General features: G+C 34.3%; 4 protein-coding genes and 1 long non-coding RNA gene across 13 annotated transcripts; 1 reads left to right on the forward strand and 4 right to left on the reverse strand.

The window, feature by feature from the left end:
• Positions 1 to 1,898: 1,898 nt before the first annotated feature.
• On the reverse strand, positions 1,899 to 8,382 carry LOC128229910 (uncharacterized). The gene is made up of 4 exons (XM_052941814.1): positions 8,343 to 8,382; positions 7,918 to 8,172; positions 6,389 to 7,312; positions 1,899 to 5,963 (listed from the first exon to the last, which is right to left on the reverse strand). The coding sequence occupies exons 3-4, from the start codon at positions 7,302 to 7,304 to the stop codon at positions 5,125 to 5,127; spliced, it is 1,755 nt and encodes a 584-aa protein (XP_052797774.1). The 5' UTR covers positions 7,305 to 7,312; positions 7,918 to 8,172; positions 8,343 to 8,382; the 3' UTR covers positions 1,899 to 5,124.
• A 1,582-nt stretch (positions 8,383 to 9,964) lies between these two features.
• Positions 9,965 to 30,791, forward strand: LOC128231687 (GTPase HRas). Of its 2 annotated transcripts, none has more exons than XM_052944762.1 (8): positions 9,965 to 10,124; positions 12,292 to 12,340; positions 14,118 to 14,146; positions 20,653 to 20,737; positions 22,266 to 22,368; positions 24,643 to 24,682; positions 26,100 to 26,260; positions 27,165 to 30,791. In XM_052944762.1, the coding sequence occupies exons 1-8, from the start codon at positions 10,094 to 10,096 to the stop codon at positions 27,219 to 27,221; spliced, it is 555 nt and encodes a 184-aa protein (XP_052800722.1). In that variant the 5' UTR covers positions 9,965 to 10,093; the 3' UTR covers positions 27,222 to 30,791. The 2 variants fall into 2 exon arrangements, with proteins under 2 accessions (XP_052800722.1, XP_052800723.1); XM_052944763.1 differs by lacking the exon at positions 12,292 to 12,340 and adding an exon at positions 12,389 to 12,437.
• Positions 30,792 to 33,973: 3,182 nt separating this feature from the next.
• On the reverse strand, positions 33,974 to 68,056 carry LOC128230286 (uncharacterized). 7 transcript variants are annotated; one of them, XM_052942428.1, is made up of 15 exons: positions 67,908 to 68,056; positions 67,182 to 67,203; positions 54,125 to 54,196; positions 53,704 to 53,834; positions 52,463 to 52,565; positions 51,816 to 51,931; positions 50,923 to 50,995; positions 45,835 to 45,999; positions 44,823 to 44,867; positions 42,357 to 42,594; positions 41,386 to 41,531; positions 39,605 to 39,695; positions 38,708 to 38,840; positions 37,640 to 37,666; positions 33,974 to 35,714 (listed from the first exon to the last, which is right to left on the reverse strand). In XM_052942428.1, exons 1-15 carry the CDS (start codon positions 67,961 to 67,963, stop codon positions 34,304 to 34,306), a joined length of 2,829 nt encoding a protein of 942 aa, XP_052798388.1. In that variant the 5' UTR covers positions 67,964 to 68,056; the 3' UTR covers positions 33,974 to 34,303. The 7 variants fall into 7 exon arrangements, with proteins under 7 accessions (XP_052798388.1, XP_052798387.1, XP_052798392.1 ...); XM_052942427.1 differs by having other exon boundaries at positions 41,386 to 41,552; XM_052942432.1 differs by lacking the exon at positions 67,908 to 68,056 and adding an exon at positions 67,786 to 67,848 and having other exon boundaries at positions 41,386 to 41,552.
• Positions 68,057 to 70,255: 2,199 nt separating this feature from the next.
• LOC128232838 (sialate O-acetylesterase-like) lies at positions 70,256 to 87,839 on the reverse strand. 2 transcript variants are annotated; one of them, XM_052946605.1, is made up of 12 exons: positions 87,573 to 87,839; positions 86,781 to 87,017; positions 86,207 to 86,340; positions 85,632 to 85,779; positions 83,587 to 83,676; positions 80,793 to 80,901; positions 77,764 to 77,885; positions 76,516 to 76,649; positions 75,855 to 76,012; positions 74,975 to 75,173; positions 74,335 to 74,422; positions 70,256 to 73,202 (listed from the first exon to the last, which is right to left on the reverse strand). In XM_052946605.1, exons 1-12 carry the CDS (start codon positions 87,721 to 87,723, stop codon positions 72,994 to 72,996), a joined length of 1,779 nt encoding a protein of 592 aa, XP_052802565.1. In that variant the 5' UTR covers positions 87,724 to 87,839; the 3' UTR covers positions 70,256 to 72,993. The 2 variants fall into 2 exon arrangements, with proteins under 2 accessions (XP_052802565.1, XP_052802563.1); XM_052946603.1 differs by having other exon boundaries at positions 85,560 to 85,779.
• Positions 87,840 to 93,886: 6,047 nt separating this feature from the next.
• On the reverse strand, positions 93,887 to 103,113 carry LOC128232531 (uncharacterized). The gene is made up of 3 exons (XR_008260544.1): positions 102,503 to 103,113; positions 99,363 to 99,532; positions 93,887 to 97,697 (listed from the first exon to the last, which is right to left on the reverse strand). It is a non-coding gene; the product is annotated as an uncharacterized LOC128232531 (long non-coding RNA).
• Positions 103,114 to 104,362: the final 1,249 nt, after the last annotated feature.

Consider the following 104,362-nt stretch of genomic DNA (forward strand, 5'->3'; position numbering starts at 1 on the left):
AAACATTCCATTTACAAGTGGTTGCAATGTCACATTCAGAGTGCGTGTTTTGAATTAATAATCAGTAATTACTTTATGGAAAAGAGTAATACATGTATTTAAACTTCCGTGTTTGTATTCAACTAGTTTTTATAATTATGTTTGACCTGCAAACTTGTCCTTTATAGGTCTATGTTCTTCACTCTGAATGTATACAGACATAACTATTAGGTCATATTTTTTCTATACACTCATATGTTAAAAATCTAGCTTTTGTGCCCGCCTTCTTCAACAAGAAATACTATTAAATTTTAATACAACTAAAAATTGGAATGCAAAAAAACACTATATAAGTTAATGTCACTGAATAAAAGTTAAAATATGTTGTGGGACTAATGTAAGATAGCGTGCTTTACGAGAGAGTAAACATATATTAAAACATCATACTGAGTTTTAGACTGAATTTGTATTATTTATTTGTTATTTATGTAATTTATACACTACTATACATTTCTAATCTATAACTGCTTATATAAATACTTAATGATGTCCTTAATGGAAGGAACAGTAAGTATGTGGGATAAATGTTAATATCTTTAAAAAATCATGGATAAATCCTGGACTTTGCGTTACAGGTAGTGCGACACATTCCCACATTAGACCCCAGACACCGTAAAGCAGTGTTTCATTATGCCCACAAAATATCAATTGGTCTTACCTTTTTATGTTTAGGTAATTTTTCTTGTGATTTTCATGTGGTGAACTTTTTTCAATATGTGTGTTGTTAGTTGTTGAAAAACAACAACAGGAGACGAGCGTTTGCGTGCAATTTTTATGGGTTTTTTGTTTATAGACATTTTGGTGACTTTCAGGTCAGGTTTTTGCGATAGTTATGTGTAAAAATCGGATAATGTTGATTTCTAGGTCAAGGCCAATCATTGATGTGAACAGAGTGAAAAGTTCTCGTCAATATTTATGCAAAAAGCTAAGAGGCCGATAACTTTTGATATATTGCTGGTACGTTATTACGAATAACTACCCTTTGGTATGAGAACTGTGATAAATAAGGGCATGTTTCGTGTCATGATATCTTCTTTGTCGTTGACCATTTTATTGTAATATGATATGAATAAACAAAAACACAAAACATCTGTTGAATAAATTGTTAAATCTTTCATTTCTGTTTTCTTTTCTTTCTAACTCCGTAGTAAAGATATCAATAAAGGTATATCGAAGTAAAGGTATGTAGTTTGTTATAATTTTATGTGAGCAGCTGTAGCCTTTTAGTACATATAACACTCAAATCCATTTCCCGATTTGAAACCTGTTCCTGCAAGGATACGAGAAGGGCTTCTAAAATATCCTTACTGGAAACATTTGGGTAAGACCAGTCAAGAGTTACCAGACCAAAAAAAATTCTTCTTTGCATTTTTATGTTCTTTGTCAATTGAAAAGTTGACCAATCGCATTTTAATTTTACCAGACCGGCCTGGTGGACCAGAGCTTTGGGATTTTTGGTACTAGTTTGACTAAGAATGTGTCCATGAATAGTCTGTATTAATATTATAGACTGATTGAATGCCCATCAAGGTAGAGAAAAGTGAGGGTATACATATATAGTAATTGACGCCTGATCCCTTCAAGTCACCGGTATTAGCACAGTAACAATGTTAACAAGTTCAATGTTGGTGAATTTCTTCATCTAAACACATTGATTGAATTTTACAACATATACACCTTTTTTCTTTTTGCGATTTTCGGAACTAAATATAAATTTCCACATGCCTTATTACATAACTTCTCGATGTTATCTAGAGCTATCACCGGATGTGTTTAATATCCCCACTACACAACCTCCTTGTAATAAGAAGTATCACATGGAATGACGTTTGTTCATAAAACATACAATTTACAAGATATACGATATAAGAATCTTTATTTAAAGTCGAGTATATGTTACACCTTTAACTGCTTACTAAATATTACATTTATGAAAAAAAAAATTAATTACTGATAACAAGATAACGTGAATTTAATAGCTGAAAAGGCAAAATATTAAATGATTGGTGAATGCTAAGAGATTTAATTTGATCTACTATCGTCTCATAAGGTAGAAATACTGTGTTTTCTGCACCTTTCTTTCAAATTAAACACAGTATCCTTCATAAGAACCATTTTTTTTAAACATTTATTAATCCTTTTTGGTAAATTAAAACAATTGTATTAAATATGGTAAATCTTATTTGGGAGTAATAGTGCATCTTTAAGTATATTGAATTGTATTATTTCTTTAACAGACTTTGAGCCAACTGAAATAACTTGAAATATGTTTTGATTTGTTTGGAAAGAAACCAATTTACCAAAATGTTTCTTTCGTCTTCAAGAATGCCCTATGAAGATAATGGCTACTAGAATAAGAAACTACTAACATCTGTGGAATAATGCATGAATCTTCCTTTTTTGCTTTTCACAGCATAGCACAGTTTTTAACCGAGTTGACTGTTATAATAAAACAAATTGCACAGTACTCCTCCTGAACATAATCAATATGTGTACGAAGTTAAAAGTCAATACCGAGAATGTTATGAAGTTATGGAGTGAAGAAAAATAAACGTGCAAAAAATACCATACATGAAATAATGTTTCTTATGCACAGCACTTCAGCTTAACACGGTTAATATGTGTACAAAGTTTTTATAAATATGTATGCGAAAAACTACAGAAACAAGCTCAGTAGCAAAAAGTTTAAACATAAACATAAACGCCAAAGACATAAAACATAAAAACAAAAAAATACAAGCAAGAAACATGAAAAAATAGCCAATACCTAAAAAACATATTTAGTTTTAATATGGAGAAAAGTAGACTTGTCCCGATGTCCCAGGACGGACAGAAAGAAGGACCGACGGACGTACGGGACAAGGTGATTCGTATATAGCCCCAAATGGTAAGGGCATAATAATGACATGTTAATGACTAAAAAACTGATTAAAATGTTTAATTCAAATCTAAGATGTTCATGTCATACAATAACTTAAAACGGAGTATCAACAAAGTATATATAGTATACATTGTTTAGGATTTACTTTAGTATAGAATAAAAATACATACAGAAGAACAAGCTATAAATGTTTACACAATCACAATGAATTATGAAAAACAAATTTTAAAGCGTCTGTTTTTTAGGTCAAGCGATTGTCTATGGACTGGCAGAAGGGTCCGAATTCCAGACGTGTATTGCTTATGTTAAGTTTGTTGTCGAACATTTGCCAATTAATTACCATAAGCAAACGCAACACCGGACATATTAATATTAACATTTTCAACACCACCACCAGAAACATTAATCCGCACTACAATACCACCACCAGAAATATTAATCAGCATTATCAATACCACCATCAGAAATATTATTCCGCCTTATCAACACCACCACCAGAAACATTTATCCGCACTATCAATACCACCACCAGAAATATTAATCAGCATTATCAACACCACAACCAGATATATAACTACTATTAGCAACACCACCACCAAAAAAATGAATAACTATTATCGACACCACGACCAGAGATATAAATTAGCATTATCAACACCACCACAAGAACTATAGATAACTATTAGCAGCACCAACCCCAGAAATATTAATCAGCATTATCAACCTCACCATGCAGGTTCGACATATCAATGAACATTATCAATAGCACAACCCGAAATATTAATCAGCATTATCAATCTCACCATGCAGGTTCGACATATCAATGAACATTATCAACAGCACAACCCGAAATATTAATCAGCAATATCAACACAACATCCATAACGTATCACATGTCTACTTTTAAATGTTAATAATTACCTGTACATGTGAGAAAATAAACTGACTAATGGTTATTGATAAATTCATACAGACATACTTAATACATTCCAAATTAAAGTCTTGGATGGTATTCAAAATTGGTCTCAACTGGATCTAAAAACGATATACTAGCTAATTGGATTGTGTCATGTAAATAACGGACCTAAACAGTGACTGAAACTAATGATGTATGACCATAATGTCATAAGTAGCATATTGAATAGCATCCCTTTTGTGCACATTTTATACAAAACACAACAACAAATCTTCAACAAGGTATGGTGTGATGATTTCCATTTATCTAGAAAAAAAGTAACGACATTGTTTCACACAAAAGTGGAGACCATTTTGTAAAGTGTATCACAAAAACGAACATTGTTATTTTGCTTTTTATTTTCGTAACAACTCGACCATTTCCGACAAACTTCGAGATAGACCTCCTAAATACAATGGTAACAACTCGGCCATCTCCGACAAACTTCGAGATAGACCTCGTATATACAATGCTAACAACTCGACCATCTCCGACAAACTTCGAGATAGACCTCGTAAATACAATGGTAACAACTCGGCCGCCCATCTCCGAGGTGTTTCGATTCATTTTTTGTGTAAGGAACTAATATAAAATAACATTATCTGGTAATATTTCTTGATTTTATGATAGTTTATTGAAGCAATATTATGCTTTAACCCGGAATTCCGGTCGGAATAACTACCCACTTTTGGTACAAAACAAATTGTACGTGAAGGATTTGCCATATCAAAAATAGTAAAAAATCCGTCAACCTTCAATTATTTTGACTATGTTGTCATCGTGCTAACAATGCAACACTCTGTGAAGTGTCGTCTCTGGGAAAAGCTACATAGCTTTGAATGTTAATGTCTTAATATGATCATGCCCATTGCCTCCAACGAACAAGTTCTGCTGACTCCGGGAGAAGCAAACACTAAATGGGTTATCCAATCTACTGGTTTGTGCAATCCAACCTTTGAATCCAGCAGTGTTAGTTAACTCACATACACACACGCACGCACGCACGCACGCACGACCCACACACAGCTAGTTGGCTGTTCCCTAACACATCCTGTTTGGCCATGCGGAAACATCACAATAGGGTCTTGATGTTTAGCCCGAAAATTTAATACACGAGAGGAAGTAATCTCTGTTCTGGCTAGTTAATTTGTTTATAACTTTATATGGACCATAAAATATATGAATATCAGTTGAATTCTTTCTGCTGATATATTCTCTTTACCCTACTGACGAAGCTTTCCTCTAAAGCCTATTCAATTATTCGTTCGAATGTAAATATCTTGACATAGTTACCCTTCTTGCTTCCAACGAACATTTTCTGCTGACTACGTAAGAAACACACGCTGATCGGTTTTTCTAATCCATCATTTGCACCAAGCAGTGTTTTCATCGTACCTGCTGCAGTGTCGATGAGAACAATATTGTTGGTATCTCTCCCGCAAACAGCAATGTCACCATTCCCTATCAAGTCTAGACCATGTGGACATTTCAAAATGGGGTCTTGATATTTAGCCAGAACACCCAACGCAAGACTAAGCTTAATTACTGTGTGGCTTTCTCTGTCAACAACAAAGACACATGGTGACTTCTCTTTCACGATTCTTACATTCAATGGACCCATAAATAACTCGTTTCCAACTGATTTGTTGTCAATTTTATGGATCATGCTTCCTACGAGGCTCATGGCTTCGATTTTCTTAGCATTTTTGAAGCAAACATAAAGCTTCTTATCGTGATAATCCACGCCTCTGCAATCTCCATCTAGCTTGATTTCTCCCTGGATGGCAAGTGCATCGCCATTGATTTCTACAAATTGAATTGTTGCTTTTCTAGGCAATGTGACTGCTGCTTTAGTTGGGGTCACAAGGCATAACTGCCATGGATAGGAATCCATTTGCAATTGAGAAACAGTTCTATTTCTCTTCGTGTCCAATATTTTTACAGAACAACTCCCGAACCCATAATCAGCGATAAGTATATTGTCTTCTGACAGAATCTTCAGTCCACTCACCCAGCAGGGGTAGAATGCGCTATCTTGGGAGGACCATGCAACGATTTCAGCTGATGAGGCCTTTCTGAATGGGAAACCTGTGGAATACAGTAACATACAATTGCGTATCGCACATTAAAATTTACTTGAAATGATGGGTAACAAGAGCGTTCTTATACAGAGAATCTGTTCCGTTCTCGACTAATATTTACGTGCATGTTTTATTCTTATATTTATGCTTAGCAATGGCTTTTGAGGTACTAGTAATTGACTTACACAATTATACGAAGCATTGAATTAAGATGTCACAACTGAAGATATAATGTACTTGTAAAATACTAGTATAATATTAGAAACTATTGTGATGCATCATTTCAAATGCGTATACCTACAAAAAATAAGCTTATTAGGTTCTTTACCTTAATATAATGAACAAAATAACAAACTATTTCAAAGTATAATTTGATCAAATATCCTTGTAAACTTCAGTAAAACATGCTTTTATGGCAATTAACATACAAACCTTTCATTGTTTGCTTTTGTAGTGGCATTCTCTTGGTTTCCTTAATAGTCCCTAAGGCTGTTAGGGACTTCATCAGATCAGTTGTTGCATAGTCCCCAACGAAATTGGAAGTCAGCATTGACATATTTGAGTTTATGTCATCCAAGGTTGTTTCGATTTTCTCCAGCTGACGTTTGGACTGTTTAGCCACAATAAATAACTGATTAATGTTATTTTCATGTGATTCTAGACTGGATTTGATTGCGTTCATTTTATCTTTTGCAACCTGGCATTTCTTTTTAAAAGATCGAATATTTTCATCATTGCTTTTCTTGATATCATTCACCTTGGCTAGCAGCTCTTTTTCTCTCATGTCGAGGAATGCAACCAATTCCTCTCTGAGCGCTCTTATTTGGTCGAGTTCTTCGGTTACCTCTTCATCTACAGTTTTCAGACATGTTTCAATCAGTTTACCACATTTTTTTAAGTCGCGGTCCACTTTTGCAATGTTGGTATGTAGCCTTTCAAAGCCCTTGCCCTGCACAAAGTCTTTAGCGATGTTTGGTATGTAGTCAGTTTTGCATGAGTTATGGTCATCAGCAATACAATATCTGCAACTAAGGGAATCGTGTTTGGAGCAGAAAAATTTGATAACTTCATTAGAATGATTCGGACAGTGTTCGGTTAATCCAGTTAATCTTTTCTTACCATCTGTCCTGATAGAAGAATAAAAAGAGGGCATGCCATTATCACTGACTACAACATGGTCTTGTTGATGGACTTTGAGACAGCTTAAGCAGAGGTGTTCTTTACAGTTGTTACAGAAGCCATTCGCGGGAACGCTACCACCCCCTTTTTCACAGGGACTACAGTAGATGGTGGCATCAGCCGACGAATTCTCAACATTATATGTATGGTCAATACCCTGGAGTGCCATAATTAAAGCTGAAATCAAGCATATTAATTCAAATAACGTTATCACTTGAAATGAGAACATGAAAAGTTTGGCCAAAATATGATAAAATATTAAAAGTAAGTCATGCAATGTAATGCTTAGAGGTCTTAAAAAGGTCTAAATACATACATGTACAATAATTGAATGATAAAAAGGTATAAAAAATAGCAATTTAATAGACTTTGTAGGTTGTTTATGCCATAAAAAGCATATGTCTCCTCCTCTGCCAACGGTTCAGGCGATTTGGTGCAAAATATTGTCATATTAAAGTCATATAACCTTTGACCTCTGAGTATGACCTAAAATCATTCAAACGGCTTACGAGATATGGAGCGGACTCCAATTGTAGGCATATGACCTTTGACCACTTATTGTGACCTTGAACTGAGTTGGTTGTAACATGCGCTCTGTACTTCATCTCAATATGGTGAACATTATTTCATAACCCTTCAAGCGGTTTAAAAGAAATGGAGCGAATAAGATTTGTGATGGATGGACGGACAGACAGACAACTCGAGCAGTAACAATATATCGCCTCATCTATGGGGGAGGCATACATATCATACAAGTATGGAAAAAATCAAATTGCACTTACCTATTTCAAATGATATGTTTTCGCTGTGCGCATTGTTATATGAAGATAACCTTGAGAGTGCGGTGTTTTGAATCCTTGATTTGTAATAACATCACTTTTAAACTTCCTTGTTTGTTCTTTCAGTATTCAACCAATATATACAATTATGTCCGTGTATTCAAGTGGATGTCTAGAAGATTTTTTTCTTTACACCCGAAAGCTTAAACATCTAACTTTTGTCAACCAAGCACAATAGGTGCTGCTGGCCGTCTGTTTCTGCAATAAAATAATATAAATTCTATTCACAGCATTAACACAATGCGAAAAAAACAATTTTGTTTATTACAGTTATACAAATTTAATGTAATACATTATTTCATATATTCAGTAATCAAATGCCTCATTTGCCATCATCAAGCAAGTAATTATTAGATCAATGCAACAACTTTGTCCTTGATCCATAAAAATGTAATTAACAAATTAAACAACACATGTCGACTATGCAGGCGTAACAAGTTGTGAAACTGACCTTGCGTTGTTCAAAAACCGTAGCAAGGTTGTACAAAAATCGTAGCAGCGCTCGCTAGACTAACTTTTATAATAATTAAGGTAGCACACCCCTTATGGGCAACATTTCGAACTGTGATCAGCTTGATAATTTCTTAATGTATATCATTTCCTGGATTCAAAAACAAAATTTAAACAAAAATTACCGTCAAGTAACAATTTTAATTAAATTTGAATTACCCTACCTCCATTTCAGAATTGTCGATAAAAACGACATCACCTGAGAGACAAGAACAATCCTTTATTTTATTTATTTTTCAACATTTTGGTAATAAGTTGGTAGCAGAGTAACAAGAAATATATTATTATTGATCACATCACCAACAAATATAATCATTTTATACTGAAATAGACATATGGTATTTCAATTTAAACATACTGTTTTGACCGCGTAAAATTGGAACATCGATGTTTAAAAGCAAAAATAACAAGTTCTAGAAATACTCATTACCTGTTCTTTATTAATAATTATCTTTAATCTTTTAGGAACATTATGCCAAATAATCAAAATGTTTTTAATTTAAGATCTCTAATAAAGGGTTTGAAATGTATTCAATGTGGCAATTAAAATATCTGAAGTATCATCACCAGGGGGTGAAAAGACTGAGGGATTGAAAGTCTTCATTTTGATAAGGGGTTGAAAAATTGTGGGGATCGACGAAAGTCCGACAGCCAGCATTGCGATAAGGGGGGTCGATAAGGTCAATTTTTCGAAATTTCTTAAGTATTTTATTCCATTTAGCAGTATTACTTACATAAATATGATTGTATGAAACAACAATTAAGTAGTTTAACTAGTTTATCTGAAATAGTTTTCCTTTAAACAAACTCAAAACTCCTTAAAAAGAGAATATTACACAATTAGTACCAAACCAAAATAGTGTACTGAGCTTGATCCTGTTACAAGGGATTTAAGATGTTTCGAGAAATATGTTTCTATACATGTCAATGGCTTGATAAAAAGGCCAAGGTTTCATAAAAATAATCCTCTTGACTGTCAAAAATTGCTGTGGGTTATTTCTTTAGTATTATACTAAGGGTTGAAATATTTTTAAGATGAAAACGAAAAGAAGAAAAGTCTGACAGCCAGCATTGCAATATGGGAGGTTGATAGAACCATGTCTACGGCTCGATATACATGATATATATAGACATGGTTTCATCATCCTCTCACATAAATATGATTATCTACCGTCAATGGCCGTTTGAATCCGATTAAGCAAACGCCGTGTTGACTAAATTGGGTATTCCGGAGTCGATGCTATTTATAGTTTTGAGATAAAAATAGAACAAAACAGGTAAGGGTACTCGGAAATGAGTTGCATTCTGTCGCACGTGAAAAACAAAACATAAATAAAAACAAAGTACTGAAAATAAAGTGATTTGTGGTGTTTTAGGTCGTTTAGTATCAAAATTTACGACCAATAGAGACAGAAATGTGAATTTTTAAATTCGTTTTTAAAGGAGACTCCCCTATATTCTAAATTTATCAACATACAAAACACGAATCGGGTGTGAACGACAGCAGAACGAGGTCAGCTGGTTTGGAATGATTAACTCAGCCAAGAAATTTTGTTTGTTTTATTTACCTTGAATTTTCTAGACTTGCTTGACATTACCGGAAGCACGAATGACGGAATACAAACTTGTAGTCGTTGGAGGTAATTAATTGATTATGCTTTAGTACCTTGCATTAGTTATAAGTTTTGACAGACAGTTGTTAATTGGTTACCCCACCCACCAATTTGACATTATAAATTACAGTATTTTTCACATTTAGCTCGTTTGTTTTTCTTAGGACACATTTCTGGAACAGAGTAGGTACACTTACTTCAATTAATGTCAAATCTGTTTTGTATTTCTTGCAAAATCTATTGTGATTGGTTGATAGCGGTTTGACAATTCCAAAAATTCTGCTGATCAAATGACAAACTTCATAATAATGGCTTGTGAAATTTTTACTTAATGAAGAAAATATTTATTATGAATAATAATTTCTATTTGCATTTGCAACGGTCTTAACAATGCATCTTTCTAGTTAACTATAATTCAACAGTAATTCTTTCGCATTACGGAGGTTTGGTCGACTCTCCAGTTCGTCACACTTGTTCTATATAATAAATTGCCAAGATGTTTCGTCACACCTATACGCAGTTTCGTCAACTTAATTGTTTAGAACTAGTTCACACATTTATGCTAAACCAATTAGCTTAAACATTTGAAGACCTAATTGACCGCACATGTCCGCGATGTGTCTGAACGTTGGCAACATCGTAAATGCAATTCAGGTGTATCTGCTCAGCAGTACCAACAGATGGTAAAAAATGAGCTAAATCTGGCATGCAGATGTGATGAATGCTAAATGGATGTCGACGATCAGTTCATTCTACGGCATCGATAGATATAACTAAACCGGCTATGAACATCAGTGCATCGCTGATACGCCTGATGTCTACAACATTTGTCATCAGAGCAGCCAACGAAGTAGCAGACGACGACGCTGATCACGAAGTAGCCGAAGAAGGAGCAGACGACAAAGCCAACGCAGTAGCCGCCGACGAAGTAGCAGACGATGCCATCAGCACCAACGCCGCTGATGGTATCCTGGAAGACCGGTTTGACATCTCGAACAGGACCTTCGATCGACCCCATCATCCACTGGATGAGTCGCTACCCGACAGACCCCTAGAGGTTCCTGCTGATGTACCGGTGCAAGCGAGGTGGCCAGAAGCTCGTCAGTAGTGCCAGATACACATACACAGCTCGCCGTAACAAGGGTGGTCGGACTTACTGGACGTGCAGTATAAGAAGCAAGAAGATGACTTGCCACGCAAGCGTCAAGCAATTAGGTGATATGTTCACTCCAAGCATCGTCGGCCATGTCCAACTGGCCGATCCTGGTGCATCATTTATTAACAATGCTATTTTAGCCACAGTCATGTATCACATAGATAAATAAAACATGTGCAAAAACACTGTTTTGAGTAATAAACGATTCCACACACTCCGCTTGTCAACATACACATCAAAAGGTAAAATATTCAATAAAATGGTCTACTGAAATATTCCTTTCTTCCTAAATTGGTGTTTGCTCACACCTAATAAATTGGACATAATAGTTGCATTAATTACCAATTATAATAAGGTTGACGAACTGTAAAAATATGTTGATGAAACAACTACCCATTTTGTATTATAAAATAAGGTAAACGAACTGGTAAGGTGACAAAACATCTGGTACCCATTCTTTTCTATCAGGTTGTTTGATCGAAAATTATTTAAGACAAAGATGGCCTATCAAAGAAAGTTATATTATATACTGGATTGCAAAAAGCAACAAATCGCAAGTTTTTGCGCACCAACATAAGTTGATAGACCTTTTATGATAACCTTCGTAAGATTGTTTGCCTAAATGTCAGACCATTACTGTCTCATTTCACTTTTTTCATTACCGCTATCCTCTCAAGTTTTTGTCAAAATTAGGACTCCCTTTGATGTAAATGATATACATGTGAATATTTGATTATCGATCGTTGATAAGTTTAATTCATCTGATAAACAGTAGTATAATGGTCTGATTTTCAATACTATAATTATGTTTAACATATTCTTCTACTATCACTATCTATCTATTTCTTATAGGTTTTGTCAATTTTGGGAGAAAAAGATTGTCAGATACTGATCAAAGCAAATTTCCTTAAGGTGAACCTTGACCACAGTCTTAACCTGGTTAAAAAATCTCAGAGTTGTTATGATGCCTTTAAATTTAATTGATGTATGACTGTAAGAATGTTGTTAACTCTTCAGTGTTTGTCTTTATTTTTACAGCGGGTGGTGTTGGCAAAAGTGCACTGACCATACAGCTTATACAAAACCAGTAAGTTATTCAAAGCACAACCTTAAGTGTTTGTCTTATTTATTACAGCGGGTGGCGTTGGCAAAAGTGCACTGACCATACAGCTGATTCAAAACCAGTAAGTCATTCAAAGCACGGCCTTTAGTGTTTGTCTTATTTATTACAGCGGGTGGCGTTGGCAAAAGTGCTCTGACCATACAGCTTATACAGAACCTGTAAGTCCTGCAGTGCTCAGCCTTAACATGCTCCGGCAGCATCTATATACATTTAATATTACAACTGACTCCATTATGGAGTTGCTGTCCTCTGGGAAAAAACTGATGATCGAGTATTGTTAAAAATTGATAGTTTAAAATTGAGTTCAGAAATAATCGTTTGCATAATCTTGGAATCTAGTATTGCAGTGTCTGTGTGCTGTTGTAATTTCTCTGAAAAAATATGGTATAACACCATGACTTATTCGTTGTTCGTTTAAAAAAGCTCAAGCTGTCCAAATAACAAAAATATAGCTTATTAATAAGTTCATTTAAATATAACAGTGTTATTGTTGTTTTAAACCACTTAAGTGAAAGAAATGACTTGACCATTATTTTTTGATGATAGATTTAAAAGTGGCCGTCAAAACATTACACCTCCCCAAAATAATTTCAGCACTTCAGCTGCACGGTGGGGTTTCTTTTTGGGTATTTTGACCGATTCTGGTACTTAAAAAATGTTTGACCAAAAACTTTTAAAAATGAAGCTTAGTCCTCTGTTAACATTGTAACACATTGCCACTGTCAGGGTTAGGGAAAAGTCAGGGAATTTTTAAATTAGTCAGTGAAATTTTGGAATAGGAAAAATTCAAGGAAATTTGAAACCTAAGATCGATGGCCGTGGAAACAATTTGTAAATAGCAGTAAGAAGAAAATAAGGCAAAGGCAGTTTCTTACTTCCTTGCTGAAAAAAGCTAGTACACTCCATAAGAAGAAGAGGTATTAAGGGTTGGCTGATGGGGAGGATGGAAGCCAACATTATTAATTATGCTCATAGATGACCTATTAAGCTCGCATGATCAAACACCGATAGTTTGGCCAGGGAAAAGTAAGATTTGGTCAGGGAAAAGGCTCGGATTTTATTTATTTATGATTTGCGGGAACTCTGTGTAATGACAAACAAATTGTTTCCTGTTGACGTCTTGTGTATAATCCACAGTAGTAAGTCTTGGACACCACTTTATTGTATTATTACTGTGTTTTTTCCCCCTTCTTAGGGAATGGTGATGGGGTTCATCAATAGTTAGAAAATAGTTTCATTATGGCATAAAGGGGAAAACTACTAACATGATTCATCTAATATTCAACTTTTGTTCAAACCTTTTGTTTAAAAGGGAATAATACTAACACGATTCATCTAATGTTCATCTTTTTTTCAAACCTTTGTTTAACAAACATATGGTAATATTCATGAATGGCACTATATTGCTGCTATTGCTCAATGTTGACAGGTCAATGCTCTTCAAAAAAAGAGTATACTTTTTCAGGAGAGAAATTGGGCCCTAAAAAGGATTGAAAAATAACACTGTTTTATAAACAACTATATTTTGGTTTATAATTAGTGTGCATGGGTTTAAAGTTTAACACACACACCTTTGCATCAGTCTGTTTATTTGATAACTGAAGTTACTGAGTACATGTATATTAAGATATTAAATCAAAGTTGTTGGTTTTTAAAAGCAGATAACAAAAAATTAGTAAACATACATATAAAGCATTTAAATTGTGCTACTGCAAATAAAGGTATAATTTTCTCTTTTCAGCTTCGTGGAAGAATATGACCCTACAATAGGTATGTTAACTATTAAAGTGCGTTAAAATATGATAGATTTGAAAATGGTTTGTAATATTGTAAGGCCAAAAAAATTGGTTTGGTTACGTTTACCATACATCTTTTCCACAAAGGGTAGGTAGGCTTTTTATTTATTTTTGGTAGGCTTTATGTAAGGACGTTATTGTCAGCGTTGGGGTATGGCGTTAAAGTAATATTTTGTTTAAAACTTCAGAGGTTTTTAAACAAAATAGTAAAAGACAAAATAAAAAGATTTTTTTGATATTTTTTTTCCAACAGACTTTAAAAATGGTAGGGTTGGCACCTATTTCGTAGGGTAGGGTCGGGTAACCGGAATCAAAGTTGTTGGTTTTTAGGCCTTATGATACACAATATGATTTAATGAAAAGTAAAATCAAAGCAACCTGTATGTGAATACATACATATTATTGATATTCACAGCACTGCAGTTTTTATGAATGGTATAACGGCATTGTATGTGGAACAAGTCGAATAACTGATTGAAATAGTTTTCATTGAGTAAAGCCTATTGATTCAATAAGAAAACAGATGAGCATTGGCACCTTTCTCTCCAGTTTATGGTTGAAAGACACCCAGACTTAAAACTTGTCTGGTTAAAATCAGAAATTGTCTGAGGGCGTCGTTGTGCAAAAATGTTTGCTTCAACTCTCTCAGTATTCAAGATATTAAACTGAAACTTGGTACACATGAAGTCCCAGAACACTGGCTTTATTATTGTTGAGTTATGCCCCTTGGTTAAATGGTGGTCGTTTTGTTATCATTGAACCAACTCATTACCAGGAACAGTTCTTTTAGGGAATAGATTAGTTTCAAAGGCTGAACAATTTCTTAAGTGACTTATTCCAACTTCAGACATAGGGGTAAAATAACCCTCAAGGGTGTTTTTGTTTTATATGGGCATTAGGCCGATTATTGAGCCATATATTGTGTGCCTCTGTGGGCATATTTACCCATTGGGTAATTCTCGTCATATTAAAGCTGCACTCTCACAGATATACCATTTTTACAACTTTTATATTTTTTCTCCTGGAAAGAGCAAATTTTTGAGTAAATATCTGTCAACCAATGATATAATGTTTCTGACAAAAAATCAGATCGTAATTTTTCATATATCCATTCGAATTAAATGTTTTATGGCTATTAAGGTTTAAGAAAAATGCATTAAACATCAATTTTTGAACTTAAATATAAAAAAAAAATTGTTAGCAGTCTTATATAACTGGTTGCCATGGATTTTTGCAAAAGACGGCTCGTTCCAAGACAAAAAATTAAAAAGTTGTCAAAACGTTCAATCTGTGAGAGTGCAGCTTTAACATGTAAGCATGAATATTTAACTACAGTGAAGTCCACATGAATAGGAAATTTTGTCTCTCTCTATATATATTTATACATTAGTTTGGCAATATACCTTTCAGTAATAATCTAGACGAGTTTGTTTTGGCACAGGTAACTGCATTGTTTGATGGTCGAAGTAGGTTGACAGCTGCCTTATCTCACCTGTTTCAAGTTTGTTCATAGAAACTTGATAATGTTTCCCAAGACAAATGAGTTTCTCTCACTCTGATTAAAATCATATCCTGAATACTCTTTGCATGAGGAAGACTGAATACTTTTAATAGTCGGATTGGAGCAGCACTTTCTTTCACCACTTTAAACTGTGTCTTTATATCAATTTGTTGGAGAATAGTATTTTTTTTGTTTCATCATCTTTGAACAAATTACTGGGTGGTTACAATCTTCAAATAGCAGTATGGTTTAAATTAAATTTCATGCACTGATGGATAAATGTTTCATCTTTAAAAAAAAAGAAAAACACTATTAGTTCAAAGCAACTTGTCTTCCATAGTATTCTAACTGTCAGGTAATAAAGCAATTACAAAGTAATTTTTCTTCAATTACCAGCTGTATATAGGTATATTTAAAACCATTGATTTTTTTGCAAAACAATGTTAAGTCTGGAATATGGCATGTTTTTGTGGGAAAATCTCAGTCAAGGACGCTATGATCAATAGGTTTCCAGGCCCTGCTGTTCGAACAGATACAGGACATTCCCCAGTCATGATTCACATATAACACACATGCATTCAACAGGCGGCAGGTTTATTTCGGTTGATGTACTTAAAATGTAGGAAATTAAGTCAAGATATATAACAATAACAGCTTGACAAAAATAACAAAGAGCATGTTACTGTTAATACTTAGTTTGCAAGTTTTTTATTGCTATAACACTCAAGATCTGAGTGTGGTAAAGCGAAACAATTGATTTTTCGTGATATGATGTAAAAATTACCCTGGCAAGTCCTAGAAACCTTTTGAAATCTCTTGCCATGAATGGCTTTCTGTTTAAGTAAGAGTCTAATTCCCACCGTTGTAGAATTGTACTGCCTCAGGTCAGCTGAGAGGTTAGAGTTTGATATAAAAAATATAATATTTGCATAAAGAAAAATTAAATACACACAGCCTTGGCATTGAAGTTAGGCTTATAAAAACTCTTATGGTTTGGGTTACCCAACCCTTTCAACACAATAGGCACCGACGCTACTTTTTTATAGTCTGTTAGTTAGTGGTTATTTTTGGTTAGTGCATATTTAATATGTAGTTATGCCCCCACAAAGTGGCGGCATATAGGGTTGCCCTTGTCCGTACGTACGTCTGTCTGTCTGTACGTACGTACGTCCCGAAGATTGTTTCCGATCTAATTCTTGAAAACCGTTTGTCCAATCCTCACCAAACTTTAAACACATGTTTGTGACCATAATATCTTGATCATGTTCGATAGTCATGGAAATCGCTTTAGTCATTTAGGAGTTACGGCCCTTTTTTGCCAAAAATACTTCAAAAATATATGTTTCCAATCTAATTCTTGAAAAGTATGTGTCCAATCCTCACCAAACTTTACATACATGATTGTGACCATAATATCTTGATCAAGTTCGATAGCCATGGAAATCGCTTTTGTCATTTAGGAGTTACGGCCCTTTATTTGCAAAAAAAGACTTGAAAAATACGTCCCGAAGATTTTTTCCGATCTAATTCTTGAAAACTGTTTGTCCAATCCTCACCAAACTTTTAACACATGTTTGTGACCATAATACCTTGATCAAGTTCGATAGCCATGGAAATCGCTTTAATCATTTAGGAGTTAGGGCCCTTTATTTCCCAACAATACTTAGAAAATATCTTATCCGATCTAATTTTTGAAAAGGATTTGCCCTTGTGCAGATTATCCTGAATAATCATTATGGCTTATTTTCTGTGACAAAAAATCGAAGTGGGGGCATCCGTGTCCTATGGACACATTTCTAGTTTAAAAAAAGGTTTATAATGAAGATTACTTTATCGCAATTCCCCAATGATGACAATTATATTCTTCATAAAGCTTAATAAAAAATAAAATAATAAAAGCCCACCCACCCTACCTTTTTTTGGACAAGATGTACCCCTAACCACACAATTATTTTGTTTGGCCATAGAAGAAATAAAAAGAGTTTTGCTGGTTGTTTATATCGAGGAGTAAAAAGTGAAGGACTCTATCTGCCTCATTATTTTATGTCAGTTAGAACTTTTCTGCTAGCTCCCCTTGCTACATAATATGTTAATGAAATCTGAAACCAATCTGTAATACAATAACCCTTAATGGTTGTAAAATAGTTTACATCAATGCTTGAAGAATATTGATGTTGAACTAAAGTTACATCTAGTAATGCGAATACAATAACTAGCAAATGACATGCAAAGTGAATGAAGAAATTGACGATTTAATACTTGCGAGCGTCTTTATGGTATCCGTAAAGGCGATATATAAGTCACGCTGGAAACTATAGTAGGGGCTAGCTTTCCATACAGATTAAAATTGGATATGGGAGTTACAGAAAGTGATGAAAAGAGGCTGAAACCTTCAATAACCTGTTTCAATAAGATATTTTAACCGTAAACATTACTCTGCCTAAGAGTGCTCAGGTACACCTGTAGAGTTATGGGAAGAATCTTGGCAATAAATTTCCTTAAAGATATTTTTTATTGAAACGCAGTTTATGCCCAAAACCAGGTTACGCCTAGAAATGAAAAACAATCTTGGGCCTTATGATCTTTTATTAACTGGGGGCTTGGTGCTTTTCTTTACACTGGACTAGAGAGGGTGGAAGCAACAGACAGAAACTAAAATTTCTCTAAAGGTATATAAATTGAAAAAATATATGCAGGATTCATGCTAATTTTTTTTTATTTGTATCACACTGGGGATCCTTCTGGGTTTGAAAAGATGTCGCCATTTTTTCAAGGAGGTTGAGGTGGCTCCAGGCAGCACCCTTGTGAGGGATCAGAGGAGGCAAAGCTTGTATATTCATGTTTATATGAGACAATTTGGAACTATATCTGACTAAAAATAGGAATATCATTAACACTTTATTGTATGAATAGCACATTTTATTCACCTATTGTCATGCAATTGCATTTTTTTTTTTAATAAATGGCATATTTTATTAGCATATTGTGATTTAATTTCATATCCATTTCTATATTGACATAATATATGGGTAGATATAGACAATTAATTCAGAATTTCTAGGACCTGCTTCAGAAAGTACACTTATCGTGACCACACTTACTTTCTGTCACTTTCTCGATTGTCTGTATGTAACACTTTTGCTACTAAGTTTACAAGCATTAAAGGATGTCATTGTTAAACAAAATCCATAAAATTACAAGGAAATCAACCAAGTCGTGACTGCACGCCCCGAATTATCGGATATGTCGCAACAGTGGCTCGATTTATTTTCTGCAGAGACTGAATCGATTATCATTTAATAATGAATTATGAAAAATCATTGTCACCAAATTTGAAAAATTGCCGACATTTTGTTGCAAAATGGCGACAATGGCACTCGCCCTCATGAACCCTGCTTGGTCAGATACAACCTCGAAAATAAAGTTAGTTTGTGTTACAGGTACTTTTTTTTGACACTTTTAATTTACAACTTCTGTGCTACAATATGTGGCTTAATCCAAGTTGTTTTAGTAGACTCTGTTACACCCCCATCCCCATCCCCCCTTATGGTTTTGCCATATGTTGCTTTAAGCTTACAAGAGGTCATGCCCACCTGAGACCACCAAGCTTACACCGCTGGGGCCCGTTTAAATAAAGATCATAAGGCTTAATATCGTAAATTTCCAGTCGTAACTTCGTTTTGGGCGTTAACTTTTTTTTCAAAATATATATCGTAAGGACATTTATCGCAAAGATGTCCGTAACTTTAAGGGTGAACATGTACTTTTAAGCAGAGTAAGGTTCCCTACTAAAATATCTTTCTGCGAAGGGTGCCCTGGGGCCCATTTCATTAAAGATTTTAAGTTGTTAAGTGAAATTTTAGTGTCATGTTTTTGTTATTTTGCTACATATTGCAATGTGTAAGTCAGTCTACAAGTTGAAAACATTCTTGCGGAAGATATTTTTTTTTTATTTATTGCCATTTGTGATGATCTTATAGATTTAAGATTTGTGTACAGTAGAAACTCACTAAACAGAACAAGGTACGGACTGGGCAAAATTTCCGGTTTAGTGAGGATTCCGGTTTAGTGAGGATTTGATGTACGGAGTAAGAATTTTGTCCTCTAGGGACAGTTCAATATTCTTTGACGTTTAGACGGAAGTTGAGACATGATAAAAGCACATGCAAAAGTGATAAACATAATTAAACATTTCTGCTTTTTTTTTATCATCTTTTTTCCAAGTCTTAAAATAAAAAAACTCGCGGAAATGACCACTTCATCACCAATCAAAGTCCTTGATTTGAGTAACAAACAAACAAATTATCCGATTATCTGTAATTTAATGCTTGTAAAGTATGTTTGATAGTTTAATTAACGCACAGCTCTAATTTGATTCAATCATAGAAGTCTTTAGATAAAACAACCCTCCAAAATGATCACTTAATAACCGTTTCTAGTTCTTTATTTTCGCAATCATCATTATCAATTATCGTTAACACAACATCACAGGTGCAATATTTAAAGGCGAACCGGCTGTCAAAACAAAGTGACAAGCAATTCGCGAATTCCTCATACACAAAATCATTTTGACATGTTGGAACAAATATATGTCCGGTTTTGTGAGGTAAAATTACGTTGACTACTAACAAATTTTCTCGAATTTTTTTGTTTGGTATCCGGAATTCCGGGGTTCCGGTTTTGTAGGGATTTTTTTACATTGAAAATAGAAGGGGAAAACTGGGACTCTGAAAAAAGTCCAGTATACCGAGGATTCCGGTTTTGTGGAGTTCCAGTTTAGTGAGTTTTTACTGTAGTTACAACCTAGATTATTAAATGAAATGTGCCCTATATATTCATTATGAACATCATCACGGGTACAAGTTTTTACCTCCCCTGGTTGGAAACCGACACAAAAGTGAAGATGTAATGCTACTGAATTCCATTATGAGTTGTAACAGGAGGGTTGATTGAAGCTAATGTGTATGTTGTCATTACAGAGGACTCGTACAGAAAGCAGGTTGTGATAGATGGGGAGACATGTCTACTGGACATCCTTGATACGGCCGGGCAGGAAGAATATAGGTTAGTAGTCATTGACCACTTACTGGGTATACAAATACCAGTCCTAAGGAACAAGTTGAAATAATCCTTGTCATATGACTTTAAAGCACAGCTTAAACAATGAAACATTGAAGGGCAATGTAGTTTTTTACCATACATTACTTCATGACTAGAAAGTTTGGGCCTTTGTGATTTCAAGCTGACTGCAATAATAATATGAGACGATTTATTAATTATGTTCATTAATGCTCTGGTCTTTGTAGAATATCAATTTCAGACAATTTTTTGTTCTTATTTACTGATTAATAAAGTTGACCATACTTTAAGAGTGCTTCAAACTTAAGAAGAGCCCTCAAATGAGCTTTTAAAATTCCCCTTGCGGCGGAATACTTGACCCTTTTTGACCCTCTACCCCCTTTGACACCTATTGGGGGCCTAAAGAGTGCCACCCAAACCCATCACCAAAATGGTTTTATCCCTTCAGCTGATTGATCATATCCCTGTTAGTGCCAAGGGTTGTACACACAGTGCTATAACAGTGTCATAGTCAATCTTAAGAGAAAGAGAATTGTCAAAGCCTGGGTGTCACTGTGCAAAGTCTTATTATTTGGCCATAACTCTTAAAATTATTCATAGTATTCAAATAAAACTTAGTACACATGTTGCCAGAGACAATACACACATGTTTATCAATGCTTAACTCTGGCATTACTAATTGTCAAGTTGTTCCCCTTGTTTGATCGAGAAACAACATATGATAAGAGCATTGGTGTTCGTTCCACTGTGCTTTTTGTTTAGTTATCTATTTGCACTTTATATAAGCAATCTACTGGTATAAGGAAAATATATTTATCGTATTACCACTCCATAGGTAAGAAACTGCTGTGATAATAAGCATACCAGTGAATTGTGAAATATCAGGGTTCAAATTGCCAAGCCACAATACCAATTCTTTCACGGTTGCTGGAAACAAATTGCCATATAAATGATTCGCTATTGATTTTCACAATGTTTTTTCGCAGTCTGACCAATGCCATTTATATAAGTCATTGTTATTTAGGATTGATGCTGTATGTGTGTCTGTGAATCCATCATATCGACCACTTGAACATACTTGTATATTATTTTATATGTTATTATTGATAAATTATTTTGTTAAAATGTTGCAGTTTACCATATTTTGGTATAAACAATGATTTAAATTATAGGTTCAATGCTAAACAAATACTACCAGAATGTGAAACTGTTCTTGTGCGAACTATTTTTTTAATTCATAAACTGATACACCTAACCAAATGCCGGAACGCCTTAGGATGAATTTTCATTATGTTCATTTCAAGCAATGTCAGCTGATTTATGTGTACCATATAAGTCTGAGACATAACTGCTTGTATTAAACTTTCAAAAGATTTATTGTTCGTATATGTTTGACAGATCGTTTGACATGATCATACCACATATGTTGTAAGATTAACTGCTTCTTCAATAGTGACTGTATCATTCACAAAACCAAAGCGTACCTGTCATTTCAACATTGAATCTCTTTCAGTGCAATGCGAGATCAGTACATGCGGACGGGAGAGGGGTTTCTCTGCGTGTTCGCTGTAAACAACGCCAAATCATTCGAGGACATAAACCAGTACAGGGAGCAGGTACTGTTCCAGTTATCATCTTTGGTATCAACAAGCCCAAAATTCAAACATTACTACCTGACTTGAAAAAACTTTGCGTTCAAGGCCCCCATCTTCAGTAGTAACATCTTAGATCTGTAGTCAGTGGCGGATCCAAGATAACTGGGGGGGGGGGGGGGGGGCAAAACCGTCAAACCAACTAAAAAATGATTCACTGAGGTATTGAAATGACAAATTTAAAATCGTTGATGCATTTCAACACTTCATTTAAGAAAACTTTTAAACATGTTATATTGTGGACATGATACTGTAATAAAAATAAATGTTATGTATAAATATCAGCATTTTAATAGTATCAATTTAAGGTTAAAATTAGGTGTTTTTAGGGTTCATATGCTGGCAAACTGGGGGGCTAGTTCCATTAATTGTAGAGTTTGAGCTGTAGAGTAATAGGATAGGGCTGCACGCTGCCCTTTTTTTTGGTAGCACCTTTCTGCTCTCTGTGTGACCAGCATGTGCACCCTCAGGGTTCCCGCTGGCGATCGCCATTGTCGCCATTTGCGACAAAATCGCAAAAGTGGCGACAACTTTTCAAATTTGGCGAATTTATGGCGACAACGATTTTTTTCTAAAATATTTTCTTAAAATGACGTAAGTGGTGACCATGCGGCCTGCATGATAATCGATTCTGTCACTGTCATAAATCAAGCGCATCTGCTGGTGCGACAACAAAAATTAATCCGGTAATTAGGGCAAGCAGTCACGGCCCAGTCAACACCTCGCTAATTATTGCAGAATTTTATTGCTTTCACGGATAAACAATGACATCCTTTAACTGTTATGTCTCTTATTAGCAAACAATTTTAATATTTAGCTCAACAGCCTTGTTGTTGCGTAATTATCGTGTTAGTTTTAAATATGCAAATCGTAGAATTTTATGTTGTCGGAAAGTCACGTGATATGCAAATTTCGTAATGACGTTTACGCGCTAAAAATAGACTTGCTTTCGGTTTTGTCGCAATTTGTAATTGCTATAAATGCAGCATTTTAAGAATTCAAAAAGTGTCAAAAAGATTAACAGAAATCAAATAAATAGGATTAAACCCCATTTGATAAGGCTTCTAATATGTTGGCTGGAGTAAAGAGTAGGTAGACAAATTTCTATTAGGAAAGTTATGGCCCTAGTTTGACAATGTATATTTCTTTGAGTTTCCGTTTATTTTAAATTTATCTCATAATTTCACAAATGTATTCTTTTATTGTATGCAGGCATTAGACTGAAATCAACATATTGATGTTTATGTCACATTTTTTTGCAATATTTTTTTATTTATATCCTAGTCCATATACAATGAATTTTGTCAACAGAATAACAATTTGCTATTAATATCTTGTGCTTCATGTACAACAAAATGTTATGATTTGCACGACAATGTGCTAATTAAAGGCAATTTAAGGCTCTTAAAATGCTTAAACCCCATGAGCTTCAGAGGGCTTCGCCCCCACAAGGGCGCTGCCCTGGACCCGTAAGGGGGCCTATCGCGGCCCCCTTAACCCCCGCGAAAAAGTGGCGACAACTTTTAAGAACCCAGGGGGAACCCTGACCCTTTTGCCATCACAGAATTTAAGGCTCTATTATCATGAAATAGTTCCTATGTTTGCTGGATCATATTAATATTATTATTTTTGAAACTGATATTTATTTTTGTAAAACAAAAAGATGATTTTGTAATTTGATTAAAGTGCCTTTCTAAGTCTGAACACGAACTTGAGACTGTTCATAAACATGGCCTTTGGTGACCCAATATCATTTTAACAATCCAGGGATGTGATTTCGCGGAATTCCGCAGATCTAATGGCCCCAGGGACCCACCCCCCCACCCCCCCCCCCAAAAAAAAATAAAAAAAAAATAAATAAATAAAAAAAAATACATATATATATATATATATATATATATTTTTAGCTGATTTAAAAAGTTTATAGAGTGCTTTTGGTTGTAAGTGTTGATGTTCCAGTTTGTTCCAAATTTGAAATCAGAAGAACCCTCAAAAGAGCTTCTAAAAAGCCAGTTTTTCTTATATGGCAGTGTGCTTTTGACCCCAAAAGTACCCCCAAGAACCCATGGCCGAAATGGTTTCAGCCCTCCAGTTGCCAGGTCAATCACGTCCCTGCAATCACAATTTTATATTTAAGTTACTGGAGCTATTAGAGAATAAGCTTATTTGTGGTTAAGTTCTGATAAATCCACTCCCTATACAAGTAATTGTTACCATTTAACTTGTTCTTCTCCGCAGATCAAGCGAGTAAAAGATGCAGATGAAGTACCCATGGTCTGTAAGTAAAACATTCTTGTCTTAGTTTTCAACTTGTTTACAATCATTTGATCTGTAACCAAAATTCACATGTATGTAAAAAACGTCTTTGAAAGAGATCCAACTCTTAACTTTTTACAAATTAATATATGTGCATTTGAATTGGATACGTAACATTTTTGTACATACAATAGATTTATATTTTATAATAGAAACGAAAAGGTCCCATAAGATGTTATCTCATTAAAATTAAAGTTTTAGGGATTGTGGGCCATCTTATCTACCAAAGTATTGTAGTATGATTGCTTCTCAAAATCAATATTTCTGAATTGTTAAAAAATCAATGTCTTTACTAAGAGCTTTATCGGTCAGATTAGACTTAATGTAAATCTGTAAATGAATCTGAATTTGTGACACTTTCTTAATATTCAATAGAACTTTGTCATCTTAACGATATTTTATTGATCGCTTATTAATGAGATGGCCCTATTTTTTATAAAAATATACAGTTGAACACTGTTAATCCAAAATGGTAGGGACCCAAAAAAGTATTTCGGAATAGCGATAATTCGGATTAACAATTTTTAGAAAATGACAGAGATTGCGAACTTTAGTCATAAAGATGACGTGAAATACTAAGTCGTGAAGATTGCAATGTCGGTTACACGCTACCATAAGATACATTTGGTTTGAGTGATATTTCGTATACAAAAATACAATTTATTTAATAAATGACAAATAATTCGTTATTAAACTTCTTTATTAAAACAACATAAAACATTTAAAACAAAATGACAGCACATGTTTGCATTCGGAACATAGCACGGATTTTCAGTAGCGGGTCGAGTGAACAATGTAGCAATGGAATCTGATGAGACTTTTTTGTATGATATTCAGGTGTTAACCAGCAATTATATACACACTACATCACCCAAATGAATCGCTCATTTTCTGACATTGATGTTTGTAACATACACATGCTCAACGTCATTTTTTAACAAGCACTAACTGTGCTCCATTGTCACCTCAAGCCGTTTGCCAAGTGCATTAAAATATGCATTCACAGTATGGTGTGAATAACCATGACATGATCAACTTCAAAATAAGAATTGATAAAAAGGTGTTAAATAACAAATCGGGACCTTAGTTTTTACTTCGAAATAGGGATTATTTCGTTAAACAAAGAGGGAGTAAAATCGGAACCAAAAATAATTTCGAAATGGCGATAAATTCGGATAAATAGTGTTCGTAATAGCGGTGTTCAACTGTATATGACGTTAAACAAAGAGGGAGTAAAATCGGGACCAAAAATAATTTCGAAATGGCGATAAATTCGGATAAAAAGTGTTCGTAATAGCGGTGTTCAACTGTATATGACAATTGTGAACATATATATGATACTGCCAGGATTTTAAGTAACCCCATATGTGCACTTGCAGTGGTAGGAAACAAAGTGGACCTGCAATCACGATCTGTGGACACACGGCAAGCGAAGCAGGTTGCGGACAGCTATAACATCCCTTACGTTGAGACCTCGGCAAAGACGAGGCAGGGTGTGGATGATGCCTTCTACACCCTTGTTAGGGAAATCAGGAAATTTGTAAGTCTTGTTTGTGTATTTTATATTTTTCAATAGACAAAAATGGGGATGTGATGTGCTTGTGGCTTTCCGTGGATCTAAAAAATAAATAAAGTTAACTGGATGCTTTTGATTGTTTCGTTTTATTTGTTGTAATTATTGACACTCCAGTTTGCTAGTAAAGCCCTTAAAAAGCTTCTAGAAAGCCAGTTTTGATTTTGCGGCAGGGTTTTTCAAATCCTATTTTGGGCCTAAAGAGTCCCCCAAACCCATCGTTAAAAATGGTGTCAGCCCATCAGCTGCCAGGTTTATCACATCTCTGATTTTATATGTAACATTTCACAAGACAAACCTAAATGGATTTACAAGACAACAAGCTTATTGGTTGAAAAATAACAGATTTCTTTTGTATACCTGTGTTTTAAAAGCAATGTTACATATTCAGTTTAGAAGAGTTAAATTGTTTTTGTTTGTGATAATTGAACGCAACCAAATATGTGTAAAAGCTACATGTACAATTGTTTTTTGGTCTAGATTAAAAATGTTTTAGTCATTTTGATTACAATACATGATTTGAAATGATTCATAAACTTGAAATATTCAAATGACTATTACCTAAAACTGGAACCTTGCTCAGCTAATAAGTCATAATAAGCTGAGTCATGATGTGTTTGTAGCTTGTCTATTTCTCGAAGTAGAAAAAATCAAGGTATTATCATAGCCTTGCCGTCATTAGCAGCATCAGAATGCAAAACCTTTAACTTTGGCCATTATTATAAACCCTATGAGCAGCACTCTTGTTTAATGTTGTATGCTGATTCTATTGAAGTACACTATGCACTATTTCAAATTTACATGATCTCTTTCATGTTTACAGAGAGACAAAAAGGGCAAGTATTTACATGATCTCTTTCATTGTTTACAGAAAGACAAGAAGGGCAAGTCTAAGAAGAAGCCGAAGCGAGCATGCGCCATGTTGTAACACTTGTATTCTGCTCTCGTCAATCTCTCCCCATTTTTTTTATGCCTTCCTCGTACATTCTCTCTCTATTTTGGACGTTTAGCTCCTCGTGTGAATGTGTAAAGACACCTTGTGACCTGACCTAGCACTTTGTGTACATTTTATACATGTTAAAGGGCTTAGTGTTGTTTTCAGATCTTTGTTAAAGGTAACAACGTTGTTAACGTCATCGTTGTTAACTTCCAAATCTTTATTGCCCTAGAGCCTTTATTTGCACTTTTGTGATCTACAGTAGTTCTAAAAAGTTTTGACAACTGTTTTCACTGTACATGTTTTATTTTAAATGTGTGAGCATATGATAAAATGGTTCATCTCTACAAGTTAACAATGAAGCTGTTAAGTACGTTGTTAAATTTAAAAACATTCTGGACACTCCGCCCAATATGTAATTTCCAATTTCTTAGAGAAAATTTTATCAATGTGAAAACAATATTAAAATCAAAAAAAAAAATCACAATATAAGGTGTTTTAATTTATCATAAGATATATCGGAGAGTGAACCAATACTGCCGAAACATCAATACAACATCAATACAGGATTTATATCAGAGAGATTGGTGGTTTTGATATATGTCTTTCATATACTGTAGTCATGTTATCAATTGTATATGCTTATATTTTATTTCATGCAATCTGTACTTTTAATAAATAGTATATTGTATTCTATTTGTAGTTAACTATGTAAATTATTCTTATTACGGCTCAACGGTGTTTTAGGATTTATTTGTGTTTTCGGTCGAGTAATGAAATAATTTTGTTAGATATATTTCTTTTTTAGAAAAATTATATTTTGTGCTGATTACATTAAATTTTTATTATATTTAGTGCTGAATGAATTGTTTTGCTTTGCAATTAGATTATACTTATTTCGTAATCCGCATCAATATGAACAGGGTGAAAGTGGTCTAGTGGTATGGGTGTCCGCTTTCTCGCCTAAGAGGTTGTGGGTATGAGCCCCAACAGCGGTACTTTATCGTGGCCTCTCAAGAGGGACACAGTACTGGTTTCTGCCCAGGAAACAAACTCGAGAGTGATTTTATATCAGGGTTCAGCTGCCTACATGATCAAGCAAAAAATAAATTAGTACAAATCAATATAAATTTTCTATATTTATGATTTTTACCCAGTGATTAGTGAAGATATAAATTGTATTTTCATTGCATTTAGGCTAAACATATAGAAATGTTTGTTTCCGATTCCAGACCAACCCTAAATTTTTACGCCTGATCTTACTGTTTTTTACTTGCTACAGAACATTTTTATCGACCAGCAGCAGCCAATCATATTTAAGTTTGATAAGTTCTCCATTCTTGCATTAGAAAGATGAGAAAAGTAGTGTCCTTTTTTATAAAGTGAAATCGGAAGCAAACAATTCTTTTTTTGGGCCTAATGGATAATTTGTATCCATTAGGTAACATCTGTCTCTTTCTTTACATGAAAATTTCTAACATAGGCCAAACACACCTTTTATATTTGTGATAAAAACTTCTGTATGTTAGTTTTTAAAATCTTTTTTTTTTCTAACTGAGAACTAGGAGTTGTTAAATACACATTAAATCTTTGCTTAAATTCCAGTTTTGAATACGCTATTAACTGTAATGTTATACATGAATAAATACAAAACAATGGCATTCCAAGGTTTATCTCACATTTTGCTGCATGAAGATGTCATCGCAAAACATGACCTTGTAACATCGAATATGTTCAGTTAAATAGGGCTTTTCTAACAAACTGTGTCGCACATTCATCATAGTATGGAGATTTTGGTTATTTGTGACTTTTTTTAACAACCCTGTCCAAGTCTTGCTTTGCCCTTTTGAGGGATGGCCAGTGGTATTTGCTCACTCATGGCTGCGTAATTCCATACACATGTATTATAAGCTCGCCTGTTATTTCGAAGAAAAAAAGTCGAGGTATTGTCATAGCCTTGGTGTTGTTGTCGCCAATGTTGTTATTGAAACACTTCAACCATTGCCATAACTTGAACCGTTTGAAATATTTCCATAAAATTTGGTACACATGTTGCTGCAGTCAAAAGAAACATGGACAGCAAGGCCCATTACTCTGGCTTAAATGAGAGTGGAGTTATGCTCCTTTTTAGACTGTAAAATAAGCAGACGGGCGCTGGCTTTTGCTTTGCCTCTCTTTTTGTTTGTATATTTGTAGGCATATGGTTATTGTTCATTATCGTAATTGTGTTTTATCTATCACCTACATGTGTTTGTACGTTTTCTTATGAAAATTATAAGAATTTTATACATGTATTTTATATTAAAAAATCTTTTCATTAACAGTATACCGTACAATAAAAAATATATTTCATGCTTGGTGGCTTGTTGAAAAAAAAGTGGTGTATTATATCTGATAAACATGCCGTTTGGATTTGTGGGTTTATCAAAATATAACTTATACTTAAAAAAAAACAAATGTTTACGCATACGTTGCTGTGAAGAAAAATTAGTGACATCAGGTATGAGGTCAAAATTTGTTGGGATTTTCCAATTAAATATTAGTTATTATTTTTGTTGAATGATAAGCATGAAATATAAAGAAACATTGATTGTTTTAAAGATTGCAATATATTTCGTGCAGCATTTAAACATTTTTCCTCTGTGTAGTAAATTATTGTTCGAAATGAAAATGTAATTTGAAATATATATGTATTTCCAGTAAACAAATATTACAAAGTTTGGTTAGAATATTCCAGTTCTGCCTTCGGCTTTTCAATCCAGTACCATTCTGCAAATGCAGTGATCTCCCTTGAATCTGCAGTATTTGTATAATCAAATGGATTACTTTGACCATACCTCATACAAACAGCCTCCGGCACACGACCGAACAGAGCAAGGCTTCCATTTGACTACATATTTTAAGTAATTATCTTTTCTATTTAAATGAACATTCACATTTTTGCTTCATTAGACCTACCACCGTACTTGAATAAACTAGTTCCAGTTAAAACGTTGCATAATTTATTATAATCTATGTTTAATCTGGAATCATAGTTGAACAAGCTTTATACATGAAAACATATGATGTATGTTCCAACTCGTACATGCAGCCAAATGTTTATGCTGTTTCCACTCTTTGTTTCTCAATTGTAGACGTTACATATGTTGTACATGTTTAGTTGGTCTCGAAAAAAGTATTTGTACTAAATGTGGTTCTGGGCCAGTCTTTATCAAACTTTTTAAGTCATTTCCTTACTTAAAGTCAACTTTTTTTTCTTTTTTTTTATTATCAAATTTAAAGAAATTTTGTTACATTCTTTTAACATAAATGTGTTGATTTTGAATGAAGTCTTATTGAAATAAAGTATTTCAGAAACTTTAAAGTCATGATTTCATATAAGTGAGATACTTAAATAAGGGAAATTATTTTAGTTTGGCAATGATTGAGATGCTTAATGAATATCGGCCCTGACTTATCATTACAAATATGGGGAATACATAGTAACATCCCTTTTATATTTCATGCAAATTTCTTCATTTTCATTCTTTGACAATTTGGATTAATAAAACATTAAATAATTACGTGTGTTATGTTTTCATATTGAAGCTTTGAAAATAATTCTTTTACCTATGTACATCGATGTGAAATTTTAATTTCTGGAGACCCCATATTATTCTGGTATCATTTGAAAGGTTTCAATGTGTAGAGACAAGTTATGTAAAAAATATGCTGGAAGCAATATTTTACAAACAAGCTTTTTTGGCCTCGAACACCTGCAAAATAGGTCATTTCAAGTTCAATTTCTATTCTAAACTTCTATTTTTACTCGCATAAAAATGTTGAACTGAGGTCTGTATTTGTGCATCGGTCCGGTACTGTCGGGGAACAGCATTAATTCCTACCAGCCGGTGTTGATGTTAACATTCTCATGTAAAAAGGAGGAATTGTTCCGATGGTGTTCATGGTATGCCAGAAACACATTTTTATGGTCCATTAAGCAATAAGGAAGAGCGTGAACACCATTCAATGTTGATACAGACATCTAAGGGAAAAAAAGGCGGGAATTCGAACCTGGGTAGCCTTGGTGAGATGTGAGTGGGCTAACCAGACAACCATAAATATTATGCCCATTGCCATCGTTACACACTTTCTCAAGACAAATTTTGCCAATAATGATAGAGTATTTTCCCCCACATTATAACATGCCTCAAAAAGACTTACCAGGCCTCTTATAAGCCCATGCACATTTGAACGTGGTATACATCTGGGGCTGTAGTCAATGTCATTCTTACCCTTGTCCTAAGACCAGGGATGATAAAATTCCGGATTAATCCGGAATTCCGGAATTAAGGCTCACGGATCGATTTTGAAATTAATGTAAATCCGTTGAGTTTTTTTCTAGGGGGGAGGGGTACAGGGAGCGAATCGAGCTCAGTTCGAACAATATGGGTACGAAAGGTGAGTTTGAACATTTGCAAGCATGATAATCGATATGTTGTTCATTATTATAAATCAAACATCCCACAGTGTAGACTGTTCATACACAGGCATTTGATCATAGCCAGTTGAGTTTTATGGGAAGTGGACAACTGAACCAAAATGTCAGGTACATGTCTAATGCCTGTGACTTAAGGTAAAAAAAGTAAATTTAACTTTGTTTAAAGACAAAGGTGTTAAACTTCACTGCTAAGATTCCTGATGATTGTTCTGATTGTGGATGTCTCGTGTTGAACATAATTATATCTACCAAACCGAAAGGTGTACTCCATGAACACTATTCTAAGGCAAAAAAGGGTATTAGAATCCCTGAAATACGGAAAGCTTCGGGGGGCTTCGCCCCCCTTGTCCCCTCACCAGGGCTTTGCCCTGGACCCATCGGGGGCCTTGGGCAGCCCCCTGAACCCCACACAGACATTTTCAGGATTGGCAACTTGGCTCTGTTATCATCCCTGTAAGACACACCTCAGTGTTCCATTCTGTCCATTGGTCAGTTATTTTTACAGTCCAAACAAAACATATGGAATCTAATTTTGAAATTAAGTAAAATCTAAGGTGGTTGATCATTGAATACAGACCCAGACATCATTTTTATGACATCAACAGTGTATTAACTTTTACAAGAAGTGGCTGCCGCAATGCAACAATGTTTCCACAAATATTGACAATTTTATTATTGAATAATCTGCTGAAAAGTATAGACATACTACAGAGTCAGTCAATTTTCAAATACTTGTAAAAATATTTAAAAAAAGTGGGTGGAGCATGGGAGACTGTTTACTCTGCTTTAAAATAATATAACTGCCTTGAAGCAAGCCTAAACAGCTTGACAAATGGATTTATATCATTATTAAGGTATAGTATCATTTTATTTTTACATCAGTCAATTTTTGTCATGGACAATACTGGATTTGGGTTTTTCCTTGATTTTGTAACAACAGAAACTGAACATATGAAACTTTGAAATCTGAACATCTTTAAATCTTTGTGTTTTAATACTGCCGAAAATCATGACACAATAGCTATTGCAAAATCTCACATTTTCACCCAAAAAAGAGGATATTATAGTCATCACTACTTCATGTGTGAATGTGTATGTTTGACGGGGAATGATAGGGAATATATATTCAATTCAACCATAAAACCTATCGCATTTTATCTGTTATAGGGGCTAGACACCAGATGGTCAAAAAATTGGCAAATGCAGTACTCCATCATAACAACCTTAAAATTGTTGATGCAAGCTACTAGGCTAATGAAACATCACTTTACATGCTTAAAATAATAATATTTACACCTCAACTTCCATTCCTTAAATGAACGTCATTTCGGCAATTGCGTTCATCAATCGATGAACGCAACATCTTCGGATATGTTCGGAACGCAATTCATTGCATAACAATATACATGAAAAATATTTATCTTGTTATTGTTTGTATTGCGCAGAAGGTCCCGTAAAATATAAATCAACATTTTAGAAAGTGTTAGTTTTTTTAATTTTAAATGTGTAGTTGCCATAACTGTTTGAATTTTACGTTTAAAAGTGATTTCAAGTGGTTGATCTTTTCCCGCGATATTGTGACGTCATTTGAAAAAAATGCTTCCGGTTAGAGTCGGGTCGTTCTATTTACAGAATGGGTAGGAATGGGTTACTGAAAAGATTTTTTTTTAAATGAAATTAAGTTTTTTTAACAATTCTTGAATGAAATAATGAACTATTGGTGTAAATATAAGTAATGAATTGCGGGCTTGATGTCATTATCGGGGATATGAACACAATTGGGCTGGTCAAAGTACTTGTGGAGTCCTTCGGACTCCACACACTTTGACCAGCCCAATTGCGTTCATACCCCGATAATGACATCAAGCCCGCAATTCATTCCTTAAAATGCAACACTCACGTTGCTGTCTCATCTGCGTTTACCTGTTAAAAATAGCGCTATATGGTTTTCCAGTTTAAATTATATCTGTTTATAAGTACAGATAAATATGCAGACAGTATTTTTAAACTTATGGGATTTAGGTGGTAGACAACCATGGTAAATTTAGAATTGGAAAAATGCTCAAAATATGTTGAAGATGCATGTTTCGTAAGCGATGTGATACATCAGTAAGATTCAATGCATTGTACACAACGATGTCAATTTTATGTAAGTTTTTGACAATTTTCTTTAATACATGCAATTGTATCATCTTGTTTCTAGTCCCTTTCACACTGCTTGTGCACCACAAACAGATAATGTTAAACAATATGTACACATAAATGATTTTTACCAATTTATTGGCGTTCATTCTCAAACAACATAATACATATAACTGAATGTGTAACAATATCAATTGAGGGGCATTTGCCTCTTTCTGTGACAAAAATACTAAATATTGTAGTAATTGGATGAGTGTAAATAAATTACAGAAGTGAGTTAAATATATGCTTGTCTTTAAAGACTCCTAAAGAAGTAAAATTTAACATGAATACAAAACAAACTGGTCAGTTAAGTATTTTTCCACGGTAACTGCTTAACATTTCTCTCACAGCAAACATTGTGAATATTACATTAAAATCAAAATTTGATATAGGACTAAAAAGTGAATAGTTAAGACTCTAACATTAAAGTTTTCATATATGGAGTCATATTGTCGCCCAATCTTTTAACAAGTCCATCATACTTATTCAAAGATTGAGACTGCTTTTGTTTCTTTAAATGCAATTGTTTAGATTTAGAAATATTTACTAAAGAGATAGATGTCTGTTCACACTGACTGGTAGTGTTTTGTTCTGTACTGGGGCCAGTGTTCGTCATTGCCTTTGAGGTAATGTTGGTATATGCCATGCTGGGCCTGGGTCGGTTGCCGGGCAGACTGGGCTTCTGTTGCCATGGTTTTACTGCAGAGACAAAAACGCTCGGCCGCTTTGGCATCCTCTTCCTTCTCCTTCGTTTCTCCTCCTCGAGCAGCATAGAAATAAACTCTGCATCTACATTACCTAAAGTTTCTTTTCTCTTTGGATTTTTCTGTGTATTTGGACTAGAATTATCTCTATTCTCCCATTCAACTGCATGAATAACATCAGTGTCAGGGATTTGTTCAACCGCTACATGTGTCTCCGCCTCAACTTCATCTATAGCACTCTCAGTTCCACTATCTTTAACACTGTCCTGCTCTTCCTTAACATTCGGCACCTTTGGTTTGTTCCCATGAATGTGGTTCTCCCAGAACTTGGCCTCTGAGATACTCTCCAACAGTGTGATCTTGCCCATGCTTCCCACATGCACAGTGCGTGGCTTGCTGTGCTCCATATACGGTGTTGGCGCTATGTCTTCCACTTCCTCTATTTGGCCTCTATCACCCGGAGCTGACTTGGACCTTGGATGCTCTTCTCCACCATTTTCAGCAATGTTTTCATTCTTTAGAGTTTCTTCTTGTCTGTCGTCATGTGCTGAATATGGTCTAGGTTTATTCACACTTGTTACAACTTTGTTTCGTTGATCCAGAGACAGGTTTTTAATCTTATCACTGATTGAGGTATTAGATGTATCATAGGAGTAATTCATGTTTTCGACACCTGAATCCGGACTTCTAGAATATTTACTGCTACTCCTACTTCTTCCAGCACTTCCAGTACTCCCACTGATCCTACTCATGTCTCCTCTATCATTGTCCATATATTCTTGATCACCTTCCTCCACCTCCTCCTCATCCTCTTCAGTTGGCACAAGTATTTCAGTGACCTCCCCTATTGTAACATGATCAGAGTGGTCTCCCTTCCTCATTATAGACTGGTTTTCCTGTATGGACATAACTGCTGGAGCGGTGACTGGTCGCTTGTCAGTCTCACCTGCCTTTGTCTGTCTGTAGAGGAAGTGACTGTGCAGTTTCTTGATTTGAGCATCAGACAAGTTCATCATTTTCCTGAATAGCTCGCCCTTGGGTGTGTTGGCTAGAAACTGGGAAATGAGGATGTAGTGGGACCCTCGCTTTGAGCGGACATCATACCAGCCTCTGAATCTGGGAAAGACATATGAATTATTATAAATTAATTTTATATAAAGTAATAAATACATATAAATATTTAAACAAATACAAGTAACTTTGAAGACCATTCTTTTTGACTGACTTACTTTCTGTAATGGAATAACTGTTAGATTATATAGAGACTGTTTTAAAGGGACACACTCACAGATTTGATGTTGGCAATGATTTTTTTAAACTTTGTTAAAAATTAGTTAATTTACCAACTTTTATGAACAAACACTAAACAGGAACTGGCAGATATGTATATGAAAAGAATAGTGTAAATCCCAGGTTTTATTTAATCTTTAATACTACATTACTAAAATTTCTGTCATATTTTATATAAAAATTATCAAAAAATGAGTTCTTATTTTACACATAAACATTTTTATGTCTAATCCTTTAAACATGAATGAGTCCCTTGAGAAAGTCTATAGAGAGTATAGTTATTGTTTCATCTCAAGATTTGTATACATTTAAGGTCAAATAATCGTATTATTACGACTTAGTCTATATCTCGCTAACTTTTTTTTAAGTTCTAACTTAAACAACAGAAAGAGCAAAACATTACAACAATTGCGGCAAAGACAACTTGACGACATAATTGCAAAATGGTTATGTATGCAAAGCTTGTGAAACATATAAGGAAACACTTTGAAATTACAAGAAAATGATGATCAATAATTACATTAAGAACCCACTTTCCATCTCATTTCTGTGGAGACATTTTAATAAAGGTGGGAAAAGATAGCAATACGATCTCTGAACTACGGTAATAGAATTTGTTTAAGAAAGAGGCTGAGATGAAAACTATAAAGACATCGAGATTGGGAATTCTAATAAGAAAGCAATGTAAAAACTGATTTAACATCTAATAAAAGTATGAAGATAAGGGATAATATAAAAAAACACAAAATATCTCTTTGGTATAAATAGTTTAGATCACTTGACAGTTGTGTCTGCACTTAATTCTATTTGGAGCACTTTGATGGCTGATTTCTGCCATTTTGTGTTTTTGTAAAAGAGAAACAATTACTCATTTTTAGCCTTCCATGTGGCAGATTTACCACACAAAAAGGCAGAAATTGGCCACCAAAATGAAACCCCTCAATAGATGTCTTTGACAAAGAAGCCACAATATAAAACTGGCGGGTTTAACTGGGATAAAGAAAACTTTTGCAAAGATTTAGTACTAAATCCTTCCCTCATTTTAGTTTTCACCATCATCTAATTTACATGGACTGTTAGAAATAATCTGACAAAGACATGAACTCTGGGTAAATAAAATCAAAAAGCTAAATTAGATGTTAAAACTACAATAACTTATAAAACACCTTATTGCGTGGCCTATGCTTATTTAGTCTGGTGTTGTCATCATTGTCAGCATGGTCATCTACATCATTGTCACCTTATTGTTTTGTTTTAGATGATCCCTATTAATTTTGAGGTCAATAGGTCATGATTGCCTTTACTAGAAACACTTGAGCACTTTTGTCACAGACCAATACTTTTGAATGATTTGGTTTAGAACCAACAAACTTGACATGCGCTTGGTCATGGTCAGAAGATGACTCCTACTGAGTTTGTGGTCAATAGGTCAGAGGTCAAATCATTAATTTTGAACAACTTGGTATGGAGTCTTCAAACTTGGTATGCACATTGGTCATGGTCTGTATATGACCCCTATTTATTTTGAGATCAGTATAACAAAGTCAAGGTCATGGTGACCTTTACTAGACAAATTATTTATGTTTCTCACAAGCAACACATTTGGAAATGATTTTGGGGCATTAACTATCAGTTATTTCCTACACTACATATGCATATTTGTATTGTCTTTTAAGGAGATGATTTTGTTTATGAAAGACTGCTCAAAGAAGTTTTCAAACTAGACTGTGCCCACTTCACCTGCTACTTACATATTTTGAAGACGCCGCTGACTTTCTCTAAAGTATTTTTAATTTATATTTCCAATTAATTTTAACAGAAATGCTAACAACATAACTTCCAATATAGTATTTGTGCATGTAGTTGTTTAAGATAAAGGAGATACAACTAAAATAATACAACAATTCACTAAGAAAATAAAGCATGAAATTGATCACAAATACACTTGATGTTTCTGGTCAAAGTTAAGAACAATAGGGAGATCTTATCAACGAGCATAATTATCGTACAAGCAATTTTCAAACCATTTATTTTTGGTGGTAATGATAAATAAAAATGGAAAAAAACTGTTAAGCTGGAAATGTTGCAGTAGGTTTATTCAAGAATTGTTCACAATTTTTCTTGTGTATATGCTGTATGAATGCAGGAAGGCAAGCGAGCAAACTCCATTGATTGTGTCATTACGCCTTGCGTGTTAAACAATATAAAAGTCAATCTAGACAAAGGACAAGGCGAATGTAAACATTTGAATTTGCAAGTTAAAACTTATATTTATTTCTGACTTTAGCTTAAGCATTCAACAGAATTTTAAGATCTTAGATATTTTGTTGCCCGTTGGTAAGATGACCCTGAAGTCAGTTTTGTGAATAAAGACAGATTAAATTTTAATAGTAGGCATCAGAATTTTGCATGCAATTATATCAATATTAATGGCTGTTTTTTTGCTATATGGATGAGGAAATCCCTTAACGATTCCTTATTGAATACAAGAGTCATTTGTGATGGAGTGAATGCCAGTGCCAGTTGTCGATTTGTCAATAAAAATGGAGCCTCACTCAACAACAATTCAAGCCCGAGTTATAGGTATTGCTATGCATGTGTGGATTGTCACTGGTAACATAGGTGCCAAGTTTCATATGAATATCTTGAACAGTTTTTTAGTTTCTGCATGCCGAAGCAGCCGATGCATAGAATGACAACAAGGCTGTGAAAATAATATGACTATATATTTTTGAAAATAATACAAGCTCATAAGAACCAATTGAGTAGCCAGCCATAAAACATATTTGAAACGGTCTTTTGTGTGAGAATTCTCATACCTGGCATCACATTTCCTAGCATGGCTTGGGGGCAAGCGAGGGACGGGGTATGCAAGACTATCAACAGCGAAGTTTGGGTCTCGGTACTTTTTGTGTGGTCGGCTGGGTGGTGGGTTTTCCCGCCAGGCAGAGGCTGAAAAAGAAATTTTAATACTTGTAAATGATTGTACTTGTTTATATGTGAAATTGGGCCAATTGTCCAGAACTTGGTAAAAGTTAATAAGTGATTAACAAAATCGTTGTTAACATTTCAACTTGAAATATTTTACGATGTGCTCATATATTTGAATAAAACAAGTACAGCTGCAACAGTTGTCTGAAATCTTGTAAGAAATACTGCAGATCACAAGTGTATCCATTAAATTTCATGAGCAGTAAAGATTTGAAAGGTTTGAATTTAAATGGTGACGTTATCAACGGTGATAATTATGGTTGTGAAAAATCGGCCAAATGTTGTTTTTTTGTACTATATATTGTTTTTTGTTTGTTTTAAGAGAGTGCTTCTTCGTAAAAGTTTATTTAATGTCACTTTTCACATTCACCCCTCGATACATAACTCAACTATGTATTATGAATTTTATTTAACATTTGAACTGTCAAGGTTTATAATAACAATGTTAACATCATCGTAACGGTTGTTAACTTTCAAAGTAAATGCCAACTGTTTCATCTTTGCTTGTTTATATTTAACTATATGATCAGATCATCAAATACAGTAAATAACATTGTTAACTTTAACAAAGTTCTGAACTATATGCCAATTGTTGACTGCTGCTCAGTTATTAATTCTCACAAAATTTTCACAATTCAATTTCTAATACAATTTTTAACATCTAATGGAAACCAAATCACCGCAATTTTGTTTACCAACAATGCAAATTATACCACTTGACGTACCTTTCCGTATATTCTCCAGGTCCTTCTTGACCTTGTATTTGGGAATGTAGCCCTCCATCTCCGTGTCACGATTTATCTCATGTCTTCCAGCCTAAATGCAATATTAGTAACTGTCAGTTATTCCACTTAATTGACAGATTTTACACAAAAACTCTTGAGTAAGCAATAAGGAAATTTTCATATTAATGTTTTTTGTTGATTCTCCAATTAATTCAAGTTTCTTTATCCACTTAAAAATATCATTGAAATTTTTTCAAACAAAATCTAATCTCATGTATCAATAGTTCATAGTTTCTAAAACAATATTTATTTCACTTATTTTCAAACAAGTTCTTTGTTAATCGCCAGAAGTCTGCTGTACACAACAGTCCTTGACTAAGTCACCTTCAAAACTGAAGGCAGAGAAGTTTTTATAGGAGGCCTTCTAGTATAGGCCATGCAAATTGATTCTATGCTTAGTGTATTTTAACAGGTAGGATTTGGCCTTTTGAAAAATAAAATAAAAAATAATCAAAAATTGAGCCCAAATGACCATATTTAGGAGCTAGTAATAAAAAAGATGTCAAAAATTATAGAACTTACTATAAGAAGTTAACTATCTTGTCAGACATGGCTTTCAAATGTATATGACTTTATCATTTAGTTTAAATGCAGGCTGACTTCAGAAATGTTGCATAGAAAGTAGGAATAAAATAAAAATAAAAAAACTTTTATGGCAAAATAATAGGCGATGTTGTTTTTTCAAGACCCTATGTTTTATTCTAATAGGTAGGAAGGTTTTTAAATAACAACCTGAAACCAAACAAATAATAAATTTGGTACGGCCTTATACATCAATATTTATGAATTGGTATCATATAACCTCATTAAGATCGTATCAAAGGCTTTCATAATATAACAGCGGGAGAAACCTTTCCTAATTGTTGTTAATAAATAAGTCTTTGACATGAAACAAGATATAAATCAATACAAAAAAGTCAATAAAAGACAAATCACTAATAAATGCTATTTATCAATACACAAATCATGAAGCAGTTTTTCAAAAGGGAAAAAAAGAAAACATTTTAATGAATTCGGTCACGTTTCTCTTTGAAAGTATAAAACATTAAATTAACTGAATTCATGAAATTGGTCAATAATGAAACTTGAAAACTGTGTCAATGTCGAATTGCAACCTTCAATTTTGTAATTTATCAATAACATGAACATGGCATTCATGGAAATTTGTGTTATAAAGAAAGAAATTATAGAAGAAGGGATCTCTTGAACTCTTGTGTATTCATCTTAATAAATTATTTTTCGATCCTTATCTGCATTTTTGTTGACAAATAAACATGAGCACCTTGGCATCAACATCAACAATTATTAAAATGAGAGTAAAGAGCCTGTGTGTTAAGTTTGTTCATGTGTGTTTATTGTCCCATGCAACATGTGTACTAAGTTTCATTTCAATATCTTTATAGATACAGTTGAAACACATTGGCTTGATAACCAAGGGACTGATCAAAATACTTCAAACCTAACAAATATCAAGCCAAACGGGAATGCTTACAAAGAGCAAAACAAAATTGATCCTTTATATCCTGTTCAAGCCAACAAGAAAATCAAGCCAAGCAATATCGAGCCAACGGGTTTTGACTGAACTATTTTTTTAGTAATGGCCAAGGTTAATATATTTGAATGTCAACAACGACGCAAAGGCTATGACAATACCTAAAATAGGTCATTTGCAATGTCTTAAGTAATCTCCCTACTGCTATTCCACCAACCTCCCCACTCACCTCAGTTTCAATGTCAAAGAGCAGTCTCTCGAGATATCTCTGAGTTTCGTCCAGTTCCGTTTCTGTGACAACCTGGGGTGTCTCCGTCCTCTGGATCCCAGTTATCTGTGGACGGTCTGTCAGGTCCACTGGCTTGATGTCCCCATCTGGTACCATGAAACAGTGTTCTTTGTTTAATGGAGAAAGTCATAATAACTAACATGTAAATGTTTCCATTATCCTGACCTTTTTTTTTCCAACCTTTTATTTCATTATTGCCATTTAGACAATTTTTTCTGACTAAAATATTTTCTCCTTTGGATATTGGAACCAACTTTTCCGATAGTTTCTTGCTTTGAAAAGGCGCATCAAAGCATTATTTTTATAGATTTCTCTAGTTAATGTTAATCCAGACCAAAAGTTTTGAAGTGTCAATGATATTCAGACACACTTAACCTAAAAATGTATTCCAGCTAATCAGAGAATAAGTATGCCACTGAAATGAATTAAAGTGTAAAATTAATTTATTCCTTATGTGTAAAAACAACATCATACATGGCAGTACAGCAAATCCTAAACATAACATTTATAATGTCAACATGCTTATGTTTTGTGGTTTTAGACCAATGGTCTTACCCAGATAATGTAAGATCAAGAAGATTAGTTAAATATTGTTGAATTGAAAGTTTTATTTGAAAATTCAAACTACTTTCATCTTATGTAATAAATAAAAAAAATATTACTTTTTAAATTTTTCAAACTAGCTGCGTCTTATGTAACCAATAAAAACATTTGTTTCAAAATAAAAAAATAAAAATTACCTCTTAAATTTTTCAAACTATCTGCGATATATTAACAGTAGAACTTTTGTTCAAAAAAAATAAATACTATAAGGGTCTCAAAGCCTAACATTGATTCCGGAGATGTCATGTCTTAAGTTCCTACACAGAAGTTTTCTAAAGTATGTATACAACCCAATAGTGCGACCTCACCCTTGTCTTTGGTGTAGACCCTCTGTAGAAGACTGTCAAGCCTCATAGAGAGGGCAGTTTGGGCTCGCGCCGACTCCCGTCTCTTCATCTCCTCAAGAGTCCGGGTGTTGTAGCGTCCAAGGTTTGGGGCCGTCACAGGCCGCTCCCGCACATACCCACCCTTCACACAGTGGACCGTCTTCTCAGAGCGGACAACTTCCGAACGCAGGTCTCGGTAACTCTTCTTTTGGTAACACGCCTGGAGAGGAAAATATAAGAAAGTGTAAAGCAAAGACTTATGACAGACATTATATTGTAAAAAGAAATCTTAATCCTAAGAAATAAAAACCAAATAAAAAAGTTCAAATAATATTTCCAATAGGAGCAGTTAGATATACAAAAGTGCCGCGGAGTATGTCTGTTGTTTTTTCAGTTCAAAAAGGGGAATAACTGAACAATTACTCAGAGTTATGGGCCTTGTATGATTGCGTATTGTGTCTGGCAACATTTTAATATTTTGTATGTTTTCTTGTGTTATGGCCATGTTTAAAGTGGACACTGCTTGCGACAATGTCACTAAGGCTATGACCGTAACTTGACCTTGACAAGCTTACAAGTAGACAAAGTTATCAAATCAAAATTATCATCAGCGTTTGGAACAAAGTGATAAATAAAACACAAAGAATTGTCAATTAGCATTCTGCTGCAACAGAATATTGATCAATAAATGATCTATTTTCAAACAGAAACACATTAATATAAATCAAGCAATCAAAAAAGCATCACAGTTTTACTAGCCACAAATACTTGTAAAATATTCATTATTTCAAACAGAATCAACATTATATATGAGCCACGACCCATGATTTTTGGTCTTTCGACAAAATTTTCTTAAACCAATTTTAATAAATATTTATGTTTATTTATATTTCAGGAAATATATGACAAAATGAACATGATAGGCTGTTGTTAAACAGAAGACATGATTTGGCGCCTCCAGTATGATGCTGTAGCTGAATGGAATTTCTATTTGCAATCTTGTAATTGAATAATATTTCTCTTGAACTAGTTTTAGCTGAATCAGATTCTTTTTTTAAATATCATAAAAGACGTGACCATGATGCAATAATGTCATTATATTTTATTAGTGTAATTATTATCCAAAAGTGTGATGCTATTTCATTAATACATGTAGATAGCACTGAAAATGGCCGCTCTTTATAGCAACATTATGTATTTAGCGCTATAAATAGAATAGCGCACAGAAGTATTTATTATATTAATAGAATCTCTTATTTATGGTCATTCAATACGAAACTTATTATACTCATTTTAAAACTTAAATTTAAGAAAAGCTCGCCATGGCTATTTTGTTTATCTATTTTACAAAACTTGTTAAATAAATTATGTATGAAATGACCACACTTTAATCTATCATCTATATGCAATGTCAAATAAGACATTGTCAATATGCTTCTTTTTATTATAAAGATCAAACTGCTTTTATATGCTAAGTTGGAAATTTAAGCAAAATAGTGTCATTTAATTATTCATTGCTATGAAAACAAATTTAATGACTAGCAATTAATTTATGCCAAAAGACTGTACTATATTTACTAAACAAATGGTTGAGCATAAAATTGAATGAATACAAAACCATCATATTTCAACATTTTTTCAATTGAACTTAATTTAAAACGTTAACAATTTTGTCTGAAGACAAAAACATGTGTCGTGGCCCATATAATGCCATTCATTCAAAGTTCAAACTATTAAATATTTCTACAGGAAATGTTTACTGTTAGAGTAAAGGCAATAACACTTTTAGCAAAATGCATGATCAAAATACAAGATACAAGAATCTTTATTCAAAGTTGGTTGTATGGTACTGGTAACAAAAGGACTTTCATCTGTTCTTAGTACATTGGATGCTCAAAGGTTTTTGGTCGAAATCCTACCCTTCTAATGGGACAAGATATTGATAGGTAAATTAGTCTATGTCACATAAATTTTTAGCAGTCATAATAATGCTTGACCAATTGGTTTGGAGAAAAGTCAACTCAAATAGGACTATTGAAGAAGTGATGAACACTCCAATAACATGACTGTACACTGGAATGGTATTTTTCAAACCATCTTTAATAAGTCAAGGGCCATAACTCTTGTAAGAATAAGTAAAATGTCACACAAATTGCAGGTTCTCAGTTTCCCATGCTGACCACCTTTCCTGTGAAGTTTCATGAATAATTTTAAAAGAACACATGGGTTTTTGGGGGTGGGACGGGATGTGACAGAATCAACTAATGAATAGCCCTCAGTTACTTTCTTAGGGTATAATGAATTTGATTTCCTCTCTTTAAATTTCCAAGTCATAACTTTTGTTGTATTAAGGTACCAAATAACAGAATACAATAAAGTTACCAGAGATAATCATTGTATTTTTAGTTATATTTTATCTAGCAATATGTGACACACAAGCAGCCATACCACAGAATTCTTCCGATGCAAATAATAATCTGACAAGCATGTATCCTGTGAACAAAGCATTTCATATTGAGGCAATGTTATTAAAGGGACTGGACACCAGATGGTCCCAAAATCGGCAAAGACAGCATTTCCTAAAAACAGCCTAGAATTGCCAATACAAGCTAGTATGAGGTCGATCATACATCACTTTACATGATTAAACGTGATTTTGTTGCTGTCTCAGCTGAGTTTACCCATTTAAAAATAGCGCAAATAACAAATTCCCAGTTTATAGTGTATATAATTATTCAGCATGTGAAAGTTACTTGATAAGTACAGATACATATACTGATGCTATTTTTAAATTTACTGTTATTTACATGGAAGACACCCAATGTATATTTCAAATTGGAAAAATACGCAAAAACTGCGAAAGATGCATGAGACGTTATACGTTATATGTAGATGTAATACATCAGTAAGAAAGATTCAATGGGGTCATCACAATGATATCAATTTTATGTAAGTTTTTGACAATTTTCTTTTTTTCCGTGCAATTCCATCCTCTGGTGTCTAGTCCCTTTAAAGATGGTATGAACAAGATGGAGTTTCTGATAATAACTGGGGATGAAGGTTTACATTAAAAGCAGAATGGTATTTACAGGAACCAATGTTGAAAACATGCTTATGTATATTCAGTAGTAGAATTCAACAGATTTTAAAGCTTTAAATAAATAAGCGCGCTGCGGAGTGAACGCCAACACTCGTCTGTGTTGTTTTTCATTCGAACGATAGGGAATTACTCGACAATAATTAAAACTTGATGAGCTTTGCTGTACAGATGCTTATTGTCTCTGGCAACATTTGTACCAAGTTCCATTCAAATATCTTGAACAGTTGCCAAAGTTAAAGATTTTGCAGTACGACACCAAGGCTATCACAAAACACACACTGTTTTCTTCAAAAAACCCAGACAAGCTTATACTTTTTGCAAGCTCATCCGGCACTCAAAACATTAAAACAACAAACATACCGTCTCCACCCTGGAGTCCCCACAGACAACTGTGGTGTCATTGAACTTTCTGTTCCGGCTGACCTTCGTCTCAGGAAATTCCCATTCTTCATGCAAGTACTGGGCATCCAGGCGCTTGGCCATGCGCTCATCATGGTGCGACAGGAGCTTGTCAAAGTCTGTTAGCTGGTGGATAGAAAATGAACAAATATTTAAATTAGACACTCTAATGTCCTTATATCCTCGAAAACTGTCAAAATCGACTATTAGTGCATACTTGAAATGACAAAATTTTATAATTTTTATATTCCTAATGAATAAATGTCAACATTGAAATAATTGGTACAAATGATATTTTTATATTACATAATAATGCGACGTTATATGTATATCATGTATAAACAAAATATTCTCAGCTTTGTTGACTTATAGACCCATCGGGTCGGATGCAACCTTTGGTAAATATGTATTGTAATTGCACATGTTACAATAATAAACAGCTTACTTACTTACTTACTAACTTGCTTACTTAATTAAAATAAACAAGAAACGCAGCAATGCGACGAAACCAGGTTTTCAATGATTGACAGAAGAACTTCAGCCTGTGTCTGTTTTTCTATTTTAAGTAAAAGTAACCTTTACCATAGGGACCCCAAAAGCAATCCCATGAAAGTTATCCATAAACTCTTTCTATAGACCAAGTTTGGTCAAGATATGTCAACCCTAACTAAAGTTATTCAGTGTCAACCGTTTTTCTATTTTTAGTAAAGTGACCTTGGCCTTGACTCTAGGGACCCCAAACACAATCCCATGAAAGGTATCCATAAACTCTTCCTATAGACCAAGTTTGGTCAAGATATGTCAACCCTTACTAAAATTATTCAGTTTCATAGGTGAGTTTGACGCCGCCCGGTCACCCGCCCGCCCAAACAACAACGTTTGTCATTCTTATAAAATATGGTTGTTTGGATAGCAATGGGAGGACTAAGCAAAATATCTATAAAACAAGTTTAACAAAAGCACTGCAAGTTGATGCCAATATTCGTCTGTTTTTATCGGTCTATCACAAGACAAATGTATTATTGAGCCAGAATTATGACTTAAAAGTAAACTTTTGGGCTTATATTGTGAAAGTGGATGTATGTACCAGTTTTTATGCCAATATCTTTAAATTATTAATGGTAACTAAACTATGACTAATAACCATAACATTTCTGCACTCACTACCCACATACAATGACACTATGACATACCTCCACAATTCAGCTGACTTATTATTACAATGACTTAAATTCTTTCTAATGATGTTTCAATTCAGAAAATCTTAGTCGTAAATTGAAATTATCTTAGAGTCATATTTTCGTTATCTTGCAACATATTTGTGTTATTTTAACTTTTATCCAGTTATTAAAATGAACACAGAAGATATGAAGCAAAAGTATCAATGTGTTGCCATTTTCATAAATTAAAGAAGTAAAAACAACAACTTTTTTTTAAAATAAGGTCAATGAAAACATTGAGTTTTAAAAATTCTTTATTTGAAATTTAACATGACTAAAGGGATACTTGAATAAGGAAAGTGACTTAAGTTCTGAAATGACTTAAGAAGCTTTATGAATACCGCCCCACACCCCTGGGATTTACAATATGACCCACCTGATGGGTTGGTACATCCAAAGTAAGATTTGTAGGAATTCTCTGCTCATATGTATTAACGACACATTTTTGTTTTATTCCTCGTATCGAATTCTTTGACTTGGCACTCATTTTAAATCTCAAATGGATTTAAAAAAATACATTAAAAAACCCATCTGTCCCATTCCTATTTCAGTGCTTGCTTTATATCCGAAAGTCCCTTCTATTTTTTGGTCCAACATTTCAATTATGTGAACTTTTCATTTTAATAACACAGTAAAACACAGACTTTTAGCCTTTCACGCCTAAATTTCGGCAAAGGTATCAATTATATTTAATACAACATTTGTAAATTTTGAACAAATTTTTCAGAGCAAATATTTATATGAAAAGGACACAGCCCAATTTATTTATCTTGCTCAGTTTGTGGCTTCGTTCCCTGTAATTATCTGTTCTAAATTCTTAAGGCAAAGTGTTTGAACTATTAAATCAGTTTTTCAAACATAATATCATATTTTGTGCAAACAAATGTTGAAAGGTGCACTATTTATCAATTGTGGAAAAAAGTCTTCTACAGCTGAATAAAATGTTAGCTAATTATATCCAAATTAATTTAAATACCACATTGCCATTAAACAACTCGGTTTTCTAAAACATAAAAATTTACAATGACTTTATTAAACATTGTATTGACGAGTGTCCAATATTTTGATCATGAATTAATATATCTATTGTCAAAATATACGGGGTATATGATACTGTACAAAAGGTCACAGATGTAGCAGTAACTCCAATCAATATGATCAGTTATTTGTATTTTATATATACTTTTATCTGCCAAATCTATCTGACACAGCATTATTGTTGTATCAATACTATTTTAAACTACTGGATATAATTGAACATTAACAGACTATCATTTTAAAATTTACCCGTAAGTATAACAATGATATACCGGTAGTTCTCAAAACAGAATCGGAGCATGGTATAAATTCTATTTAAAGCTGCACTCTCACAGATTGATCATTTTGACAGCTTGTTTTAATTTTGTTATCTTTAAAAGAGCCAATTTTTGCGTAATTGACTGGAAACCAGTGATATAAGACTGCTGACAAAAGAGCTAATTGCAGTTTATCAATTTTACGGTTGATGTTCTATGGCTAAAGGCGTAACTAACAGTTGGCTAAAGGCGTTACTAACAGTCTGAAGAAAAATGATAGTTTCGGCAATTTCCCAAACAATTGAGATCTGTTCTATTGTGAGTTATCTAATATGACTTAATCGAAGGCAGTGATACCAAAAAAAGCCGATGCTGTGACAAAAAAAATAAAAGAGTCAAAGCTGACAATCTGTGACAGTGCAGCTTTAAAGAAATACAATAAAATTCAAAATTCATTACAACAACAAATGAATTTGCTACAATTTATATCAACACCAAAGAAATTTGCAATCACAGAGAAATCAGTAGATTATACAAAGATTACAAAAAAACACACAACCTCTTCTGTGAGAGGCCAACACCCAGTAACTAGGGAGGGACTGTATTGGCAAATCATATTGTGGTATATCACGATATTCATCAGTGCCTATGGTATACCACGTTATATAGTTTGAAACTAAAAACAGATAATGCATGAAAATTGACTAATTTGTTTCCAATTTGAGAACCTTTTTAATATGATATGTAGTGAAATATTATTATCCTAGTTTGAGTTAGCGAATCAGGGAAAAATTGATTTCCCTTGTTAATTTTAGTCTCCGACAGGTCTCGGGGTAATTTGTGCATGTAGAAGAATTTTAGTGGTAAAGTCTGTGTGGAAGGCATTCAGCTTTTGGACTTTGACGAGCCTAGATCATAAATTTTCAATTTTTCATTTCAGTTCAAGGTTGGCAAAGCTTTTTAAATGCAACAAAGTACTCATTTAATCGTATGAATATTATATGTTTGTAACATATGTATGTCACAGCTGGTTGTTCTCAGATGCTATACCAAAAGCTGTATTTATATCAATGTGTTGTTTTTGTATAGTCGTAATGAAGACAAATAGTTAAAGTGAATCTACATATTCTTCCATGATGACATTGCATTTTTATAATGTTGTACATTTATCTACAATTATGATGAAGACCATAATTACTGAAAAGATTTATTGTAATCATATACTGTATACAAAATGATCATTTTGTGACATAATAACCAAAAAATATCTATCAGGAAGAATTTAAATAGATTCAAAACAGGCAAAAATTGTGTCATATAATTTAGAGAAAATATTGATATAATTGCGAAATATATTGGTTAATTTATAATATCGCACATCCCTTCTAGATACCACTACACCACTCTCTAAGATCACTCACATCCTTTCAATATGTTTTTGATTTTGCAGTTTTAATTAGTTATTAAATGGCCACAACATCCCATGGGTTAATGCAAAAACATTCTTTTAATTATATTCAGTAAAACTGCGATCACTCGAGGACGCCGGGGACCAAGCAAAAACCTCGAGGGAACCGATGTTTCAAACGACCCGAATTTCAATTTTCCAGTCTGTTATGAAATATCTTTCAGTGTATTATAAGTTTGAAGTCTTCAAACCGACTGTTTACTAAGACACTGATTATGTGTTGCGTTGTGGAATTAATCGCTCATATGTTCAATGTCATATACTAAATCAAAGTAAAAGAAATATCAATAAATGAAAAAAAGAAATGTTTAGTTTTACAAAATTGCCATATTGCAAAGCAAAGTGACAAGAAGGAATTCTTTTCAGAGATTCCGATGTTGGATCGATATGGTAGTGTTTATTCATACTTTATTTACTCATTTTCATTTCTCACAATTAACTCCTCATAATTATCTTCTCAAATGCCTTTATCAACTACTAGCGGTTATACGTAAACAGTGATAAACGTTTTTTCACACCTTCAAATTGACTTATAACTGTCATTTACAATTTGCGAAAATTTTAACACCAAGCAATTGTTTGTTATTTTGGAACATGCGTTCGGGGAAAAAGTGTGAAATTATGACCTTGAGGAAGCCATAAGGTTTTGTGCATGATTTGTGTAGTTGGGACCAAGTATATTGCTCGACTCCTCGACATATTTAGGTTTCGATGCAGCGTAGGTATATTTTATATGAAAATAGAAGGGAAAATGTTCGGGACCAAGCGCCGACCTCGAGGGACCGCCAGTTCTCGAACAACCACTTGTTCGAATGACCGCAGTTTTACTGTAGCATAATAATGTTTAACTCATTTGATTTAAATGTTCAAAACAAAAAAAGCAGATGATTTGTGTGCAAATAAAATAATATCAGCAATATCTTAGGCAACTTTTAATTTCTGAATTTGTAGTCATGTAACTATTAATTTCAAAACAAACATATAAAGGCTATTATTTTTTTATCTGTTTACCTTAATCAACCTTTTTTGTGCCCCTTAAAGGACTGTGATCAAAATCATTTTCTACCTTGAAGAGTTGGTTTTCCATTTCAAAATGACCGTATGTTCCCTCTGGGACGTAACTTTTGTACATCTCTGCCCTAAAATGAAGGAATATGAGACCGGTAACCATGGTATCTGTACTGTTGATTTGGCAAAATTGTATAAAGTCAAAATATTAAAATTATATGCGACATCATTTGTCGTTCTTTCCACTGCTGACTAGTGTTTAAATGTAAGGTGTATGGAGATATAGATGTCAAAATGATGCGGTACATACAACATACAAAATTGTATAAATTATATTTAAAAACTAAATATTTTTTTCTACAACAAACAATCAATGTCTATATTGCCAGTTTTGAAACACTGACCTACTAGCTTATAAACTAATTCAGTTGTTTTTTAATCAGTGACAGCCATACTATCTGAAATATATTCTTATATGTTTAACAAAAATATTGCAAATAAGGGAGGTAACTTAAAAGTTTAAAGACTGAAAGTACCAAACCACTTTTCTTGTTATCTCCCTTGCATGTTGTAACCGAAATCCATCATAACGAACATTATGCACTTTTTTCCTACACATATATATGACTTTAAGTACAAATGCCCATATAAAAATTACCAATACTTTTTACTAAAAGCTTAAAAACAACAACACTTCTTAAAATAGGCTGAATCAAAGCTTGTGCCAAATGTTCAGAACTTTGTTAAATTTAACTGCTCATATATTTAAACAGCTCGTTTGAAGTACTGCAGATCACTTGTGTACTTATTAATCTTTCAGTTCGGTAAAGATTTGAAAGTTAAAAATGACGATGTTAACAAGGCTGTTTACTTTAACAAAGCCCTGAACAACTGGCATACTGTTTCACAAATGTACTAGAAAGATGAATTATGAATGAATAAAAAATATACCATAGAACCAGATCGATGAATTCATACAGCTGGATTCTCCCTGGTTCGTCAAAGCTGTCCCGGCTGTGTTTGATCCTGTGCATCAGCTTCAGGGGCGATATCGTTAAGTTGCACATCTACAATATACACAAACCATAATAGTAAATTGCAGAATCTAAAAGAAGACTGAAAAGATTGACAGTTTGGAAATCTTGGGTCGTTTCAATAAAAAATTTGATAATGTTAAGTTATGTTAAGTATGTAAAAACGTCACAACTGACAATACATTTTTTTTCCCCTCAAATTTGTGTTTATTTTTAATACTGGCTAAGGTTCAATTCACTCAAATGTGTGGCAAAATAATTAAACCATGATACTAAGATTAGGATAATATTGACAGTATGATAAAATAATACTAAAGTCTTTACTGAAACAGTCACCTGACCTTTTTTTAAAACACTACTAAAGCAGCAACATCCTAAAACAGACATTTTGAATAACCTAACAGATATATGTCTACATGTATGTAAAATATAATGATAATCTGTAAAATTATTATCTGTCTAATGAAAGCAAATGATTTTTAGAAAAAAGGGATTTGTTATGTATTTAAAAAAACAACAGCAGAACAAGATGAGTTACACTGAAACACATTGCCTGATTCGAACCTTGAGGGCCCTGATGAGTGTGTGTTGGTGTATGACCATGCCCTTCATGTCGCCCGCCTCATAGGTCTGGTAGCCCAGACGCACATTGTACAGCTCCTCATACCTGCAACACATATAATTCTATTTGTAATACCAGTTATCAATATACATGCAATGTATGTGTAAGTCATATTTCCTACACAATGCACTCATGTCAGTCATGTTTCTGACACATTGCCTTGTACTGCATCTTCCGGCTATATGATATACCTAAGGGCCTTGTGTTGGAGGCGAGGGGCTGCCCAGCATATTACACAGTTATTCCAGCCGGCTGTGTGGAAGTTCAAGGTGTGATGAACAACCGTGTACAACAGCTCATGACTTAGTGACTTACCTAAGGGCCTTGTGTTGAAGGACAGCGGCTGCCCGGCGTATCACACATGTATTCCAGTCGGCAGTGTGGGAGTTCAGGGTGTGATGAACAACTGTGTACAACAGCTCTTGGCTAAGTGACTTACCTAAGGGCCTTGTGTTGAAGGACAGTGACAGCCCGCCGTATCACACATGTATTCCAGTCGGCAGTGTGGGAGTTCAGGGTGTGATGAAGGGCCTTGTATATCAGCTCCTGACTAAGTGACTTACCTAAGGGCCTTGTGTTGAAGGACAGCGGCTGCCCGGCGTATCACACATGTATTCCAGTCGGCAGTGTGGGAGTTCAGGGTGTGATGAACAACTGTGTACAACAGCTCTTGGCTAAGGGACTTACCTAAGGGCCTTGTGTTGAAGGACAGTGACAGCCCGCCGTATCACACATGTATTCCAGTCGGCAGTGTGGGAGTTCAGGTTGTGATGAAGGGCCTTGTATATCAGCTCCTGACTAAGTGACTTACCTAAGGGCCTTGTGTTGGAGGACAGCGGCTGCCCAGCGTATCACAAATGTATTCCAGTTGGCAGTGAGGGAGTTCAGGGTGTGATGAACAACTGTGTACAACAGCTTTTGGCTAAGTGACTTACCTAAGGGCCTTGTGTTGAAGGACAGTGACAGCCCGCCATATCACACATGTATTCCAGTCGGCAGTGTGGGAGTTCAGGATGTGATGAACAACCGTGTACAACAGCTCCTGGCTAAGTGACTTACCTAAGGGCCTTGTGTTGAAGGACAGCTGCTGCCCGGCGTATCACACATGTATTCCAGTCGGCAGTGTGGGAGTTCAGGGTGTGATGAACAACCGTGTACAAAAGCTCCTGACTAAGTGACTTACCTAAGGGCCTTGTGTTGGAGGACAGCGGCTGCCCGGCGTATCACACATGTATTCCAGTCGGCAGTGTGGGAGTTCAGGGTGTGATGAAGGGCCTTGTATAGCAGTTTGTACTCCAGCATCTTTTGAAGCTCCTACACAAGTAAGAATGTCAGTAACTAGCATCTTATTTCTAAATCTTAATCAAATAAATTCTATAGTGATACATTTTAAATGCTTCTTAAATGCTGGATTATGTATAAATAAAGGTTTACCATTGGAATAATTTTTTGACTTAACAGTAATTTTCGTAAAATTATTTTTATATAGTAACCATTAACCATTGGTATATAAAAAAATCAAATCAAAACTATTAAATTATTTTTACAAGGTAACCACAGACAGAAGTAATCATTTAAACAACAAAATCATGGACTGACATTACCTGTACAGTAAGGCCATTTTCCTCCACTTGAATCTCATCTGTCACGTTGTCTCTGAACAGGCTGATTGGGAACTGGAAGAAACAGTATAAATACATGTATATATATATTTTGTACATGCAAGTAGGTGATTTTCTTAACAATGATATGAAACATAGAAACAAGTACACTGTTAAATGTATGCAAACGACAGTTTTTTCTCCGTTTGTTCTTAGGAACAACTCACCAGGAGCAATGGGACTTGGTTAGTTTATCCTAATTTCTTTTAGCATGATTGTGACGAAAGCTGATAGCTTATAGAATCCCCCTCAAGTCTGTTTCCTGGATAGAAATCAGTACAGTTTCCCTTCTTTTGAAAATTTTTCCTGGCCTGGATCGCCCAACAACCTCTTGAGTGACAGATGAACACCTATACCACTAGACCCAATGGGTGAGAGGTGGACACCTATACCACTAGACCTGTTGGATGAGAGATGGACACCTATACCAATAGACCCGATGGGTGAGAGATGGACACCTATACCACTAGACCTGTTGGATGAGAGATGGACACCTATACCACTAGACCTGTTGGATGAGAGGCGGACACCTATACCACCAGACCTGTTGGATGAGAGATGGACACCTATACCACTAGACCTGTTGGATGAGAGATAGACACCTATACCACCAGACCTGTTGGATGAGAGATGGACACCTATACCACTAGACCCGTTGGATGAGAGGCGGACACCTATACCACTAGACCTGTTGGATGAGAGGGGGACACCTATACCACCAGACCTGTTGGATGAGAGATGGACACCTATACCACTAGACCTGTTGGATGAGAGGCGGACACCTATACCACCAGACCTGTTGTATGAAAGATGGACACCTATACCACTAGACCTGTTGGATGAGAGGCGGACACCTATACCACCAGACCTGTTATATGAGAGATGGACACCTATACCAATAGACCTGTTGGATGAGAGGTGGACACCTATACCAATAGACCTGTTGGATGAGAGGCGGACACCTAAACCACTAGACCTGTTGGATGAGAGGCGGACACCTATACCACCAGACCTGTTGGATGAGAGATGGACACCTATACCAATAGACCTGTTGGATGAGAGATGCACACCTATACCAATAGACCTGTTTGATGAGAGGCGGACACCTAAACCACTAGATCACTCCCATCAAACCCACAACCTTTTGTGCAAGAGACGCACTACCTATACCACTAGTCTACTCTCATCTTGAGCCTAGGTTCAAGTATGTAGCAAAATTTGAAGCAATTAACGGCTGTCATTGAAGAGAAATACTCATTCAAAAACATGAGTTCATCAACTAATTTTGATGAATATGTCACTCTCCTTTAGATTCAATAGACTGCAAAAATAGACATAGACTTTTTGTATATTCATTTAAATGCATTTTTAAAGTCAATTAGATACATAAAAATATGGGCATTACTTTATTCAATGATTAAATACAAAATTCTAAAGCTTTTCAGGACATTTCCATTTCAATACAATTTAAAATGTTACAGCATAGAAAATAAACCCCAGTTTTGGTCTTATGTAAATATCTCAAAGACGACATTTCGTTGAATGATTGATTGATTTAAGGATATAAGACTCAAAGTCAGGGGCGAATCCAAGATTTATGTAAGAGCCCGCAACACAGACTATGTTAAAGTATTGCAGCCCATACTTTGGGGTATCCAAGTAAGGGTATGACCCCTCCCCAAGGAAACAATAAAAATTGGCTCTAAACTTGGTCTGGTGGGGTTGATAAACATCTGCTTCAAACATTTTGGCTACATTTAGTCTGTAACAGTGCATAATGGTCTATACTGTATATTTTGTTTGTCATAGTCACTTGGACAATTTAAGAGGTGTGCACGCCAGGTGAACCACCTCCCCCAGGGATGCACTCCAGGTGAACCCCCTCCCTAACTGTTGCCCGACAGGTGAACCTCCTCCCCCACAGGTGTACACCAGTGAACCCCCTCCCCCACGGGTTTACCCAAAGGAACCCCCTCTCCCTAGGTTTACACCAATTAACCCCCTCCCCCACGGGTGCACACAAGGTGAACTCCCTCCCCCATGGGTTTACACCAGTGAACCCCCTACCCCACCGGTGCATGCCAGGTGAACCCCCTTCCCCACTGGTGCACACCAGGTCAACCCCTCCCCCACGGGTGCGCGCCAGGTGAACCCCCTTCCCCACTGGTGCACACCAGGTCAACCCCTCCCCCACAGGTGCACACCAGGTGTACCCCCTTCCCCACTGGTGCACACCAGGTCAACCCCTCCCCCACAGGTGCACGCCAGGTGAACCCCCTTCCCCACTGGTGCACACCAGGTCAACCCCTCCCCCACGGGTGCACACCAGGTGTACCCCCTTCCCCACCCCCTGGATCCACTTGTGATATTTAAGTACACATGGGATGTAACAGGCATTGTCAGGAGTGAGCAGAAAGCAAAACCCAATCTGATTATAATTAACAAATCTTAAGCAAATAAACTAAAGACATAACAATCTTGAGAATGATTAATGTGACAGAATACACTTCAGAATTGCTAGGAGCGAAATTCAAACTACTCTTTTATTATCTGTATCCAAAACCAGAACTCTTAAATTAAAAATGCAAATACCTTAACTTAACTATCTGAAAAAATTAAAGCTATCCTAACAAAAATAGCATTTATCATAATTTTAAATAAATTTGTATGAAGTTAAATTACATGTATAATGATGGCTAATTACAAGGAGTTCTTCTATAATGTTAACAATATACAATTTTCAATTGTTTCCTCTGAGGTATTGTTTCCAAGCTGATGCTTCTGTATTCTATTATTTGACTGCACATCAATAAATATTAGTAAAAACTCTTATATCTCTCTTCTGACGAAAATGACCCTTACAGCTGCACTTTTACAGATTGAACAGAAAATCTGATTGCAGGTGTTTATATTTATGATCAAAAACATCGTTTTATGCATTTTTCTTAAAGCGTTAGTAATGCTTTCAGCCATAAATATTTAATTTGGGTATGTATATATGAAAAACTGCAGTCTGATCTTTTGTCAGCAGTCTTATATCACTGGTTTTCAGATATTAATGCAAAAATTGGCTCATTCTAAGACAAAAACAAAAAAAGTTGTCAAAATGGTAAATCTGTGAGAATGCAGCTTTAAATTCATTCAATTAAGTCATTATTCAGTTTTAATTAATGTGCAACATTCAGTAGTTTGCATGCTAGTAAAGCATATAGTATGCTTGTATATATATATATACTGAGGTAAATATTATCTATTTACGCTGTTCTGTACCAAGCTAATGCAGTTTTGATAGTAAAGAAAAAAACAATGTTTAACCATTATTTGATCACAAAATTTCTTGCCATATAGGAATGCTTTTCATCAGAATAAATTGCATTTTCTGGAGTTTAGGGTTAGAGTTATCATTGTTATTTATGTCACAGAATCGGAAAATAAGACCCTCGAGAAGACCCCTGGCTTGTGTATAAAGGCATGCATGTTAATTGCTTTGCCTCAGACAAAATTGGTGTTCGTCCTAGCGAAACAGCTTCTTACGTCTGTAAGAGGACACTTTTGAAGAAAAACTTGTACTGTATCTATTGCAAATACTGCAGCTAGGGTTATGGTTATATGCACTGCACTTCTCCTCTATAAGATGTATCTGTACATGAAGTCAATACCTTAAAGACATTTGAAGTTATGCTCGCGACAAGATTCCCCAGATGCGCAAGCACACCCACATTCACATGCATACACACAAACACACGCGCCTACCATTATTATATCCTCTTTGCCTTTTAATGGGGGATAAAATAGAGCAAGTATACAAACTCAGAAACTGTAATAACTTTATGTATAATGTACCTTTTGTCATTTAGGCCTCAAAAATACTAAAAATTCAAACATTTAGTTAGGGTTACCTGACCCTACATTTGGAATAGGCACCAACCCTACTGTTTTTATAATCAGTTGTATAAAATAAACCCTAAAATAGACATCTAAATAGACCTTACCTACCATACCTGTTTTCGAAATGGATGTAACCCTAACCAAATGAAATTTGGCCTTATTTATTGAGACCCTTACCACTGATACCAAAGTTATAAGGGCTCATCAGATATCAGAATTTAACAATTCTGCTAATGAAGCTATTGGAGAACTTGAAAATGTGTGGGTTGGATCCCTTAAAACTTGTTTATTATAAATTTATGATATTCACAGAAGTTTGCACAGCAATTTTCTTTTATTGATGTTGTAAAACTCAATCAATCTTAAGCAGACAGTTATAACACAATCAGTCTTCCTTTGTATTTTTTTATGGAAAAAAATACTCAAGAGAAAACAAACTTTACAGAAAAAATAAAAAAAAGTACACGTTTTCAACCACATTAAATCTTTTCTTAGCCATAGCTGCAAGAAAGCACAATCTATTGGATCAACTTGATATTTAATGGAGAAAGCAGAGTCATGCCTTATCAGACATCTTGTAAAATGAGGCAATGTTTGCAAATAAGGCCACCCAAAAAGGATTTTATGTTGATTAATTAATTAAAAAACTCCAAAATTATCCATTATGGTCAAAATGATAAAAAGACTTGACTCAGTCGAGGAAAGTAGTGTCTATTGCATGAACTTTCTTGCTAGAAAGACAAACAAATGTTTTTAGTGTTTCTGGTAATGCCTACACCGATGGGATTGCCCGACTGGTTTACATTTAATCATTTCGAAGAGCTTGAGATGAGCTCTGACAATCAAAAAGCCAATAAAGAGATTGCAACCTTCAAATTTCCATTTAGTAACGAAAACGGCTGACAAATTTCCCGCAAAAATTCCATTTAGTAACAAAAGAAAAAACGCCCAAATTTCCATTTAGTGATGGAAACAAACCCCGAATTTCCATTTAGTAATGAAACAATCATCAAATTTCCATTTAGTAATAGAAACAACCATCAATTTTCCATTTAGTATCAGAAACAACCATCAATTTTCCATTTAGTAACAGAAACTGAATCATCAAATTTCCATTTAGAAACAGTAACAATTGTCAAATTTCCATTTAGTAACGAAAACAAATGCCAAATTTCCATTTGGTGACAGAAACAAACAACAAATTTTCATTTATTTATAGAAACAACTACCAAATTTCCATTTATTAAGGAAAACAAACTTTAAGTGAGTAATTTAGAAGCTCTTACATGCATAAGCATTTCACGTTCAACACAAGGTATTAGTTAACATTTATTTTTATTTTTTTAAATCAATTAAGGGGCCAGCCTACCAACTTAGAAGCCCTCAAATGAACATTTACTATAACATGGCTTTATCATTAGGTTTTTATTGTAAAATTCCGTTAGCGTTTGTTGTCTAAGAAACTACAAGTCAATTTTATTTTTTTTAATTTTCCTCCCTGGTAGGTAGGTTTTCAAATTTGAGCCCGACCCTAAACATGGAATCAATTTGGTAAGACCTAATAAACCAAACCAGGTCCAGAAACTTTGTTAACTCTTGAGTAAAGGGTTTCTCTTCAAGAGGACAAAAATAGCTATTCAAATATCATTAAAGATTTATTGAACAATTTCTAATCAGCTAAAGCATACAGATTGATATATTTTTCAATCAATTTAATGCCCCTTGAATTAAATGCTTACAACATAAGGCCAAGTTTGACTAATTCGGGAAGATTTCCAGCTGTATGACTTTAGTGTGAACAGCCATGCAATTCATGAAATGTCATGAAATGCAAGGAAATGTCAAAAATTTCACCAAAGGTGAGCAAGTATTCAAGAAGACACTTTCATATACCGGGTACTTTTATTGTGCCTCTATATGCAATTTTAAGTCATTGTAAAATTGGAAGCTTGTTTTTGGCTGGCTGTTTGTGACATTTCATGGCTCTTTATACTTTTTTTCAAAGTTTTTTTTCATTTGAGGTATCATGATCTCATGTATTTTTTTATTTTGCAATAGGTAAGATTTACAATGAAGAAAGATAGCAAAATATGTTATAAATTCTATGCACAATACAAGAAGCAAAAAAAACAGCTAGGGTTTTAGCTAAAAAGTTACGGAAGGGTGCTGCACCCTGTCCCTTTTTTGAAAGTACCCTTCTGAGATCAACATGGGCCCCTTTCTGCCTTCATAGAATTAAATACTTCAGGCTGTCCACTATTTCTTTTGTTTTGATAAAAACGTGTATTTAAATTATAATCATATCGATACAAACATTACATACTTGGCTATTGAAACCTTGTGTTACTTCATTTAAACACCATTGCTAACATTTTCCCCCAAAGCACCCATTCCCTCTTCTAATTAAAGCACCCTGTCCTTTGTAAAACCTTGCTTAAACGCTATGAAGAATTAAATAAGAAATATATATATACAGCAATATATTTTCCAAAATGCACCAATCAATCAATGTATCAATCTGTGGTCTCCCGTTATATTTTCATTAAATTTAAGGGGATTAGAAGGCATTCAAGATAAGATTTATTTCATCTTTAGGCAGATTTAAATTTCAATCCACTGATCAGTAAATAAATATGTTAAATCCCTGGGATACATATGCTGATGGGACCATTAATGAAATTCGATTTAACATAGAAAATGAAAGTGGCCCATTATGGCTGGATTGTACATCTTACAGGCATGCCTGCTTGCCTGACGACATTTGATGTTGAAGCAAAGATTTTATACCGAAACTGGTACAAACCAAACAGATGAAAAAAATACCCAAAAATTATGATTCCCAAGAAAAAAATAGTATATTTTCATTACGCTGATTGTTTAACATTATGTCAACATAGGACTGATGTTTAGAACTGTGTTAAAGTTTACAACGTTGTTAATGACACCATTGTTAACCTTTGTAAATGAAATATTTTTTATGTGCTCGTATATTTAAAAACAAAATAGCGTAAGCAACATTGTTAACTTTAACAAACTTCTGTTAATTCAGAGTGCAAGGATATCAAATTGAGTATGAAAAAAAAATCATTCTAAGATAGGAGTCGACAGTGTTCCTGCATTTAGACGAACATAATGAAAGAAATTAGTTTTTGGTCATGTTTTTAACTACAACGTTATTTGGATGCATTTATTATCTTCTAGGTTCTGTGTTGCATTATTGATTATGTTATTTGATTTGCATTTTGTCGGAAAATAGCTCTGGTAGCTAATGTTATAATTTATGTATATCTGATGTGAAATAAATGTTGTTGTATAATGTTGTTGTTTCTTGTATATTTGCATCAAGTGAAAACAAGAGTGACGCAGAGTGAATGCAAAAGCTCCTCTGTTCTTGTTTTTTTCAAGTTGAACAAGGGGCAGAACTCAACATTATTAAAGCAAGAGTTATTTGTCTTGCTACACACTAGTGTATTGTCCCTTGCAACATGTGTACCAAGTTTCATTTCAATATCTTGATTTGTTTTTGAAAATCGGACACTAAAACAGCATCAAGAAATGACAATAGTTATTGGTCATGTTGCAAAGGTCAGTGTTAAACAGGCTAACCACTGTGCAGAAATTAAGTCAAATTCAAAGAATATCATTCTTAATCCTAAACTAATATTTTAATAGCTGAAAGTCATATACATATTAAAACCTATCAGGGTAATTCCCTTAACCGTGCTTAACCTGTCTTTAAGGGCACTGAAAGTTTAAGAAAGGCTTAACAAAAACAATTACATTTAAAAAAAAAAACACAAATGACTTTATAACACATGTGCTTAATAAGAGAATTGGCCCAAATAAAAACTGCTTACATCAATAATGACCACTTAAAATTGAAAAGTAGGAGATATGGGTTCAATTCATATGACCAGGGCTTCTAAAAGCCAACATTTTGCCAGTCTGGACTGATTTTTAACATGCCGGACCGATTTCAGTGACTGCAAAGGCTAAAAAAATCAGTCCGATTTTTATTTTTATTATTTCGGTCAGAACGGCTAAGTCAGTAAAAAATGTAATACACAAACATTGTTTGTCATTCACATATCCCCAAACAGACAGGGGACATCCTTAAGGGCGAATACAATAATATGATACCGCAAACAAGTTTCAGCTCTGAAAAAAAAGGAACTATAACAAACACAGTGTTTTCACAAAAGTTGTCAGTCTTTAAAATTCAAGATGCTTCAGAGCAATGCTGTATATGCGCCTATTTATATATACTGACCAATGAGAATTGAGCATTTTTATTCAAATTTTCTTCTGTTCTATTTTCTTAGAACACTTAATTGGTGGCTGAGTATATTTTGTAGATCAAATTGACTGACAAAGTGTTGATTTTATAAGTCTTTAGTAAACATAAAATACAAAAAATTGAGGGTTTGATAAAATTGGAACGAACAACAAAATGTCCCTTGTGACTCGTCATCTTGAGCTTTCCAGACTGCGCTTTTTATAATTACATATTCTGCTATTGACAAGTTTGCTTTAATGTCTTTCTGCCATCATCGGCCTTTTTTAAAGCGGAATGTGACACATAAATTTGAATAATTACATACTTTTGGCTTAAATAATTTTCATTAGAACATTAAAATTAAAAATATACACTATTATGTACAACTTTGTCTTCATCTTTATTTAATTATTACAATTTTTCAAAAATGATATTTTCTCTCCACATATTACAAGGATTAGTGAGCTGGGACACTTGATTTCAACTGTACATAAAATTAAAACACAATGAAATACAGATATCCAATTTCCCTTTTCAACAATCATGATTCATGTGTCAAATCAATTTACAAATCAATGTCGATAATAACAATAATGTGTGCTGATTAAGCTAATATTTGGTGACGAGTGAGAAAGTAGATCTTTAACTACCTTTTCCCCCAATACTCAATAGAAATTATTTTATAAAGTAAAAGCAACCTATTGTTTGTCTAAATTTTAATAAACAAAATTAAGAATGCAATTGTCATCATTGGATAATTGTGTTAAAGTAATCATCAGTATAAGGCTTTAAAGGTTTTAAACTACATATTAAAACACACACTAAAAAAATAAAACTAGATCTCCGCCAGTCAGATGTGTCGGATGTGTCGCCTGACGAATTATTTACTGTCGACATTATAGCTGTTAGATTGGCATTTTATTGATTTATAGACAATGATGTTGCCATTTAACTTTCAAGTGTAGGTGGCATTTGAACTGAAGGTAACAACGTTAAGCCATAGCTCACCTTGAGAACTTCGTGCTCTGGTGAGCTAAAAAAGTGTGCAAGGTAAAGTTAAACATAAAAATTAACAAAGGGCAATAACTCTTAATATGGAAGCAAGAGATACAGTTTTTGTGCACTGCGACCCCCTTCAATAAGATTTATCTATCTATAAAGTTTCAAGTTGATAACTCTTATAGTTTTCGATAAATGCCCCGAACAAAAATTAAGCTTGAAAATTAACAAAGGGCAATAACTCTAAACATATAGATGCAAGAGTTACGGTTTTTGTGCACTGCACGTTCCCTCAATCAGATATACCTACGGAAAAAGTTTCAGATTGATACCTCCTATAGTTTAGGAGATATGCCACGGACAAAACCTAAGCATGAAAATTAACAAAGGGAAATAACTCTAAAAATATGGCAGCAAGAGTTATGGTTCTTGTGAACTGCACTTGCCCTCAATCAGATATACCTACGGAATAAGTTTCAGGTTGATACCTCCTACAGTTTACAAGATATGCCACGGACAAAACCTAAGCAAGAAAATTAACAAAGGGCAATAACTCTAAAAATATGGCAGCAAGAGTTACGATTCTTGTGCACTGCACTTGCCCTCAATGAGATCTATCTAGCTATGAAGTTTCAAGTTGATACCTCTTATATTCTTCAAGATATGCCTCGGACAAAACTTTAAGCATAAAAATTAACAAAGGGCAATAACTTTTAAACTAAGAAAGCAAGAGTTACTGTTATTGTGCACTGCACTTGCCCTCCATGAGATCTATCTACATAAGAAGTTTCAAGTTGATAACTCTTATGTTCTACAAGATATGCCCCGGACAAATTTGTAAGCATGAAAAATAACAAAGGGCAATAACTCTAAAATATGGAAGCAAGAGTAACAGTTCTTGTGCACTGCACTTGCCCTCAATTAGATCTATCTACATATGAAATTTCAAGTTGATACCACTAATAGTTTAGGAGATATACCCCGGACAAGCAAAAATGGGACGCGGACGCGGCCGCCGACGCCGCCACCGACGCCGCCGCCGACAAAAGTAAACCCTATATGTCGTCTTTTCAGGCGACACAAAAAGTAAATATATATATATATATATATATATATATATTTACCAGACCCTACCTAAGTAAATGAAGTAATATAAGGTTACATAAGTGCCCAACCTACCGTTTTTATAGTCAGTTGGCAAAAAAATGAAAAAAAATGTCATAGGTAGGGTCGGGTAAAGAGGCCCACGGCAAAGATGGGATAATTTGATGTTACACACACATTTTGTTTACAAAAATCCAAGGAGCCATTTCTTACCTAGAAGAAGTTTTAAATTATGCAGTATTACTGAAATACTGAAAATCTCTTCTAGTTTCGCAATCACTCATAGACTACTTGTCGGAATGGCTCCCAGATAAGGAGTCAAAGTCCTTATAACCCCACTCCTTTCTATTCTAGAAAATGTTGACGGTAATTATCAGTACTCTGCAACTTACTATAGAGAATAAATTGTTTGTTTTGGGGTAAGATCGCAATATATTACGCCAGGTGAGCACTCGAAGCTATTTTTGAAGAGCGGTGGATTTACTTCTGATGTTCAAGAGGGGAAATTTATTGCGATCTTGCAGTAGCACAACAATAACATACATAAAAAGGATACAACTATTATTACATTTTACTCGTAATTGTAGAATGTTAGAAATGTGGATCAAAGTGTATGCAAACAGTGTGCATTTCAGAAATGACGTCATTTAAAACCATGTCCCAGCCCTGTGCCCGCTCTCATTTGATTTTGAAGTTATAACGACTTAAAATTAAAAATTTCAAAACAGTGAAAAATATAAAATTGATATTCTCACTGTTTGAAATAGTAATATATCAAGTGATATTTCACTTATAAATCTCTATAAATCACAGAAAAGCATATTATAATAAAAACACTATCTACTCTTTTGGCTATTATACAATTTTGTGATGTTAAGCCATTTACGTCACATAGCAATATGTATTTAATGAAAACTAACAATTTCTTGAGACTCAAGAAGTGAATCTTTTAATCTGATAGTTTGAAAAACAAAACTATACAAAAGCTTTTATAAATGCAAACTAGGTACTCATCTTTGTACAAAGTCGGATGAAAACAAGATAAAGATCTGGTTTCTCTATATGAACATTGGAATTAAAATGGGCTATGTATCCATGATGAAAAATGAACATGTATTTCATGCAATGATTAAACATAGGTGGCAGAATCAGTCAGAAATGGTGAACAGATTTGTTTTTTATAATAGACAAAATTATACGTAATATTTTTTTTTTATAAAAATGAGATAAAAAGAAAACATTATATTTTCAAACATTGTTCTCGCAAAAGTGTTTGTGCATCTTACTTTTTCAAGGCTGCATGTTCATGCTCATTTATGTTGTTAAGTTATCTTGGGATTGATCAGGCAGCTAAAGAACTCAAACCATTTTGACAAAGGTTTTGGGGCCCTTTTACCATAGAAGCAAAACTGGCTTTTTACTTCAGTTTGCTTCAAATTTGAAGTCAGGATAGCCCTCAAAAGTCAATACTAATTACAAATAAAAAAACACCATGAAGCAACCAGTTAACCTTTTTAATCAGTTAAAAAAAATTTTTTAATTTATTTATTTTTTTGGTCCCTGAAGCCATTAATTACATCAGGGGATATGGGCAAATCTGCTGACAAATCACATCACTATTAACTTGAAATCTTCAGCGCTTATTTGGCAAGGGGTAAAAACAGTCTTATAAATAATCCCATCATTAATTTTTATCGGTAAAGCTTTTTTTATGCGTGTGTGGTCTTCTTGTATTGTGTGCATGCATTGTTTGTACGTTTTTTGTCATTTGGGCCCATATCTTGTGCATCTAAACAGGTTTTGTTTTTGAATTTTTGACAACTGGTTTTGTCACTGTAATTTCATTGTCTTATTACCGTAGATAACTTATATAATATATAATTATATCCCCAAAAAGATTCGCCTACTCCGACAGACACTGCCACCTATGCCTTCAGATCGAACATTGGGTTTTGTTGAGCTATAATATTGAGATGTTGATTAAAAAGAAAACACAATGCAGTATACAGATATCTCAATCTAATACATATTATCTAAGGCTTATTGAAGCAGTTGAAAAGGGAAAAAAACATCGGTACACTTTAAAAATTTCTTTAATGTGCTAAAACTGTATTCAGGCGAACAGAAACATTTTATTCCACAATACAATTCCAATACAATCGATCTAAGTGAAATGATGGCTCTGTTGTACAAAAAGCAATTGAATTCATTTTCTTGGGTACCAACTCAATAATTCCATTCATTTTGTTAATTTAAACACACAAGGAAATCAAAAAGTCAACACTCGAACAAAGACCATCAATTTCACATGTAAAGGCAATATTAATTTATAGTTCTCTCATTGACTTTGCATATTTACTTTTGTTGACAAATGTTGACTGTATCAATTTTAGAATTTAGCCCAGTTCAAAGTGCCAAAATTTCAATCAATCTCTTACTCAAATATTTCTATTTCTTATTTGTTTAAGCGCTGATTGTATGAAAACAAAAATTAAGCTCAAGCTTTGCCTAAGAATTAGGTGAAAAATATAAGATTTATTTCAACTTAAGATTAAAGACTTTAAAAAAAAATATTACCGGTATATTTGAAAACAAAATGTTTTGCTTAAAATTCAGAGTCATCAATTTTAAATGCAACCATGAACTATCAATAAATAAAATCTTAAAATATGCTAAAACAGTATGTAAGAAAGGCAAAAAATTTGAGTATGATTTAGCAAAAAGAAAACTTACCCCAAGGGTTCTCGCTAAGCAACTGAAATACAACATAAAAGAATTTAAGGCGAACATTCTTAATTAATGAAGAGATAGCTTGGCATTTAGCAATGTTGTGTTTGAGATGAAAAATTAAATATAAATCAGAACAAGGAAGACTATAGATTTATTACATCGCATTTAAGTAAGATATAATAGGGAATAGTAAAGTAAAGATATCTATGCATTTAACAATGTTATAATTTTAATGGATAATTAAGTATAAATTAGAACAATGAAGACTATAGTTTTATTACATCATATTTAAGTAAGATATAATAGAATATAAAAATGTGAATGGTTGTCCAGTTAAAGCACTCTTTTCTCACAAAGGCATCCCTGGTTTGATTCCCGGTCTGGGCGCATGAGTCTGATTGGTAGTCAACAAGCTGGACAAGTGGGTACCCGGGTTCCCCACCCACCCCACACACAACACAAAACCACTTTCGCAGCATAATATCATGCCAATGAGAGTGATTAATATAATGTTGAAATGACTTGTTTCTCAATCATTATAAAATAAATAACTTTAAACTAAAACCAAAAGTAAATTTGAACCGAGAATTCTATAAAATTTAATTACCTTCCCAAATTTTATTCATTCCAACTGAAAAATCCACAAAATTATGGATATTTCAAGTAAAACATACCACTGTGAAATAAAATCCAAACTCAAAAAACATTATACATTATTGAATTACTTACCCTAGCTCATCCCAACTGAAAAATCCACGAAATCGTGGATATTTTAAGTGAAACATATCTCTACGAAATCATGGTATTGTTTTACCCACTCTTAAATAAAAGATTTAATCCATTCACTAAGCCCATTTAATTTGAACAGAACATTCTAAATTGGCCTGCCTATACTATGTATTGATTAATTTGTGAATGAGTAGAATTTTATTATCACCCTCTTACACTAATCTCCGAACCTGTTTATCCGTTGATATGTATATTGGCTTAATACTTTCACTCGATCAATCCACAAATCAATTTGCCGCATGTTAGAGAATATAATACCAATATATCACATTTAAAAGTTGTATTTGCTAATGAAATCTTTCATTTGTAAACTTATTTTTCTAGCTTTCAGGTTTATAGTTGAAAAATAAACTGGCTAATTTATCCAGCAAATTTTCAAACTTAGAAAAAGGTTAATTCTAGAAGATGACAAGGATACTCAGTTAAACTCAAAGATAAACAATAACAGCAAGTTCTTGAATAGGGTAAATCCTAAAACAACAGACTGCAAACTGCGTATGTTGCTTACAACAGGAATAAGCCGCGAGTAAGCTCACTTTTTTTGTTTATTTTCTTTATTTGTGTATTATTTTCTTCTTCAAGTTTCAAATTTCATTAACATCTTTGGCATGTAATATGCGTGAGATGATTACATAAAAACAAGTTTGAAACAGTTAAATATATATCAGTAATAACATTATATGGAAAACAAGTGTATTAGAGTTTTCACACAGAAAATAGGAATTATCTTTATGATAATTTTTTTTATATTTTTGCTATTTGAAATAAGATACTAAAGCCTGTTAATCTTAAATAATATTCGAGTAATTGGGGCCAGGCTTTAGGAATTATAAAATATATGTGTACTTGTACATTTAGCAATAGGTACATGTAAACATTGCAGTTGAGTTTTAAATTCATTTGCACAATTTCATTTTATAATTGATCGCATTTTTTCTTGCATTTATGCTTCATGAACGCAGTTGGGCATGCAGGCAAATTCCATGAGTCATTTGCTCCCTGCGTTCATATAGCATGAACACAAGAAAAAGGTGATCAATACTTCTATCTAGAAAAAAAACATTATTGTTTCTTCTGAAAATGAGTATTTGTTCTTAAAGAAGAGTAACTGACAAGATACATTTGTATGAAGGAATAGCTGATTTTTTAAAGGTTGAATATCATTAGTTAAATGATGTCCTGCTAATCCAATCAAAGCGCAGTATTGAAATAAACAATGATGTCATTACTTCTTGCGTGTTATTTAATATGATTGTCAAGTTTTATCTATAAAAAGGACTATGCAAATGTAAATATTTTGACATGTACATTTGCTGACACTCGCATGAATCACTTGTCCCTGTGATTTTGCACATTTCATTCTAAACTTGTGCAGTGCACATTGCACTCATACTTGTGGCCATGTTTACAGTGAACAGTCTCAAGTCTGAGTCTTGATTCAGTCTCAGAAAAGCACTTTTATTAAGTTACAGAGAATCAGCTTCATTCCATTTGTTTTATAAAAATAATTTCATCATTAATACTCAACTAGAAGGAAAGCTACAATGAAATGAAGATTTGCAGTTCTGCCACTCCGGTCTGAATTCAGACTTGAGGCTGTTTGTAATCCTGGCCCAGGGGTGACAAAGTGCAAAAGACATAGTGTACAAAAAGTAGTTCACATGTACAAGTAGCACTTCGCAACCCCCTCTAATAAAAACAAATACAGCTCCTTAATGGTAACAGATTTCTTTTTTACAACTGACAATTGAATTGAAGGCTTACATTTAAAAAAAACTAAATGCTCTCTTTGAAAGAATGTGATTTGGTTTTTCAATATTTCCACCATTTTTGTTGTAATTGAAGTCCATGAACGCATGCTACTTTTGATCATATTTAAATAACTATTGAATCGGCATTTATAAACCATGAGATGGACCAAATCACATGCATAACAAAATAGACACTCTTTGGCCATATTAGGAACAATCATATCGTACGATCCATTTTTAAGATCCTTCATTATTATTTGTAATGGGATATATTTTGAAAAAAAAAATTGGGGGCTGAAAATATTACTCAAGGGATATTAAGATTTACAAGTTAAAATTTATATTGCTTCTGATACTGGCAAAGTATTCAATTAAAATTTGTGATAAAAAATACGATATTTTGTCGTACACACATTGAAATGATGGCTCGACTATGAGTATGTATGTTTGCTCCAAATTTAGAGAACTAAAATTTCATTCAATGTTGAGATGCATTTCAAATGAATGTACATCAAACAGAAATTGAAACACATCCAATAACAGGGGAAAATAATTTTATTCAATACAAGAATACAAGTCATTTATATATGGTATATTCCTTAATATCACAAAATCACTTCTGAATAGATAATACATTATACAATAAAAAAATACAGGGACATGCCCAGAAGTCGAAACATTCAAAAATAAACCCTGTTTAGGAGCACAAGGCCCCTTAAGGGCCCAAACAGCAATGAACTAGAGACACACATGTATAATCACCACATAATCAAATACAATAAACAAACTTACACCACTTACACACAAATACAAACACACAAACAAGCTGACATTCGGTATAGGTAAAAAATCTTAATTATATTTCAATAGTTGTAAGATTATTCTTAAGATATTGCTTGAAGCACTTTTTGAATCCTTATAACACAAAAATAAAGAAATAGTCTTATCAATAAATGCTGGTCCAGCCAGCTTAGTGTTATTATGATATATTTATAAACTTGTTAATCAAAAACCCATGTGATATGTTAAAAAATATTGTAACAATAGAAACCCATGTGAAACATTATAAATTTGTTACTCTAGAAACCCATATGATACATTTACAAATTTGTTCAACTAGAAACAAATGTGATATATTTATAAATTTGTTCCACAAGAAACCCATGTGATACATTTATAAATTTGTTCAACAAGAAACCCATGTGATACATTTATAAATTTGTTCAACAAGAAACCCATGTGATACATTTATAAATTTGTTCAACAAGAAACCCATGTGATACATTTATAAATTTGTTCAACAAGAAACCCATGTGATACATTTATAAATTTGTTCAACAAGAAACCCATGTGATACATTTATAAATTTGTTCAACAAGAAACCATGTAATACATTTATAAATTTGTTCAACAAGAAACCCATGTGATACATTTATAAATTTGTTCAACAAGAAACCCATGTGATACATTTATAAATTTGCTACTGTAGAATTCCATGCGTTACATTTGTAAACTTGTTACTCAAGAAACCCATGTGATAAATTCATGAATTTGTTTTTTAAATTGTTACTCAAGAAACCCATGTGATACATTCATTAATTTATTACTCTAGTATCCCATGTGATACATTCATGATTTTCTTTTTAAATTGTTACTCAAGAAACCCATGTGATACATTCATCAATCTGTTTCTCAAGAAACCCATGTGATACATTCATCAATCTGTTTCTCAAGAAACCCATGTGACACATTCATCAATCTGTTTCTCAAGAAACCCATGTGATACATTTATAATCTTGTTACTCAAGAAACCCATGTGATACATTTATAATCTTGTTACTCAAGAAACCCATGTGATACATTCATCAATCTGTTTCTCAAGAAACCCATGTGCTACATTTATACATGTGTTACTCAAGAAACCCATGTTATACATTAGTAAATTTGTAACTTATAAACTGTTACATTCATAAATTTTATTGTCTCTATGTTCCTATTTTGATAATATTAACTTTTCATTTTGATTATACTAAGAGCAGTATTTTCCAACTAAAATATAATAAAATAATACAACGTATACACCCCAGGGGCCATGTTCAAAAACAACTTAGATTAAACTTAAATTGAAGATTAGAATAGAGTGATTCGATTATACTTTAAAAATAATGAAAAATAGGTTAAGATTAGAATCAATGTGATTTGATAGGACTGTAAAAATAACTGAACTATAGAGGGAATGGTATCACTGAGGCAGGTCAAAGGTTAAAATACAAATTACATTTAATACGGCCCTAGAAGCCAAAATAAAATATACACCATGGTTTACAGGCACAATAGGTTCAAGGCCTAAGAGAAACTGTTCGTCCCACTGTTTTTCTTTTTCTTTTTTTTAAATGATTATACAATTTAAGCTAAGGCACAACAATTTACACATGATCAAATGGAATTGATATGATGAAGCCCACATCAACTATAAAAATTTAAACTGATTGTAAACAAAGCAGATCTGCAAATCATATTATTATTATTATAAGCAGTAAATACTTTTAACTGAAACTTTAACATGAGATTCATATAAAACGCATGTAATGTGAATACGCAGTATGGAATGTACAAGATATCAAAATAGCAATATATTGCTTAAAAAATGTATACAGAACAAGAGTGCAGCAGTGCGAAAGCCAATGCTTGTCTGTTTTTCCCCCAGTCAACCAAGGTGCATAACTGATTTTTTTTATAAAAGCCAGAGTTATGGGCCTTCCTGTTCATGTGTGTACTGAGTCTGGCAAGATATGTACCATGTTTCATTTGAGTATCTTTAACAGCTCATGAGTTATGGCCAAGGTGAAAAAATGCACCATGACAATGCGGCTGATGACATCAAGACTTAAAACAACCTTTGACCTTAAACTATAAAAAGTTTAGCATAATCTCAGTGATTTTTTCTCCAAAATATCACAGACTTATTACAATATGCATTGCACAATTTTACTCAATGAATTTTCTCATTATAATCAGTAGTAGCTTTGATCTTGAAAGTGCTTTAACAACTTAGCATAACATCTATGGCATTATCTCAAACTTAATATAAATTTTATAATAAGAAAAACCCATTTCATTATAATAAATAGATTATAAATCTACAATAGTTCAGCCTCCATTATGTTAAATAAATGTCTAAATAAGCAACATATACATAGCATCTTTGATGCAAAACAAAACTGTATTCAGTATGACAACATTGACAACTTCACTCTCTTGAATATCATAGATTATCATTTGATAACCACATGAAAACTGCCATCAGCCTTGAAATGGCGGGTAAATCTCTCTCCGTGGTAAGTGAAGGGAGGCATGGGGAGGTGGTTTTGGGTCCCGTAGATGGCACAATTCTTGAAGGGGCACGGGGACTCCTTCCAGGCATAGCGTACGCCTACAAGACTCTCCAAGTCACACTGGGATGCGTAGCTTTCTGTCACATTAGCTTTAAAAACAAACAGGGTATATAAGATATAATATTTATGTTGCTAAAGTCATTTCTATTGAAAACTAGATATAACGTCAATGACTATTTCATTGCTGCTCTCTTTAGGACAAGCGTGTTGTCATGGATATGCAAGAACACCGCAGTGAGCATTCATACTGCATTAACCCACAAAAAGTACAAGTCAATCCTAAGATAAAATGCAAATGTATGTATTTTATTCAACAAAAGATTTTAGCTTAAATGACCATGATATTTGTTTAAATATATGTACAATACAAAGTCCACATGTATAGAATAAGGACCTGACATATGATTGGTTTAAAGCTTTGTATTTAATGCTTCATTTAAATGGTAAAATGAGTTCATGCAACTACACCACCCAGAGAATACAAGTGCATAAAACCTCACTCTTGCAACAAGAGTTATAGGGTAAGTGTTACATATAATGTTGTAATATTGACACCTCAACTTCCATTCCTTAAATGAACTGCCTTTCGGCAATTGCGTTCATCAATCGATGAACGCAACATCTTCGGATATGTTCGGATCGCAATTCATCGCATAACAATATACATGAAAACTATTGATCTTGTTATTGTTTGTATTGTGTCAGCAAGTCCCGTAAAGTATAAATCAACATTTTAGAAAGTGCTAAGTTATTAAAATTTTAAACGTTTTGTTGCCAAAAGTGTTTCAATTTTATGTTTAAAAGCGATTTCAAGTGGTTGATCATTTCCCGCGTTATTGTGACGTCATTTAAAAAAAAAATTCCGGTAACAGTCGAGTCATCCTATTTACAGAATGGGTAAGAAAGGAATACTGAAAGGTAATCTGAAATGAAATGAAGTATTTTTTTAACGTTTCTTGAATAAAATAATGAACTATTGGTGTAAATATAAGGAATAAATTACGGGGTTGATGTCATTATCGGGGATATGAACGCAATTGGGCTGGTCAAAGTATGCGTGGAGTCCTTTGGACTCCACACACTTAGACCAGCCCAATTGCGTTCATACCCCGATAATGACATCGACCCCGCAATTCATTCCTTAAATAACTTGTTTCACAATCAACGTAAAATAAATGAACTTTTCAAAGTATATTGCAATTGTATGTAGAAATGTCCTACCTCTGTCGTATGCCTGCATGGTCGTGGTGGGCAGCCACCAGGACTTCCCCGTCTCACACACAGCTGGACGTGCAAATGAACAGCAGATCTACAGGAAAGAGGTAACGAAGTCTGAACATTGTAAACTTGAGCATGCAAATCTATCATAAGGGATCATATAATAACAAAATTTAACAAGAGCGCAGCGAAGTAATGCCAAGACCTTAACTCAACAATTATTAAAGCCAGAGTTATAGGCCCCTATGAACATCTTAGTATTGTGTTCTACCGGTAAGTTACTTTTGAATATACAGTCAAACCCTGTTGGCTCGAAATTACTTGGCCTAAATTCTTCGTTGGCTCTAACTGAATGTAAAGGACCAATTTTTGTATCTGAGGGTAAGAATTCCCGCCTTGCTTGAATTTTTGGAGGCTCAATGCATTTTTGCCAGTCCCTGGGAGTTTGAATCAAAGGGGTTCGACAGTATTTAACTATGTTAGAGTTATGGCAAAGGTTAAAGTTTTTTGCACAACAACATCAACGCAGACAACGACACCAAGGCTATGACAATAGCTCAACTTTTTTCTTTGATTCATAGATAAGCTCATTAACAAAAGAATGTTTTGATATCAATGAAAACTCAACTTATTCTCCACTTACTTCAAATCCATCCAGCCACAGCTGGGTAAGAGCCATTGAATACTGTATCTCGACTTGTGTATAGTTGTAGGGTAGCTCCCGTGATACGTGCACCTGTACTGGGTATGGGCCTTGAAATGACACATTCCGTCCGTAACCCACCGCCAGCCCACCCAGCACCAGACGGCGAGCCACATCCTGCTTGTCTCGGGGATGAATTCTGATTTAAAAATTATTTTAAATTTTAATATCATCACTATTCTTTATCAAACAGTTTGGTTGTAAGCATTTTCAAAAAAGAGATATAAACATCATAGATAAACACCAAGTACGTAGACTATAACTGTTTAAGTGTAAGATCGTAATATATTTCCCAGAGTGAACACCGAAAGATATATTTCACAAGTGGCGTAGCCACAAAGGAATTATTCATTTTTGGTGTTCACAAGATGAAATATATTGCTATCTAACACTGTAACAAACTATTTGTCTTTATATTATATGCCCAAAATTGGTATTAAAAGTCATTTAATTACAATTTTTTAGAAAAATGTGCCAATTTGTATCATTTCAGAAATGACGTCATTGAAATTGTGTCCCAGCCCTGTGCACGCTGGCGTATGATTAGGAACTGAGAGCTGGCTAAATTTTCAAAACAGTGAAAAATATCAAATTGATATTTTCACTGTTTGAAACAATCTCTATAAACCATCAAAAAGCATATAATAAAAAGCATATCACTTATTGATTTTGTTCGCATCCCAGTACAAGGTGTTTACTACTATAAATAAGTGACCTTTACTCATAAGTATTTCATTTTATCCAGAACATTTTTAAAGTTACCATTTCAAACTGAAATGACGCTAATTATTTACAAGAATTTTTCAAAATAGTCCCTTACGCTCCTAAAGGGGATTGGAAGTCTGGCAGATCCATGGCAACAGCCATAAACACTTTGCGTAGACGGTGGTTCGGAACGTAGCCATAGTCAGCCGTTTGGTGCCACCGAATGTCCGGGAAACCTGAACTGATCGAGTAGTCTGGCCGATAGCCTGCTAGCTGAACGTACACAGGATTTCTCGATTTTTTAACGCGAAAATGTATAATTATATCACGTTCACCAATAATTTGATTTTTTTCTTGAATTTTTTTATGAATGTTTTCCATTTCATTTCTTACAAGTATAAGTTTTCAATTCTATTTTTGTTATTATATAATCTTTATACAGAAGTTTTTCTAGAAGACAACACAGCTACAAGATTATTGTGGAGCAAATGCCAATGTTTGCCTGTTGTTGTGTTTTACAGTCGAACTAGCAGCAAAAAACAATAATTATTAAAGCCAAAGTTATGGCCCTTACTTTACATGTGTGTAGTGTTTTTACATGTGTACCAAGTTTTAATTGAAAAACTTAGGACAACGTTTAAGTTTTTGACAGCTACAACACCTGTGCAAAGGCAATCACAAAAAAAAATTTTGTTCATCTACTTAAAAAAACCGACGAGCTAAAACAAATATCACAAAATCAAAATCTATTTAAAGATATGCAAACGAACACATACCTGCACAAAACCAAAAGGGAATGTAGAGTCTGTGTCACTGGAGGCATGAAACTTCTTCCTCCAGTCATCAATCATACCAGGGAACGTACAGTTATACTTGTCCATGTGATGCCCAGCCAGGGCATTGTTTTCACCTGCAACATTGAATGCCATTGTGTACCACCAATTATTTTATGTTTTGAATATTACATGTACCTAATTCTGTGATTAATGGGTATTAATGGAGAAGTGGGGGTGGTCTAGTGGTAAAGGTGTCCACGTCTCACCCAAGAGTTTGTTAGTTCAAGCCTCAACTGGGGTACTTTTGTGGCCTCTCAAAAAGGACAGGAAATGGGTCGATAGCGATTCATATCAGCTTAAAAGGTGTCCTTACAAGCGAGCAAAAATAAATTAGTATAAACGAATGTGTATTAAAATGAGCACCAAAAAGCAATGTTGACTTAAAACTTCAAAAAAAGTATCACTTTCCTTTAAATTACCAATTTAATCAGTATCTGAGATGAATTCTCTTAACACATTTTTTTTTTTTGTCACTACGACTTTTTTTATTTTAATACTGTCCACAGGAAAGAGGGAAAATTTGTGCTAGTTTACTTTTCGATTTGATAAAAATAAAAGTGATATTGTTTTTATATTTTATTACTAATAAAAAAGCAATCATCCTTTTTAAACTAAAAATATACCGTTTTAATAATGTTGAGCCGATAAGGTTATGGACATTTCATTGAAAACTATTGTTACAAGACTGGTTTGCAGTGTTGCCAACCATAAAGGGATGACAATTCTTTTTCCAATATATACCAGTATATAATTTTTAAAACAGCAAAACAGTGATTACACAGGTCTGAGACAGGCATATAAACCATATAAATGGTATATATTTATTGTCAGCATAATGAAAAACAACAACAAAACATTGGCCTTACAGTTTAGTTTTTTGCATTTTTAATTGTGAAATGATCAATAAGCTTTTCAATATGAGTCATACTCCAGTTCATTTTTCAAGGTTCGCCAGAACTTGTGTCCATTTTATTGAGTGGCAGCCCCTTTAGGGGCTCAAACACATGACTTCTTGAGTGACAGGCAAATACCTCCTAAACTGTAAATATCCCTTCCCAGAAATCTTTTCATGAAGAAAGAGTGGCAACTTTTTGATATAAAACAATTCCTTCTGTAAAACCAATTTCAGAAATCTTTTCATATACAAAGAGTTGTAATTTTTTGGCAACTTTTGACAATCCTACTCACCCTGATACCAGATGGCGCCATATATTGACATGTTCAGGAGTGGGTGGATCATTGCATTCCACAGTACAGAGAACTCTTGAGGCCCTTCCAGAGGTGCAATGGTGTTATTGCTCTCATAATGGCTGAAATAGTAAGAGAATTGATTGTATAATTAGAACCATACTTTTCTTCTTCAGCCATTTTTAGGCTGTAGGCCGCTAGGCCTGCAGACTTTTATAACCGTATCTCGGAAATCGCATCGGCAGATCGACATAACATTTTTCACTATTGGCAAATTAATGCGCGCACGGGCGTATCAACCCCAGCACGGTTAGAACTGCGGTGGTCACCGACCTAATTTACATTTACATTCACATCAAACGTAGTACCTAGTAGGCAATAGCTACGGACTGCGTTCTGCATATTAATTAGCTTGCTGTAAATAACGCTGTAATGAGTTCTCAATCTATGTTATGCGGTTAATATAGTTCGAATAAGCTGCGTTTTGCGTAATATAACGCAATTTAATTGTTCAATAAGCAATTATTTTAATATCGGCGAGTTACAGAAGGCAATATAAAAAGCAGAATCCTTTATACCTGTTTTTCGATTTTGCTTCGGCCGCAGACCGATAATATCTACATGTACATTGTAGTTTAGAATAGAATGTGGGTCATCGTATTCGGAAGGTGTACTCCCCGGAAATAAACTCTGGGAAGTCGTCAAAACCCGGAAAAACATGGATCGTATTATGATGCTGATTAGGCGTTAAATATAAGTTCATAATGTTTTAAATGAATGCTTCATTTTATCCTACAATCATTTTCTTGGGGGGATTTAGTTATTTCATGAGTGTATTTTCTATGTTTTAAATTTCTTGACATTTTTTTATTGAGATTGTTAGTGTATACTTGTGTTTGTAAAATGTATGTCATATAAAACCATTCTCTTGTGTAAGTACATACTAACACCCTTTTAACCATTAATAAATGAATATATTACACTTTTACCACTCAAAATAAATGGCGTAAAACGTTGACAGGCTATCGACCTGCTACAATTTGTGTCATAGCCATGTAATGCCGAACGGAAAGTATGTGAATATTTCTCAGTTTGTCTCAGTCATTTCAGTCCAATATTTTGAGCATGTAGCATGATGCATATTTTTTTTTTTTTAAACTGATATTATCTGTTCATGTAAATCTGTTCATTTTGTCCACGAGTGATATACGTTGACGGCATAATTAAGATACATGTATGTACATCAAACATACAGGAAATAAATAGTATGTGTGTGATTCGAGCCAGAGGTATTTGGCATTGTAGAAAGAAGGCTTAAACATTAAACTAATTAATATGTCCAATGCATTTTGTTGGGATTCATTTGGTTGAGCTGGCATACCCTGGTAGTAAATTAAATACGCCCAAGTCAAGTTTCAAGTGTAGAGTAGATTCTACTAAAATTTCCTTAATGCCTTTTCCGTGGCAGTGCATTGTTCATTAAGGGTTTAATATGATATTGAGAATTACTCCATACCTTAGAAGTAACTATTTGGCGTAGTCCACATTTCAAGTGTGTTATACTGCATGATCTCATTGAGAATGAACTTTAAGTGTTTGTGAAGGAAATTATGAGCGAGCATATACTATCTTTAAATTTTTATGTTAATAATTATGTTTTACAATTACATGACTATACTCACAAAACGTTGCAGGCCGAAAGCCAATCAATGCTTTAAGCGCTTTTATTACCGTAAATGACTGGGTATTAAACGCCCTTTTTCCCCTCAGATTTCGATGCAGAAAATGCCTGCGTATAATACCCAGTGACAATTTTTTTAACTTTTTTTCTTAGGTCGATTTCAAGCCAAGAGTTTGTATAGATTTATGTAGAAAGGGATGTTACTCGTGTCATATTGATCGAGTATATACGAGTTAAAACGGCAGTTGAAGATCGGGATACAGTATATCAGAAGACGTTTATAATTGACACAAAAATATTTTTCATTTCAAGTTATTCAATATTATTTTGAATAATAAATTGAATTGAACAATAATTAAACTTGCATATAAAAAAGCAAAGTTGGGCACTGTCTAAATATGTTTTGTCAGTTGTACGAGAAGGTGTGAAAAACTCGACTGCCTTTAACCTGTTTAACATACCAATACTACAAACTGTTGCGATAATGGTCTTGTTTTTTTCGCACTTTGTCACATTCTTTATTCTTTTCTGTAGGTGTTGACATTTTGAGAACAAACCCGTACAATATAAGGTTTTTGCATAATTCAACTTTTCATTCTCAACAGTTTATCATTGTATGGCTTTAAAGATAACCGTCACCATTTTCAAGAAAAACATTTTTTTTGTCACTGTCAAAAAACATGGTGACCGAAAATGCCAGAGGATTTGACTATGCGTCTTTTAACCAAAAACATAGATTAAAAGTTTTTTTCTTGGACTTTTCACAGATTTCTTCTCCTGCGTCTAATACCCCCTATCGTCTTATACCCAGTCATTTACGGTACATATGAAAATTCTCTCTCTAGTACTGATAAGATTTAGCGTTTCAAGGTTTAGCAGCATTGAATAGAGGCACCCTTAACAATGATGGCCTGCTGAACAAGTTTTGGGAACATGAAAATACAGCGTATAGGTACCAAATGACATAAAAGCTGAATTTGAACTGCCAGACTGCACTGAAAGTGTAATCTAAAACAATCAGGTGTGCAACTATAATGATTGACAATTCATATCTGCCAATGCCACTTGGTGACTTCAAACGAGACTTGTTGCCTGTTTGAAATGTTGTGTCAGACTCCTCCAGTTTCGGTTCTGGGTGGTAATTGGGTAACCATAAATGACCTTGGTTGTTGCAACGTTGCTATTTTAACATGTTTTGTTTAACTGATTGTCAATCGTTCATTTGCAAACCTTACACATTTTACAACATTTTCTCAGCCGACACTCATAACTCATCTTCTAATTTCAACAGATTAACAGAATACAGCGTATATATATACCAATTCAATGCATGCTCAAAACAACATACTGTGTCAGTTGATTGGTCTGATTGGTCTGTTTCAGGCCACATTTGTTGAGGACGTCAGGAGAGGACCAGGCTTCTACAGGAGTTCCACCCCAGCTTGTTTCTACCAAACCTGCAAGCAAAGTTGGGAAGCATTCATAAATTCCAATATGTTTGATTTGCACAAACGACATACTTGACTATGCCTGTAGAAAGGGGTACAGAGATGGCAAGGTAATTATTGAGATAATAGAATAATAATTAATGTTTCGCAGGTGAATTTTATATGTGGTTCGTGTATATTATGTAAGCTCAGTCAAGCGCGGCGTGATCCACTTATGTTACATGATATGGTTATGGATGTGGGGCCACGGTAAGTACCAACAATATTCAATTAAGGGTTTTGACTGTAATTTCTAAATTAACTTCTTTTTTTCCATATAAAATATTAACATAAGACATGCCTTCGATTGCTTTTAATGTCTTCACCATTTGTCTGGTCAAATGTTTTTAAGTTTGAAATTTTTGTTGTTGCATTAATTTTGTTTGTATTTCCCAGGTCATCAGTTACGACTTAGCCATTCCTAATTCAAGGGACATTCAGATAAATGTTTCAGGTATTTATGAATACCAATAAACCTGTTTTACTTAGATCTTGTGCTATTCTCAGATGGATATTAACATGGTCAGTTCACTGCCTATAATCATTATCGGCCATAGCCTCAGTATATTTAAGTGTGTGAAGCCTCAGTATATTTAAGTGTGTGAAATATTACTGGAATTAAGCAACTGTGACAGTAAAAATAAATACGAGCATACATAACCAAATTAAGATAACCTAGTTGTTACTGGGAAATAAATACAAAATACTGCTCCATATAAGAATACCAAAACATTCTGTGAAATATAATACACCCTTAATTCTTCATATGATCAAGTGAAAAGAAAAAAAAAATATATGACCTTTTTAGTCAAACTGGATCAAAAGCAGTTAAACATTTATTTTGCTGGTATTTAATATGAATGATGACAGTAATTTACATTATGCAGGTGCATTTTTTTTTTGTTAAGTGTGTATAAGGTTACTAGGGTTTTAACTACAGAATTATGGAAGGATGCTGCACCCTGTCCTTTTTTGGTAGCACCCAAATGTAGCAATAAAGTTTCCTTCATGAATATTCGTTGAAACATAATATAATTTAAAAAAAAAACCCATTTCTAACATTTTTGTCATATTTATGTTAAAGTTCTTCATAGCCCAATGCAATGTGCCCTTTACTCCCTTAGCACCATGTTCCTTTTCTGCAGCACCCTGCCCTTTTTAAAACCTGTCTAAAACCCTCATAAGGATTGAGTGAAATACTACATTTCAGTATGGTTACCATGGCAACAGAAGAACACATTGATAAAAAAGTGTTTCTTAACTCATAATTACAAAAATATAAATTCCCAAAGTGTGCTTTATGATTAAAAACTGGCTAAAACTCTTATAGATATATAAGTTAAAACTATGTTTTAATATTGTAACCATGGCAACAAAAAACACTGATTTTTTTTTAAAGTGCTTCTATCACATAGCTACTAAAATATATCTTGCAAACATACTTTATGATTAAATATTATCTGAATGTTAGAACATTACATCAATGAGAAAAACTACATTTACTTAAAATTATAAACCATGGCAACCTTTTTTTGAATATCTAGAACATTTTGAAGCAATTTGCATACGGACCACAGAAGTAATCTAAATTTTAAATTGCTTGTAGGGAATAATACACATGTAGTTTATATTGCTTATGATTATATCCTTTTGTTTTCCCAAGTTTTGTATGTCTGACATGGTTCAATTCGATTTCTTAAACAAAATTGTATGTTAATGCAATACAAAACATCTTTTTGATGCAGTTGATCGTAACGTTCATTGTTAACACTGTCTTATCATTAAATAATATGATATTCTAAAATACCACCATTTTATCTTTAATAGTTTTGCAAGCAAAATGCTTTTAGTTCCTTTAGGATGGATTTAGAAATCAGTTGCCATAGCAACATATTTTTATTGATAAATGTTTTAGTTTTTGTCATGACACTTTCAAATCTTTTTTTCCTTCATTATTTGTGATAAAATGTGTAACATCATTTAACTGTTTGTTTATAAATACCTCAATTTTGCAAGCAATTTCCTGTTAATTTTTATGTACTCTTGTTGAGTGAAAATTTCCATAGCAACGCCAAAAAAATGAGATATTCTGATTTTCTTTGCAAATGCTTCAAAGATATTACTGCTTTGGATTCAGTTAAAAATTATGATACTGCCACCTTTGGTGCCCTTTTTAAAGGAGTCGTCACTTATATATATTTTTAATGGTTGTTTGCCATGCCCGAATGGGTATGAAAGCAATGGTGAGTCTTGCAAAGACAGTGACAAAGTAAGTTATGTATATTTTTTTATATGTATTTTAAGTCTAACATATTCTAAAAAAAAATTATATTATATAACAAGAGCTCCACAAAGTGAACATCAATGCTCGTCTGTTATGCTTTTTTTAGTAAAAGAAGGGTCATAACTTCACAATCGTTAAAGGCAGAGTTATGTGTCTTCTTGAACATGTGTGCAATTTTGCTGACAACATATGTACCAAGTTTCATTTGAACATCATAAATCCTTTGAATGGAGTTATGAATAAGGTTAAAGATGTTGAATGCCGATGATAACACCAAGAAGGCTATGACAATACCTCAACTTTTTTCTTCGAAAAGCAGATGAGCTGACAATAAGAGACATCAAAGAACACAAAAAATAGTGATAACCAACCTAGAGGTTTTTTCAGCTGCTGATACAGGTATTTCCCATAGAGCCAACACACTGCGGAAAATTGGGTGAACTGCTTTCCTCCAATGGTGGCTGAAAAATAAACAAGACCAGGATGTACTCAGGAACTTGTAAGTTGTTCAAATATATTTTTTATTTTTTTACATCTTTGTTCACAAGAAAGTTGTTTCCATGTTTATGAGGTGATTGGTTTGATAAATATTGAGAAAAAAAGCTATCGTGGGACACCGCGCTCGACTATACGCCACTTTGTCTTAGAAATGTATACAATAATGATGTAATGTGTGCCTGTCAAAAGCAATAAAAAAGACAGAAAAACTTCAGCCTTTATTTTGAGATTTCAATTTCAACCTTTTTTTCTATTTTTAGTAACAGTGACCTTGACCTTGACCCTAGGGGCCCCAAATGCAAGCCTATGGGAGTCCTCCATAAACTCTTCCTTCATACCAACAATTTGTCAACCCTAACTAAAGATATTCAATACCAACGAGTATTAAGGTATATTTAGTTATATTGATCTTGACCCTATTCTACCGTATTATATCATGTATAGGACGCTAGCATAGATAGGACGCAGGCAAAAAAATAGTTGAGAAAACGGGTAAAAACCCTTAATATTAAAGATAGGACGCAGCGGAAAAATGTCAAAATCGGAGCCGAAAAATTGAGGTTGGTAAAGAATTTATAACATATATTGAAGTAAAAGACAACCAAAAAATTGTATATAAGGCATATTTCGATAACTGTCTTGTGTATTTCGATAATTATCGTCGTAATTTAGCATACACAACAATGATATATGTCTTGATATTTTGAGAACATTCACGCATATTATAAGACTTATACAAATGCCGTAATAGTCCCGACTGACAGTCAACCGTTGCAACCGTTGCAATAGTCCCGACATGCCTTCTTAATGACAGTCAACCGTTGCAACCGTTGCAATCGCAACAAAACTGTGTATTGTCAAAACTATTGATTGTTTTGATAAGGCTTGTCGCTGCACGGATTAAAGCATGTTGGCATAATTAATGCATGTCGGTAATTAGCCTTGCCAGCGGAAGGCACATCGGGTTAAGTGCGAACAAACAACCATACGGAATTACCATCGCAATAGTTTGTTCTATTGATGTTTTTCTAATGACAGACAGCGGGTGTTTTTCACACATTCGCACATTTGAAAAGATTTGATAGTGACAATAATGCTACTTTGCATTATGCACATTCCTTTATTAATTTTTTAAAACAGTAACATACAACCAAAATGTTTTGTAAAATATCGAAACATTAAAATCATGAACACAATTAATTGATATTTACCTCGTTTCCCGATTTTCCGTTGCCGTTATAACTCAATCCAGTTAAAGTGCTGACTCACATCGAGTTTTTGTGAGTAGCGTCCCTTTTATAAAAAAGCAAACACTCATGTTTGTTTTCAATTTATTTCTCAATAAATCATTTTAAAGTAAACATTCAATATATTTCTGCGTGTGTTAACTTGCGTGATTTTACCTATGTCAGTTGTTCTCTTCGGTGACGCAGTACAGATACTTACTATTACCGCGTTCTTCCCCGGTCCGATATTTTCGACCTGAAATGGACTTGGAAAAAAACAGATGAAATTCTAATAGCATAGAAAGGACGCAGGCAATTTTTAAGACGAGAATTGGGGGTAAAAAAGTGCGTCCTATGCATGATATAATACGGTAAGTAACAGTGACCTTGACCTTGGCAATGCAATCCCATGAAAGGACTCCATAGACTCTTCCTATATACCATTTGCAGACAGGTCATAGAGAGCCATGGCCTTACCCTGGAGATGGCTTGGTCCATGGAAGAAGTATTCCACCATTGGCAGACAGGTCATAGAGGAGCGTGGCCTTACTTGGAGATGGCTTGGACCATCAAAGAAGTATTCCACCATTGGCAGACAAGTCAGAGAGGTTTGGCCTTACCTGCAGATGGCTTGGACCATGGAGGAAGTATTCCACCATTGGCAGACAGGTCAGAGATGTGGGTGGCCTTACCTGGAGATGGCTTGGTCCATGGAAGAAGTATTCCACCATTGGCAGAAAGGTCAGAGAGGGGCATGTTTGATGTCTTGTCATTCACAACAAACACCCGAATATCCGGGTAGTTGACAGTGTCTGCCAGCTCTGCTGTGCTGTTGAACACCTGCAAAAGTTACACTGATTTGAAAATAACTTAATGTAATAATTTGAATAACAGATCAAAGCTTTTTTCAAAACCCACTATTCTTCTCAAAAATCGCCCACCAAGCTCAGGCGTAAACCATTTACCTCTAATGCATTTTAATTTTTGGGTTGATCAAGTCTGACAAAAGATGACCTTACCTGTCAAGGTAGCTCAAATACTGGATGGTCAGCATCCGAATCATGGAGTTCTCAGTATTGATAAAATTAAAGCAAGTCTGTGTCCAATTTAACTTAATTTAATAAAAAGTGTGTCTACCTGCTTCCAGACTGTCTTCCTCCTTGGACAACAAAATACAAAACCCATAAAAGTACAATATGCTAACATGGGTTATCCAAGATCTCAAGTATATATACAAACATAACTACTAAGAAAACCTATTGCTCACTTTACTCATGGGGTACTGCATGTTGGACTGACCCGAGCAGATCCACACATCTCCAAACAGGATGTCTGTTAGTGTAATCACAGAAGACTTCAGCTTGGCAGACACATTGTATGGCCCTCCAGCCTCGTAGGGACCTAAAATAAAAGCAATGGAGAATCAGAGTCAATCACATTGATTAAAAATAGTTCGAAGTTCTAAAAGTTCACTTAACTATACATGTGGACAGAATAATTTGAAAATGCATGTAGAACATGACCTAATTTAAGTCATTTATAATGAGAACAATCAATATTACCAGTAACTGAGTTCATTTCCAACTAAAATAAAACAAAGTACATGCCACAGGGGGCAGTAACAAATTATATTCATTTTTTCTAGCCTATTCGATATATATACTGAATAGGCTGAAGAAAAATATGTTTCTGCCACCTGTAGTACAGGCCATGTTTTTGTTGCTTATTGCCAAATGCATATTTAATGCCAACTCTGCCTTTAAACTTTAAGACCCTGTTAATTAAAAGTATACATATATATATATGAATCAAATGATGTGACTGTTGCAATTATAAGGTACCAATTGCAACACTCCATATGAGCTGTTGTGTAACAACTGTCTTGTAAGTGTCAGTGGAATTCAAAGCTGCCACAGTTAGTAAGACAGGCATCCCCTGTGTGCCATTTGTTGCATAGCCCCACACCATCGCCTTGCGTGGGGATCCTTGCAGAACCATCTGGTCATTGTAGTAGGACGCAAAGGAGAAATTTGCCTGCTTGATGATGCCTTTTGTACTTGACTGAATTTCGGCAACATCTGTGGACAAGATTTAGATTCAGATACAACACATTTGTTAAGTAGATCACAAGCGTATTCCTTATAACATGATCAAAAGATTAAATCAATTATACACACACATGTATATATATATATATATATATATATATATATATATATATATATATATATATATATATATATATATATACAACGACAACACAATAACAAGTGACTGAAAGAAAACGCACTGGATGAAATAATAATTTGAATTGTCTCAGAAATGTGTGACAATAAACATTTCTAGTCAATCCAGAAATTGAAGTTCTAGTCCATATTAACAGCCACTTCAGAGTCATTGGCGATTTTTGTTTTGAAGAATGTCCAAAGGTAAAAAAAGTTCACTTAATGCACATTAATTATATAATGTGGCTGAGTATTCATGTTCTAACATAAAGCTTAAGAAAAATAATAATAATAAAAACTACCTACCCTACAGTACCTGTTATTAAAAAGATGTAACCCTAACCAAACCATGTTTTTTTTGCTATAACAGAACACTTCAATACATCATTATATCATAACAGAAAGTACCTTGAAATGGAACCAGTTCCCTTTGAAATTTTTGAACATCAATGTTGAATTCTTCAACTCGTTCTTGCAGATGACAACAAGTAAAACAAAAGCAGCAAAGTATCAGAAAACAAATTATATTACTGTGCATTGTAAAAATTGTGTAAAACATATTTAATTTCCTAAAAACTTTTACTCATTGTTGCTCATATTAAATCGACAACATAAGACCGAAGAGCCTAAGGTACAGTACGGATTGTAGTATTGCCAGATAAACGACAGTACGGATTTCAGCAGGTGCTTGGATGGTCTATTTACGTCATAGATATTTGTGTAAATAGAAAAATTTGCCTTTGCAGCAAAGTATTAAGGTTGACAATGTTTTAAGGTTGACAATGTTTATCATAAATTTCTCTTGTCAAAATGAACTCAATTTTGATTGTGTTTATATAAAATAATAATGTAAGTAGTTGCCACATTTTCCCATGATTATTTTATGAAATAATTTGGGTAAATCAAACAATTAAGAAATAAAGGAAGATCTACACTGTACTTTATCTTTGATTTAGATTTAGCTAATACAGTATAATTTAGTATTTTAGTACTCCATATAAACAGCTGCTTCTGAGTCTTTAACGGTTTTTGAATAGGCGAAAGTTCCCTATAATCGCATTATTGTGCCTAGTATTTTAGAAGGTGTAAACAAAGGTCCATGCCTTTAATTTTAATAGCTATCAATCCTTTATTTATGTTCATCATGAAAAGCATCCAACTTTGACACTGAAATTTAAGACATCCATTACGTTTTGAAGTATTTTGACTGTAAATCATATGACTGTAGCAATCATTGCTTTGGAACACGTTCAAAAGCACTGTAGTTTATCAAATGACCATATATCTCTATGCTGGTGGTCATAGCTGGGGGACACGTTCTAAAGCACTGTAGTTTAACAGTTGACCATATATCTTTATACTGGTGGTCATAGCTGGGGGACACGTTCTAAAGCACTGTAGTTTATCAAATGACCATATGTCTTTATACTGGTGGTCATAGCTGGGGGACACGTTCTAAAGCACTGTAGTTTATCAAATGACCATATATCTTTATACTGGTGGTCATAGCTGGGGGACACGTTCTAAAGCACTGTAGTTTATCAAATGACCATATATCTTTATACAGGTGATCATAGCTGGTGGACACGTTCTAAAGCACTGTAGTTTATCAAATGACCATATATCTTTATACAGGTAGTCATAGCTCGGGGACACATTCTAAAGCACTGTAGTTTATCAAATGACCATATATCTTTATACTGGTGATCATAGCTGGGGAACACATTCTAAAGCACTGTAGTTTATCAAATGACCATATATCTTTATACTGGTGGTAATAGCTCGGGGACACGTTCTAAAGCACTGTAGTTTATCAAATGACCATATATCTCTATACTGGTGATCATAGCTGGGGAACACGTACTAAAGCACTGTAGTTTATCAAATGACCATATATCTTTATACTGGTAGTAATAGCTCGGGGACACGTTCTAAAGCACTGTAGTTTATCAAATGACCATATATCTCTATACTGGTGATCATAGCTGGGGAACACGTACTAAAGCACTGTAGTTTATCAAATGACCATATATCTTTATACTGGTAGTAATAGCTTTGGGACACGTTCTAAAGCACTGTAGTTTATCAAATGACCATATATCTCTATGCTGGTGGTCATAGCTGGGGGACACGTTCTAAAGCACTGTAGTTTATCAAATGACCATATATCTTTATGCTGGTGATCATAGCTGGGTTACACGTTCTAAAGCACTGTAGTTTATCAAATGACCATATATCTTTATGCTGGTGATCATAGCTGGGGGACACGTTCTAAAGCACTGTAGTTTATCAAATGACCATATATCTTTATACAGGTAGTCATAGCTCGGGGACACGTTCTAAAGCACTGTAGTTTATCAAATGACCATATATCTTTATACAGGTGGTCATAGCTGGGGGACACGTTCTAAAGCACTGTAGTTTATCAAATGACCATATATCTCTATACAGGTGGTCATAGCTGGGGGACACGTTCTAAAGCACTGTAGTTTATCAAATGACCATATATCTTTATGCTGGTGATCATAGCTGGGTTACACGTTCTAAAGCACTGTAGTTTATCAAATGACCATATATCTTTATGCTGGTGATCATAGCTGGGTTACACGTTCTAAAGCACTGTAGTTTATCAAATGACCATATATCTTTATGCTGGTGATCATAGCTGGGGGACACGTTCTAAAGCACTGTAGTTTATCAAATGACCATATATCTTTATACAGGTAGTCATAGCTCGGGGACACGTTCTAAAGCACTGTAGTTTATCAAATGACCATATATCTTTATACAGGTGGTCATAGCTGGGGGACACGTTCTAAAGCACTGTAGTTTATCAAATGACCATATATCTCTATACAGGTGGTCATAGCTGGGGGACACGTTCTAAAGCACTGTAGTTTATCAAATGACCATATATCTCTATACTGGTGGTCATAGCTGGGGGACACGTTCTAAAGCACTGTAGTTTATCAAATGACCATATATCTCTATGCTGGTGGTCATAGCTGGGGGACACGTTCTAAAGCACTGTAGTTTATCAAATGACCATATATCTCTATACTGGTAGTCATAGCTGGGGGACACATTCTAAAGCACTGTAGTTTATCAAATGACCATATATCTCTATGCTGGTGGTCATAGCTGGGGGACACGTTCTAAAGCACTGTAGTTTATCAAATGACCATATATCTCTATGCTGGTGATCATAGCTGGGTTACACGTTCTAAAGCACTGTAGTTTATCAAATGACCATATATCTTTATGCTGGTGATCATAGCTGGGGGACACGTTCTAAAGCACTGTAGTTTATCAAATGACCATATATCTTTATACAGGTAGTCATAGCTCGGGGACACGTTCTAAAGCACTGTAGTTTATCAAATGACCATATACATGTATCTTTATACAGGTGGTCATAGCTGGAGGACACGTTCTAAAGCACTGTAGTTTATCAAATGACCATATATCTTTATACAGGTAGTCATAGCTCGGGGACACGTTCTAAAGCACTGTAGTTTATCAAATGACCATATATCTTTATACAGGTGGTCATAGCTGGGGGACACGTTCTAAAGCACTGTAGTTTATCAAATGACCATATATCTTTATACAGGTGGTCATAGCTGGGGGACACGTTCTAAAGCACTGTAGTTTATCAAATGACCATATATCTTTATACAGGTGGTCATAGCTGGGGGACACGTTCTAAAGCACTGTAGTTTATCAAATGACCATATATCTTTATACAGGTGGTCATAGCTGGGGGACACGTTCTAAAGCACTGTAGTTTATCAAATGACCATATATCTCTATACTGGTAGTAATAGGTGGGGGACACGTAATTTGTTAAGTGTTAAATCATAAGGAAAGGAGTGTTAAAACAAAAATAGCAAAAGCTGGAACCCTTTAGCAAAATAATGTTGAAGACCACAATTTCAAACGTGTATTCAAAATTAATTACGGCTGATGTGTTGTTTGATTGGTTGATTGACAATGTATCATGTGATATAATGAATGTTTCCATAAGGGGCCAACACATCCACCATTTTTGTTAAAGTCCCGGTGGCTGTGTTGACTAGCCGGCTGTTTTTTTTACTGTTTACTTGGTTTTTCCTGGCGTGGGTTTGAACCCCACAAAAACCAAAATAAATTTTTATGCACTGGATTTTTTTCTGCATTATTCATAACATAAAAAAATGATAAAAATAGTTTTTTTCAGATGCATTACCGGGAAAACTAATATTTGGTCCAAAAACAAAAGCGAGTCACTTTTAAGTACTGCATTCAGTTTACTTGGTATATGCCTTCCAGATGCGTAGTCAGGCTTTACTGAATGTTACGCACGAAAGGGGGATGGTGTTGAAGGAGGAATATCCCTGTAGCTGTAGGGGGGCTCCCCAAGGAAAAAAAATGAAATATAGAACTAACATGTTGGGCACTGATGTGTATTTGGAGGGATTTATAGGTTCGGGGCTGCCGACCTTGTAGTAACCAAGTGATTGATTTAGGCTCAGTAAGCTATCCAACACAGAGAAAAAATGCTTACTATAGCTGATCTTCCCTTTATTCTGATATTTAGCTTAGCCCTTGAATTTGATGCCATTTTTTGCCATATTTATTTTTTCATTTTTCAAATTGATGTTACACACATGCGTAAGTGCATAATGCTGGCTACGCCCCAGCCTTCAATGCTTCATATGAGTAGTTATGGCGGTGACAGCTGACGTGAAGTTCTAAATCTTAAGCAATGCAGTTTATCAACTGATCACCTGGAATCATGACTTGAAATTGGATGTTCACCTGGATACACTTGAGGAGCAAAGAGGTCATGTTATGTTTGGAAAACTATGAAAAAAAAGTTGTTTGATTTGAAGTCTACAGATAAAACTCAGGATATATACAAGTGTAAGAAATGTGGTTAGAATCAGTAAAGACTTAAAAGAAAGTCTTCACTGGATGTGTTAAGAAATAGGTAACTTTTGGTTTAATGAAGACATGGAATTAGAGAAAAAAGGTCACATTGGATTAAGAAAGTGATCTACAAGAATAGGTTTATGTGAAGAAAACTACTAGCTCAACAATTGGATTCACCTGAGGAGTTACAAGAACATTGGATTAAGAAGATATACAAAAATAGGTTGGATTATGTGAAGCAACTACTAGTTAAACGGATTTGGATTCACCTGAGGAATTACAAGAAACTATATGATAAAGGTCTTTTTTACTGTGCTTTGAAAAAAGTTCATCTGAAATGGGCCAAAGTTGAAGAGAAGATTGAAAAAATATGAAAGAATTGTGTGGATTTTAGATGACATGATTGAGTCTGTGACAAAAAACACTTCCATTGTTGGTAGTTTTCTATGCTTGGTGAAATTGAGAAATAATTTTTCATACAAGTATGGTTACTTATCTGCATGGAAAAATCAACATAAGCGGAACTTATGTGAACTGTGCCACAAATTAATTCTCCTGAAAGTACACAGTAACTATTATACACTTTCGTTTGCAAATCACCCTGGAATACATAGATCAAGGGTCTGAAGCATTGATTGATCTTGGCTTTTGTTCACGCTTAAACCACCAAGTGAATTTCCTTTCAAGTCTGACAGCTATGGCCTGTCATTTAACTTCATGCATCATTTTGCTAACATCATCTGCAATTTGACCTGTTGTTTAACTAATCACATAGAACTTTCTACCAAAAAAGTGGGCTCATTTCCACACAAACCATCCATGTTCAGTTTGCATTGATCTCCCCTTCACCAGGGCTTTAAAGTATGCTTGCACCAACTGCATGGTTACAAAGGGAAATCTTTAAAGAGTTGATCATGACTACCTGGGTTATCTTTTAAGAGTTGATCATTACTACCTGGGATATCTTTGAAGAGGGGATCATGAATATCTGGGATATTTTTTAAGAGTTGATCATGACTACCTGGGATATCTGTGAAGAGGGGATCATGACTACCTGGGATATCTTTTAGAGGTGATCATGAATATCTGGGATATCTTTTAATAGTTGATCATGACTACCTGGGATATCTTTGAAGAGGTGATCATGACTACCTGGGATATCTTTGAAGAGGTGATCATGAATATCTGGGATATTTTTAAAGAGTTGATCATGACTACCTAGGATATCTTTGAAGAGGTGATCATGAATACCTGAGATATTTTTGAAGAGGTGATGATCATGAATATCTGGGATATTTTTAAAGAGTTGATCATGACTACCTAGGATATCTTTAAAGAGGTGATCATGAATACCTGAGATATCTTTGAAGAGTTGATCATGACTGCCTGGGATATCTTTGTGAAGAGGTGATCATGACTATCTGGGATAGATATCTTTGAAGAGGTGATCATGACTACCTGGTATAGATATCTTTGAAGAGGTGACCATGAATAACTGGGATATCTTTGAAGAGGTGATCATGAATAACTGGGATATCTTTGAAGAGGTGATCATGAATACCTGGGATATCTTTTAAGAGGTGACCATGCATACCTGGGATAACTTGAAAGAGTTTATCGTGACTACCTTTACCTGGGATATCTTTGAAGAGTTCATCATGACTACCTGAAGGTGGTATAAATTAACCATCTGCTTTTTGCAAAATGGAAAAATGATTTTAATCATGCCTTAATACATGTAACAGATACTTTTTCAAGCTTCCTGTTGACCTTATAAGGATTGTAGTAATCACTTCATACAAGAAATCAACATTTTTAAATACTTTATTTGAAATCATAATATGAAAATAAAATAAATCCATTCAAACAAGTGCTGACACAGCAATTTGACAAATGTTCTGGACAGGGTTTACTTTACACAGAAAGCCAATTGTTCAATGTTCTGTTTGCATACATAAAAGCCCATATTAGGGAGAAACATTTACAGATGTGCATCATGATGAACCCACTGGTTCAATGAAATTTTAAAAGTTTGAAGGCAAAAGCTGTTACATTTGAGATGAACAGTTACCTTAAATGGAGCTTTAAGCAAAAATCTTAGCAATACACAATCTAATATAAAAGTAAGGTAAAAAAAGTTCTTAGTTTCAGCTAACTTCTAAAATAAATAGGGTTGGTCAGTATGCTTTTTTTCTAAAAAAAACAAGAGGCCCATGAGTGCCTATGCTCTAGTGGCATGGCTCATGTGGTTATTTTTGATCCAGAGCATGTTTGTATGAGTAATAGCCAACAAACATATTGTTCACGTTTTGTGTTTGAGTTAGCTTAAAACGTTGCACATTTAACATCTGAGAACAGAAAGTGTTGTAAGCAGATTAGTTGCATGAACTACTAGTATTCTAATATGTGCCAAGTAAAGGTCATCTGAGGAGAATAAAATTTGCTACAAAACTGTACTATTGGTCAAATTTTCATTTTTGTAGCTTTAAAAGGACTAAATGGATGGTGGCCCCGGCCCAGGGCACATAATTTCAACTGTTTTGCTAGACAGTCTACATATAATGCTCCACAACAAATATCAAAGATATGAGCCTTGTGGTTTGAAACAAGAAGATTTTGAAAATATTTCTTAAAAAACTTGTGACCCCTGGGGGCAGTGCCAGTTTTGACCCTAGGGGCATAATTTGAACAACCATGGTAGCAGACCAATAAAATAATCCTTATTCAAAATAACAAGGGTCTGCATAGTTGTTTCAGACATAAAGATTTTCAAACATTTCCCAATTTAGTATACCAAACCGGTGAACCCAGTGGCGTGGCCAATAATGACCCCAGGGGCCTAATTTGAACAATTTTTCACATGAATTTGTGACTTTACATGTAAACTTGTCTAAAAATAGACTTCGCTCATGTAGACTTGGCTAAAAATAGCATTTATTTTTACTTTTGAGGCCCATAATCTAGGTATGCATGGGCAGATCTGGTTTTCGAAAGGAACCAAGCTCTAATTGATATCTTAATACTGTACAAGTTTCATCTATATACAATTTAAACTGAAGACTGTACCATGTTCACAAGCAATTGTTTACAGTCGCACAGACGTTCAAGGCCCATAATCTAGGCATGCATGGGCAGATCTGACTGGTTTTCGAAAGGAACCGAGCTCTATTGGATATCTAAATACTGTTTTATTGAGATACAATCATAACTAAAGACTGTATGGTGTTCACAAGCAATTGTTTACAGGCACTAGGAAGCACATACTACGTACACATTACCATCACATCAGATATTCTGATCTTTGGCCAGTAAAGCTAAAATTAAAACCGTGATAATGTACCAAAACTACCTATATCAGGGTATATCACTATTGTATTCTTTTTAGGATATACAAGAGCTGTCATGGGGCAGTGCCCTCAACTATATGCTGCTTTGTCTTAGAAATGAATACAATAATGATAAAGGTAATATGCAATAAAGAGACAAAATAAAAATTAAGCATGAAATGCTGCAATGCAAAAAAAACAACAAGTTTTCAATGATTGACAGACAAACCTAATTAATTAAGCCTTTGTTGTGCGATTAAGTTTCAATATTCTTTTGTTTTAGTGACCTTGATCCTATGGGCCCCGAAAGCAATTCTATAATACTTTGTATACTAAGTTTGTAGATGTATTTGATGCTGCCCTCCTCCTGGCCTGCCAACACAATGACACAGTCATGTCATTTTTATAACCAGGTTTCACTTTACAGGTTAACAAGAGCTGTCGTAAAACAGTGCGCTCTACTACGCCTCTTGGAATTGGACGTAAATACAATAATAGTGTGATATGTGCCTGTAAAAAGCAATAAAACAATCAAATAAAAAAAGTGAATAAGAATCACAATGTGACAAAACAAGGTTTGATTTGGTTAAGATTATAAAAATGTGCCTGTCAAAATAAAAAAATAACAAGACGCCAACGCGGCAACGCCGCATAAAGCTTGATTTTTTATTTGACAATGCAATTTTGCAAACCTAGGATTTGAGCTAATGACCTAGTATTTTTAACCAAAAAGACCCATATTTATATTTATCGGAGATATCATTCATACAAATAACCTGATCAACAGAAATTATTCCATTTGTGTGAGGAAAAACGAACATTTTATAAATACATCAGCTTTTCCAAAAAGATCTGTCCCAGAGACCTAGTTTTTGACCCTAGATGACACACTTTATCATCTAAGATTTCAAATATTTTTAAAGTTAATTAAAATTTAAATTTTTGAAAAATATGGTTAGATCTGAAATTCATGATTGGGATGTGTGTTTATAAAATAACAATTGAATTTAGTTATTAACTGATATGGATAGCTTTGGTAAGCATAGATTTTTTTTATGACATCAGGAAAGTATTTCCTAAGATTTGACCTAGTGACCTAGTTTTGATCTGAGGTGACCTATATTCACAAATGATTAAGACAACATGTAGACAAATATTCTGACCAAGTTTAAAAAAGATTTGACTAAAATTAATGAATTTTTATGACTGTGGGATTCTTTCTTCTAAAATTTGACCTTGTGACCTAGGTTTTGACCAGGGATGACCCATATTATAAAACTTTTAAGATATTATGCAGACAAATATTCTGACCAAGTTTCATAAAGATTTGACAAAAAAATTTCAATTTATGATGTGGAATGATTTTCCTAAGATTTGACCTAGTGACCTAGAATTTGACCCGGGATGACCCATATTAAAAAACTTTCAAGATAGTATGCAGACAAATATTCTGACCAAGTTTCATAAAGATATGAAAAAAATGTTGAATTTATGACATGGAAATATTTTCTCTAAGATGTGACCTAGTGACCTAGAATTTGACCAGGGATGACCCATATTCATACATCTTCAAGATAACATGCCGACAAATAGTCTGACCAAGTTTGATTACCATTGGATAAAAACTCTTGATTTTATTACATAAAATGAAAACTTTAACGCAGAATTGTTAATGATAGTATAGCCCACCTATTCTTCGAATAGTCGAGCTAAAAATGAACAAATAATAATTTGCAATGCTAATAAGCTCTTGCTCAATTTCATCATGTCCCTTTCACATATGAGTTGGACTGATATATCAATCACTAAATATTAATGGTCCTAGGTCAAAGAATTCAAGGTTCATTGTGCAGAATAACCACTGTTAGCCATTACCTTCACCTTCGACCAAAAAACTCCGAAAACAATACTTGTCATGTTCTGGTCAAATATAACCTACCATTAATGTTTCATGGTGTGAAGTCAACCTACAAAATGTATTTTCAAATTATTCAAAAATATAAATGTGTCTGTTTGAAATATAAATGTGTCTGTTTGAAAACATATGCTAAAACATATGCCCATTTGTTTTTACAATAGTGGCATAATACATATAAAATACAATAAATCAATGACACAATGCAGCACAAAAGAGGTCTTTTATATCACAGATTCTCTGCAAGCCAAGGTAGGGTAATTCCATCCAAAGAGCATGCAAACTGACAACAGCTTGTTGAAGAGATTTTCCTGAGGAACAATCCTGGGTATTCATTCCCTTCCTTCTGTCAGAGTAGAGACGTTTCAAACTGACAGCCTGCAATTTTAATGTATATATTTGAAAACTGTTTATATTCACAGTGACTTTTTATAATTTTTTTTACATAAAGTGATGTTACATAAAATGTTGCCCATATACAACTAGAACTGTAAGCCATAGGCTAACGAATACCCCCCACCCCTCCATGTCTAGGTTGTTTGCCCTGGAGTTAGGCCGGACAAAGCTAATTTTGCCTACAAGGGGAGATAACTCCAGTCAGGGTCATGTGACCTGTACCAAATTCACAGAGGCGAAAGTTTACAACATGGCCATTAATTTCTGAAAGTTTGATAAAGATTTGTTGAATAATAACAAAGATGAATCCCGGACAGGGCTTATTTTGCCTACTTTAACACATCAAGGGGAGATAACTCCAGTCAGGGTCATGTGACCTGTACCAAATTCACAGAGGCGAAAGTTTACAACATGGCCATTAATTTCTGAAAGTTTGATAAAGATTTGTTGAATAATAACAAAGATGAATCCCGGACAGGGCTTATTTTGCCTACTTTAACACATCAAGGGGAGATAACTCCAGTCAGGGTCATGTGACCTGTACCAAATTCACAGAGGCGAAAGTTTACAACATGGCCATTAATTTCTGAAAGTTTGATAAAGATTTGTTGAATAATAACAAAGATGAATCCCGGACAGGGCTTATTTTGCCTACTTTAACACATCAAGGGGAGATAACTCTGGTCAGGGTCATGTGACCCGTACCAATTTCACAGAGGCGCAAGTTTACATCATGGCCATTAATTTCTGAAAGTTTGATTAAGATTTGTTGAATAATAACAAAGATGAATCCCAGACAGGGCTTATTTTGCCTACTTTAACACATCAAGGGGAGATAACTCTGGTCAGGGTCATGTGACCCGTACCAATTTCACAGAGGCGCAAGTTTACATCATGGCCATTAATATCTGAAAGTTTGAAAAAGATTTGTTCAATAACGACAAAGATGAATCCCGGACAAAAAAAAAAAACGGACGGACAGACGGACAGACAGACAGACGGACAACCCGATTCCAGTATACCCCCCCCCAAACTTTGTTTTGGGGGGTATAATAAAATGATTAAACAGACTATCATAAACAATAAGTCTACAAGTACGGTATAAGGCCTTAAAGGGACTGTACACCAGATTGGCACTAAAAAAGTTTTTTTTCTGTAACATATCTCAGGACAATTATTTAATAGAATGTGTTACGCTTTTATGTCATAATTGTAAAAAAAGTACAAACATGTAAAAAAAATGTGTCACCGAAATTGAAGTCCAGTGTTGTATCAACTGTGCTACGAAGGCTTACTTCAATCAAGTGGTATATTAAAGCTATACACCTAACTTGGTTATATCATGTGATAACATCGACTAGCCAATCACGCATAAGAAATTAATTCTACTAGGTAGACATACCCAGTAATCTTTTTGAATGGAAAAATATGAAATAACTGCTAAACTTAATAAACTTGCAATTTGATCATCTGGTGCACACTGTTGCTTTAACAGCAATTAAAAAAACAACACATTCATGAAACAAATTATATAATTTACTTTGCCTGTATATAATTATTTAAAACTATATTTATTTATTTTTAAAATATTTTTCGTTTTAAATACAGAAATGCTTATGCTGAGGACTTGGAAAGTTCTATTCTTACACATGGAAGTGGTGCAGAATGTATCCATTAATAGCCACGGCCGCAGATGTAATTCTGTAGATGTTTTCATGGACTCAACGGCATGGTCAACTGTTGGTCCAGGCAGCGATATATCTGCCATCTCTGTGGAAGGCTCTGGATGAAGGGCGGCAAAGGTCCATGACCAACTCCTAATAGCAAAATGAATTATTATTCAGAGTATGAGATGCACTATTTATTGAACATGTAAATGTACATGGGTATATCATTTTTGTTCTCACTCATCAACTCAATACTCTTTAAATCGTTGTTTATATTTCAATCCTGTACTTGTGTATAGACCTGTACTTGTTCATAAACATTTCCTTTAGGCCTGGCGGAAACAATAAATGTCTTATCATACAAAATTACAAACACAAAGCACAGTCTTAACAGTTGGCGTTTCAACACAGTTTGTTCTTCAACATTCCAGAAGCAAGCACATGTAGACAGACACCAAGCACACACTTTAGGGTGATAGTGGTGGTGGTCATTTTGTGCTATTGTGCATCTAATAGCTTGTTAACTGCTACAGGTCTTTTTAGGCCAAATCTAAAAAAAATGAACATCTGTCAATTGACCTACAGTGCATGAGAAAGTCACCTTTATAGAGTTATATGGTAAGAGAATTTAATAAAAAAACAGAGCTTTTAAGGTAAAGTCCAGTCAAAATCTCTAATATAAATGTGTATGGTCAGTGGAATAAGAACACAGCTGAAGACAATATACTTCCTGCCATATAAACCAGTGTTAGGTATAGATATGTACCGGAGTATATACAGTCATCTGTTAACTACAGTGCTTTAGAACGTGTCCCAAAGCTATGATAACTAGTATAGAGATATATGGTCATTTGATAAACTATAGTGCTTTAGAACATGTCCCCCAGCTATGACTACCTGTATAAAGATATATGGTCATTTGATAAACTACAGTGCTTTAGAACGTGTCCCCCAGCTATGACTACCAGTATAAAGATATATGGTGATTTGATAAACTACAGTGCTTTAGAACGTGTCCTCCAGCTATGACTACCTGTATAAAGATATATGGTCATTTGACAAACTACAGTGCTTTAGAATGTGTCCCAAAGCTATTACTATCAGTATAACGATATATGGTCATTTGATAAACTACAGTGCTTTAGAACGTGTCCTCGAGCTATGACTACCTGTATAAAGATATATGGTCATTTGACAAACTACAGTGCTTTAGAACATGTCCCAAAGCTATTACTACCAGTATCAAGATATAAGGTCATTTGATAAACTACAGTGCTTTAGAACGTGTACCCCAGCTATGACTACCTGTATAAAGATATATGGTCATTTGATAAACTACAGTGCTTTAGAACGTGTCCCCCAGCTATGACTACCAGTATAAAGATATATGGTCATTTGATAAACTACAGTGCTTTAGAACGTGTCCAAATGCTATTACTACCAGTATAAAGATATATGGTCATTTGATAAACTACAGTGCTTTAGAACGTGTCCCCGAGCTATGACTACCTGTATAAAGATATATGGTCATTTTATAAACTACAGTGCTTTAGAACGTGTCCCCCAGCTACGACTACCTGTATAAAGATATATGGTCATTTGATAAACTACAGTGCTTTAGAACATGTACCCCAGCTATGACTACAAGTATAAAGATATATGGTGATTTGATAAACTACAGTGCTTTAGAACGTGTCCCCCAGCTATGACTACGTGCATAAAGATATATGGTCATTTGATAAACTACAGTGCTTTAGAACGTGTCCCAAAGCTATTACTACCAGTATAAAGATATATGGTCATTTGATAATCTACAGTGCTTTAGAATTAGTCCCCCACCTATGATCACCAGTATAAAGATATATGGTCATTTGATAAACTACAGTGCTTTAGAACGTGTCCAAATGCTATTACTACCAGTATAAAGATATATGGTCATTTGATAAACTACAGTGCTTTAGAACGTGTCCCCGAGCTATGACTACCTGTATAAAGATATATGGTCATTTTATAAACTACAGTGCTTTAGAACGTGTCCCCCAGCTATGACTACCTGTTGAAAGATATATGGTCATTTGATAAACTACAGTGCTTTAGAACGTGTCTCAAAGCTATTACTACCTGTATAAAGATATATGGTCATTTGATAAACTACAGTGCTTTAGAACGTGTCCCCCAGCTATGACTACTAGAATAAAGATATATGGTCATTTGATAAACTACAGTGCTTTAGAACGTGTCCCACAGCTATGAATACCTGTATAAAGATATATGGTCATTTGATAAACTACAGTGCTTTAGAACGTGTCCCCCAGCTATGACTACCAGTATAAAGATATATGGTCATTTGATAAACTACAGTGCTTTAGAACGTATCCCAAAGCTTTTACTACCAGTATAAAGATATATGGTCTAATCTACAGTGCTTTAGAATGTGTCCCCCACCTATGATCACCAGTATAAAGATATATTGTCATTTGATAAACTACAGTGGTTTAGAAAGTGTCCTCGAGCTATGACTACCTATATAAAGATATATGGTCATTTGATAAACTACAGTGCTTTAGAACGTGTCCCAATGCGATTACTACCAGTATAAAGATATATGGTCATTTGATAAACTACAGTGCTTTAGAACGTGTCCCCGAGCTATGACTACCTGTTAAAAGATATATGGTCATTTGATAAACTACAGTGCTTTAGAACGTGTCCCAAAGCTATTACCACCTGTATAAAGATATATGGTGATTTGATAAACTACAGTGCTTTAGAACGTGTCCCCCAGCTATGACTACCAGTATAAAGATATATGGTCATTTGATAAACTACAGTGCTGTAGAACATGAGGCCCAACTAGGACTACCATTATAAAGCCAATTGTCATTTGTTTAACTTGTTTAGGTTAGTTTAGGTTAAATGTCAATAAATTTTGTAAAGGTCAAAATTCAGCTCATTCCTAGTCCAAATAATTGTACGTTGGCGGATTTTTTTTAGATTTTTGATATGGCAAATCCTTCACGTACAAATTGTTTAGTATCAAAAGTGGGTAGTTGTTCCGATCAGGATTCCGGGTTAAAGCATATAGCGTCTATAAAATATCATAAAAACAAGAAATATTACCAGATAATGTTATTTTATATTAGTTCCGTACACAAAAAAATAAATATCCAACTTATAATTATGAGTTTGACGGCTTTTTTTCATTTCATTCTGTCAAAACATAACGATATATACATGAAGGGCACCTGCAAGGCTTTAGGGCACAGTTTTAAATCGCTCGGAACATTTCGGCCATGGCCGAGTTGTTACGATTGTATAACGAGGTCTATCTCGAAGCTTTGTCGGAGGAGGCCGAGCTATTACGATTGTATCGAGTTGTTCCCCTTCGCATAATTGTTGTCTGTGTCAGTCAGCTTTCGTTTAATTGGAAAGGTAAACAACTTGTTTTAATGCACTAAATGCTTGTTTAGTGCAAAATAACATTTCACTTACATGGTAAAATATGAATATAACTCTTTATGATCAATTTCAACCATAAAATACTTTACTTAAAACAATTTCAATATTTTTAAAACACCCCCGTTTTTTGCACATTCCCGTTTAGACGTTAGGGATTGGAAGAATCCCGTATAACACGTCTATTATTTTAGACTAGCTCATTCCCTACAAATCACTGTGTGCTTTGCTGAAAAAAATGATTTGCAAGCATCAATAGTTAAATAATGCATAAAATTATGGAAATATTTAATGCCGTCTTCCCAAAATTCTTCGTACTAGAGTCAGGCACAAATTATCTTGCATTTCCAGCTCCTGGATTTTCCTTAAAGCCTCTTCCAAGGTTTTACAAACCAGCAATTTTGTTCGCTGTGGTATACTCATGTGTTTTACACAGATATCAATGACGTAATTGTGTAAACACGCACCTGCCTAAATCCACACTGTCGTTTATCAAAATCCATACTGTATTTAATTTTTACGGACCGAAGAAGCGTTCCGAGTAAAGTTTATAAACACATATTATTGGTTTCCGTTATTCGGTCTCGATTTGAGTGCCGGTGTGGGGTGATACAGAATGCAGTAGAATTAACGTGAAATCCCCTAATCACTCATTTTTTTAAACAAAAAATAATAATTAGGATAAAATAATTATGGCCGATATGTGGCACAATGTATATGTAAACCAACCACAGGGACCGACCCAGGTTTATTAAAGCTGTGTGCAACAAAGACGGTGACCACGACTTTCACGTGCCGACACATCCGCGCCTTTCACACTAAAGCGGTTAACGTGTTACATCAAATCTCCGCCAAAGTTGACATAACAAACTTGACGATGTAATTAAGGAAGTTTAGTACAAGGATAGCAATTATTCAATGTCGAAAAAGAAAATGAACAGATATGATAATTATAAATCATTTTAAGTCATTGCTCTTGTTTATTACTTATGCTATATACATGTAGTGTTGGATATACGTAGCTTCCTGAATATTGAAAAAGTTACTACGTTCATGGCGCATCATATATCCATGGTCTAGTGGTAGCACACTTGACTGTCAATCTAGGGGCCGCAGGTTCGAAATCCCCGCCACATTACTAAATAAAAAACTTATCGTCTTCCGGGAGGGACGTTAAATTGGGGTCACGTTCCATGCGTGTTACAGTACCATACACTGGTGCACGTTAAAGAACCAGGGTATCTCCAACCAGGTTTACATTCTGTCTGTGCACTATATATGCTCCAAAAATCTAATATGACTAACAATTATGCCCGAGTGCGATTATAAATAAGCTTACGCCCCACCACGGCTTATTTTTAGTCCTGTCCTTGTACACCTGTATATCGAGTGGCGTTGTTTGTTTAGTCGAGGTTCCATTTATTGGGGCGTGTGCACTACTTTTTATATGGTGACAAATCGACAATCATGGCTTTTTCTTTAAACATTATTCCAAATGTCGAGAATAAATAAATCTTAAGCAAT

The sequence above is a fragment of the Mya arenaria genome, chromosome 4 (assembly GCF_026914265.1).
Source record: "Mya arenaria isolate MELC-2E11 chromosome 4, ASM2691426v1".
Taxonomy (NCBI): Eukaryota; Metazoa; Mollusca; class Bivalvia; order Myida; family Myidae; genus Mya; species Mya arenaria.

Coding starts and splice junctions, on each gene's coding strand:
- LOC128232838 (XM_052946603.1), bottom strand. CDS start 87,723: ATGTTTTACACAATTTTTACAATGCACAGTAATATAATTTGTTTTCTG. Junction 87,018..87,572: donor GGAACTGGTTCCATTTCAAG/GTACTTTCTGTT, acceptor TCTTGTCCACAG/ATGTTGCCGAAATTCAGTCA. Junction 76,013..76,515: donor TCCCTTTTGGTTTTGTGCAG/GTATGTGTTCGT, acceptor GTGTACGTTCAG/CTAGCAGGCTATCGGCCAGA.
- LOC128230286 (XM_052942427.1), bottom strand. CDS start 67,963: ATGTTTCACTTAAAATATCCACGATTTCGTGGATTTTTCAGTTGGGAT. Junction 54,197..67,181: donor GCTTAGCGAGAACCCTTGGG/GTAAGTTTTCTT, acceptor TGTTTCTTCCAG/TTCCCAATCAGCCTGTTCAG. Junction 41,553..42,356: donor GGTCTACACCAAAGACAAGG/GTGAGGTCGCAC, acceptor CATTAAACAAAG/AACACTGTTTCATGGTACCA.
- LOC128231687 (XM_052944762.1), top strand. CDS start 10,094: ATGACGGAATACAAACTTGTAGTCGTTGGAG. Junction 22,369..24,642: donor TAAACCAGTACAGGGAGCAG/GTACTGTTCCAG, acceptor TCTTCTCCGCAG/ATCAAGCGAGTAAAAGATGC. Junction 26,261..27,164: donor TTAGGGAAATCAGGAAATTT/GTAAGTCTTGTT, acceptor CATTGTTTACAG/AAAGACAAGAAGGGCAAGTC.
- LOC128229910 (XM_052941814.1), bottom strand. CDS start 7,304: ATGGCACTCCAGGGTATTGACCATACATATAATGTTGAGAATTCGTCG. Junction 5,964..6,388: donor ACAAAAGCAAACAATGAAAG/GTTTGTATGTTA, acceptor TGTATTCCACAG/GTTTCCCATTCAGAAAGGCC.